The 144179-nt window shown below is 38.3% G+C and overlaps 1 protein-coding gene across 3 annotated transcripts; it reads right to left on the reverse strand.

Annotated features, from left to right (window-relative positions):
• Positions 1-1722: 1722 nt before the first annotated feature.
• SULF1 (sulfatase 1) lies at positions 1723-110122 on the reverse strand. Of its 3 annotated transcripts, none has more exons than XM_058177240.1 (22): positions 109889-110122; positions 107839-107893; positions 99630-99682; positions 55623-55860; positions 51319-51558; positions 42276-42427; positions 40609-40778; positions 32638-32788; positions 28654-28829; positions 27954-28082; positions 27631-27687; positions 25434-25563; positions 21280-21496; positions 20092-20383; positions 18751-18847; positions 17863-17957; positions 17242-17310; positions 13531-13703; positions 12654-12796; positions 11616-11739; positions 9398-9431; positions 3594-3764 (listed from the first exon to the last, which is right to left on the reverse strand). In XM_058177240.1, exons 4-22 carry the CDS (start codon positions 55792-55794, stop codon positions 3734-3736), a joined length of 2652 nt encoding a protein of 883 aa, XP_058033223.1. In that variant the 5' UTR covers positions 55795-55860; positions 99630-99682; positions 107839-107893; positions 109889-110122; the 3' UTR covers positions 3594-3733. The 3 variants fall into 3 exon arrangements, with proteins under 3 accessions (XP_058033224.1, XP_058033223.1, XP_058033222.1); XM_058177239.1 differs by having other exon boundaries at positions 99625-99682; XM_058177241.1 differs by lacking the exon at positions 9398-9431 and having other exon boundaries at positions 1723-3764; positions 99625-99682.
• Between the last annotated feature and the right edge of the window lie 34057 nt (positions 110123-144179).

Here is a 144179-nt window from a genome sequence, read left to right on the forward strand (position 1 = left end):
TATTTTTTTCTTTTAATTCTTCTTGGCGGGGTGATTAATTCATGAATTCTTCTAGTGCTGGCCTGTAGTAGTTCTGTTGTTATTACTTCTAAGTTATTTCTACATATCATATCAGCTTTTCCTTTGTATTTGTTAATTGAGTTTATTCTACTATTGGTTTTTTGATCTTCCATTTTCACATTTTTTCTGGTTATTATTATTATTCTGGTTTGCCTCACAGTGAGCCAGATGTTTAGACTGGATTTGACATTATTGTTTACCTATTGAGTCCTTTTCAAGAACCTGAGATAGGCAGATCTGGATTTTTGCTGTTGTTACAGATATTGTCGCAGGATGTTCATGTCTACAACTTGTATCTGAGCTTGGATAGTTATTTTAAATCAAATAACTGCAAAATATTACATAGTAAAACATTTCTTATTAGTTTATAGATGAATACATTGAATTAAAATAATTTAATATCTTTATGAAAATTTGACTTGACTGATTTCTATAAAACAGAATTTTTAAGAATTATTGCTTCTAGACTTTCCTGAAGCCAGAATTGTTCTATAAAAGTACTGCAGAAAATTCTTACATAAACAGTTTGTAACCTAATGAAACTCTATATAAAAATAGCATCATTCACATCCTTAAATAAATTTGTTCTGCCATTCAGTTTGAGACATGTAAATGATAAATATCCATGTTTACAGAATCTACTAAAAGCTTTTCATGAAAATTACTAAAATGCCTTCAAACAATAAGTAAATGTTACATAAACTATAATACAACAAGGAACACACAACTGAAAATTAATACATAAATATCAAGACAATTATGTCTGATAGAGAAAATGGAGCAAACAATTGTAAATTTGTATATAAATGGCAAAAAAGAGAAAGTAGATTAATTTGTATACCTTGGTAAAATGTGTATTAAATGACTAGAGCTATTTTTTTAAGATGTGCAGATGTTGGTAGAAAATATACGCTGTATGGAATGAACGACAGAACCAAGAATGGCGCTATGTGAGAATCTGCTTTTCCCCACATTATTTGGAAATAAGGAAAGCTAGGAGTAACCTAATGGTAAATTGAAATTGGGAATTGAGCATACTGCAAAGTGTGTGAAGAAAAAGAATGAAAGAAAAGTCAAAAGTTAATATATTCTGAATGAGGATCGAATGCAAAAATATGAGTAAACAATCTGGAACAACATTGGAATTGGGCTACTGTATCTAGGGCAAATTAATGAGAATTAAATTTCAAAACAAATATGAAGGAAGAGTGAATGGGTTGAAAAGAAACAGGAGACAAAGATCATTATTGGAGTTGAATTCCTAGAAAAGGAAAGGTGAGAAATTTAAAAACCAAGTCAGTAGGGGATGCTGCATATGGATTTACTCAAAAAGTGTGGGGTAGTGAATGGTATTGGTATTAGATAGCTACACTTAGCTATCTTCCTGTATGTTAGGACTTTAATTTCATTGGTTTATGAGTTTTGTATGCTCTTGCTTATTGCAAAAGGGAACAGTGTGATAGGTATGTTTGCGTGCATTTAAAAATCCATTAACAACATGGAATATTTGACTGTTTATCTGGTATTTCATGATTAAAACCAATTTTATGACAACCTTATGTCTATAAATTATTTCTAAAATGTTACTTTCTGCATATCTTGTAACTAAGAAAACTAAGAAATAATCTTTATTCTGAAAGTTGGGGGGGGTCATTTATTTAGGCTCTCTCCCGGGGGGGGGGGAACCCCAAACACCACATTTTGGAACCATCTTCTGAAGTCATTTAGCTACGTTCACACAACTCCAGATGACAGTATCTGCTTGGATGCTATATTCTAAAGCACTTTAATAAACATATGCAAACTTCCCTGATGTTTCTGTGAGAAGCATTCCTTTCCTTGATTCTAGAGAAGAGTGGAGAAAAACTTTTGCACGTAACATTACTCCCTGTGTACAGGACCTTGCTGTTTAAAAAGTATACCTACAATCCAGTATTCCATATAGCTACATAATAGATATGGCATTGCAATTTGTAGTCTTAGATTGTGTTTAAAAAAGGGTATATGTTGCACTTCTGCAAGTGTGCCAAGATGCAATATAATATATAGCATATTTGTATACAGAACCTTTCTTTGGACTAAATTTTATTCTAATGACTAGAACAGCTGTGAATACTGATTCTTGATGAATGTATCTTTTTTTTTATGTACACTGAGAGCGTATGCACCAAGACAAATTCCTTGTGTGTCCAATCACACTTGGTCAATAAAAAATTCTATTCTATTCTATTCTATTCTGTTCTATTCTATTCTATTCTATTCTACATTAAGACCTTTTGCAAAGTGAAAGTCAAACTTTCGTGAAAAAATAAAAATCTTAATAACAATTTAGTCCTTATCTACTGGGAAATGAACTCACTTTAACTCTCTCTGTTAAGTTTCCTGTTTGTTATATCTAAGAAAAAAGTTACTGTGAATTGATTGGAAGATAAAAGATTTTAAATTAAACATGAAAATCTGCTCAATATACCAATAATTGCTTTTTACAATCCATGTATATAATGTATTCTCTATCAACTTCTTTTATTGTTTTGCAAATTACATTCCATTAGCAAAACTAAGAACATGTAGATGAGTTAGATTAATAAAGACTATGGCACAAAGATTACAAAAGGGCATGTAAATTTACTTTGACAATATGAAATTTCAATTGTTCAAATTAATAAAAATTACTCAAATGGGATATCGTTATGAGAACAGAAAAACGAGCTTATTTTCTTTGAAGGTGCATTTACACTACTTTAAAAATAGGGCTTTTCTTAAAAAAGTCACAATGGTGCCTTTTTAATTTTCAGATTTTAATAGTTGCAGCCATATTGACAAGAATGTGAATGTAAAATATATACTACTGGAATTTTGCTGTTTGTTGTTCCATTTGTCAGCTAATTAACAGTACCTGACTTGCTAACCAGCCTAATTTGAGGGGAGTGGATTTGAAGCACTGCCTTCTTCATTCAGAAATTCTGAAGATTTCTGGAAACCTTCCCTTTTCCTCAACTTTTCAGTTTTATGTTGCAGAACAAATGTATTTAAAGCCCAGCTGATTATTTTTGTAGCAGAATTCATGGGAAGGTAGTCTTGCTCTTCAAAAATACCCTGTGCAAAATCTTTGTCTGTCATAGAGGCTTTCTGAATAATGTTAATTGGTTGCAAGATGAAGCTGTGTCTGGACTCCAGTTCTGTCAAATCGTTCCCACTAAAATCCATTTCTGAATTAACTGGCTCTTCAATCTTCAGCCATGTTTTGGCTTGGTGGCCATTTGTACTCCTTTTTGCAGGAATATCATTGCTTAATTCAAGTCTGCCATCATTGCTTGACACTACTGTGTTCAAGGTCAGGTCTCCATAATACGATGGGATGATAGGTTGAGCCTCTAGGGTTGTCAACCCACTTGAACCTTCATCTATTTCAGCAGAGCTCATTCCTAGCAAGGAAAATGATGTGGATGATTCATCCAAGTCTCCACTCGTATTAACAGTGGGAGTCTCTGCTCTTTGATTTTGCTTAGAGTAACTGTTCAGCAGTGCAAAGATTCTATCTACATCCTTCAAGTAATTTCTCCAGTCATCAGAATGAATGCTGTAGTTGTTTCTGGCTTCATATAAACTTTCATTCACACTGTACAAATCCTCCAGTCCTTGCCAGCTGATATTTTCTGTAAAATTTGGGAGCTTAGCCTTCCCATCCATGCCATAAGTGTCCTCTGTTAAAAAGAAAAAAGATACAGTAATACTTGTAATATTGGAAATCAATCATGTGCAGCTTAGCTCGGATCTGATTAAAATTGCTTTGGTTCAAATCATAAGTTAATTTGAAAAGTCAAATCAGTTCCATTTGGTACTTCAATCTGATTTTCCAAATTGATTCAAGAATATCTAGTTTGATTGTTGATTTAAAGTGATTCATAGATTGAAAAACCAGTGATTTGAATTAAATATCAATCTAATCTTTGCACAGTCATATTTAATAATTGCCTTCTTCTCAATTGAGTAGCACAATACAGGGAAATCCTTACATGCTGTTTTTCAGAATTTTAGTATATTGGTTGCAATGATAAAATACCAGCTCTTTTAATATTAGGCGGGGATATGTGATCAATATTTTACGCAAAGAGCTCAAGTGTGACATGAATGGGTTGATACCAGGCAGCAACATTTTCTTGCGTTTGTTCATAGCAGGTCCCATTCAGTATGATGAAAGTGAGTTTGCTGTAGAAATTCTTCCAAAAAAGCATTACAGAAACATTCACATGGATTTCTTGCTGTTATAGTGATTAACATTAAGTTGCAAGATAGCCAAAGCATATGTATGAAGAGTCTTTCATTAGACACTCATTTCTCCATGGCTTAATGAAATCCCAGGGGATTATTAGGAAGCTGCTTTTATTGGCGAGTACTTCTAATTTGATGTTACCAAATCTTTGCAAAACATAGGGCTTATACAATAACAAGATGCTCAAATATAGTGTAATAGTTTAAAGGTAAAGGTTCCCCTGGCACATATGTGCTAGTCATTCCTGATTCTAGTTATATCTTTAAGCAAAGCATGTGGTTCATAAAAAAAAATCAATTTCTAAGCAGTAAATAAATAAATTGATGAATATGTTGAACAATGCTTTTTTCCCACAGCACCTCCTGAAATCGGGGCACCACAAGGAGCTTTTGTTGAGAGGATCTTCTGAGAGGAGGCTAATCTGATTGGTGCTCCTGCAGATACCTAAGGACCAAGCCATATAGATAATTTCTTTTTTCCGGGAGATGTAGATATAGCAAGAATCGGCTTAAATTGTTTTTAACTTAAACAGAAACATTTTAAAAAATTAAATGCTGTAGAAGAATCACTTAAGAGTAAGCGCTGTTGTATACTTCTAGTGTGTGTAAATTGTTTTATGTTTACATTGCAGATAATAAAATATTAAGCTAATTCTTGCTAGTCTTCATATTTCTCAACTATACTAAGCTAGTTTTGCTTTAAATCTGTCCAACCTCTCTGGCACAAAACTGGAAAAGCTATTGATGCCCAGCTCTAGAAAAAGAAGAATGACCACATTATCTAATTCTGTACCTTTCAAATGGATTGAGCTACAATGACTGTCAATAATGAGAATATATATGGAGGAAAACAGGTTAAGACAGAAACATAGCTGGTATTTTTCCACCAAAAGCACACATTTGAAAATTACAGGAAAGTTCTCATGCAAGGCATAATAATTGATACCAAGAGTTCTTTTATCTCTGTATTATTCATAATTGTTATAAAAAGAAATACTTTTGTGGGGGGCAATAAGATGCTTCAAGATCTATCCATGTTGCCCAGTTGACTTGTCTTCTGGAAAACCTCCATACGTTTTCAGCTCCAGTCAGTAATTGGGAGTATATTTGTTATATGTATATATTTTAGAATGTAGCAACAAATGGAAAAACAAATGGCATTTAATGCATAAATCTCCTTATAGGCATTAGCAATATTACCAATACACTGGATTCATTTGGGTGCTCATGAAAATAACATCACTAAGCTAGCTGATGAGGACTCATTATAGACACTAATTGCAAATATGGATGCACATATGAATTACACAAGGGAGTTATCCAGAAAAGCTTGCTTCAAGAATCTCAAAATCTGTGAACAAATGCCTTCCCTTCAAAAAGGAAGCAAATTTTATGCAGTGAAGACGCAGCATGCCCAAATATTTGGGGAATTGGGAAGAGAAGCAGAAATGGTTGGAATTAAAGTGTAGGTATCTGACACTGAATAATAGACAACTTTATCATAGGACTAATTTGTAGCTAGTAATTTTTAGATTAATAAGTAATCTTAATTTTTGCCACTGCAAAAATTGCATTATGCAATGTCTAAGGAGAAGCAACAGAAGAAGGTATTACACTGAAAATCTGCCTTGTCTTTTCAGAGATGTCTGACTGACTAGTGATAAAAGCACTCAGTTAGATAATGACCTTAGATTTTATATTCTTAAGAAATACACAAAAGAAAGTTTTTGAATAGAATGGTAGAGGCAGCTGGAGGGAGGTTTGTGTGCTAATGATTTAATCATTAGCAATATGAGATATAATCACTTTGGTATTAGTGATCAATTAAATAGCAATTTTTTACAGAAAGAGGGAGGTTGCAGTTCAGAAGAGCAACTTTAGAAGATACTCCAGGAAAGGATTTAGTACTAGAGAAACATTAGAAAGAATTCAAAATGAATTAAATTTTAAAAAATGAAGGTGAAAAACAAAATCCAAATGGTATAGGACAATACGGGAAACTTCAGCCATATCCAAGTAATGTTTCCAAACTTAGTAGCTTCCAGATGGATCAAAAATTCCGTAAATCTAATGCAGAGGATTCTGTGGTTGTAAGACATAGTGGGAATTCCCATGCTGTCCTCATTGTGACAGATCTAGAAAGTGCCAATTTGAAGACTATTACTCCAGAAATTGTTATGTTACTCAGGATAATAGTTTGGTGTAGCAACATTGTGGACTCTTTCTGAATATAGGTACTTCTCAGGTTATGACAGCAACTGAAAGCAAGAACTCCCATCACTACGTGGCACAGTCATAAAGCATGAAATCATGTGATTGCATCACTTAGCGATGGCAAGGTTGCCATTGTTAAACAAACATTACATGGATCATTAATCAAGGATATCACATGCTCATGACTTCAGATTCTCCACTGGTTTCCCTGTTGATTTTGCTTGTGGGAAGCTGGCAGAGAATGTCAGAAATCCCAATTAGGTCACCATGGGGATGTTGCAATGGCCGGAACTCCGAGTCTCCATCCTCATTCAGCACCATCATAGATCTGAGTGTCACTGAACAATGTACCTATACCAAGAAGGGGAGCACACTTGTGTATATGTATGCTTATAGGTGTGCCTGTACATATAGATCCCAGAAGGCATATCCCCAAAAGAAGAAAAATGTACATTAATTGTATCACAAATAATTACAATTAGTCAAGGAAGATAAACCATTTGCAAACTTAAATGAGGTCCATCTGCATATACCAACCATTTCCCCACAAATACTTCTTTCATACAGATGACCATACATACTCCTTCCTTTTTCCAAAAGAAACCTCAGCAAAGAAAAGGGAATGGAGATGGGATGACTGGAAAATGGAACTGCACATGGAAAGGGAAGGAAAGAGACAAGGGGAGACAAACCATGTAGAAAAGGAAAGAGGTAACTGGGGGCAACAGGCAGAAATGCTTTGTTTCTGTGTTGCAAACAGGTTGAATTCACCAGACAAACAACCCTCTCAAGCCCCAACTAATCTTCAGTGCTAATTCTACATTTAAATGGCTTAATGCTAATCCCTTTGTTTTCAGCAACATTTCCTGCCTTATCAGGGAATGCAAGACAGTTTAAACCTTTCTATCATTAGCCTCCCAATTCATGACCAATTGACCAAGAAGTTGATTTATTGTTTTTCTTTTAAATGATAACAGACGCTTTGGCAAATAACTTGCTTATTTTAGTTTCTTATTGATTAAAACTGTGGCTCAGTTTGATCTGAATGCAAGCTGATACTGGTCCTCAACTACCTCTGGCTTAGCCTGAAGCAGTCTGATCTTTGGTAAAGGTAATCACTGAGCCATCAATTTGAAGTGTGTAAAGACTGGTAATTGTTGCCACCAATACCATAGTAAGCAGAGGCAATTTGAAGCAGTCTGTCGAGTAACAGTCCTTGTGAGACTAAGGAGAAGAAGCTTGTAAATCCCAAAAGTGAAACCATGCAAATAATTATTTTCTATTTGACTCCAAATATGTAACAAAGCCCCACCTCTTACTGCAGTTCTGCAAAACAATCCAATAATCCTAAGAGTTACTCTTCTTTGAAAATTGATTTAATAATTATCATCTCATAGCATTCTATATCATCTGGGTCAGAGGTGAAATGCTACTGGTTCACTCCGGTTCAGGAGAACGGGTAGTAAAAAAAAGCTACCAGTTCCTCTGAACTGGTATTTCTGACGACCAGCTGTGCAGCGGGGTTTAGCTTTGCTAGAAAGCAGGAAATCCTGCTTTCTAGCAAAGCTAAATCATGCGCCACAACTGATCCCCCCGCTGTTCTACTTACATTCCCAAGCCTCCTTTTGGCGCATACTGCGCATGTGCGTGCACAGCATGCACCAAAAGGAGGTTTGGGAAGGTAAGTAGAACAGTGGGGCGGGGGGGGGAGATCAGGTGTGCAGCGCAATTTAGCTTTGCTAGAAAGCAGGAAATCCGTGTGTCACAGCTGATCTCCCCCGCTTCTCCTTACTTTCCCAAGCCTCCTTTTGGCACATACTGTGCATGCATGTGCGCAGAGAGCACATTTGGTGCACACTGCATATGCGCATGCAGCACGTGTTTGGCGCGCATGTGCGGCCAGCAAACCGGTATCAAACTGGTTCGGATTTCACCACTGATCTGGGAGCTGATCCAGTCCACATTCGCTTAACTTCAACAGCTTTATAACATCAGTTTTACTGGTGCAGAATTACATAACCCTTTTTTGCATTTTATTTGGAAAATGTGCATAAGTGTCTTATGGACCAGGTTGCCATCTTGCAAGCTGACATCAGTTTTATAAGACATCAAGTTCTACAGGACAAAAAGCAAACAAGTATCCAATCATGTTCTATAGGAGAAAAAGTGAATAAGTATCCATTAAATATATGAACATCTACATACAATGTAAGCTCAATTGATTTTGCTTTGCTGTGCAAAGGTAAACATATTTAAGCACCCTCTTTAGGGCATCATGACCTACAATACATACAACAGTACAAGAATGTATTCTTCATTCCAGGTTGCCTAAACACATGGAGATGCCTGATGCCCAGAGAGTGATATGTAGATGTTCTAGATCAGGGCTGTCAAATTCCCGGCCCATGGGCCAGATGCGTCACATGTTAGCGACGCCCTAACCACACCCAGTTTAGCTATGGGGGAAACAGTCCCGATAGGTCACGTGATGCTGCTGTGACAATGTGAGTTTGACACCCCTGTTCTAGATGGAAAGACAGATGGGGGTGGATTGGTGAATAAATGGCTGAGCATTCTTTCTGCATATACCTTCTCTCCCTTCCTCTGCTTAAATATGAGGATGAGAGTGAATTTTCTCAGGTGGAATAAAATAAAATGAAATTTTGATGTAAAAATATTAAATGTCATGTGAAAATGGAAACACCAGTGGTTTCATGAACAGCATTAGCGCTTGCATGCAGCAAAAGCTATGTGATGTGCAGCAGGCAAAGTAGAGGCATTAGTTGAAATGGACCAGGTCATGCAATTATTTGGAAAGAAGCTGCTGAGGAGAATAATAAAGTGTGGATACCTGTGTGGATCATAGCTTCCTCCATCTTTATTTCCTGATATAGGAAAATACAAGAGTAACTTTTGTTAGTGTTTAGATTTGGTAAAATCATTCACAACGTAGCTTTTCATGCACAGCATCTAATTCCTAATAATAATTTTATGGGGTTATAATCAAGTAAAGAAGCAGTCCAACAAAGATACTTGAGTAAGGTATGTTCTGAAATAACTAAAATAGGACAAAAAGATGATTAAGTTACAAGAAAAGGGAAATGTTTATTGTAAAAGAAATGAAACCATAAAAAATGGGAGATAAATCTCCAAGGAACAAACCCATGATTTCTAATTATATTACAGATGATAAAAGAATGTGCAATTATTGCAGGTTCTAGTCCCACCAGGCCCAAGGTTGACTCAGCCTTCCATCCTTTATAAGGTAGGTAAAATGAGGACCCAGATTGTTGGGGGCAATAAGTTGACTTTGTATAAATATACAAATAGGATGAAGACTATTTCTTAACATAGTGTAAGCCGCCCTGAGTCTTCGGAGAAGGGCGGGATATAAATGCAAATAAAATAAAATAAATAAAATAAATAAATAAATAAAATGGACATCTTGCCCCTTTGGGAGGAAGTGAGAGCTGACTCAGCTATGCACTTCTGTAATAGGAATTCATGATGTTGTGAAAGGCTGATGCCAATTCAAATTCCTTTCTCCTGTTGGCAAGTTAAGGTTGCTATTGCTACAGGTTTCAAACCCTCTTGGTGGTCACTGTAACTTCATCAGGACATCTGATGGGCCTGTTTGCTAAGAATCCCATCCAGCCCTACTGCATTCCTTTTTTGACTGAGGGCTTTTCTGTATAGTTCTGTACAGAATTCTGTGCAAATAAATTTGTTTAATAAATAAAAGTAAAATCTACTAACCATAGGTGGAAAACATTTTAGTAGTTGTATCAACAGAGCTTGAAAGCACATCACATTAGACTCATTCCCATCACAACACAGAGGCTGCCTGCTTTCCTGCAGTGCTTTAAAAGGAGTTTTTTCCAACCTATTCTAGCACAACCTAGTAATGCTGTTTGAGGTGCTGTGTTTGATCTAGGTCCATGATGGCGAACCTATGGCACGCTTGCCAGAGGTGGCACGCAGAGGCCTCTCTGCTGCTACACGCGCCGTTGCCCCAGGTCTGATCTCTGTGGCGTTTCTTTCGTGAGCATCTGTTTCCCTGCAAACAACGAAACAGAAGCTCACGAAAGAAAAAGATTTTGCCACACTGCCGGTGTTGGAATGTCCCGCCTCCTGCCGCCCAGCTGGTCTTCAGGTCTCTGCTGCGCATGCATGCATGTCCGCCCAAGCGCATATCCATGCATGCACACCTTTTAGTTTGGGCATGCGCGCACGGTTTGGGCATTCGGTGTCTAAAAGGTTTGCTATCACTGCTCTACGATGCATAAAAAGAGACAAGTTTCAGGCTTTGTCCATCTCCAGTAGCTTTCCTAGTCACCAGAAAGCTCTAAAACCAGCTAAAGAGAATATTTTAATTGACAATACAGAGGATATGCAACATCAAACTAACATTAAGGAACACATATTAAGGTCTCATAAATTAACCATCTTAATGGTTATTTGTATAATAAAAACATGACCACTGTAGGTCATTTATTTTTAGTTTATCATACCCTTATCTCAATTTCCCAATGGATTTTTGGAGAAAATAACCTAGCCTAATTTATTGATAATGGATAATTATTGTATAAGGTAGGGGTGATTTCTTAAATCCATCCTAATTTACACTGACAAAAAAAAATGCCTGTTTGTTAGAAATATGTAGAGCAAACATAGGACCAAAAAGGAAACTGCAGGTTTTTCTACTCCTTAGATGATTGAGCCAATCACTGTCACTCAGTCCAATCTACCTCACAGTGTAATTGTTGTGGGGAAAATAGAAGAAAGAAATATTAGATTGTTTTATCACCTTGGGTTATTCATAAAATCAATAATGGTGGAATATAAATAAATAAAAATTAAATATTTTGATATGTATTATTCATATGTTCAGTGAAGTGCATTGTTTTCTTGAGCTTTTAAGTCGTTATCTGAAAGTCATTGTCAGGATTCATATTTTGATAGTTGAATTATTACACAGCAAGAGGTTTCACAGACAACTTAGCTGCTCCTTGGACTAAGTAGGGGAAACAAAACACAATATGCCAGTTTTTAAACCATAGGTTGTTTACCTGTGTCAAGTCCCTTAGGTCTTGGATTGCACTGTTTATAACCTTGACAACTTCGTAGCTCCATTAGCTGAAGATGTAGCTGGTTCAAAATGCCTCTTTCTACCGTATGTACCGAATTTGTTAGCTGGGCATGGAAAGAAAGAAATGAATGCCTGCATCTGCAAAAGGTGTGAACTTTAAATGATTATGCTTACGCATGTGGACTTTCAGCAAGTTATAACTGCTTCTCACATTTCTTTTGTAGTTATATTAACCCCCTTGGAAGACCCCTCGGAAGCCTAGCTAGCTGGCTCAGTGGCTAAGACGCTGAGCTTGTCGATCAGAAAGGCCGGCAGTTCAGTGGTTCGAATCCTTAGTATAGGTCTCCTGTGTGAGCAGGGGTTTGCACTAGATTACTTCCAAGGTCCCTTCCAACTCTGTTACTGTTACATATGCAAGGATCTACAAATAATTCTTGATTTACAACTCTAATACAGTCTGCCTCTGATAGTTCTAAGTTTTGATGGTCATAAATCAGGTCACCCCCATAACCAATTCAATATTTTTTGAAGTGATCATTACATGAACCAAGGGGCTGCTTTTGCCAAAAACTGGAAGAAATGCCAATTTTTGGCAAAGTCATAATAAAAGGCAGTTATATGACCATGGGAGCAAAAAGCTGCAAATGCAGGGAGTCTAACATACAGCTATATGACCTGGGTTTGAGGTGGGGGAACAGCTTTCAAAACTTTGGAACTGGGTTATAAGTACCCCAGGGAAGTCTGTCATAACTTTGAACAGTCATTAAGCAATTGGTTTTAAGTCAAGCACTACCTGTAATATTTTCTCAGTGCCATATACCCCATGTACTAAGAGAGCTGCAAAGTATTCATGACTGTACGCTTGGATCAAAACTTAGATGTGAAAGTGTTTGGGGAGACCAGCTTACATTATTTTATGTTCCATCAAGATATAAAATGGGATATAATTGAAATGTATTAATAGTGGCTTAACTAAGGTAATGTTCCACAACTGTTATCATTTTTAACATACATTTACCTGATAGGGATCAGAATTCATATCAAAATACTCCAAAAATCCTGTAGCAAATTCACAGAAGAGGAAGTTGTGTGTTTCATTTACTGTTCGCAAACACCAGTAAGTGTTGTTGTTGGAGCTTGTACAAGCACAAAACGATCCCACTGTTATACGGAAAAAATAAATTTAAACGTGCATGTATTCACTTCACTTGAGCAAGGGCAATCCATTGATAGTTCCATAAGCATATCACAAGCTTCATGCAATGATATTGCATATTAGTGGACAATGCTTGTACAAAGTACAGATATAGCTGTTACAAGTGCACAAAAACATTTCTGCAACCCTTCTTATAATGTTAGAAAAACAACCTCCTGATGATAAGACCAGTTTGGAATTCGAATTAGCCATCAGGAGAACTTTCTCTCCTGGAAGTCCTTCAAAGCAGAGCCTAGACAGCCCACCACTGGATGAGTTCAAGCTCTAGATTTCCTGAACTGAGCAATGGATTGGCTCTGTTTGCCTACGAGACCTCCTCCAGATACATCACTAAATAGATAATGGGCACTGCTAGGTTTCCTAGTATTGTCACATACATTGCTGCCCCTTTTGCCCAGCACCATCTATTTAATCAGGCAAATCTTTATACTCCTACTGGGTCACACAAGATCTCTTGTTTCATTTACTTGGAAACTGTTTGTAAATTTGTAAATTAAATCTAGTCAGTTCAGCTCTAAATGTAATTCTAGTTTGAATTAACATACCCATTTTTAATGAGCTCATTGTCTTTTCCTCTCCTCTCCATATGAGATCCAGAACAAATATGCCCTCCAACTCCCTAAGAGCTCACATCAATTCTTATTCCCATGAGCATGCATCTACTGGAAGTGGTTCTCACAGTTCCAGAATGGCGCAGTCTGCCAGTGATTGTTGTCATGAGTAAAGCAAGTGAGTCCCGGAAGGCTGCATTCGTCTCCTTTCTTCTGGCGCTTTTTCCCTTTCCTTTCTTTTTTTCTCCTCCGATTCTCTTTGAAGAGCTGAAGTTTACCATCCACCTCTTGAGCAGCTTCCCTAATCATTCAAGAATATTTAATAGATGTTAAACAATAGCATACTTTAATAATTGAGGCTACAATAAACTATGTCTATATACATGTAGATTTTTCACATAGGAACTGGCTTATAGTCTAGAAACATTATGTGGTATATTTTCCTAGTTCTGGAAGAGTATCATCAGTCACATTGGCTAAGCTCACTACTGCTCTACCGTTACTCTACTGTTCTACTGGAAAAACTACCGTGTTTCCCCATAAATAAAACCCAGTCTTATTTTCTTTTGGGCCCCGAAATAAGCACTGGGGCTTATTTTCAGGGGTGTCTTAATTTTTTTGAGTGTCACCTCTGAGAGGTGGGATGGAGCTGCCTGACACACACACTGGCTTACCTCAGGGCCTCAGGGCTCCAAGCCCTGAAAACTGCCTGGCGGCAGCAGCACCACCCACCATATGCAACAGGAGCCCATGTGGCCGCTGGCTCACTTCTTTCGGCACCAGTGTGGCACCGGAGCAGAAGGCCAAGTGATGCAGCCAGGCAAAACACTCCGTTGCCAAGCAACCCATAAGCATCCAAATACTTTTCACCCAGATGGTAAAATAAGGGAGAGTCAAAGCTTTATCTGCTTGCAAATGGGATGCTTTGAAACAGAGCATCCTGCTTGCAAGCAGACAAAGCTTCATCTCCCTCTGGGCGAAAAGTGCGCGGTGGAGGCTGTCTCCCACCTACCTCCACCTCCGTGCTCAGACTTCTAGGTATCTTCACTGCGCCAAGGGGTCAGCGGGCCATGCCCATTTATCCCAGGCTTATTTTAAAAGGTAAAGGTAAAGGTTCCCCTTGCACATACGTGTTAGTCGTTGCCGACTCTAGAGGGTGGTGCTCATCTCCGTTTCAAAGCCGAAGAGCCAGCGCTGTCCGAAGACGTCTCCGTGGTCATGTGGCCGGCATGACTTAACGCCAAAGGTGCACGGAACGCTGTTACCTTCCCACCAAAGGTGGTCCCTATTTTTTCTACTTGCATTTTTACGTGCTTTCGAAACTGCTAGGTTGGCAGAAAGGCTTATTTTAGGCCCACCCAAAAAAATCAGGCTAGAGCTTGTTTTCAGGGTGGGTCTTATTTTCAGGGAAACGTTGTATTATGCAAAATATACGAATTGCACCAGGTTTTGAGAAGTTAATCTGCTTTATCTAACCTCTGTGATTTTAGTTTTGTTTTTGGTTTTTCCCAGAAAAGAAGAACTAGTTTATTTCACAGTGGAACACAGATACTACTTCTCAGCTACTCATCTCTATCATTAAGAATATAAAGACATAAAATCATGTTCCGAAACCTACCGGTATATGCTTTTAAGTAAACATAGAAACCTGACATAAACAATGCTTCCTGCTATTATAGTCTGCTTTGTCAGTGCTGGAATATGGTTACTGCGGTTTTATTTTCCTATTCTTTATTTATGGATCTATCAGATAGTTAATAACTTAACAGGCCTTTTTAACAATGGTATTATGCTTTAGAATGGCCCTTTCTAAAATTTAGGCTGATTAACTCAATAACTTCCTCTTAGATGCTGTAAACTCTGAGATCTTACAGATGATGATTGGGATATGATACTTCACCATATAATCACCATCAGTCAATTGCAGCTTTACTTGGAATAGCTTGCATCTTGCAATGATACCCTTAATACCATCAAACCAGGGGTGAAATGCTCCTGGTTCGGACCCGATCGCGCGATCTGGTAGTGATGGGGGCAGGTAGTTCGGAGAACCGGTAGCAAAAATCCCTCCCCCCACACTGCCCACGCCTCGCTGTTCCTCTTCTCTGTCCCTGAAGCGCTCGGTGGTGATATAGCTGCAAACGGCCTTAAATGACTGCCATGGCACTTCAAAGGGCTGCACTACAGCTGATCAGTGCTGTAGTCAGCTAGTAGACCGGTGCCTCTATTTTTAAAGAAGGTAGACCGGTGCCTGCCAAAGGTAGACCAGTGCCTCTCAGTAAAAGGTAATTGGTAGACCGGTGCCTCTATTTTTAAAGAAGGTAGACCGGTGCCTCCCAAGTTTTGTATACTTTATTATTTTTATTATTTATTATTATTGATCATGCCCATTCAGTCACTTGACCACCAAGCCACACCCACCAATTAAGCCACGCCCACAGAACCGGTAGGGAAAATTTTTAGATTTCACCCCTCCATCAAACAACATTTGCCTATCTCAGGGCCTTGGAAACAACTTGATCAATAAAAATACCAAATTCAAGTCTAAGCATCTGTCTGATAGCAATCAACCATAATAATAAAATCCATTGAATTGAGATATATAGAAAATACAAACGAAACACATTAAAACCTAAGCAGCTTTAACCCTAAGGGAATAGTGGAATACAAACAGATAATCACTTTCTTACAAAAAGAAGACATAAACTAGACCCTGTAAAACCTACTAACAATTTATAATTAATTAAAAGGAAGTGGACAGCTTATTTGAAGCTGTTCAGTGAGGCCATCTGTGTTTTGAATCTATATCTCTCTTGGTTGGTCAAGGCTTCCTGGGAGACGACTTTTAGTAGTGGTGAATGAAGAGTTATGAGATTAGGTGGTTTTGCAGGCTCTTCTAAGAGACAGTGGTCTAATCACTCCAATGAACTATAATTGGATCCTATGAAACAGACAATTTCATCCAGTCTCTAGTTTTCCTTTTTTAGAAAGAGTTTGTGTTTCAGCAAAGGGCCTTGGAGAAAATGAATTAAGTGAGAGCTTTTTCACTTGGTTCAGCTGGAGATGTAACCCTTTTTGATGAACCTATTGTGTGTGTGTGTGGGGGGGAGATATCTTCCTTCTGATCCTCTTTGAGTTAATACCATCAACTATTATTTTGTTATGGACTGGTTTAGGGGAGACTAGGAGGCACAGTGTAATGGTGGTTTTCCTCCTATTTCCAGAACTGGTTCCAGCTGAGGAGAAACAGATCTCCATGGTGGGGTGGCTTAGTGATTCACTGTCTTCCACTTTTCTTTAACTTAAATAAAGTTAAGTTATATAAATGATACTGTGGTCATTCATTGACATAGCTTAGGGATCATCTGTATGCTTTGACAATCAGTTGAATCTATCCGTCCTGATCAATCAAGACAAGTGATGCTTGGTTATAGTGCTAGGAACATGGAGTAATTATAGGCTCATTGTATTTTACACAATTATGATATTTAACCTTGTCAGTTTTAATGTGCGTCTAAATCACCAACAGAAATGGATGGAAATGTACTGTACTCAGGTAGATTAAAAACAATTTATGTTTAGAAACTGAACAAAATTGAAGTAAAAAGAATTGGGTACATCACAATTCCAGTGAAATGAACATAAAGTTAAGCTAGCAACATGAGATATAACAAAAAAAATTGAAATGTAACCAAGGAATTCTTTAAAGCTATTTACTTATTCAAAAACCCACATCATTAAGTGAAACATTTTTTTGACAAACTTCCCATAGCATGTGAATGACAAGATGACTGGAAGATAGGTCTCATGAATATATGCTGGAAATTAACAAGACTCACTTGAATGGATGTAGATGACTTGTCTTAAGCTTTTTTTGAACTTTTGCCCCCTTTTCTTTGTGGTAATAGCTATAAAGAAATATTATAACATAAAAAACTTTATGGAAAATGCCCATTTAAAGCAAAAACATGTCTGATATTTTAAAATCTGATTATGAGCAGCACTGATACAGTGGGCCTCTTTTAAAGAAGCATGGATCTGGGGTGAAAATTTCTTGGATTTCAGAAGCGTTTACTTTGACCAGAAACTTTTTGGTTAAAGTTTTTTTATACTAACAATATAAAACTTAATATAAAACTTTTTTATATTAACAATATAAAAGATCTGGGACTATAGCAGTATGATACTAAATTTTGCTCTAAAAATGCCTCTAGGATTACTTACTTTAAAAATCTTCTGAAATTTAACTGTATAAGTAGAATTCCATCAAATAATGAAATAATATAATGAAACAAAATCCAATAAAACAATACTTTGTCTAACAATACTGTATGATTCTTTTTTTACATGCTGTCATAGTTAGTTACAAAATCAACTTAAGAACAATTAGTCATGCTCCCATGTACATTGGTTTCCAGGTTAGATGATAATACATAAGTTATTGAGAAAGTTGTATATACCTCTTTTTGCTACAGTCACATTCATCTGGTTTTCGTCTTTTAAGATGTCCTCTTACTTCTCTTAAATTTTTAATTTTATCCTGGAGAGCTTCAATCTGAAAAAAGAATGACTGGTTTAATAGCAATATTATGTACCCAATCCTTATATAGCTCCTGATAAATCTTCCCATTAAACTATTTCATATCATTGCTAAATGTATATGAAAATTATTATTGCTTTAACACTTTAAATTATTCATACATTATAAGCACATCTTATAAATTGTTTCATATCTACATGTGCCACTACAATAGCAAGTTCAGACATGGTGAACTGCCAATAACAATTATTTCCAAAGGCCATAGAGTGTTCAGAATGTTCTTTAGTGTGATGTGGATTACCACAAGACATTGACTACTTTCAGTCTATTTGTTTAGATTCTGTAGTTTTCCCATGCTCCATTTCTTATATTAGTTTTTTGAAGTGAACAAAGTTGTTGTTACAATCCCAATGTGTTTAAAAGTTTCATGTGGGGGAAGACTGGTTTAGGGAATCTAACCCAGAAATATGGCCCATTGTCAGAAGCTGCCTTGTTTGTATCATTATAAATAGGATTACAGTTTGTCCAAATTAGTATTTTATAAGAAATCATAGTGAATGACAGTGGGGATCTTTCATACAAGAAAACATGCTGGAAAAGAGAGAACCACAGATAAGTTTCATTCTTATAACACTGAAATAATAGCTTACCATTACCTCGAAGAACATATATTGTGCATATCATTACGGAGAAATTTGCACCCATTTCCAATATCATTCCAAATGTTCATTCAATATATATTTTCTGATAAATTATCCTGTCTCAAAATACCAGTTCTAATTCTAAATTAAGAAAAAGTCTTTCCCACCTCCTTGTCTATGTAGGCTTTGTGATCTTTCCAAGCTCTGGCTGAATGATATAGCTCCCTTTCACAATGGATAGAGTCATTTGAAAGAATAAAACATCTGTAAGGAAAGAATGAAGAGAAAAAAATAGAGTATGATATATTTGAGATACCTTGCCTAGCCTAAATCCTAGGACTCTGCACAGTGATAAAAAAAGCAAATAACTCTCACTGCTTTAACAGTTAACTGTGGTAAGTGCTTGGTCTAAAAACTTTCTATAGAGAAAGCAATACCAATGTTTTAGGACAGTGTATCTAAACATTAAAACTGAGCTTATGAACACTTAAGTACACAGACATTTCAAGAAAAGGTATTTGCTTTCAAATATATCTACCACACTTCCCAGGTCTTAAATGATATAAAACTATCCCTAGAATTGATATTTTTCTCCTTCTACCTCCATCAAATATTTATCCTACCTTTAAAAGCTCTCCATAATATTCTCCTCTTTATTATACAAACTAGTCCTATCTCAAATGTACTTTTCTTGTCCTCTTGGTTCTCAAATATCCTACATTAAGCATAAAATGCTCTTGTCTAAATTTGAATGAAATCCTCCATGCAATCATAAACCTGTTTCATCTTGAATTTTCACTCAGTATTAATATGCTCGTGTTCAAGTAAAAATAATTTTAGTGAGGGAAGTTGAGAAAAGAGGGAATGGCCACATAGGGAAATTGGCAGAAGGGCTTATGTGCTGCTCTAGCTTTGATGTTTCAGATCTTCTGTAGTTCATCTAGACAAACCAAAGCACTTTGGCTCAGGGTGAAATGTAAAATTTGTTACTACTGGTTCTGTGGGTGTGGCTTGGTGGGAGGGGGTAATGTGACTGGGTGGGCCAACTTCTTTTTTACTTTTAAAAGCCTTTTTTCTACAACCTCTTTGGCTGAATCATCTGAGGCTTTTTTTTTCAACTTTTAAAAGCATTTTTTCAGCCAAAGAAAAAAATGTTTTGTTTTTTTTAAAAAAAAACAACCTCTGATGATCGCGTGGCTCAGGTGGGAATGGGGGGGGGAAGGGATTTTTGCTACCAGTTCTCCGAACCACCCGCCGCCATCGCTACCTGATCGGGTGATCTGGTCTGAACTGGAAGCATTTCACCCCTGCTTTGGCTTTAGTATTTGATATTCATCCTAAAATAAAAAGCAGACATTCTTTTTGCTCAAAATGTATCCTCTAAGATCTTCTCTTTTCTATCCCTGAAATCTGCCCTGGAGCTATCTTTACTTCTGCTACCTGGGATAACACACATAGTAGATGGTTCTGAATAAATAATGAAAAGCAATTAAGTAAAGCACTCCTACTTATGAGTAACTTTGACAGAATCTGGCTGGCCAACAGTGTTAGCCCCATCAGCAAGCATTGCTTTAATTCCATCACCATCTTCTGGATGACTTTCCTCTGCTTCATCTTCTTCCTCTTCACTATAACTTCCATGCCGCTTAACAATGCTTTTGGACTGAAGGATATGCAACTCCTCCTCCTCTTCCTCCTCTTTCTCCTCTTCTTCCTCCAGATTTATACTGTATATTTCCCCTTCAAATTCCACAGATAAGGACCGAGTTTGGCGAGTATGGACAAACCGGGGTTTGTATTCTGCGTAAGATCACAGACTCATCAATAGGAAACTATAAAATGCATACTCTTTGAAAGCTAACCAAGACACTGGAACTAGGGCTGATATTCCTAAAATGCTGATGTCTATACAATCCATATAAACAATATAAATAGCGATAGCTATTTCCAAGTCTGCACTTCAGGGCAAAGGTTTTCTAAAGATGGTTGGCTACATTTTTAAAATTATTATTTATTTAAAAATAATTGTAATCCTTTCCAATCTTGACAGACTCTCGGTGGCTAACACAAAACAAAAATCATTTAAATGCAACGTGAAAATAATGAAAACAACGATATATAAAAACGACTATAATGGCTGTTCAGAATCAGTTAGGGCCGATACCAACTTTCACTAGTTTGTAAAATGCAAAAAAGATTGGATGCCTTAACCATCAGAAAGATATTCCACAAAGGGGAGCTACCACTGAGAAAGGCTATGATCTTCTCTATATCAAATGTACATTGCAAGGAGGCAGGCCTTTCTGCAGGCCCTCTCTAGATGGCTGGACTGGATGGGCAATTTCAATTCAGTTATGTCTTTAAAAGATAGCTGGTATTGAAAGAATATACTTGCACTTGTTTTATGCAGATAGAAGAATGAGCTAGTAAAATGAATTGCACAAATTCGGCAGGTGGGAAATTTAATTTTTGAGTACTCTGCAATGTAAAACTAAGACATTCTTTATAAGATTTTACCTTTGCTCTTCCAGATTACCACCTGAATATTTTTTTAGGCTGATAATTCAAAGATGTGATTCCCATTCTAACAAGTGAACTACAGTGACAGGTTTTTTTTCAACCTATAAGGAACAAATGATTCTTTAGCATTGCTGCCCATCAAGATCTCTGGCTTTTTCAAATCTATCATCACCTACTTTGTACACTGGATGTCCTCATGAAGCCTCTTTGATTTTTCCTTTGGGCCCGACTGGTCTGATAATCAGTCTCCCCGCAATCACAGTCATTTTCTTTGCTGCTATATCCCTGGGAATGTATACTCCGTGTTCTTTTTCTCATAGCAAGAATGTCACTGGCCCCTTTGCATTTGTGAATACGTAGTTTTCCAGACGTGTCTTCAATACACTGCCATTTCTGAGGGAAAAGAAAAAGACAGTCTATTGAAACACAGAGGGCAATAATATTCTAGAGAACATTTATTTCTTTTTGCACCTTGTTAAACATTAATCTGTGTACTACAGTGACATTTAACTTCTGGTTTTTAAATGACTACCCTTCCTATGACAATAAATAAATAAAAATGTAATTATTTTTAGGCAAATTAGCTTTTAAAAAATGAAATGCAAACAAAGTAGAAATCTTTCAGGTGAATTTTGTTGGGAGAGGATACATTTATAATTTGCCAAATTCAAAAAGTACTTGCCTGATTTTCATGTCCCTTTAAACTTTATTTTAGTGTTGGCTTTGTTTTGGTCAGAGCTGGATGAAATTTCTACACAATTAATGAAGCCATGCTTGCTAAGTTTCCAAAAATGAGATACCAGGCTCAAGGTTGACTCGGCCTTCCATTCTTCCGAGGTCGGTAAAAGGAGGACCAAGATCGTTGGGGGCAATATGCTGACTCTGTAAAACCACTTAGAGAGAGCTGTTAAGCACTGTGAAGCAGTGTATAAGTCTAAGTGCTGTTGCTATTGCTATGTACATATCAGTGGTGGATTCTAATCGGTGTTACCACTGGTTTGCTTTATGCATGCGCTTTGCACATGATGAGCATGTGTGTCCTCGCTTTGCTCGCACGCCAAACAAGCGCATTGACTTGCTGAACAGCCGAGGTATTGCAATCAGCTCTGCTGCGCCTTTCAGCTGGGCTAAAAATGAAGGAATAAAGGTAGGTATAGAGCAGGGGCGGACAGGAGGGCCCAGATGATGGTCAGAGCGAACCGGTTTGCTGTCACATCAATATCTCCGCTACCGGCTCTCCCAAACCAGGGTGAACTGGTAGCAACCCACCACTGGTACTTATCCCTGAGGTCTGTAGCCAGTGAAAAAGCGACAGAGCTGAGATAGGATTCACCAAACAAATCTGCACTGTTTCAGAAGAAAAGCAGCAGCAGCATTGGAAAGCCTTTGATTTGAAAAAAGTTGAGACTGCACTTCTTGCTGTTACCAAAAGGGGTCGGCAGAACTCTGCTCATAATTTAATGTTTTGAGATGCATAGGAACTTTCTTTATTCTGAGAAAGATATACACAGCTACTAGTGGAAAAATAATTCTAGTAGAAAAGTAGTAATTTGTTTTATGAAGTTACAGCTCTATTCAATGAGAAGTGATTTGTTCATGATAACCTGGAAACTACATTATTAGCAAGAAGATTGATCCATCATGTCAGTGTCAACCCTCAGTGACTACATAGATACATTTTCTCCAGCGGGATTTGTCCCTAACTTGGTATTTCAGATCTTTGAATGGTGCACCTGTCACCACTGTTAATTAGCCCATCAAAAGGACTAGAATAACTGAAATTTAGAGCATCTAATCTGGTGCTTAGCAGTTCTTGAGTTAAATAGATAAAACACTCATCTGTTGACTTCACCCTTGATGAGGAAGCACCCTGAGTATACAGGATACCTCACTGAATATTTAAGCCACTACTTGAACTGCCAGGATTCTATATATAATTTTCAGAAAATAAGTAATTAATAAGTAATTCCATCTTTATTTTTTACACTCTGATGTAAAAGTAATATACTCATATCAATCATGTGAGGAATACTGGGTAGATTTACATTGTAATAGGAGGATGTAGAGGTGAGGAAAGATAATTCCAGTACCAAAGTGATAAAGCATGTGCTATTTGCTAAAATTTGAATTTATTTATTTATCCTTAATGTTTTTACAACTCCTGTTGGAAATAGGCAAATTATTTCTATATTATAGATAGAGAACCATATTTTGTCCAAGATCATCCATTAGAATAGAAAATATTACTACTGATTTTCTCATAGACACTTAATGCTTAATTCTGACCATAATACCTAAACAACTTATAGATGTAAGAACATATAGGCATGTTTATCTTGACTGTATGTATAGTAGCTTTCTGATATTGCTGCCTTTTCTCAGAGTAATCCTGGACCTTGTGCTTCCATCCTCCTGCGACATTCTTTTCTGAAATAATTTTCACAGACTAAGCTATCTGGAAAAAAAAAACTTTTCCTGTCTGTTGAAGAAATTACAGAGAACCAATGGTGACAAACATAATTCTGGAAAGATTTTCAATAAACCACATGAGGTAGATTATGATGATCTCCCTTTATTGGTTTTTGTAAGAGTGTTAATGTAGCTTTGTATTCAACATCATTAAAGTGCAATAAATGTCCCTCTGAAGTCTAAAAAGTGAACACTGTTTATTTAATATGCTGTGACAGCTTGAAACAGCCACAAAAGCCTTTCGTGTAATAAGGAAATTAATTACATCGTCTACAAAATATGTCTCAGTGATAGGCACGCCTGAAGGTTAGGGAAAGAAACATTGCCAGCTGACAATTCAAGCTTTAAATATGCTGGAAAGTTTGACTGCCAAGACATAAAAAGTGCATCACGGAGTAAAGAACTTATTCATAGGATTCAGCAAGACTTAAATTTCCTCAATGTGGTCTGCACTATAATATATGTGGTAAAAGAGGTTAGTTAAGAATGAATAGATGCTGAGTGAAGGTAGATTGAATACACAGGCAGTCCCCCGTAACAGCCATTCAATTATGACTGTTTAAAGTTACAAAGGCACTGAATGAGAAGTGGCTATGACCAGTTCTCAAAGTTCCAGTACCCACATAATCACGTGATTACGATCTGGGTGCTTGGCAACCAGCTTCCAATTATGACCGTTGCAGCACCCACCTATGTGACTGTAATTTGCAACCTTCCTTGCTGGCAAAGGAAGCAAGCAAAGTCAAGGGGCAAGATGGTAGGGAAGACTGCAAGTTGTTGGGGTAAGTCCTCCCCACCAATGCACCCAGCCCCTTTGCACTTCCACCATGTCCCCTGGTCACTCACACACCATCGCACACCTTTACCCCATGTGGCAGTAGCCACCCCAAGCCCTGCTGAACTCCTGCCATAGCTCTCCCACTATTTGCACACTCTTGTGCATTTTTCTTGCCAGCAGCAACCATCTACTTAACTGCCAGCCTGCTTATAAGATAAGTGGGACTTGCAACTTCTTTTTTAGCTTCCCCCAATGCCATCATAACTCAAGGACTACCTTTAAAAATAAGTGACTAGAGGAAATAAATATGTTACAATTGTTTGATCTTACAAGGCGAAGAGGATTGACTTGTGACTATTTATATATATATGAAGGTTGAGTAATGGGCTGAGATGAAAGGGAAGTCTGAGAAAGTCATGGTAGGATGGCATTGATAAACTCATAATTGCTAGGTTTATCAGGAACCTGTTTGATGCCTCCTATATACCTTAGTTAATCGACTCGCAAAAAGTTAATTTCTTTTGTCTTTTTGGTTGGGTGGTCTATATCATCCTTTTTTCCTTTTATATTGACCCAAATGCATTCAAGATGGTTTTCATCATTGTTCTGCTCTATTTCTGTAGATAAGTAGTTATTTCTTATATATAATGGAACTCCACTCCACTTTTATTAGGTCTGTTTTGTTTAATCCCTCTAGCTGTATATTCCATTCATTGGTTTCATCCCACCAAGTTTCCGTAATGCAACAATATCATATCTGCCCTCATATACTTGAATTTCTAGATCACTCTGTTTAGTCCTCATCCTTTGTCATTGCTGTATAGACATTTGAGTCCTTTTTGACGGACCTTGTATTTACTTTCTACATACCCTGTTTGTATCTCCTTCTTTCTTACCACATGTTTGATTAGTGCACATGCTATGGCACACACTATCAAGAGTTTGATTTTACTTGGTACTAAAAAGTCCCTTACAAAGCTGGTTCATGTGACATGTGCTATCAAATTAATCACTGCATTATCACATCAACTCTTAAAGAATTATGAGGTTTAATTAAATATTATGTGATTATCTGCTACTTACCTGACCAGGTTGCTCACAAGCTGTTTGGTATCGCGTTTGTTGACATAATTCTTTTACTCTCTCATATTTAGGCAAATGATTTGATTGCTGGGTATTTTTGCCCAATTCTTCCTTCTTACGCAAAAATTTGCTTTAAAAAGAAAAGAAACAGTACTTTTGAGAATGTATGAATAATATACATAAAACAGAAGTGTCTCTATGAGGGGGAAGTAAATCAAAAAGGACTGACAATTGCTTATCAGAGAATTAAAATGCAATGCATTTGAAACACAGGTCAGGGTGAGACATGAGAAGAGCTTTAATCTAAAGAGGGGTTTCTCAACCTTGGCAACTTTAAGATGGGTGGACTTCAATTCCCAGAACTCCCCAACCTGCACGGATGGACTTCAACTCCCAGAATTCTCCTGCCTCTACACTGAAGTCCACATATGGTAAAGTTGCCAAAGACTGAGAAACACTAGCATAAAGAGATCTTTGAGCAGTCTTATATGATTTATGCATGTTCACCAGGATATCTAAAAAGATCTTCTGCATGCTCAGTTCTTTCCGATGTACAGATTACCAAATTTTGCAGGGAGATCCGAACACTGGAGGGGGATCATATTTTAATGTAGACACGTAAATGTATATGTATATGATATACCGTATTTTTTGGAGTGTAAAACCGTCCGGACTATAAGACGCACCTACCTTTTTGGGTGAGGAAAACAAGAAAAGAAATCTGCCTCTGCCTCCCAGCAATTTTGCCTCGTTGCAGTAAACAGCAAATAGCTTGCTTTACTTTCGTTTTCGTTTTCAGCATAGCTTGATTAGCACAAGAAAAAAAATCTGCTCCCAGCAATTTACTTCCTTGCAGCAAGCAGCAGAGGCCCCCACAACAATAGGCAATGGCAATCCCTGCAGCCTGAAACAGCTGAGAGTCAGGAGGCCGATCCAACTGACAATCAACTTGTGCTAATTAGGCTGTGCTGAAGCTGAAATGGGCTGTTTCTTCTTGCTGCTTGCTGCTTGCTGCAAGGAGGTAAATTGCTGGGAGGCAGAGGCCAAAGGGTGGGGGCCAGTGGGTGGGCAGGGCTACATTCAGTGTATAAGACGCACCCAAATTTTCACCTCCTTTTAGGGGGCAAAAAGGTGCATCTTATACTCCTAAAAATACGGTATATGTATATGTTGGACAAAGGTGACTGGCAGGATTCAATGCTGCATTTCATGCAGTTGTTGTCTCCTAATGAGAGATTGCATGGATGGAAGATATATGTTCTACATTAAAATATGCAGGATAAACTCAAACAGGGATATGACATTTGCAAAACCCTTCCTTTCTATCATTTCTTGGCAAAGAGTGAAAAACAGGGCAGAGTTGGCATCTGGCCTCGCCTTTAGTACTGCACTGGGTGATCTCCCTAGGCTTGTTCACCACAAGTTTTTAACATGGAAGCTGTCAAAGAGTTGGAAGGATTCCTTCCTCAGCTCATATACTTTGGCAGGCTCCTTCTTATATACTTCAGTTGTGATAATATCTGACTGGGGCAAGGATGAAAAGAGACAAACCAGTAGTGTCTTTTGTCAAATGACTAAAAGAGAGAGAGAGAGAGAGAGAGAGGGGGAGGGAGGGAGAGAAAAGAACAGATTCTCTTCTCTAAGCATGCTGGTTTGTGAGGGACAGTGCAGGCCTAAAACCAAACCAATTTCATTCTTATTAAAATGTTGGGTTTTGTTATTTTGTTCCTTTCCTCAATTCCTAAAAGGGTGCCATTGGAAAAAGTTTGTATTACTAAAACTGAGGAGATGGAAAGCAGCTCACACCCAGTGAGATCTGGGAGGAAAAAACCCAAATATTGTTTCTGTTTTGCCTTCTTCCCATTCTCTAAAGCAGGGGTCTCCAGCCTTGGCAACTTTAAGATTTGTGGACTTCAACTCCCAGAGTTCCTCAGCCAGCTTTGCTGGGAGTTGAAGTCCACAAGTCTTAAAGTTGCCAAGGCTGGAGACCCCTACTCTAAAGCATCCAAGGTGATTCTCTTTTACAATTCGGGTCAACCTGGCATGGCAAGGAATCAGCTTCACAACCTGCACTGTTAATAAGCAAACCTGCACTGTTAAGCAAAACCAGGTTGAACAAAGGATGCCCCTGCATACAAAATTAAGAGCATTGCCCACCAGGCAATTTTCCTAGAACAAGCTCAACTTCAATAATTACCCTCTTTCCACCAGGAATGTATCACGCCAAACTTTGGTTTTCTTGTTTGTTCGAAACCTAAAATCAAAATAACAATAATTTACTGTTGGCATTCATGGCTATGTTTGGTTATGCAATTAAAGCTGAATTTATTTTTACTCCATGCAACTCAACAACTCTCACAACTTCCACAATTTTATAAATACGATCTTTAAAAATGTTTTATGTGCTGGGAAAGCAAGGGTCACTTGTACTTGTTTAGGCATGTTTCATTTTCCATCTGCTTCACAATCTAACTCGGGCATTTGCTGCCAAATAAGCTTCAAGAAAGTGCTTCAGCTCACCTGTTTCCTGATTTTTCAAGGTCCAGAAGTTTAAGAATAGATTTGCCATCCATATCTGGAGGTGTATCGAGTCCTGCAATATCCAAAACTGTTGGAGCAAGGTCAATATTCAGCACCATGTGAGATACTCTGCAAATGAACAGAAAAGGTCAGAGCTGTATTATGCACATTAAAAGAAACATCTTAAATCTTTGTAGAATTAAAAGAATCTGAGTGTCATTTTATACAAGTACAGCACCTTAAGACAACATTGTATGCAATGGCAGTTTCAAGTTTCTTCCAAGTTTCCCTTACCGGACAGTGAATTAGGACGAGGCACACTAATTTCATGATGTACTAAGTTATGCAATGAGATAAAGCAGCCATGCTATTTGAGCCAGCAGACTTGTGGCTAAATATTTATATACACTGTAAAGCCACAGTAAGTGAAATATATCCTCACATGACCCCATTACAGTCTTAGCAGCAAGCTACAAAATAACTGTCCAAGACTATAATAATAAAAAAGGAATATGCCATTATATTTCTAGCAAAGTTGGGAAAGAATAATATTTACAAAGTAACAAAAAGATGCTCTTCTTTGTTCATGCTTTGCAATAATCTTGATGAAATAAATCATCCACAAGAATGACAATCAAATGTGCTTACAAATATTTTACATTAGGTACAACAGCTGTGCTGCAGACATAGGAGAACGTACACTGATCCCGGCTCTATACTTGGACCACGAATAAAGAAAGGAACACGAATATCAAAATCATATGGCATTGACTTTCCCTTGACCAGTCCAAACTGTCCAATATGGTAACCATGATCAGCAGTGTAAATAATGTAAGTATTCTCCAGTTCTCCAGTTTCCACTAGCATATGATATAACTGAAATGCAATAAATGGAAAAAAGATCAATGCAAACCAATGCTAAATCAATCATTATAAATACACACAAAGCAGTATTTACAAAATTTACATTTAAACAATTCTGTTAGGGCTATGTCACTAAAACCAATTAAAATCCAGCAATCATGAAACATTTACCATATGCTTCTAGAAGAGATTATACAAATTCCATCAGATATAAAGCAATATTGAAATGCACATTTTAGAGCTTGAAGCTTCGAACAAAATGCATGCATTTCATCAGTGGTTCCCAGATTGGAACAAAGCCCAGTAGTTTGTCATGATTTTGGAAGAGAACTAGTCTATTTCAAGGTTGAAACAATTGAGGCTTTGAACCATTATAAGAGTGACAATTGGACTTCGGTACCGAGTATTTATTTTTTCTTTTTAATTCCTAGCCTACCAATTCAACAGCGGGATTTTGGCTTGACTGATCTGAAACATTGTAGGCCACTAATGTAAAAGTGGCCATTCATTTCGTAGGCCCAGAGAAAGGGGAATTGCTGCAACTGACCACCTGCAACAGGGCTGCTATAGCTGTCTGCCTTCAAGGCAACCCCATCTTCCTGGTCCCATCCTACTTTAGTAGGTTGTTGCTTTTTAATGACTTTATGCTTCGTTACAATGTAGTGTAGTAAGCATTAGATGTGGAGATTGAGCCTCCCTCCCCTTAACCCTGCTTTTCGGTTATCTTGCACACATAAAGAAACAACTTACAGGTTACCTGAAATTTTTTCTTTTTGCTTTATTTTTCTTTCACCTTTCCTTTACAGTACCCCTCCAGTTTAAGGCTAGATAACTAGATCCAGTTTATCTGCCCTATTAAATTCTACTCTCCAAAGTCATGATGGGAAGAGGCAGAGGAATAGCCAAAGAGAGAGATGCTAATCAGAAAGAAGAGAAGGACCAAGGCAGAATTTGCTGGTCAGGGTGGGGAGAAAACAACTATATAGATGCCTGACTTAATAGTACACTCTTCTTGTGGTACGTCAGCTAGCATTATAATGGAAGAAGCCAAGACAAAGCCCAGGACCAAATAGGCTCTTCACCCTTCACAAACAGAAAACAGCTCCCATTAACAAACCACTGGCCACCTGATTATCATTCCCTATTCATATATGGTTATTGGTGGCTTATGAAAGCTGTTCTTCAGATACCAACCAATTCACCTGTGTCTAGCACTAGATGTAGAGGGCGGAAAGAGCTGCTACCAAGGAAACAGAGAAAAAGAGCCTGATGCCAAGCCAAGTATTTAATGTGAATAAAAGTTTTAAACAAGTTCTTCCCTAGCTCACATGAAGATAAAGGGAAGGATGGGAGAATACCTTCAGACTTGTAAGATTCTATTATTGTAGCTTTACAATATAAATAGTACTGATCTATGAGGCATTGGTTTCCTAGACTGAACTACTTTGAGGGACTGACAATATTCTTCCCACCCTTATTGTGAGCATTCAGTGGGACTTTGGTTGCTAATTATCTTGCAAGATAAAATGCACTGGCTCTGAGACCACACACACTTATTTATTGCCTTAAAGACATAGACATGATTCTTTCAACAGCAGCAGCCACAGCCCAGTCAGACGAAAAAGACAGCTAACACAATGTCTTCATGCCATTGCCTGTCTATTTGGTAAGTAAACTGTTGCTGTTTTTAAAATTAATTCTGTTATGGTGAAACTTAAGTTCATGATATGGATAGTTGGCAGGTAAATACAAAATAAGTGTGCTTGTGAGAATGAGGCCTTGTGAAGTAACGTTGCTGAGATTAATTTGCTTTGAATGATTTGTTGGGCCTATTTGGAAGTGGGCAGACTGTGTAAGCTGCTATGACTTGTAGAAGCCGAGTTTCCAAAGTATATTCAAAAATACACCTACTGACATTTGGAATTGTTTGATGAACTTCTGATTTTTCTTCTGTTTAACTTTTGCTGATTCAGCTGTGGTTGTGAGTGATATATGCTTGTGAATATACAATCAAATGCAAATAAACACATGAGCACATAATTGTCCCCACTATTGCTTAATCAGTTTTCAGAAAACATTCTGGTCTCAACCAATATTCTGTATTTTTTCTGAGAGAATTATAATTAAGCACTTTAAGTAGAAAACAGTACTTACTTTAAAAATTATCTGGAAAGATAACAAATCTGATAGGAATAGTAGCACCCATAAGAAATTAACATTTTGTCTATGTCTGCATCTGGTTACTTATAGCTTGGCTGGTTGGCTTTGTACTTGTGGGCTGGCTGTTAACTGTTGAATATCAATGAATCTTTCTAGCTTCCTCTCTTTGGTTTGTACTGTGTTGCTGAGCACAGAGATGTGTTTAATTGAAGACTTTTGTGGTCTTTCCTGAACACCTTAAGGGTTTTTCTAAGTTAATGGTTGGGCAAAAATGCTTTACTTATGATATTTTTAAATGTTTTTCATCGCCACTTTTCCCAACCTTCATGCGAGTTCATTGGCCAGCCATCACCTACTTTTGTGGTCCTGGGCCATAAAGCAGGGCAGCTGCAACAGCACTTAAACTTACTGTAATATATAGTTTCACAGTGCTTTACAGCATCTCTAAGCAGTCAGCATATTGCCTGTAACAATCTTGAGTCCTCATTTTACGGACCTTGGATGGAACGCTGAGAAAGCAGTAAGGATCTGATTCCAAGTTCTCATTTTTCTCTTGGAATCCCAGAGCATACAACTTATTTTAAGTTTGATATGATGAAAGACTGAATCTTTTGAATTTTATTCTATTTGATTCTTTCAAATGTGGCTGTTTGTTTCAGGATCAAAACAAACCATGTTTTCCATTTTATGTGCACCCTGGGAAGCTCCTGTAGGTCTCTGCAATTCTGATATCCTCCAGGTCATATGAATCTATTTGACTGCAAAACAAGCAACTATGACTGTAAAATTAAACTTTAGAGACTAACACTGACACAGGAAGTCTCCTTAAATCTGTTCAAATACAATTTGTTTAACTTTTCTGTCTTTTCTTTTTCATCAGCTAAAATGAATCTATCAACCTATTTTCAATGACTATTTCAAACAACCCAAGGAAGCTTCTATTATAGAATGTTTTCAATACAGAACACGGAGGGACTTATACAGGTAGTTCTTACATCTTACAACTATTCGTTTAGTGACCATTTGAAGTTACAACAGTGCTGAAAAGTAACTTATGATCGTTTTCCCCATTTATGGCCATCGCAGCATCACCATGGTTACGTGATCAAAGTTTGGGTTCTTGATAACTGGCATGGATTTATGACAGTTGCACTGTCCTAGGGTTCTGTGATCACCTTTTTTGCAACTTTTCCAGCTGGTTTTTGACAAACAAAGTCAATGGGGAAAGCCAGATTTGCTTTAACAACCGCATGATTCACATAACAACTGTAGTGATTTAGTTAACCACTCTGACAAAAATTGAGGCACAACTCACTTAACAATTGCTTCGCTTAGCTTAGCAACAGAAATTTTGGGCTCAGTTATGATCATAGGTTTACATTGTACACTACAATGCTTCACTACACAATATGCTGTCTATTTTACCAGATGAAATCTTACCCTTTTTCATGTACTTGATTTGCCTTTTAATCGGTACTGTTGAAAGAATGAATGGAATAAAAATTGGGGTATTCATATAAAAATGGAATGTATTGGTGAGTAGAATTCTCTGACAAGGATTTCCTACCACAACAATATTCAGATATTGATATTGTTCAATATTTAGAACAGAGCAGAATGTAGTACTACAGAATGGCTTTAAGCATTTTTATTTGCTTACCCTTTCCATGGAATCATCAACTGACAGCAGAGTTTGAAGCCTTTTGCGTTGCAAGATATTTGTAAATTCCATATGGATGGGAAGCATAGGCCCTGTATACTGCATGATCCAGTGCTTATCCATATTGGGTGCATAGTTGTAACTAGGAGTTCTGCAGGGGAAGATAATATAGATTAAGCTCCAGATGCAAAATCTGCCCCTTTTGCTATTATCTACTGCACATCAAAATAACTTTCAGAAAAAATGCAAGTTTATGAAATACATTCTTATAAATTACCAGTTGAGAGTAAGCAATCACAATTAAGTAGGTAGTTTATTTCATACAATTCTGAGATCTGACTTCCAGCGTATTATTTATAATCCCAATATTATAAAATCACCTGGTCTTTTCTGAGGCCGATGTTTTGCTTCTCATCCAAGAAGCTTCTTCAGCTCCAGAGCTTCTTGAAGCTTCTTGGATGAGATGCAAAACATCTTCAAAGAAAAACTAGAAAGTTCAGTTGCCTCTTGAAAAAGCACCTTTGGGACAACTATGACCTGGTTGACTGAGAATCTCCATAGACATTAATTGATGTTTTAAATAATAAAGGCAATATGCTCCTAAGAAACACCTTTCTCAAGGATATGAGTGTTGTTCTGTGTGACTCCCGAGGTCTAAACTAATCTCTTGCTCGCAAGCCATAGAGTAGTGTTTTTCAAACTTGCCACTTTAAAAGGTATGGACTTAAACTATAAGAACTGCCCAGGCAGCATGCTTTCAACTTTCAGGCTTGCTGGCTGTACCACAGCACGTTTTTTTTCACTGACTAATTTCTGAAAATTAACATTTTTGAAATTAATATATAGGTAAACTTCTGCACTATATGTACATCACCAGTCACGAGATTTAGGAAAATTAAGAATAAATATTATTTCCCTTACTCAATAGCAAAAAGAAAATTTTCTCCTGGTGCAAGAATGTCATGTAATTAAGCAATTGCTTAATTAATAGACATTCCTCATTAACAGACACTGTATCACAGTTCTTTAGTAATAATGATAATTTTTCATCTATGTTTGCCAAGTTATCAAGCAACATTTGTTCTGCTTTCCATTCTTTGCAGCAGACAGCTCCTATGGTTGCACAGCATCACAATTTCTGCCACTCACATAAATAAACAAATAAAATAAAACCAAGCACGCACATACATGCCACTCTCTGCAGCACTGTTATCTTGATTTCTGTATAATTGCCATGGTTAGAGCCAGAAAATAGTGTTTATCTTCCGTTTTGATTACTAAAGAGTCTATTGATGTTTGGATGCTGCCCACAGAGAGTCAAGCTGCCCCAGTTGCCCCTAAGACAATGTCTGCAGCCATCATTAAGAAGGATGTTATGTCTGTTCTCATTATGATATGGGAGAATATAACACTAATGCTACTGTTTGTGCTGTAAATATTTCATTGGGTGTTGCTGAAAACAGAATGCCCCGAGTCAAAGATTTTAATGTCCTCTGAGACATCCATAACTGAATTATTGAAGGCTAATACTCTTCAGGCCAAAATAATGTCTTTCAAATCTCAGTCTCACCAGTGCAACTTACACATGGTTGGAATTCCACAATGAGCAGAACATATTAGGTGGGATATTAGCTCTGCCAGAAGATTATCAATAGAAACCGAGAGGGCTCTCTGCATTCCGCCCTTTCCTTTTTCTATAGCTGACAAGCCTTTGCCATTTATTGGGAAATACAATATCTCAGACTGAGATCCATATTATGTTCTGTCCAAACTACTTTAAGAAATTACAAGACTGTAAGAAGTTTTTTCCCACAGGAAGAAATACAATTTGGGAGATAAATTTTAAAATGTTATTGAACTTTCAGTCATTTTTGTTATCTGACAAGCTAAGGGCATCCAGACAACTTGTGGAAGCAGGAAAAAGCAATCTGTATTTTTAAAAAATTTCGCTACCAAAGTCACATTAGTGCAGGGCTGTCAAACTCGTAGCCTGTGGCCGGATGCGTCATGCACTGGCCATGTCCATGCCTGGTTTAGCAAAGGGGAAAAAAGTCCCAATACATCACATGACGCCACTATGATGCCGCAAGTTTGACAGCCCTGCATCAGTGGATTGAAAATTTCCCCCCTTTTCTACAGAACTTATTTCTAACTTCAAGCTATTTCTCTCTATTTCATGATAATATATTTGTACAGAAAGCTTGGGTGAGGGAAATATACAGTATATACTGTATGAGACAATTCTGAATGTGCAAGGAATGTTTCAATTTGATAGATTTTTTAAAATAAGATTGCTGAAGGGAAAAATGGGGTGAAAATATATTTATGACTTTATTTACAATGCATCTGATGATCTGAGTGGTTTATAGTCCTCCATTCGACACAAAGATTAAAAATAAAATATAATAAAATTATGTAAATAAAATAATTTTTTTTCCTTCTTTTCCTTCCAATTCGGTTTCAGAACATCCCACTACTTAGAAATTCTGAAAAAAATCAATGGATGGCAGTTCATGAACAATGATAAGATTCTGTAGTGTCCAGATTATAAATTACATTTCTTACAGAAATAAGAAATCTATTGTATATTCCTAGCTGCATTTTGCCAGTACAGGTAATCCTCAACTTACAACAGTTTGTTTAGTGACCATTCAATGTTACAGCGGTACTGAAAAAAGTGACTTATGACCAGTTTTCACACTTATGACTAGTGCAGCATTTCCATGGTCAGGTGTTCAAAATTTGGCAACTGATTCATACTTGCAGACTAGTGGTGGATTTCAAAAAATTTTACTACCAGTTCTGTGAGTGTGGCTTGGTGGGTGTGGCATGGCTTGGTGAGCATGGCAGGGAAAGATACTGTAAAAGCTCCATTCCCTCCCCACTCCAGGGGAAGGTTGCTACAAAATCCTCATTTCCTCCCGATCAGCTGGGACTTGGGAGGCAGAGAATAGATGAGGGCGGGGCCAGTCAGAATTTTTACTACCGGTTCTCTGAACTACTCAAAATTTCCACTACCGGTTCTCCAGAACTGCTCAGAACCTGCTGAAACCCACCTGCGTTATAGATGGTTGCAGTGTCCTGGAGTTATGTGATCACCTTTTGCGACCTTCTGACAAGGAAAGTCAATGGGGAAGGAATCCCCACTGAATCCACTTAACAACTGTGTTAATAATTTAACAACTTCAGTGATTCACTTAACGACTGTGGCAAGAAAGGTCGTAAAATGAGGCAAAAATTACTTAACAACTTTGTTACTTAGCAACAAAAAATTTGAGCTCAATTGTTAACTCAAGGACTATCTGTATTTGTCTGTTATCCTATCTGGTTAGTCTGAATTGCATTAAATCAGCCAGAATTAATTAGGTTTCAATAAAAATATTTTCATGCTTAGGCTGTATTCTGAATTATTTATTTATCTTGCTATAAAAATTCCAAAGAAGTTCAATTTAAATTTGTCTCCAATTTCACACAAACAAAAGAATATCTAGTTCTCAGACTTGGAGGTAAAATTAATATTATTAAAATTAATTTAACTCCAAGATGATTTATATTTTAAAAGATCTTTCTATTTATATTCCTTTTATATTATTTAATAGCATTAATAGCTTAATATACTATTACATCTTCTAAAACACTTTCTTGTATGCTTTAAGATTTTTACTGTCTGCTGATAAAGATCATTTTCAGGCCTATTATTAGGTATTTTTTCCAGCTCTGGGCACTGTTTAGAATAAGGAATTGAATTGCAAAATTAAATTCCTTTTGGGCCTCAGTTTCAAAGTTCTATTTGACCTCAGTAAAATTCTGATGCATATTATCTTTATTTGATTATCACTTTCTTACTTGCATTTAATTCTACAATGTACAGTCATGTGGAAAATAAAGGACTGTGGCTAAAATTTTGAAGGTCTTAGCCATGAACAAGTTATATTATTTTTCCAACATAGTAGCAAGGAACAAAACTTTTAACAATTTAGTCATTTTTTATATTTATTTTTTATATTATTTTTTTTTCTAGCCTTACAATCCTTTTGTCTTTCATTTTAATATTATTTCTCATTGTTAACATTATATGAATACATTTGTTAGTTTGACTTAATACAAACTAAACCAAAAAAGAAAAGTCAGACAGCTTAAATTTAAACCATTACGCAGAAAAAAATGGTGCCAAAATATATTTGACCACCAAAAGAGAAGAATCCTCAATAGTTAAATATTCAAACGATGATACTTCTTACCAAATGATTATATTGCTCTTGCCATTATTTTCATGAACTATGCCAAAGTCAGGGAGACATTGGATTTTTCCTTTGTTATCTGGCCATGATAAGCTGGCAGCATATTAAACTGCAGAAACCCTCCCTTTAGCAATTTAGGCATGCAAACTGGCAGTTTATCTTCCATTTCTTCTTTTACTCTTCCAGATAAGATCTTGTTCTGTTTAGTCTTTTAGTATTAAAACAACCTGCAGCCACCACTGAATAAAAGATGCATAATACTCCCAGAATTTCAAGACAACTGGGTTGGGAGAAAATAGTGATTTCTGATTTGTGCTTTCACACTTTTTATAATCAGCTAAGCACAAATCACTTTGGCTTCAACTATTACCATATGTATTTGCAGGAGTGCATACTGAGTTTAACAAAAGTTTCCAAAGTTACCAAGTTCAGCTATTAATATCATACAGTGTTCAGTGCAGACAAAACTTTTCTCAATCTCCTAATACAGAAGAGTGGAAGTGGCTTCTAAGTTTAATGCTTGAGAGCCTTCTTTGATCATTTTTAAAGTGAGCACAGATTCCACATGCAAAATGCGGGCAAGGGTGAAGACAAACAATTTAACTCTGCTTTGCCCTCCATCATTTCCAACAGGTAACAAGCCACTCACTGCAAAAGAGGGCTTCCTTTGTGTATGAAGACCTTTCATTTAATTGGAAACCCTGGTCAATCAGAGCTCTCAAGTGTGCAGACAGCCTCCACAGAGAGTGGAGTCTCTCAGCTGCAGACACCCCCTCCCCCATATGTAGAGGGCGATGGGAACAGTACAGCTTACATGCTTTAAAAATGATTAAATGGGGCTATTACTTGGCCTTAGTTTCAACCACTCCATGAAATCTGCTTCTAATTAAATTTTTAGAACACAGCCATGTCTGAGAGGCTTCAGGCAAGTTCTCCCTCCCCTTCCTTACTCCCCTGCCTCATCCCGCTATCCTGTCTGCTATCCTGTTTATTTTTGGGGTGGGGGAAGAAACGTTAGCTGCTGAAATGATAGTGCATACTTTTGATAGTGCATAATTTTTAGAAAGTCAAAAATGTTAGAAAGTCATCCTTTCAGTATTTAAAAAGTAAGTGCTCTGGTCTAAATAGAGCTGTTTGCCTTTCCAGTGGTGGTGGTCAAAAACTCCCTGCTAAGAGGGACCATAGAAACAATCTGTTGGCAAGGGAGTGTGGCCCAGTCTCCCACAAAAACTTAATACAGGAGATAAGCAAAATGCGACAGGATTTTGCTCCCAGGAGGTGGATACAGAACTCATTACAGTTATAACCCCTATGTGCTTACAGGAGTGGCTCTCAGTCAAACAGACAGCAGAGGTGTTGAATGGTAACACTGCAAAAATCCCAGGCTCTGTATTATTAATATATTTATTAATTATTTGAGTGAGGTCTTCGAAAACATAACATGGATGACATATACATAGGGTAGATAGCGAATTATTACAGTTTCAGAACTTAGGATGGTATTGACAAGCTGCATTAATAGGTTGAGAGCAACATGATGGATTTTAACAGGAGAAAATATGTAATGCTTAATTAATTTGGAAAGGAAAAATCAAAGGCGTAAGTGTAGAGTAGGGAAGACCTTGTTGGGAAGCTATATTCCTGAAAGAAATGGGGTGTCTTGGTGGATTACAATTTGAACATGAGCCAACACCGTTGATGGAAATAAAGCAAATGCAACTCTAGGTTGCATCAACATAAGTACTGTGAAAATATCAAGTCATTTGTGCTCTTATTTCTGTGCTGGTGGGACAAACTCTGACACATTGGAGCACATCCAGAGAACAATTACGATGATTAAGAGACCTGGAAGAAAATCTTTTAAGAGAAAACAATTGGAGGAGTTGTGGATATTTAATTTGGAGAAGTCTGTGGGGAAATGTGATAGCTGTTTTCCAAAATCCAAAGGATTCTAATGTAGAAAATGGAATAGTTAGGAAGCAAATTTTGATTGGATATCAGGAAGTATTTCATAATGCTAAGAGCTGTTAAACAATGGAACAAATTGCTTCAGGAGATGGTAGACTCTTGTGGGAGGTGTTTAAACAGGGTGGACAGCCATCTGTCAGAGATAGCTATTGCAGTAGATTCCTGCACTGAAAAGAGAATTGGACTAGATAATCTCCGTGACTCTTTCTAACCATTCAGTTCCATGACTATGGTTTGTTCAGCTTATTCAGGCTTGGAAATTTTTGTATCTTAAAATTATGTTTGCCTATAACTTCAGTCAACCTGTGTGATATATTTGGGATATATTTATGTACTGATTATTTGTTAGACATTTGAGGTCTCAAAACTAGGAATAGACAAAAATAAATGCTTGAGAGTTGGAATGTCCCAATTTCAAGTACAAAAATAAGCTCTTTTAATTATTTTGAAAGTATTTCAAGCTAGAAACAGAGCTATTTTGAAGATGTTTTCCACCTGAAATATTCAAAAATGATGAATTTTACAAAGTTTCAGTTAAAACAGTTTAAAATAAAGCACTTCACAAACCCTTGAGAATTGTGTCTTTTATCCAGATTTAATAGTGCTACTCCAACACATTTTGGTTTGAATTTATCACACCTATTAAGATATCAAAGCAAGAGCAGGGGAGTTGTGGGCGGGATGGGAAGAAGTATAGATGTCAAAAATATAGCATTTTAAAATTTTTATTGTTTTAAAATGGTGATATAAACTGGATTTTTTTCTTGTGCAACCATTTATCTCAGGTTTAGCTTTATACATACAGCATAACCTGGGGAAATTATGAAATATATTTTCTGAAATACGTTGTAGGCTGCAAATGTGTCTACCACATTATAAACACATTAGCAAATACATCAAAAGAAAGATCACTGTTATGTTAATTCATACCCATTTTGTAGATTCTACTCAGTGATTTTTAACAGAGAAAGCATGCAAATATGTGATCTGCATCTACCACCATGAAAGGGTAAAATCCACTGCACAATACCAAGACTTTACTGTTTCTCTTTCATCCAGCTTTAGTGCAAACTTAAAATCAATTGTACAGAAATGAGACAAAATATTCAGAGAGAAAATTGAAAGAAATGCAGGCAACCTAAAGAAGAAAAAAGGAAAGATGGAAGAAAAAGAGGGTGTTCCAACAGCTTTAGGCATCAAGCCAAATGACATCAAGCCAAATGACAACTCAGGATTTCTCACTGCCAAAGGTGTTTACAAGGTTTTCCTCAAACAAAGAAGTAAAGATTATGCTTTTCAAAAAGTAGAAAATAGGGACCCCCGCATAAATATGGAATATTCTAGAGCAGTGATGGCTAACCTTTTCCGGATTGAGTGCCCGAAGCATGCGCGTGCCTGAACCTCCCAAATGTAATGTGCGCGCAGCCCCTGCACATGCACGTGTGGCCCCCCCGCACATGCACCCTGCCCCCGCACACGTCCCGCCCCTGCAGTTGTGCAGCAGAGACACAAAGACCAGCTGGCCGGTGGGAGGCACGCGCACATGCGCAGCGGAGCTGAACTGGGGTGACACATGCCGTAGGTTTGCCATGACGGTTCTAGAGTATTTCATTGAACCCTCAAAGAACTGAAGCAGGGCAAGGAGGTGACTGGCTGAGGCTATGCAGGACATCAACTTTCCATTTCATTACATGCCTGAAAAGAGCAGTCAGCAATGAAGTGGCAAACCCCCAGCATGTTCACAGTAAAAAGTTTCACTTACATGTGCTGAGAAGCGTTTGCATACAGCTCAGAGAATTGTGGTGCAGAGTCTTCTGGGCCATGGGGAGCTGCATGGCTGATCACCATCATTATAGGTCTATGGGGATATGTCCTCTTAGACATTTTGAAATAATTGATACTGTCATTAGTGATTAAATCTGTAAAATAGTCCTGAAACAAACATTCAACATAAGTGACAGTTTGTCAACTGCATCCAATATCACAAGGTCATATTATAGTGACTTAGTCCAATAGGCTTTGAAAGGATTTCACCTATCTAGTTTTAGAGGCTGGGCACAGTTCCCAGATCAAATATATGCAGATGAATGGCTGCATTCCAATAGGCTTATCTGTGTAGGTAAGGAGGGATAACACCTTTTAAGTAGAAGACAAAGACTTAGAAACATTTAAATCACACCCAAGCTCAGACACTATAGCCTCTTGTCTATAATTGTAATTAAAAAAGAATATTTGCATTTCTAAAGAAGTCAGCTCATTTTAGAACAGCACAGCTACTAATATCAAAATCCTATCATACCAACTAAGCAGCTTAACCTATAGCCAATGCAATAAAATGAAAAAAAATCACACAGACACACAAAGGGAAAGAACTTTTTTAAAAGTTGGGAACTAAACTACCTGCCATCTCTAGGTTTGCAGAGTTTTTGATCAAATAACTGGCATGTATTCCAGAGAGGAGTTCCAAGGTAACATGAACATACAATCTCAACCATTTCCAGACAAGACTAATCAATCAGATGATATGGACTCGGGGTCATGAACAGCTGCAAAAGCAACAGTGAAAAAAAGTGCAGGATTTTTTTCACATAACACTATTAGGGAAGCCCAAACAGCTGTGAACACTTTGTCCTCATTCCAGGATGGTTTTTCAAACTCCTAACGCCAAAAGCACTTTGCAGATACATGTGAAAAAGTATGAAAGAAAGTATGTCATAACTCTAGAGTAAGAGGTCAACTTAAATGTAGAACTGTTGTAAAAAAAACCCCAGAATTTATTTCTTTATATTTCCTTTTCTCTGAGTTTTTGACTTTGTTCTTTATTTTTTTTAAAAATCTCAGCTGACTTATTAGTTTTAGTTAGTTTTTATCCTATTTGTTTAAAAATTTAATAAAGTTATACAAATCAGTATGAAAGATACATTTCACTGATTTTCCAATATGTTTTTCCATTAAGTCACTTACACCAGCACTTTTCTCAAGGGTGAAAGATTTATTGGGGAAAAGATATTTTCTGAGGAGGAAGTTTTCTCCAAACTTCAAATGCCAAAATATTATACGTAACATAGAGTCGTAGACAATACTGGAAACCAGAATCTTTTGCAAATTATATCTTTCCCAAAAGATAATTGTTTTTATGGGAAATAAATGTGCTGTGTAATTTTTGTTGTGTGTGTCTGCATGTTTGTTTGTTGCCAAAGTCAAGTTTCCAGGATTCAGTACCTTTCATTATTTCTTCTTCATAACCAGAAATCCATAGTGTTAACTGACCTTCTATGAACATTATGTGAAAAAAATTCTGACCATGCAGTATCAAAAAAAAAATTACGAGTATTATTTCAATGAAGTAATTTTAAAATATCATTTCTTCTATCAAAAATAGGTTTTACCTATGTGCATAGTACTAAGATAAATGAGATTCTTCCTTACCTTTGCATATTCAAATCCATGCTTCTCTTTAAGGCCATTGCGACAAACAGTGTAATTATAGAAACGAGAATTTTTTATTAATCCAACCCACTCTCGCCAGCCAGGGGGGATATAGCTGCCATTGTATTCATTGAGGTATTTTCCAAAAAAAGCTGTGAAAGGAAAAGAAGCCAGATTCAATGGCACTTGGTGAACAGTGGTGCTTTATGCAGTAAAGAATTGGTTACAGCAAGGGTTGGCAACATAAGGACCCAGATCTGTGTGCAATCCAGGGGTGAAATGCTATCAGTTTGGACTGGTTCAGCCAAACCGGTAGCGATGGCGGCAGGTGGTTTGGAGAACCGGTAGCGGTGACAGCATGAGGCTTCACCCACCCGCCCAGTCGTTTTTTACCCTCTGTGCATGCACATGTTTTTTACCCTCTGTACATGTGCAGAAGGGTTTGTACATGCACAGAGAGTCCATGTTCACATGTGAAGCAAGCATGCAGGCACTTCCGAACTGGTAGGGAAGGTAAGTAGATTTCACCCCTGGTGCAACCCTCAATCTTAGGGCAATTGGAGTGTTTTCTATCTACAAAACCAAGAACTGATGGAACATTCTTCATCATTTCGAAGCAGATGATACACAAATATGGATAAATACAGAAAATAGCAAATCAACAAATGTGTGTTCTTCAACCCTTTCCCGTTCCCCAAAATGAGCCCACTCCAGTACTTGGTTCTGGGGGAAAAAAAGCTAATCTTACACTGAAGATAATTCTTGCTACCTATTCAGCGCAACAAGGAGTGGGAATGGTGAACGCATGCTTGAGAGAGGAGGTGGTTCTGCCAGATCTTTTAAAAAGTGTGATCAATCCTGTACTATAGCCCCTGTCCTCTTGAACAGGGGTCTCCAACCTTGGCAATTTTAAGACTTGTGGACTTCAACTCCCAGAATTCAGAGTTGAAGTCCACAAGTCTTAAAGTTGCCAAGGTTGGAGAGTCCTGCTCTTGAATATTCTCCCTTCAGGTATCAGAATGACCTGTGCCTTGTTGGCCTTTAGAAGGTTGTGAAGACTTGGTTGGGTGCTAAGGGACCCATTTTCTGTCTATATTAATGACCATAGTAACAATTTTATTTGGTCCCATATATATTTATTTTGTATTGTTTTTAAGTTTCATGATGTATGCCACTCAGACTCCTTTGTTGAGATAGGCTGATATAGAAATAAAACAAAACTAATAAATTTCAGGACAGTACTATATTGTACTGTCAAAAATAAGAATTAGAAAGATGTTTTGAAAAAAACATTAGAAGCTGAATAATTGAAATAGATTTGAAACTATCTTAGTCACTGTATATAATGGCAATAGTTGCAATAAAAATGTAATATCAATTAATCAGTGATTTATAATATAAACTAGCTTTCCCCAGTTAAATGTGCTACAAATTTGTTGACTTTTAATCCTCATAATCTTCATACAAAACCAAGAAAAATACTCCAGCTGGCTGCTCACATATTTGCACTATTTAAAATGCCCCTGGCCAATGAATATATTTAAAAATAGAGGAAAAGAAAATTAGGAATTAATTTATTTAGGTATAATTAATAAGCATACAAATACAGCTGAATTAATAAAGTCTTATTAAAAAGCAATATCACTGCCCATCTTTTCATTATTGTAACTAATGATGCCCACAGGAAGAATTTTAATTTGTAAATTCTAATGAGATAGAAAAACAATCAGTACACAGTACACAGTCAGTACACAGAACATAGTACACAGAGGAAATGGTGAGCAGATTACTCCCTTAACTGCAACTGGTTTTAAACTTTTCACCATTTTCATCTTTTTTCTCCCTTAGGATGCTAACATATCATAGTTGTTTTCATGCTATGATTCAAGCAGTCAATAAACTCCCAGTATCATTCCGGTTTTTGTAGACACATTCTCTGAATCTGAGAATGTGACCAATTTCCCCTTAAATTCTATTCATCTATCGTCAACCTCGTCTCATGCTCACCTGATACCTGAAACTTCAATGTGTATTACCTGTTGAAAGATTATGCTGATCTGGCAGATGCTAGAGGGCACCCTATTGACTAACACCATTTTAATGACAATACTCCAAACATTTTTAAGTCTCTCTTTTTTTTCCAGAGGTAACACAATATCTTCAAACCAAGGCTTGCTAAAATTCAGGCATTGGTGAATTAACTAAGAAAAATGTTTTTCTGGATCTGCCTTGTCCAATGAACTGAAGTGCCTTATGAATATCTGAAAATCAGAACATCAAAAGACGTGTATGTGTGAAAGTAAAAGTCTCCAGTATTTAAATTAATGTGGTAAACAATCAAGGATAGATAAGAACATGTCTATAATTGGTGATAACAACAATAACAACAACAACAACAACAGAGTTGGAAGTGACCTTGGAGGCCTTCTAGTCCAACCCCCTGCCCAGGCAGGAGACCCTACACCATTTTAGACAAATAGTTATCCAACATTTTCTTAAAAATTTCTAGCTTTGGAGCATTCACAATTTCTGCAGGCAAGTTGTTCCACTGATTAATTGTTCTAACTGTCAGGAAATTTCTCCTTAGTTCTAAGTTGCTTCTCTCCTTGATTAGTTTCCACCCATTGCTTCTTGTTCTACCCCCTCAAGTGCTTTGGAGAATAGTTTGACTCCCTCTTCTTTGTGGCAACACCTGAGATATTGGAACACTGCTATCATGTCTCCCCTAGTCCTTCTTTTCATTAAATTAGACATACTGAGTTCCTGCAACCATTCTTCATATGTTTTAGCCTCCAGTCCCCTAATCATCTTTGTTGCTTTTCTCTGCACTCTTTCTAGAGTCTCTAGTCATCTGATGGAGATGACTAATGGCAGTTGTAGTCACAAACCTGATAAGGCTGATAGAAAAAATGCATCAAGGTAACAATAGATTTCCAGACTTCTCTGGTTGGTTGGTGGAATGGTAATATGAATCTTAGACCCAATGCATGTCCATCAAAAATTCTCAAGATGGAAGGTTCTGAAGAACCTTTAATGTCATGTGCTATCTATTTTTACTGCTTTTTAGTTGGTTGCTTTATAATTTTATCTGTAGTTTAAACTGGGTAACTGCTTATTGCTATATAACTGGAACTGTATGTGGATACTTTATTGTAATAATTGTAACCTGCTGAGAATTTCTTGACTATGGTGGGCCTAAACCTATGAACAAATATTTGGACTTCTGAAACAAGACATACATCTTTTGTTGAGATGGAAGTTACTTTGAAGTTGTATGGAAAAAAAGAATAGTAATCCCCATTACAGCCTCTGGTTTAGCTTACAAGCTATCTGGAGATATTCCAAGCCATTGTGGCTTGTCCTTAACTCCACAGAATGTTGAGCCCTTCCAAACAAGTCTCAAAAGCCTGGTTCCAAAGGCCATCTTAATGGGCAAAAACTCCTTATCCCAAATAATGTAATACTATTCTCCAGAATGGAGTAGAGGCAATTGACGCAAAGTCTCGAAATTTTTGGAGTTTGTAAGAGAATGCCTTTGAACAATTTTAATCCCTGAGGAGTTGCCAAACCAGAAAGGTTTCCATCTTTATTAGATCCATCTGAAGTCTTTCTAGTGAAATGTGAAGGCATAGAAAGTCAATAGTGGCTACTTCAATTTAAGTTTTTTAATTTGATTTATAGATAATGCTCCTGAACCCATTGTAAACTGCCTCAACATGGCATGCGTATATCTCAAGGGAGAGAAAATAAATTAGAATGTCAGCCAAATTAATAGTATCAAATTCTTCCATGAAATCCCACAAAATATCATGCCTTAGATGATTAAAGACAGAAAGGATATTGAAAAACCTGAAAGCTATTATGTATTTTCAAAATAGCTATACAGAGTACAAAAGTAAGTTTTCTATCAAAGGCTATTCTAGATACTTCTGCATAGCATGGTATCCTTCTGCCAAAGTGAGAGTGGCCTGACATGCATTTTCTGTCTATGGGAAAAGCATTTGTATGGCAGAAAATGGTTCTGGCAATGTTACTCTCCGTGAAGGAATATTCCTGCCACTGTCCATTACAGCCTCCTTCTCTTTGGAGTTCAGCTCACCACTAGCTAACCAAGTGATGCTGACAAGGTCTTATTCCAGTGGCCTAAAAGCTGTTGGGATCCTTGATGAAATCCTACTGATGGGTGTTGGAGTCATCTGCATCTGGAGACTTTTTTCCTTTAGTTCTGAATAGGATTGCAGTTCTTCATTTGGGTCTAAGCATGCAATTTGGGTTTCCTGGTGTCTTAGTTGTTACTCAAAGGACAGATGGAAGCTATGGTTTAGGACAGTCTCTGCACTGATCTATCTTGTCTGACAGTTGCACCTTTTCCTGAACCAGGAGACTCTCCTTATGGTCATTCAGGCCTTGGTCACTTCACGTGTAGATTTTTGCAGTAATGGGCTATAAATAAGACTGCCTTGGAGACTGTTAAGATCTTTCGGCTGGTCCAGAGTGCTGCAGCAGAGCAATGATGGACATGCCTCAGGATGCTTTGTGAGCTGCACTGGCTACCAGTTTTATTTTAGTTCAAGTTCAAAGTGCTGATTATCACCACTAAAGCCCTACATGGCATAAGGCCAAGTACTGTATTTGAGGGACTGTCTGTTCCCCATGGTTTCTCCTGTGTGGTCAGGCAGAGCTGACAATCTCCAGGTCCTTTTTATAAAACAATGTCATTGGATGGACTCATGGAATGGACCTTCTCTGCCATTGTGCTTAGCTCTGAAAATGTACTCCCAGATGATCAAATAACTGTCACTTTGCTCCCCTTATATGAATCCTTAAAATCTGAGTCTTTCCCCACATTTTGCCTTAGGATGGGTAGTTAGCTCTTTGAGAATGTGACTGTGATAGAATAGGGGTCTCAAACTCAAATGAATAGGTCAGGTCACATTAATTTCAACGTGCTAACTGGTGGGCTGTCTGCAAAAAATGCAAGTAATATTAAAATGAATTGAAACTTATTTTTTGATTTAAAACCTCTTGGGTAACATGTTTATGTTGTAATAGGAACCCACATTTCCATTTGTCCACTGACTATATAACCTATCAGCCAAACCAGACAGATTTGAGAGTGATGGGGCACTAAAATAATAAAATCAAGCAAAACTATATGATTTTTTAAAAAAGCATTTATTATTCCTGAGTTTCCCATTTCCCTTCCTTTCTATACCAGCAGCACCCCCCTGGCAATTTGATTCTTTATGCCATTAGCAGGCAAACTATTGGCTCAGATGAAGCAGGGGCACATAAACTGACACTGTTTCCTGCTATTACTTCCCTCGGTGAGGCTCCTGGAGAGCTCCCACCTTCTCCCCAAAGCACTACTTTCTCCTCTCTTGTTTTCCTTCTGCCCTGGTAGCACCAGTTTCTGCAGAATTGGCTTTTCCCTTATGGTGCAATGGTGGGTTTCATAATTTTTTTACTACCGGTTCTGTGGGTGTGGCTTGGTGGGCGTGGCTTGGTAGTGTGGCAGGGGAACGATACTGTAAAATCTCCATTCCCACCCCAATCCAGGGGAAGGTTACTGCAAAATCCCCATTTCCTCCTAATAAGCTGTGACTTGGGAGGCAAAGAATAGATGGGGTGGGGCCAGTCAGAATTTTTACTACTGGTAAAATACTCAAAATTTCCTCTACTAGTTCTCCAGAACTGGTCAGAACCTGTTGAAACACACCTCTGCTACAGTGTCATGCAAGCCACTTAGTGCACTAAATGCTCTTAGCACTGTACAAGCTGGCACTATGGGAGAGCAACTTATTCTGCAAGGAAAAAGAAAGTTGGGTTCATTTTGCCCAAGATTTGAAAATCTAGGACATATTGTAAATTAAGAGTGTACAGTCACCCTACTGAGAAGTTACTGCTTGGCATGGCCAAATATGTACAGGAGACAAGCTAAAACAGCAGCTCCTGAGAGGTAACCACTAAGGGCTGCACATGGCCCATGAGCTGCAGGCTTGAGACCTCTGGGATAGAAAACTATGTCGTTTTCCTTCTCATTTAATTATTGCCTTTTACAGATTTCCTTGTTTTGTTTCCTGTTTTTATTCTTGTATACCATATGGAGTCATCTGGAGTCTGATCACCTTATAAATATGCTAAATAAATAAATATTGATAGAGTACTACACTGTGGATGGCTGCTTAATGCAGGCCAAGTCATCAAAAATTTGGTCTCCAGGTCTTTATGGAATGGATCCGTTCCTTCTGCTCCAAGTCTTGCCAAAAGCAGGAAGTTATTTAAAGGTTCTGCCACTAGGTGGTGTCCTTGTTGCAGTGTTCTGATCTGGTGATTGGCAGATTTAATGGGGTGTTCAAGTATAAGGCAATAGAATTGCACATTTGGCCACTGCTCCTACTATTTTCTGTCTACTTTGTTAGATAATCTTCAGGGTGTTGCAAATGTTGGAAACTAGTTGTGAGAACCTTCAAACTTTTCAAGTATGGCTACTGAACATTTGTATCATGGAGGGATTGAAGCCGTCAAGAGGTTCAGCTGCCATGGCAAAGCATCAATCAGAGCAATTAGCTGGAACAGCTGGGCTCTCAACTGAACATACTCTATTTCAGCAGAGAAAGCTGAAAGGAAGGGGGCCTTTAAGGACTGTTCAAGGTAGAGCTGAGAGCAGGTGGGAGTAAATTAGCAAGTAGGTTTTAAGTACTTCAATTATTTTAGCCATAAATCAGTTCAATGCATAAACAGAGATAACACACAAGCTGATGGTTGTAAATCAAACTGAGCCTTACACACAATGGGAGGCTCATTGACAGAATCTTGCCTATGGACTAGAGTCTCTCTGCAGAAGTAACTGGGGGAGATAAAATCTGAATTATTTAGAAAGAAGTCCAGAGCCAATGGAGTCCAAGAGCTGATGTCAGCCCATCGAGGTCAGGAAATGGAAATCACACGAAATTTACTTTAATGCAGTTAAGGTATTGGAACAGATCTTGAAAGCCTGCCAAAAGCCCCTTTTTACTTCAGCTTGTATCTAATACAGTCAAGGCAGAGTTGTTTTGAATTTATTTCTACACTTCTTATTTTCCCAAGATTCAGATATCTTTTCTGTAACAGCCTAGAAATCTCCTCCCCTGTCTTTGAGTCAAAGCTACATTCCTTCACAACTGAAAACTGGATATCAATCCACAGGGCAAAAAATTAGGAGGAACTAGGAACTTGAAGCCAAAGAAATTCAGATTAGGAAAGCAGGAGTTGCTTCCAATAAAGGAGGAAGCCTTGGAGAATGTTTTCTATACAAAGAGTCAGCAACCTTAATTAAGTTGACACCCTTTCCCCTTTCAGAGTGACACAGATCTCTACTGCTCAGCTGCTTTTAATTGCTACCTTGGTTTAGGGTTTAATTTCCTGCCTGGGCAGGGGGTTGGACTAGAACAGGGGTCTCCAACCTTGGTCCCTTTAAGATTTGTGGACTTCAACTCCCAGAGTTCCTCAGCCAGCATTGCTGGCTGAGGGGCTCTGGGAGTTGAAGTCCACAAGTCTTAAAGGGACCAAGGTTGGAGACCCCTGGACTAGAAGACCTCCAAGGTCACTTCCAACTCTGTTATTATGTTATGTTATGTTAATATTCAACCAGAATCAGGATCCAACTTTTTTAATACCAGAGTTAGCACCCTATATGTGCCAGCCAGGAACAGCCTCATTTGGCTGACAATCCCAGATAAATGCTGGCAGTCCATTAGATTCTCTTCTCCACTTCCTTCATAACAAGATTATATTTGTTTCAATTTAAATTTTAGGACAATGCAAAGGACACATAATTGGTTCTATGATTTGGAATACAAGTATTAAAAGGCAGGCTCCTTATTGAGAAAAACCTGTATTTTTACTTGAAGACCTTCAAATTAATATGGGTCCAGGTTGACTGTCTAAACCAGGGGTCTCCAACTTTGGAAACTTTTAGCCTGGTGGACTTCAACACCCAGAATTCCCCAGCCAGCTTTGCTGGCTGGGGAATTCTGGGAATTGAAGTCCTCCAGGCTTAAAGTTGCCAAGGTTGGAGACCCCTGCTCTAAACCATGGGTGTCAAACTCGCTGTCGTGTCCCACTTCTCCTCTGATGGCCGGGTCGGGGAAGTCTGTATCAAGCGTGGCCACAAAGCCCTGCAGCTTTGCCAAAGTTCTGTCAGAGTTCTCAGGGCAGGCAGGAGTCCAAGATGTGACTTCAGCAATCCAAATTAGACTTTGCCTGACTCAAAGAATGCCAGAAAGCAGATCCTTTATATAGGCCATGGGGTGTGGCTCCATGACTCAGCACTTATCCAGGCCAGCCCCTCCCTTCCTTTTGCTGACGTCGCCTCTCCATTCTCCGGAAGCGTGGATCCATCCACCTCCAGCTGCCGGCAATTCCAGCTCGTGACTGGCTTCATGTTCCTCATGTTCACATGTTGTGGGGGAGGGTTTTATTTGCTCAGTTTGTCCGGGCATGGTGCCAGGACTGGGGGCTGAAGGCATGCCAGGCCATTCGTCTTGCTCGGTCTGTCCGGGCATGGTGCCAGGACTGGGGGCTGGAGGCATGCCAGGCCGTTCGTCTTCATTATCCGTCTCTGGCTGAGATAACAGGAGATGAGAGGGGCCCGGCTGCGGAGAGGGGGGCGGCCGAGACACAACACTCGCCATGCCATGTTGCCGTCACGTGACGTTTTGCAATGTTTTTTCTATTTACAGAGCTGGAGTGGGCATGGCCTGTGTGTGACGCATGAGGCCCATGGGCTGCAAGTTTGACACCCTTGCTCTAAACTCTGCTACCACAACTTCCCTCTATCTACCAAAGCTTCTACACTTTAATAAGTTTAGTATCTGCTTTTTTATACAGTTTTCTGCTAATTTCCTACCCACAAATCGACAAGACACAGTACCATTAAGCTTTGCAAAATTGCTGCATCAATGTTCCAAAAATAATTCTGTTATTAACCGCATTAACAGTTTGAAAACAAGCAACTTTTTAAAATCAAAATGAAAAAGGAGTGTGAAAACTAATCCCTTACCAGTTCTATATCCAGTATTGTTGAGATACACAGCAAAGGTGCGGGGCTCATGTGTTGCTTGCCAGGATGGAGAAGAGCAGTTCTCATTGTTAGTATAAACATTGTGATTGTGAACATATTTTCCTGTCAACATCGAGGACCGAGATGGACAGCACATTGGCGTGGTTACAAATGCATTAACAAAACTGGCACCTCCATTCTCCATTATCTTCCTGGTTTTATTCATCACTTGCAAGGACCCTAAACATCAAAAGCAAACACATAATTAACTCACATACGGCACACATTCAAAGTTTATATGATCTTGATCCCTGATATTGTTAAACACAATTTTCAGTGTTACGTTTTAATTTATCCCAAGAAATTTCCATTTATTAAAGTGTCTCTTGTATATACACTATTGTTTACAGTGAATGTGATTTAATTATTCGATTTTTTTTTAAATTTATATCCCGCCCTTCTCCGAAGACTCAAGGTGTCTGACACTGTGTTAAGCAATAGTCTTCATCCATTTGTTAATTATACACTTTATTGCCCCCAACAATCTGGGTCCTCATTTTACCTACCTTATAAAGGATGGAAGGCTGAGTCAACCTTGGGCCTGGTGGGACTTGAACTTGCAGTAATTGCAAGCAGCTGTGTTAATAACAGACAGACTTAGTCTGCTGAGCCACCAGAGGCCTGTACACCAGAGGCCTGTACATTGTACATTTAAGTTTTTTTTTCTCATAGTAAGATACATCTCATAACGCAAAACATTTTTAGATTCCAGAAAGATCAAGAAATTTGAAAAGCTATTTCTGTCTGGGATTAAACTGAAACAGTGCATTTGCAATAGGAAGGCTTTTGCCCCCAAATAATTATCTGAGATTTATAGAGAAGAAAAGAAGAATCTGTTGGGCAAAAAATGGAATGAGCAATGGGCACAAATGAATATAGATGTGGCTGTCTGAATAGAAGTGGGAGACAGCTGTTGTTCAAGTTTTTTTGACCTGCTGAGTTTAAGCCTTTTATAACACCTAAGAAGTGTTCTTCTTTTTCCCCCCCTTTCATCCCTATGGCTAACTCAACAGGAGTTGAGTTACTTGGCTACCATCTAAGTGTTTGTCCAGATATTTGCCTAATCATATCATATACTAATATCTGGCAAATTTCTGGCAAATAAAGCTATGGCAAATCTAGACAGCGTACTAAAAAGCAGAGTCATCACCCTGCCAACAAAAGTGCATATAGTCAAGGCTATGGTATTCCCAGTTGGAATGTATGGCTGTGAAAGTTGAACCATAAGGAAGGATGAATGCTAAAGAATTGAGATCTTTGAACTATGATACCTACATATATTGTTGTGACAAAATAAAATAAATAAATAAATAAATAAAAAATGATGCTGGAGAAGACTCCTGTGAGTCCCTTGGACTGCAAGGCGATCAAACCGGTCAGTCCTAGAGGAGATCAACCCTGACTACTCTTTAGAAGGCAAGATCCTGAAGATGAAACTCAAATACTTTGGCCATCTAATGAGAAGGAAGGACTCACTGGAGAAGAGCCCAATGCTGGGAACGACTGAGGGAAAACGAAGCATGGGACAACAGAGAATAAACTGGCTGGATGGAGTCACTGAAGCAATAGGCGTGAGTTTAAATGGATTCCAGAGGATGGTAGAGGACAGGAAGACCTGGAGATACGTTGTTCATGGAGTCACAAGGGGTTGGGCACAACTTTGCGACTAACAACAACAACTAATCTCTCTCTCACACACAAACATACATAATATCCTTGGGTGGAAGATAAATATCTTCAACTGGAGTTGGAAATTTTAGGTTGATAATGTGGATATTGCACATAATTTTTGTCTGTTTCATAATCTTTGTTTGCTTATTTTCTGTAGGAATGTTCAACTCAAGAGTTTTCTTTTCAATAAATACTACATTCTTTTTTAAAGTTTAGTAATGATAAATGTGCTATCAATTTTTAACTAAGAATACAAGGAACAATTTAAACTTTTAAAAAATGCCTTCGAGCACTACAAACTTCCATTCTTAACATTTAATTTCACAGGGAAAACTATATTCCATACTATAGAAGCTATATTGTCACATGTTATTGCTTTGAGGTAATAGCAAAGTATTAGGTTTAAGCCCAGGAGCCTTGTAATTAGTCGCTATTTACATATAAACCAAGTGCTATTAAAAACATGCAGTTAATTTTTAAACAAATGCACAACAGAATGGCAATCCCTCAGGGCCATACTTTACATATCAACACTGTTAAAAGGAATTTCTCTCATTTAAATCCTGCGTTCAGAATTTGAACCTTTTTGGTATTGGCCTTTGATATACACAATTGCATAGAAGTCCCAGTTGCACTATTCCTAAGTAAATGTAATCCACTTTCCAAAATAAATTAGTATTTTATTTTTGATCTCAGCTCAAGAGACACAAATTAGTAATCTGTAATCAAGGATTTCAAAGTACTTTTGAATCTATCTATCATCTATCTATCTATCTATCTATCTATCTATCTATCTATCTATCTATCTATCTATCTATCTATCTCGTCTATCTATCTCATCTATCGAACCAACCAATCTAATTCTCCTGCCTCCTGTTATCCCCATAACAGCACTATGAGATTGTTCGGGGGTGAGAGAAAGTAGTGGTTCATTATATCCATTTATGTCAGCCCTTGTGGTTCTTGTGAACCAAAGTACTTTGGTTCAACTCTTGAGGACCATGGTCATGAACTAGCAAAAAGGATGAAAAGAAAACATCTAAGTTCCTTGTAGATGTAGTGAAGAATAAACAGTTAAAATGATTCAGACAAATGCTATATATTCAGAGATGAGCAAAATGGATATTCAGAGACCAAATTAAGACATAAAAAGAGTGCAAAAATAGGAAAGTTTAACTTTGACAGAAGACGACTAAGGAAAGATGATACTTTCCAAGTACCTGAAAAAGTGCCATACACAAAAAGATCAAGGCATATTCTTGGTCCCCTTGTTTGAGAGGGCAGGACATGAACTAATGGCAACATCTGATTGACTTTGGCTGATCTCAAAAAGATAAGCAGAGTTTTGACATGTTTGACATTAGGCTGAGCTGCAGGCCAGATTGGGAAATTGAAAGCAAAATCTCTTCTCTATCATTCCCAATAAATTTCATGGAAGAACCAACAAAATCACTGAGTGTTAAGCTCAACTCAAAGCATAATTTACTTATTCACCATTTGCTTTCTGTCCAGAAAATGTTGATACACAAAGGGCTAATTGACCCCACAGGTGGAATACTTTATCAATGCCAGGTTACCTTGGGATCTATATTGTCCAAAATGAGACTGACTCTACTTTTAGATCACTGAGTCACATTCTGCTCTATGAGTCATTCTCCTGCAAAATCTGTCCCAGTTGTGACCCCAATTCCATGGAATATGCTGACCTTAGAGATATGCTTTGCCCCTTCATTCCAGACTTTTAGGAAGATAGCAATAGCAACAGCACTTAGATTTATATACTACTTCACAGTGCTTTATAGCCCTGTGTACAGCAGTTTACAGAGCCCCCAACAATCTGGGTTCTCATTTTACCCACCTCGGAAGAATGGAAGGGGAAGTCAACCTTGAGCTTGGTGAGATTTGAACTGCCAAATTGCAGGCAGCTGGCAGTCATTCTTAAGATTCTTAAAACCTTCTATTTCAAACAGTTTTTGGTGCTCTTGTGGGCCTCACTGGCCTTTTGATTGCTTTATATTAATTGATGGGTTGAATTTTGAGACTTCTTATTGAGATACTTATATAGCTAGAATAAAATTGGGCCATACAGAAAGTGCGTAGTAAGTATTAATAAATATATAAAAATAATCAGCTTGTAATCGTATACACAGATAAAATAGAAGTGTCACTACATCCAAGCGATTATGTTTTCAGTGTTCCAGATCTTTAATGTTTTACACACATTCATGAATGGCCATTATTAGAAAATTAACTGCTGTTGACAGGAAACTTCCTCATTTCCTTTGCCACCCAGTCTTATACAATTCTTCATTTAATCAGAGGTAGTTGAACATTATCTCGATTCTGCAGTTAAATAGGAATAAGATATATCACGTTGAAGCAAAAAACCCAGATCATTTTATTTTCTGGGAATGGGTTGTCCAAATCTGTCAAGTAGTTACAATAATGGACAGGAAAGGCCGCTATATAGAAAGATTATTTACAGAGCAGAAAATTATTTTCAAAAGAACAAAACAAAGCCAAAAAAAATTGTGACGGTGGTAAAAAGAAGCTGCAATTCAAAACAGACTTACCAAGCTCCACATCCTGGTCATCTGTAAGCACAAGTATAATATTTGGCCTAATATTTTTTCGTTCATGCTGCACCCGAACTCTGAACCTTGGGGATTTGACAGGGGTACCAAAGCTCCTTAGTAATTCAGTGCCAAGCACAGTGCACATAAAAGTAATGTAATAATAATTCATTGTTATCAGTCCAAGGCCACCGTTAAATTCTTGTGCCGAATGTTGCTTTTCTTTACTTGTCAGATTCTGTACAATAAAAAGGGGAAATAGAAATCAATTCAATCGAAAACCTAACTTTTAGACAAAGCAGCCAGAAATATGCAAGATACACATGAAAAAAAGTACAGCTAATCAAAGTGTTATGTTGTTAAATGTCCAAGCTAGGATAATTTATTTGAGAGAAATCCCTATACAATGAGACTTACGATTGATTAAAGAAAAAGATGGATGGAGTGATAACATCCAAAGCTGGTATTGAAGCTTCAAATTGGTGTTCAGAACTGAGGCTAATATTCTTCAACAGTCATACGTTTTTCTTTTGCCAAATGTCCATACTTTAACTGATCTGAATTTTGTGTGTCTGCATGAGCAAGTCCATTTTGTTTATGGGAGAAATATTTTTTTAAAATAAAACTATTTCCCTAATATATTTAATAACATCATTTAAAAAAAAATCCATTGTATTTTCCCAAGGTATTACTTGATAGCAGTCTAAGTATTCTTAAAAATGCCTATAAAGATAAGGTCTAAATACTTAGTTTTCTGTTAAAAAAATAAATTTCATTTAGCATAATGGACTTCTATACTATACAATAAGCACATACCCTCACTGGAAAGATTCAGATTTTCTTAAAGGGAGAAAATGAGGAAAATAAGTGTTTAAATAACTTTCCTGAGTTTTATTACATTTCTTAAACCTTCCAAAAGGACAAGTGCTCCTTTGAGTCCCAAGCTGCCCATACAGCATCCATCCTGTTTTAAGTAAACTCATCTGCATTTCCATATTGAAGGAGATTGCTTGGCTGCTGGTCTTGATATGCAGCAGAACATTGATGTGTTTCCAGTTTTATTTTTTAATGTAAACAGTTTGTTCAGATGATCCTACTTACTGCTATGAAAGCTTGTATTACTATCCTTCTTTGCTCAGCAATGGGATTTAGTGCATCATCCATTATGCATAGAAGCTCTGAGAAAACCCTTGTCCCCAATTCTCCGTTTCCAGATTCGGCTCACTGAGCCTATCAGAATCATTTCTCAGGAAATGATAGCATTGATAGCAATAGCATTGCTATTGTGAGCCCTAACGTACTCTCAGGAGTCTCGGTGCTGCAGCAGACCTAAACCCACAACAGAAAATGATTGATTGGCCTTTTAACTAAAAAGGTTAGTTACTAGCATTCTCTGACTTGTTGACAGACACATCACCGGCAGAACTAAACTTGCAATGGGGCTAAGTTAATTCCCAGTTTAATTGTCTGTATTTATAAAACAACTGAAGACTCATTGGTCAACAGAGTTAGTAAAGTCTGGTCGCATGGGAAAGTTTATTTGAAAAGGATGCAACACTAGATTTAATGAGAATGAGATGCAACTCATTAGGCCACTGGTACTCCCACACCTGAGACTTCATATTTAGACATGCAACATTAACCAGCAGGAGATAAATCAGCAGAACTAATTAAATGGAAGCAGAGCAGAGCAGAGAAGGGGCTGGGGGGTGGGGTGGGGGAGAGGAAAATGGCCCCATTGCTCATTGCAAAATACAAAAGAGAGAGAGAGAGAGAGAGATATGGATGATGTGTGAGTTTTCATTGTCCCCCTCTTACTTTTCTTCATTCCAAGTTGAAGCTTCATAACATACCCTATAAATGGTGTCATGTAACTCACTCTTCAGGCAGATAATTGCCCCAGGAGACTGTGAACATTTCAAAACAAAACTTCAAGCTCTAAGCAGAGAAATTTTGGCTCCATTGTTTGAACAAATATTCCAATCTCTGATTGACAACACAGAAACTTGTAAGCAGGATGCTGGAGAATTCAACATTCTGAGTTAAATGCCACTGCTCTGACCAGTGAGATTTAGACAAGCAGATTGGAAACTGGTAATTAGTTTAGGGAGTTCTGGATTCCCCCCCTCTGTCTTAAGAACATTTTGGGTTCAGGAGAAATAAGATAGACCCATAAGCATTGTATTATCTAATATTACACTGAGACTACCTAAACTTACAGGGAGGAAAAAACCCTAGACAGCCATTTCTCCCAAGATTGTTATTTAAACAACAGTGCCGATGATGTGTACTTTAGGCTCACAATAGCAATGCTAAACAATAAATCTTAGACAACTCTTGCCAAAAGGAAGAGCATGTAAGAGTAGAAGAAGCAAATGTTTAACATTTCCTGGATTAATTATTTTGCTTAGAAAAGTTTCTGATCATGTTGTCTCAGCAAAATATATTTTCTAAATACACCAAGCCAGAATTTCCCTGCTCAGTCCTTTCCAGATGTGCTGGGACGGCATCTTCCAAAATTTACAGCCAAAACTGGAGGAAGATTATTGTAAGAAGATACTGGGGAAAATCCTAAGACTTCATTTTTGTCTTGGGGTTTCTAAGTAATACGGTGAGGTTCTCTTGCATCCATGTACCTAAGTTGGCTTATCTGCTGCAATATTTTCAACAGCTAGATCTAAGTCTCCAATTTAATTTCCTACAATGTCCTCAAGTTACTTTATCTTAGGGCATTCCAGGAGATCTAAAATATGTCAGACTGAGTCACTCAGTACTGACTGAAGGTTTATATGTGGGGAATTAAATAAGACTCTGGTGTTAGTGATTCTCAGCTGTAGCACTGATGCCAGCCAGCAAAGAAACAAATTTTTAATTCCGAACATTTCAAATTGTTGGAAGAAATATCCATCTGGGTTCAGTTCCAAGTGGGGACAAAGACACTGGAAACATGGAGGCTGCTTGGAAAGATGGTTTAATGGTGGTCAGGATCACATGGCTTGAGAACCTGAACAGAAAGGGGGGCGAGATCCTGTGTGCTCCCTGGTTTTTATGCTTTTTCTGAGCTTTGAACTTTCTGGGGCACAGGAAGAGTATCCTGATTGGTTGTCAGACTCCCAGGGGGTGGGAGTCTTAGCTAACATTGTAGGTTGTCCCTCAAGCTTGCCTGAGCCTTGCTGGCTGATGTAATCTTCCCAGGTGCCATGTGGTGAGATGGGTAGAGGCTAATCCTATCATGTCCTGAGGACCATGTCTTAATCCCATCACCCTGGAGCTGAAGGTCTTCTGTGTTGTAGATAAGATGTCTTTTGTCTTTCTGGGGCTATTAACAAAGGTGGGGGCCACTTTCCAAGAGCATGTTTCTCCATTTCTCATCCAAGGAAATATATTCTGCCTTTTTAAATATTTTCTAAAATATTTCATTCTTCTAGGAGGGGGGTGGGTACTAAATTCCTACAAAATGAAAGGACTTCTTGAACTTGAGTATAGTGAGTACTATCCTAGTAGTTATAAATAAACAGATAACCTTTTGCATATTAGCATCCCTTTTCCAGGAAGAACTATCATTTTTCAGTATCTAAATTGTAAATAATTCTTCCTTTCTCTGTCTGTAGTTTTGTTGCAAATAAAAGTACTTTTTAGAGGCTGACATTAGTGCCTAGTAATATTTGTCTTCTCCCATGATATTACTTCAAAGTCTGTCAGAACTTGTTACTTTATCATAGCGTAGAATATTATTTATTTAAAAAGATTTATGTAGTCACCCATATGGTAATAGAGAAATGGAGAACGTTGTTGAGAAGTGGATGCTCTTGGCTTCTCTCCATCTCTTCTATTGTTCTCTTTGCTTTTTCTCCCTCTTGTTCCCTATCTGACCTTCTGAGTTGGTTCTGCATCCTGAATTTAGGTTGAAAGCTATGAAAATTAGAGGATGAATCATTCTCTGTATTTAGGACAGTGTGGCTATTGCAGAACAAATAGCTTTGTGAAAGTACCCAAACACCATACAAACTGAATCCTATAGAAGGAATTTTCCATTGGCATTAATAAAAATACAAATTAGGAGGCATGCTACCAATGGTTAAAAGACTTGGAAAAGATGAAGACTGGAACACAAACCTCACCATATTTAAAATTGCTAAGAGGGAAATGAACATGTGGAGATATATCTATAGGTTCACATTAATTTCAAGTCATGGAATGATTTAATTTTGAATTGTTAAATGAGCCACATTGTTTATCTGTTACATTAGATATTAATCAACGAAACCATACAGTATTACAACTTAAAGCAATGTCTGAACTCAATATCAGGCTTTTCACCACTCATACCTTAGCCTTAGCCTAAAGAATTCCTTTTCAGTAGGGTCTCCAAAGATTCCGTATCATCTCCCAAGGTTTGATGAGATTACCCATTATTGTTACTATTCTTATTTATAACATTATGAAAGTAGTATATATTAAATTATTTTCATATAAGGCATAGGTGTCAAACTCGATCACATCACATGACGTATTGTGACTTTTCTTGCCTTTGTGGAGACAGGGTGGGCGTGTGACTCATCCAGCCCATGGTCCACCAGTTTGACATCCCTGATATAAGTGTTTGGAAGTGAATGAACCATCTGAAATTTCATGAAGAGCTGGATAAGCTGAAGACTTTGGTAACCCCTGGTTTACATTATAGATGAGCATCTCTTGCATAATCAGGCATCCTGGAAAAAATTGGGTTTCTAATGGCATGTTTAAACCGGTAGGGCTGTATAGGACATGGACAAAGAATGACAAAATAGGCTGCAATATGGATTTGTATATATTCATTTCTCCTATCTATTCTGAAAAAAACTATGGTTTCTTACAAAAAGAATTAAATGGCGCAACCTACCCATGATACATTTTTCCTTTGCATGGTGATTTCTCTATTCAACAATGAGCTCTTAAAAATGTGTCATCTATTTGCAACCTGTCTCCCACCTCTTGAAGAAAATGAAGTAAAGAACCACCCCTAAAAAAATCTAAGGCTTCACAGTAGAAACAAGAATATAGTGTCTGCAAGTGTTCTCAGAGACACTGCAATTTATCTTTGAGAAACAGTCAAAAGCTGGAAAAATTAAAGAGGCCTTTTTCCTTCACACATGGTATATTAACATAAAGTATTGTGCGGTGTCCAAGATTCAAGAAGAGACTACAAGTTGCCTTTCTTCCCCAGGGTAAATGAAAACAGATTTAAGTGTACTTAAATTTAATACGCTACATGGAAATTATAAGGGTGTTTTTATAGAGACGAGCACATAATCAACTGGTCTCAGATGGAAAGAATGAGACTAGTTCCATTTTGAGACCTTACACTGACAGATATTCCTTTGCCGTACACATGCTACATCTCAAAAGATCAGATCTGGAGCAAGCCCTAAGTAATCCAGATATTTATTTATTTATTTATTTATTTATTTATTTATTTATTTATTTATTCATATTTTTATACCGCCCTTCTCCGAAGACTCAGGGCGGTGTACAGCCAATAAAATGACATGAATCCCCAAAAATTTAAAATACACTATCAAATTTAAAAAACTGATTCAATCGCTGTAACATTAAAATATTAGCTAAAATTTATCAAAACTAAAACCTAGGTAAAACCCTATAAAAAACCCACTAAAATCCCCATACTAAAATCAATCAGGCCAGCCCCGCTTGATGAAAAAAGAAAGTCTTGAGCTCACGCTTAAAGGTCCGGAGATCAGGGAGAAGACAGAGTCCCACCGGCAGCTCATTCCATAAAGCCGGGGCCCCCACAGAGAACGCCCTTCCCCTGGGGGCCGCCAGCCGACATTGACTAGTCGACGGCACCCTAAGAAGACCCTCCCTATGGGTGCGCACTGGACGTATCGGACAATGGGAGGTAACTGTCGGCAGCAGGCGGTCCCGTAAATATCCCGGTCCAATGCCATGGAGCACTTTAAAGGTGATAACCAACACCTTGAAGCGCACCCGGAAGACCACCGGCAACCAATGCAGCCTACGCAGGAGAGGTGTTACATGGGAGCTACGATGAGCTCTCTCAATCCCCCGTGCGGCCCCATTTGATGAATTTACACAGGTCCACATCCAGACTGACCCATTTTTGCCCTATAAAACTGAACAATGGAATGAGACTAAGCAGAGTCTATTTTATGAAGACTGGCTTGAGTGAGAGAACATTAGAATCTTTAGCTGAATGATGCCAACACTGCCCAATACTGTGGTAGTTTTTTTTTAAAATGTTTAAAGCAGAACTTTTTTTAATTGTACCTAAAGATTCCAGAACTTAAAATTGGGACTTTTTGCATGCAAACCATGAGATCTTTGATTGAACTATGACCTTATCCTTTGAATCATTACAGTTCAAATTGCATTATAGGCTTTTCACCCATAGATGAAAGATCGGGGAAGTACAAATCTAAGAATCATTATGCTATGTCAATAATAGTCCAATTTTTGTCCAGGATTTTGTCTCTTTAAAAAAAAAAACATTATTGTAATTTCCACAACATAACCCAATCCACAAAGATAAGCGGTTTAATAACTTTCAATTTAAAAGCAAAATGTGAAGAAATTATAACAGCCCATTGAAACATCTGTAAAAACTAACTGATCTGATTGGGACTTTGAGGCATGATATTGACCTGGAAGCATAATTTATTACATTTATTCACTTTGGAATTTTGTTTTTGAAGAAGAAACTTTTGTCTTCATTAGTCATTGTAGCAGGTAAGCACATAGGAAAACATTTCCTAATACATGTAGCATTTGCAAAAGCCAAGTTGGCCTGAGCACAAATGATCTGTAGGCAGTTAAATCACACATTGTTCACAATTTAATTGGTTACCCAAGAATATCAGGACTGGATAAACTGGTGCAATAAGTGACATAATAGTCATTTTCTACCCCATATGTGAAGTAATTCAAACATATTTCAAGGTTGCAATCACTGGCTTATTTTCCACAGTGCAATTCCTTCTGCTGAGATAGTTTGTAATATAAAACCCTAAAGACTTACACACACACACAGTACCTTAAGAATGAGTTTGAGAGAGGAGGAATCTGATTTTCCTGCATGAATAGCTTCTACAAATTTTAAGTGAATTCATCGTGAACAGGTGCTCTGTTGGGGAATCTAATTTAAAGTTACATATAGTTTTGAAACATTAAAAAGACAAAAACATATACAGTTTTCTGTTGAATTTTAGTCCAAAGAAATCCAATTTTTAGGACAAGTTCTTTTGGAAATGTACAGTTATTGACAATCAAGAGTTCTGTTTGGACCCAGGAAGTTCAAAATGTACTGAATGTCAAATCAAAATTAAAAGGGAGCAATAATGCTTTTAAGATCTGAAATTCATATTGCATTTCTGAAAAACAGAGATAATCTTTTCAGCAAATTAGGAATAACACAATGAAATTCCATTTCATTACTCAATAGGGTATCCAGCATTTACCATGGAAAATGCATTTACAGTACAACAAAATCAAGAAACAGCAGGATCTATTGCCTCCTCTTAAAGGTTAATCCATTAATCTTAGTTGTAAAATGTTAGATTTATACTGAATACAAAGAATACAGTTAAATGTCTAAGTCTAGCACTTATCTCTCTGATCTACATATTTACCAGTCAATCAGAATTATTTGCTCTCCTCCAAACATAATCTCCCTATAATTACAATGTTTTAACCCATGCCTAGGGATAAATCAATGCACCTGCCAATTATAATTTAGTTTGACTGCAGGCTCAAGAATTTGTAACCTCATAATAAGCAAATTATAATTTACATAAACAGCAATATGCAGGTGATTGACAAATATGCTCCTCTGAAAAATAATTCTTACATGAACAAAAATGCTCATATGTTTTAATCTATCATAACCATGTACACACCCAGCAGTATCATAAATAGCAAATAAATTGAAACCAATTTTTTTTGGTTAGTACCAACACAAATTGTTTTTGTATACCTTTAGGATATAAAGGTATCCATGTATTTGTATAGCAGAATTACCAAAATACTTAGCATTTCCATACCATATCATGTTGCTGCTTTCCAAATGGGCTAAGACTACCATTTCGAAAATTTTTAATTAGCACTGTTAAATAGAGTATAATGTGGAATTCATTTGTTTATTAGAAAGTTATATTGGTACTGCATTTGCAGTCATTAAAATTCTGAATATTTTAAATGAAAAATTCTGAAGCAGTTTCCAAGAAAATAATCAAAATATAATAATCTAATGCAATTCTATTATTAAATCAATAAATAAAAAAATAAAATTAACATTTCTAGGGATATTTGCTGATTATCTATTCAAAAAAATACTCCAATAAATAAGAAGCTTTCCTGTTATAAGAAGCTTCAACATTGGGAACCGCAAATTTCAATAAAAGATCATTGCATGTAGCAGATATAATTCAAATCTGCTAAACAGCCATTAGTTCAGAGTGCTGTAATGGTTGTCAAAATATATTGTTCAAGATGGTACTGTTCATTTTCTGTTTTTAAATTATTTCAAGGTTTGGGGCAGTTAAATCTTTTTAGTCTTAGTCTCCACAGATGAAACCATATTAACAAGCCAAATCCAAATTGTATTTTATTTCTTTACAAAAGCAAAGACTCATTCAATGATGGTTCAGGGAAGAATGTTCCACAATGCCAGTTTATTGAAGGCATGATCAAAAGTTAAAACATATCAAGATTGAGGCTTATATTAACCACATGTCACATGAAACAATTCAAAGGAATGTTCCAATATGTATCTTTCAGCAAAAGGAGCTTTTACAAACAATTCTGGCATAAGCTTTTAACACGCTCTTTCCCAATCTTGTTTTCTCACTGTCTAATTTGCTTTGTTTCAAAGCTTCATATTTCAGCTTGTTAAGGATTGCACTTGTCACACAAAAGGATGTTGATATAATTAAGCCAGATGATGTGCCCCACAAGTAAAACCAGCCATTCATGAAAGCTGGTCACCAGAGGCCATTTCAAACAATGCATATTTCAGGGTAATCTAAAGTAATCCCTTCTCTCTGCTGATTTGGTTTCCAGGCAGTCTTAAACACATATGTGAAGCAAACAGGAGTCTTATTAAAACCTGATGTTATATTGGAGAATGTAAAGCAGTGGACTCATGATTGAATTCAGTGTTTCTTACCCTTCAAATAAAAAAATATCAGATATGGAGATGTTTTAAAATGGAGAAGTGAAACCATATAGCAGATGAGTTCTTATCCACTTCATTAAATAAATGAGCACTTTGAACTTTATGGAAAGGGGAAAATAAAAGAAAGAACATCATAGCCCGATTTAGCCATTATCAGCAAATCCATGGCAAAATTCTTCCATGTCTTTTGCAGCCATAAACAATGATCTCAGTGTTTACAGGAATTTAGGCTATTTTCATATTCCCTTTGTAAGCCATGTCCATTTGCTGAAATTCTCTCTGAACTGCTCAGCAGTGTACAATTGAGGAATCTGAAATCAGGATATCAAAGCATTAAGTAACAAAGTGATCCTTTTTTATATTTTACTAGAATGCTAAAGATTGGGGAAGGTAGAGTGAGGAGACACTTTAAAGATCTTATCCAGAAATGTTAAGACTACAACTCTCAGATTTCTATTGTTGCATATCTTCATACCACTAGATGTGATATACCCATAACATTTTTAATGATCTTTTAAATGTGTGAAATGATAAACTGAGCCAGTCTAATGTAATAGTTAAGACAATGAGTGGGTAGAAACCAGGAAACCACAAGTTGTTTCCTTGGGTGACTTTGAACCACTCACTTTCTCTAAACTCTAGGAAGAAGGGAATGCAAACCACTTCTGAAAATATCCAGCATTTGCCAGGAATTAAAACTAATTTGGAGGCATCAATTTGTTTGTTAAACTGAGTTTCTATTAAATATATCTTGGGATAAGAAACACCCATGGAAGAAAATCCTGCAGTTTTATTTTAGGAATCCCCTCATTATTATTTAGGAATATGCCTTATTATTGTCACAGATACAACTTTTCCAATTGAAAAAAAATTGTTTTTAGAAGTTGACGCTTGTATCTGCTGTAAGTTTTGTCTGCAATCCTGCTACATTAAAATGAGAATCCTTTTTATTACATCCAATAATAGCAGAATTGTACCTCTTTTGAGACCAAAGCATACTTAGGGAAAATAACTGGAAGTTAAGATGAAGGGCTCTTTTACTCTTTATAATATATGTACACATGTAATTTTCAAAAGTATCTTTTGCATCAGTCCCCCACTAATATATTTATATCTAAATATATTTATAAAATACAATATTTTATAAAAGCTCACTGCATAAATCCCCTGTATGAATGACTTATATTTATCAGATCTTTTTAAAGTAAAGTATTTATATAAAAGTCCATGCAAACAATAAAGAACTCATAACTACTTCAAAGGACAAGCTCTTTTTAGCAAACTTTCTTAAGAGATTGAGTTGGGGCCAGAGATTTGGGGAAATCATTTGCATCTTGAAGTCTGTATATTTACTCCACTCTTCTCTAGGTTCTTAAATCCTTGGAGAGAGCTAAAAGTTCTGAAGCTGGCAGTCTGCAACCAATCAAGTAATTACAAAGACCATTGGCAAACAGTGATTATAGAACACATTTGTTATCAAATAGTGATTAGTACATTTACTAGCAGCAGCATATAAACACTATTTGGGTAGAGAAAACTGTCGGAGTTCACATGGAAAAACTGTATTATAAATATTTTTCCTTCAGCGTTCCACTGCTTTTGACAAAGAGCTAAGAAAAAGCTAGCTACAGACTGATATTTCTCATTTATTTTTCAAGAACCAAGGGACTCTTGATTTGCAGTATCTGTACAATCAGATCATAAAGCCACTGAAGTTTAGCAGTTGATGAATAAAATCACTTGCAGTTGAACACTGGCTGAAATTGATTTTATAAAATCTGGTGTGGAGATTTTATATTTAGAACATAGCTTTAACCTCTTATATTTTTAAACATTTGAAATCTAAGGATAAAAAACCTTAAAGGCTTTTATACACTTAATATACAGTAGAACATTGCCCATCCTGCATGTGAATTCTGTCAGACATGGACAAGGATTATGAATCCTTGATCAATAATTCTGAGAAAGAATCATTACATCAATGGCATGAAATATTTTGTACTGTTGTCATCTTTTTGCTAAGGGAAATTGCACAATTGTTTTAATTACCAGAGAATGCTTTCAGGGGGTTTGCCCTTTAAAGTACTGTCTAGGACAGTGGTTCTCAACCTTTATAGTGCTGCAACACCTTTAATACAATTCCCCATGATGTGGCGACCCCAACCATAAAATTATTTTCGTTCATAGGCCTGATTGATTTCATCGTGGTGATAGGCAGCGATCTCAGCGCGCCTCAGCAGCCGCAGAAGGAGAAAAAAAGCAGCAAACTGTTTTTTTGAATTTATCGCGCCTGAAGCCGTATTGGCTAGCGAACTGAACTGCTTGAGATTGCCTTGAGGACGGAGGCATTAAAGCAGAGACTCCTCCCCTATTAAGTTTATCGCACCTGAAGCCAGATTAGGCTAGCGATTGGGAGTGATTGCAGCTGGCTTGAGAGGGAGACATCAGAGCAAAGATTTCTCTCTTTTTTAATTCATCGCTCCTGAAGCCGAATTCGGCTAGTGATTTGAAGAGCCTGTAGCTGGCTTATGGAGTAAACCATGTGTGATTCTTCAACTCACCAGTATACTTCCCATATTTACGATGGTCTTAGGCAACCCCTGGCAAATCGTCATTAGACCCCCAACGGGGTCGTGACTCACAGGTTGAGAACTGCTGGTCTAGGAGTTATAATTTTAAAAAATACTTGGATAGCCAAGAGATGGACTTGCAAGGAAATGGCGTCTCCAAAGTCAGCAAATCAGGGAATATTGGCCTTTAGCCTATCAACTCCAATTGCCAAACTGTTTCCTAAACTGTTTTTCTGCCAGGTTGCCTTTATCTACAGAACGGTTCACAATTAAAATCTTTATCAGAGGCCTACTTGTTGACTCAGCTAGAAGATCCACTAGATCCTTTTCTGTACATCTCCATATGAATGCTGTCAGCCCTTTCAGGCAATCAAGGTTTCAGACAAGAAACACCAATCATCCTTTATTGTTATGTTTATAATAATAAAACTTGCAAGTCAGAAAGTACCTCGCCCCATCCTTCTTTCATTCTCCCCAAAACTAAGGAGAAGTCTTCTTCTGAGACATATCCTCCACTGCCATCCTTCCTTCAGATCCAGAGTTCATTTATCAGACCATTGTCTAGGCTAGGGGTCTCCAATCTTGGCAACTTTAAGACTTGTGGACTTCAACTCACAGAAATGAAGCTTTGCTGGCTGAAGAATTCTGGGAGTTGAAGTCCACAAGTCTTAAAGTTGCCATGGTTGGAGACCCTTGGTTTAGGCTGTGGCTCTTTCTCTCATCTCCCAAAGTCATATAATGCAAAGTCAAATGCATTATAAACATCCTCTTCAGACGTTCGAAAACAACTTTTAGTTTATGTATTTCAACAATCATCTTGGGTTGAGAGTAGGCCACAATTGTCTTTGGCTACATAATTGTTGTAACATTTATACTTTATCCTTGTGTGTTATTTGGCAGTTTGGGTGGATTTAATGTTGAAAACTGCTTCTAAATACAAATATCAAGTCTAATAGTTCAATTTATTAGCTGTGACTAAAGATATTTAGATTAAGATTTAGCAGATGGGAAGAGACGATAGACAATTTTTTAATAAAGAAATGTTTACCATGTCAGAAATCAGATAGATTTAGTCCTCAAATGTAAGTGTAATAACTTTAAAGATGTTAGTCTTTAAGTTTAAAAACATATCTAAACCTGATCATCCTTTTAAGAAAATTTTCATAAATTATTTATGGAAAACAGATGTTTCAGTACTTTGTTCCATAAAAGCTATTATTATCCAGGAAGTAACTGACATAAACATATTGCCATTTGTAGTGAATTTACTTGTATATGTTTTTTGTTGTTGTTGTTAGTCAAATTAATCTTCCAGAATGACCCATTTTTCAGAAGTTTTCAGAATAATTCAATATTAGAACTCTACCTCCATACCTTACACATTGTTGCAGATCTTTCTGCGCTAAAATAAGTTTATTGTTTAAGGTATGTATAATTTATCAATTTTGTGCAGAAAAATCCCATTATATGAAATTGTTCTGCTGAAATAAATATAAGAATGTACCTCCATTATAATCACACTCTACTGCCACAAGATATAGCAGGATTCTGAACCTGGAGAGTAGAATAATCATGGCAAGTGTATGTATGTATCTACAGTATATATGTATAAATAAATTCTTCATTTCAAATGTTCCAATTTATACCACCTAGCATAGATGTGTCTTAAATTGGTCACATTTTTGAAAGAATTTAGGTTGCCTGAAATCTCAGTGTTCTGTGCCTTGTTGAAGCACTTTGTCATTAAATTGTAAAGCTTTGATATTCAGGCTTTTTCTAGCACCCATACCATATTTTTTAAAAAAAGAATCCATGCTTTTTGTCAGTGTTTGCCAGCATCAATACGTTGTTGGGATCAGGATGGCAAAGTATAATTTCCAAGTGTTCAAAATTACATAGAGAAGTTTGGTGTTTTAAATGATGTATGATTTGAAATAGATTGAACTCAGGCTTTCACCAAGTCTGACTGTTTATTAACTGTGACAGGCAGCTGCTCCCAGGAGATTTTAACAAAAGACTTTCTTTTCCTGAGAAGCTTGCATACTATTTTGTAAACCCTGAGTTTGCCTAATAAATGTTTTGGCTCAACACAGAGTGACACTTCTTTCCCCCTCAAAACCCACAGTCAATCAGGGAGTCAGCATGAGGTTACATAAAGGTTATCTGGCTAAATACGAGACAGCTTATTATGTATTTGTGCCTTCTACAGGGATGTATGATATGTTTATCATTAAACAGAAATATGTTTCTCCTAGGAATTATACTACTAAGAAATGCAACATTGTGCCCACAGGTCTCAGAGTTTTGCAGAATTTCCAGGTAATGGTAGTTCCACAGACCTAAATTTTTAAAAAGTAGCATTTTTGGACTGCATTGCATTTTGGCATGAGATCTCACACAAGAATATTGCCATTTTGCAGGCTTTGGAATGAAAAATCCAGACTATTACATGAGATCACACAGCTGTACACAGGTCCAGAAAAACATGCCAACTATGATGTTATACTTTTAATAGTCATTATCTTGATATTTAGCAGCACCTGGCTGATCTAGTTTGGGTGAGACCAAATTAGTATTTTGGTGGGGAAACTACCAGGGAATGCTTGGCGTATAGGCTAGAGCAGGTGTCTCCAACCTTGGCAACTTTAAGACTTGTGGACTTCAACTCCCAGAGTTCCTCAGCCAGCTTCTCAACCAGCAAAGCTGGCTAAGGAATTCTGGGAGTTGAAGTCCATAAGTCTTAAAAGTTGCCAAGGTTGGAGACCCCTGGGCTAGAGTGAAGATGAAAAATATTCCAGAGGAAAGCAGTGGTAAACTGCTTCTATACTGCTACCCAAAAAATATCACGGGGATTAAGTCACAGTCAGTGAGCTAAACTCATTGGATGCTGTGCCTTTATCTTTATCTCATTGGCTGAACACATCACACATAATGGCATATTCCCAAATCTCTCTTGAATGCGATTGCCCAGAGCAAATTTTTGGTGCATTTTTTTTCAAGAAGCTTTTAAATTTGTTACATGGATAATGTGATGCATATCAAGACCACTTTTTTCTTCTCATTTTTTTGCATTATTGTAGACTTTGAAACCCATGTCCTTGTGAAATGATCATAAACAAGATAATCTAAACAACTTGCCTATTTGGTACTCTGAGGGTATTTGTTTTCCATGCTCCATGAAATATTTTAATGTGAGTGGCTGCAGAAGTGATGTGGTCTATGGATGCTGCTTGCTAATTATGTGTGACATCAATTTTTGCCAGTATAAATACAGCAACCACTAAAAGGCTATAAAATTAATACAATCAGGTTTGCATATTAGGTTGCTGAAACAGTGTTTAGTTTTTATTCCGACTCAGTCTTTATTTTTCATCTTGTGAAAACAAATAAAAACTTTATGGAAAAACAAATCTTTGTCACTCTAACACAATTCGTTGTCATGGAAAAATTCTACCATCCTCATCTTTCATCTGTCAAAACAAATATAGGTCAAAAGTTCCTGTTTGAATATATTTAAAACTTATTAGTCATATAGTTAACAAGCCTGGGGAATAAATATATTTGCAGTCTAATGCACAATATTAGGATCTATTTTTTTTCCTTTGGATTATTTTTTTTACCATAGAAAAAAATAGTATCAGAATTATGTGAGCTTAGATACAGGTTCTCTGATCCCAGAAAAGTATATGGGCAACATTTCTGTGAGCTTAAAACAGCATACATAATGTGAGTAATACAAGTCAATATACAACATTAACTACACAACTACGCCTAATGTCTTAACATCATTCTTTTTGTACTCCACACCCTGAACATTCAACTTGAGATTCACTTACCACCCCCCAGAAAAAATAATAAATTTGGCTATTTTTTTGTGACTGAATTTCAGAAACCTGGTCCAGTCTGGACCAATCAGGCCCAGTAATAGTACTTGGTACTATGGGACAATGCTGGAGCTAAAAGACAAGACGCAATGGGTGGAAACTAATCAAGGAGAGAAGCAAACTAGAACTAAGGAGAAATTTCCTGACAGAACAATTAATCAGTGGAACAACTTGCATTCAGAAGTTATGAATGCTCCAACACTGGAAGTTTTTAAGAAGATATTGAATAACCATTTGTCTGAAGTGGTGTAGGGTTTCCTGCCTAAGCAGGGGATTGGACTAGAAGACCTCCAAGGTCCCTTCCAACTTTGTTATTCTGTTTTCACAACTCAAACTAGAGCTCCTGGTAAAACAGTGGCAACAAGTATAAAATTCTAGGACTGTTAAAGAACAAAATGCCAGTATGGCAGAAAAATCAGGAAATGGCCAATACCCTTGAATATGAGAAGTGAACAACATGAACAGTTGATTTTCAAGATTTATTATTCTTTTGATATACTGTATCAGCACATAAAAAGAGCATGAAGAATTCTAGAGAGTTTAGATTGGAGAAGGCTAATAAAGACTGATACAATGCCGTAGCTAAGTTTAAATAAGAAGCCAAAAATTGGTAAAGCTTTGGATTCTGGACTCATTTAGTACCTGTTTTTCCTAACCATGACTTTACTTCCAATATTGTCAGAGTCAAGCATGTTTTTATTCAAAAACACTTTCTTTTTCTGCTATATTAGGTCATTGCAGTTTACAAAATTGAAGCTGAACTACAAGATAAGGGGTCAAAACCCACTTATCTCTAAGCCTTTGGTAGGTAAGATCTCTCTATCCTTCTGCTTCAGTTCCCCAACTTAACTGAAAATAATTAAAGTCATCAGCCAATTGGGGAAAAAATATCATCATATGGTTTGAGTCTTCTAGCTAATTAAATAAAGGGAGATATTATCATTTCAGGATTTTTAAAAAGGGGCTTTTTTAAACTGATAACACATTTACAGTAGGTTGCAAAGTTACATTAGAAGCAACAATCCCTAATTCCTGATATACAAAAATGAAATGCCTCTTTAAAAAATAGTGGAATAGTGACTTGCAATTTTTAAACACTTTTTTCAAAAAGTAATTCATAAAAGTTCAATTATTTATAGATCCCCAAATAGCAACTGAAAGAATTTTTGCAGCCAACCAAAATTAATCTAGTCATTTTAAATACTGCAGCTCCAACCATCATTATGACTAATTTACAAAGTTTTAAAAATAAACATTTGTGGAAAAAGCTGATTATTTTTTGTTTATTAAAAGAGTACATTGTTTTGTCCTGGGAAAACGTGTATTCGTGGGTATGTCAAAAACCATGAAATATATTTTATAGGGTTACAGATGGTTACAGATAGTATTATTTGATTGAATTAGGGATGGTGAAACCAAGGGTAAAAATTGTACATTAAAGTAGTATATTAAAAATAGAATGGAACAAAAGGAACAGCAAGAATTGTCCACTATCACAAGGTCCTAGAAGGAGAATCCTAGTGAAAGATTATGCCACCAGGCTTACAAGGTTTAAATATACATGCTCACAGGGCCCTAAGGATAGCACAATATATAAAATCTAATACAATATAAATGAAAAAAGGAAAATGTAAAAAATGATTAAAGATTGCATGCAATCTTCACGTATGGCATCATATTCAAAATGTTTTGAATTCAGGTTATACTTGGCTGGGCTCTGTGGCTCAGTGTTGGTTAACAGGAGAAGCAGATGAAGATGGTGGTAGTGATGGAGGTACAAATGACTATTTCTGTTTCTCTCTCCTCCAAATTCTTCCACTTCTTTTATATCTGTAATATCTATCTGTAAGCTTTGTTTCGGTTTCATTTTCAATCATTTTTTCTAAATAAAAACAAATGCATTTAATATCATTTGCTCTAAATGAAATAATGAAACATGACTTTAAGCAACAATAGCAATTTCTGCATTATGAATAATAATCAAGAAGAAAATGGAAGGTAATGTGAAAGGGGAGGGGGGAATAACAGCAAAGGAGCATCTTACCCAGGCCACTATATAGCCTAATTTTGACTAATACTAGCAATCCAAAATATTCTGTGGTAAGAAAAGAGTTGTAACAAATCTTTGTCTCCACCACCAACTTCCTCTTACAAACCTTCCTGTTAGAAGGTAATAAATGAACAGTTTTGTTAGATGAACAATTGCTTTTCTTTTCTTTGTCCCAGCTGTTGATGCTGTAAAAATAATTGCAGGATTAGGAAGGAAGCAATTGAGCTATCTAGTGATTTTCAGAACTCCTGTAATGTCTTTGATGTTTACCTCCTGTCATAAGAAGATGTCTTACAGATAGACCATTATCCTTCTCCCAGACCTTATGGCTCTGGGAGAAGACCTCACCTCTACCTTTTCCTTCTAAATTTACTTAAACCAATTGGGTGATACTGGTCTGCATCCCAACTAAATTACTAGAGGCTATTAAACATTTGCAGATCTGCAAACTTTAAACAGGAACTTGTTTTATGTCACTAAAGCTATTTTCAGCAAAAAGTATACTAGACTACTCCTTTATCATTAATTTACGTTTTTAAAAAAACACCTCCTTACATGTATACATGCATAATGACTCCAGCATGTGAACTTTTGTGTCATATTTTTCAGCAAAGATTATTAAGTAGTGTGATTTATTATTATGTTATTTTATAATCTACCTTTTTAAATATATAATTCAAGGTGGCAAACATATCTAATACTGCTGTCTTCCCTCCCTAACTTCCGCCCCAGTCTATTTAAAATGCAGTCCCTCTTGAATTGAATGGGGAGTGACTGTGCAAATTTCCATGCCTAAAGATGTCAACCACAGTCTCTCTCTAATCCAGCATGATACTATATTGGTTGTATAATATATAATCCAACTCCTGCCAAAGGTTGTAATGCCAATACTATATCTTAATTCAGAATTTAATCCCAAACCATTTTAAGAGCAAATGTTGTATGCTTCTGCTCTGGCAATAAACCTGAAATGAAATCCAACATATCCAACCTAACATATGATGGAACCACAGTTTAATTAACAGGGAAACCCCATTTTCTTGCCAACCTTTGTTAAATCTTACCATATCTCAAAATCTAGATTTAATGTGCTAGTTTTAAATGTTCTGTAGTGGAAAATAGTGGAAAAATGTCAATCACCTCCAAAATCACTGGAATTTAAAACTATATTTTTCATAAATGTTTGGTCAAGTGTTATTTTTACAGTCTAATGAACTTCTTAGATACTTAAGATGTGTGATAATGTTTATTAGCAGAAAGCCTTATACACACTGAAGAGAAAATTAACTTTGTGAAACTAGTTCACTCTATAAATTCTCGCTTCTCATGGAATAGCTTTTCCCCACCTGATCCCTCCAGATGAAACAGAATTACATTTCCCACAGTTCTCGGTCATTACGACAGTTCCAACTCATTGTGTTGTACTTTATGAATAAATTGTGTATATTATAATCCTGGTAAATATCACTATGACCAGTGATGGGATTCAAGTAATTTAACAACTGGTTCTCTGCCCTAATAATTTCTTCCAACAATCAGTTTGCCAAACTGCTCAGAAAGTTAACAACCGGTTCTCCCGAAGTGGTGCGAACTGGCTGAATCCCACCACTGACTATGACACACTCTGCATACCGTTAAAAGCTAATGGGCCAAATTTAGCAGGCAAAATAATCCTAAAAGAATTATAACATTCCATGTAGGCAGTGCAGTTCATGCCTAGATCGTGCATAAAAGGACCTGTCCTAAATCAGATTCTTGGGTGGAGACAGCAAGTTATGATTACAACAAATCTTAGTGAAATGCAGAATGCACACTATTAGTGCTTTTGTTACAAATGAATGTAGTAGTGATAAATAAAAAAAGGTGTGGTACATTAATTAGAATATAAAGGCACGAATCAATTTTTGGAAACAAGATAACCCGTTGCAGGGACGTGCTGAGGAGTTTAACGGTTATCTATACGATAAAATCGTTCAGCTTCGGGACGGTCTGGACCAAAATTGTGGCGATTCGGACGGGGCGTCTGAGGGCGGTCTTGGTGATATTGTCTGGGATGGGTTTGACCCTGTGGCTCCCGAGGACATGGACAGGTTGCTGGGTAGATTGAATGCCACCACGTGTTTACTGGACCCGTGCCCCTCCTGGCTGGTGCTGGCCACTCAGGAGGTGACACGAGGCTGGCTCCAGGGGATTACGAGCGCTTCTTTGTTGGAGGGAGTCTTTCCGGCCGCCTTGAAAGAGGCGGTGGTGAGGCCCCTCCTCAAGAAGCCTTCCCTGGACCCGGCTGTTTTAGGTAATTATCGTCTGGTCTCCAACCTTCGCTTCGCGGCGAAGGTTGTAGAGAGTATGGTGGCATATCAGTTTCCCCTGCACCTGGAGGAAACTGTCTATCTAGACCCGTTCCAGTCCGGCTTCCGGCCCGGTTAAAGCACTGAGACGGCTTTGTTCGCGTTGGTGGATGATCTCTGGAGGGCCAGGGATAGGGGTTGTTCCTCTGCCCTGGTCCTATTAGACCTCTCAGCGGCTTTCGATAACATCGACCATGGTATCCTGCTGCGCCGGTTGGAGGGATTGGGAGTGAGAGGCACCGTTTATCGGTGGTTCTCCTCCTATCTCTCCGACCGGTCGCAGACGGTGTTGACGGGGGGCAGAGGTCACCGCGCGCCTCACTTGTGGGGTGCCGCAGGGGTCGATTCTCTCGCCCCTTCTGTTCAACATCTATATGAAGCCGCTGGGTGAGATCATCAGTGGCTTCGGTGTGAGGTACCAGCTGTACGCTGATGACACCCAGATGTACTTTTCCACACCGGGCCACCCCAATGAAGCTATCGAAGTGCTGTCCCGGTGTTTGGAAGCCGTACGGGTCTGGATGGGGAGAAACAGGCTCAAGCTCAATCCCTCCAAGACGGAGTGGCTGTGGATGCCGGCATCCCGGTACAGTCAGCTGAGTCCACGGCTGACTGTTGGGAGCGAGTCATTGGCCCCGATGGAGAGGGTGCGCAACTTGGGCGTTCTCCTGGATGAACGGCTGTCTTTTGAAGATCACCTGACGGCCGTCTCCAGGAGAGCTTTCCACCAGGTTCGCCTGGTGCGCCAGTTGCGCCCCTTTCTAGACCGGGATGCCTTGTGCACAGTCACTCACGCCCTTGTGACGTCTCGTCTGGATTACTGCAATGCTCTCTACATGGGGCTCCCCTTGAGGGGCATCCGGAGGCTTCAGTTAGTCCAGAATGCAGCTGCGCGGGTGATAGAGGGAGCCCCTCGTGGCTCCCGTGTGACACCTATCCTGCGCAGGCTGCACTGGCTACCTGTGGCCTTCCGGGTGCGCTTCAAGGTGTTGGTGAACGTCTTCAAAGCGCTCCATGGCATAGGGCCGGGCTATTTACGGGACCGCCTGCTGCTACCGAATACCTCTCACCGACCCGTGCGCTCTCACAGAGAGGGACTCCTCAGGGTGCCGTCGGCGCGACAGTGTCGTCTGGCGACGCCCAGGGGAAGGGCCTTCTCTGTGGGGGCTCCCGCCCTCTGGAACGAACTCCCCCCAGGACTCCGTCAACTTCCGGACCTCCGAACCTTTCGTCGCGAGCTCAAAACTCACTTATTCATCTGCGCTGGACTGGGTTAGTTTTAAATTTATGGGTTTTTAATGGGTTTTTATCCTAAATTTTTAATCTTGGCCAATTTAATAAGTTTTTTAATTGTATTTTAATCGTATTTATATTGTATTATTGTGTATTTTTTTTACCTGGCTGTGAACCGCCCTGAGTCCTTCGGGAGAAGGGCGGTATAAAAATTTAAATAATAAATAAATAAATAAATAAATAAATAAATAAATAAATAAATAAATAAATAAAATGACACTGATTTTTTTCCCACCTATAGGAAATAATTAGCATATATTGTGTCATTAAATACAAATATGTGGTACATTTCAAATTTTAAGAGAGGCAGATAGGTACATCTTACAATGAACTATTTTTTCCCCCTATATTACATTGTTCTATAGATGGCCATGTCTGCTGGGCACAGAAGGAGCATCTTATTTCAACACATGCATTTATTTATACATGAATATAAAGGCATAAGAGTTTATAGATTGTTTCTGGGGGCCATAAGGTTAGCAAAACTGATACTGCAGTACATATCTAATATAATAATATTATATTTTGAGAAAAATAGAAATGGTTTTTGTGAATAATTTTTCACTTTGTTACTGAAAAAACAAGCATTAGCCCATTTTAGCTGCTTAAGTTTTTGTTCAGGCAAGTAATTTCTCTTTCTTCCCAAGACTTGGGTCAGTTTTATTTAATCAGATTACAAGACCTCCCTTCGTTCTGCTATATGAAATGCATTCTCTTACAAACTGAAAAGGTGCCTCGAATGCCATTTTGTTTATAAAGGAGGAAAGAAAAGAATAGCCATTTAATCATGCTGTGCAACAATTCGGCCTGAGAGTTTTAAGAGCTATAATCCTTTTTCTCTTCAATCCTCCAGAAAGAAAGTGTTAAATCATAAACACGTAAGCCCCAGTTGTTCCTATCAATGAGCAGGAAACAGTTGTTTTACAATGGAACTTTAAAGAATTAAGTAAAATGCAGAACATATAAACTTTGGATTTTCATGATTCTAAAACATCAGTGTTTCAAACTTATTAAAACACTTCCTTTATATTATACCCCTTAATTGTATATAGGTATCTCATCTCATCTATTCAACTTTCAATTGTATTCTCATGCTAATTTATAAAACAGAAACTTGGGACATAGTTACATGGGGATGGTCATATGCATTTAAATTGAACACATATCTAAATAGATGTGATTGGCTTGCATTTCTCTATATTTTTCCTTAATTTTTTAGGTCCTTTCCCCTTCTCCTTTCTTCATTCACACTTCTGGAAAAAATAATTTGAAAATATCTAGAGCTGAATAGTAATTAAGGATTTTAATAAAATTTATATAGTATGCAAAAGATATTCAGCCTTTAGTGACTTTTGTTTTTTATAAATCAAAATATATCCACACATTTTATCCACTCAACTCCCCCTAATTCTGAAAATTCACTCCTCTCGTAATACTTTAGTTTATCAAATTTATTACAGCCACCCACCATTAGGGATGGGGTGACTTATGGAATATAAAAGATAATAAAAACAATTAAATACACCTATTCAAGTAGCCTGGATGAAAACAATAAACATAATCAAAATAATAAGCTATACAAATATGGTTGGAACCCCCCCCCAATAGATCAATAAACCCATTAACTGGTAACAGAGGTAAGTTTAAGGGGTTTCTGGAACCCCAGAAGAGTGGGTACCATAACCATTTTGGTGAAATCAAGACTGTCTTTTCAATAGCTGCTCCTTCATTGTTGTATCCTTGGGCCCTAGCATTAAGATGCCAAAACCCTTCTGACATTTAAAAAAGTCTACCATGATATATAAAACCAGCATGATTCTGTGATGTCCTAAAGGTATTATTTTGGAGGGCAAAGCAAGACCAATAACATACAGATAAAATGGCTGTTCCATTTTTATAATCTTATACTCTTCCCTTTATTTTATAAAAAAAGTTCCAACATTTATATGTCTTGAAATCCTACATCCAATTTAAATGCTAAGTAATTCATTTACATCTCTTTTCTTATTCTTGCTAACTATCTCAGGCAACCTATGTTAAGAATAAGCATTTTTGTTAAAGCAAACCAGATGGAAGGAAACTGTTTTCCCAAGTCTGTTTTGATTTCTATCGGTTTTTTTTTAAAAATTGAATTGCACGCTGGAAGATTGTTGAAAAGAAGAGATCATATACTTCAATCTCTTGTTCCAGATTGGAGATACAATATATGAGCAGCATTTTGACATATAGCTATAAATCTTCTATTTAAAATCTGTAAGATCTATCATTTGAAGAATTAGACTGAGCCCTGAGAATCCATACCACCCTGAAGAGATTGTATTAGGTTCTCTTTTGCAATGCCAAGCCCTGTAATAGCCAAACTTGACCCAGAAACCAGCCAACCTCCTGAGATCACCAATAACATAGGATTCAGAATCCAGAGACTGTGTTATAGGCACAACCAGTTGTAAGGTAAGGTTCCTGCAGAGTCCATATGGCAACAATGGTTATATTGTAATGTTTTTCTACAATTATCTTATTTAACGGTTGCTAAAGTAAGGTTGTAAAAACAAGGGCATTATTCAAAATAGACCACTATTAAAACAGTATATCTTGCCACCTTATTGCTACAGTCTATGTATTCAGCTTCATACTTGAATCTGAATAATACCTATGTATTATTTTATTTTTTTAGAATAGAATAGTATTCTTTATTGGCCAAGTGTGATTGGACACACAAGGAATTTGTCTTGGTGCATACGCTCTCAGTGTACATAAAAGAAAAGATACATTAAAAGATTCATCAAGAATCATAAGATACAACACTTAATGATAGTCATAGGGAAACAGTCAATATAAGCCTTAAGGATACCAGCAACAAGTTACAGTCATATAGTCATAAGTGGGAAGAGATAGGTGATAGGAACAATGAGAAGGTTAATAGTAATGCAGACTTAGTAACTAGTTTGACAGTGTTGATGGAATTATTTGTTTAGCAGAGTGATGGTGTTCAGGGAAAACTGTTCTTTTGTCTAGTTGTTCTGATGTGCAGTGCTCTATAGTGTCATTTTAAGGGTAGGAGTTGAAACAGTTTATGTCCAGGATGCGAGGGATCTGTAAATATTTTCACAGCCTCTGACAGTTATAGAGGTGCAGATGGCAGACTCAATAATTCCTCTGTAGAACTGTATCAGCAGCTCCTTGGGCAATTTGAGTTTTCTGAGCTGGCACAGAAAGAACATTCTTTGTTGTGTTTTTTTGATGATCTTTTTGATATTGGGTGTCCATTTTAGGTCATGAGATATGGTAGAACCTAGAAATTTGAAGGTCTCTACTATTGGTACTGTGTTGTCTAGTATTGTAAGAGGTGGCAGTATGGAAGGGTTTCTCCTAAAGTCCACCACCATTTCTACGGTTTTGAGTGTGTTCAGTTCCAGATTGTCCTGGTCGCACCACGAGGCTAGTTCAACCTCCTGTCTGTATGCGGATTCATCATTGTCTTGAATGAGACCGATCACTGTTGTGTCATCTGCGAACTTCAGTAGTTTAACAGATGGATCATTTGAGATGCAGTCATTGGTATATAGAGAGAAGAGAAGTGGAGAGAGCACACAGCCTTGGGGGGCCCTGTGCTAATTGTACAGGTATCTGATGTGATTCTGCTTAGCTTCACCTGCTGCTTCCTGTCTGTTAGGAAGCTTATGATCCATTTACAAGTGTGTTCAGGTACCACTAGCTGGTTTAGCTTAATTAGAAGAATGTCTGGAATGGTATTGAATGCTGAACTAAAGTCTACAAAGAGGACCCTTGCGTAGGTCTTTGGAGATTAAAGATGTTGTAGGATGTAGTGTAGAGCCATATTAACAGCATCATCTGTTGATCTATTTGCTTGGTATGCAAATTGCAGGGGGTCTAACAGCAGATCTGTGATGGTTTTCAAGTGAGACAGCACTAGCCTTATTATTATGGTACTACCACTATCACTAGTATTATGAGTAGACATTCCATATGTCTTCCCAGCATCCTATCTGCAGATCCCAAAGAGGTGAATGTCTTGGAAACTTTGTTTCAGGGAAGACTTTTTTTTAAATAGGCAGGGAAATGTAGGAGGGAGGAATCCAGCAAACAGTAGTAGAAGGAGAAGATTTTTTTTTGGTTTAGGTGTAAACTCTATTGTACTCAATGGGAATTTGTTTTGAAGCAAATAGGATTAAGTTATCAACTTACTGCAGATCAGAAAAGGTTGGGTATGAAACAATAGGAACATTCTTCACAATTTAGTGAAAATGCCAATCTGCTTAGAAGACCATCTACTTGCTTTCTTGATTAATCTGAGTATGTTGGTTCATTTTTTCAAAGCAAAAAATATTCTCATTTCACTGCATAATCAATAAGCCAACTTCTTCAGTAGCTAAGTCCAAAATTCCTCACTGTCTAGTAAAAAGTACACAAATTCCTGAGTGTGGGGTGTGGAGAGAACTAAATGAAGCTATATAAATTGCACTCTAGTGGATATTTGTTCTATTCCCTCAGACACAATCTTGGAGGCCCATTGCCTCCCTCAAGTAGACACTGCAGATTGCTAGCTTTGTTGAATGTATACTACTGTACAAGCAACCCTCCCTCATCAGACTTGGGAATAACTGTATTTACCAGCACATCTTTGCCTGAAGATGTAACCTCTGCTGCTAATGAATAGCACTGTCTCACCCAAAGGCTTCTTCAATTAACTCCCTTCATATTCATGTTGACCCTATAATAAAGCTATTGTTTCTGAATGTTGTATAACTACACAAATTTTTATTATGCCAGGCATTGCATTAGAGACATATTATGAATAATTACTATAATTACTAAAAACTGCAAATATAAGATTAGTATTGTTACTGTCCATTAAATCTCTTTCTGATGAGCTTTAATTAGTATGGTCTTAAAATTTGGCATGATTATGTTTTTTGATTGCAATGCATCAACTATTTGCATTAATGTAAATGGTAAATGGTAAACTGTAACCGAGTGCATTTAAAGGCACCTCGGTGCGTTACAATGGTCTGGGCTTCAGCTGTGCTAGCATCTACGGGTAGCTGCTGGTACGCTTGTGCCAAGTCTAATTTGGCGAAAACTTGTCCGTGCCCTAGTGAGTGCAATAAGTGTTGCACTACTGGAACTGGGTAGGCGCTCTTTTGCAATTTGAGTTTTCTGAGCTGGCACAGAAAGAACATTCTTTGTTGTGTTTTTTTGATGATCTTTTTGATATTGGGTGTCCATTTTAGGTCATGAGATATGGTAGAACCTAGAAATTTGAAGGTCTCTACTATTGGTACTGTGTTGTCTAGTATTGTAAGAGGTGGCAGTATGGAAGGGTTTCTCCTAAAGTCCACCACCATTTCTACGGTTTTGAGTGTGTTCAGTTCCAGATTGTCCTGGTCGCACCACGAGGCTAGTTCAACCTCCTGTCTGTATGCGGATTCATCATTGTCTTGAATGAGACCGATCACTGTTGTGTCATCTGCGAACTTCAGTAGTTTAACAGATGGATCATTTGAGATGCAGTCATTGGTATATAGAGAGAAGAGAAGTGGAGAGAGCACACAGCCTTGGGGGGCCCTGTGCTAATTGTACAGGTATCTGATGTGATTCTGCTTAGCTTCACCTGCTGCTTCCTGTCTGTTAGGAAGCTTATGATCCATTTACAAGTGTGTTCAGGTACCACTAGCTGGTTTAGCTTAATTAGAAGAATGTCTGGAATGGTATTGAATGCTGAACTAAAGTCTACAAAGAGGACCCTTGCGTAGGTCTTTGGAGATTAAAGATGTTGTAGGATGTAGTGTAGAGCCATATTAACAGCATCATCTGTTGATCTATTTGCTTGGTATGCAAATTGCAGGGGGTCTAACAGCAGATCTGTGATGGTTTTCAAGTGAGACAGCACTAGCCTTATTATTATGGTACTACCACTATCACTAGTATTATGAGTAGACATTCCATATGTCTTCCCAGCATCCTATCTGCAGATCCCAAAGAGGTGAATGTCTTGGAAACTTTGTTTCAGGAAGACTTTTTAAATAGGCAGGGAAATGTAGGAGGGAGGAATCCAGCAAACAGTAGTAGAAGGAGAAGATTTTTTTTTGGTTTAGGTGTAAACTCTATTGTACTCAATGGGAATTTGTTTTGAAGCAAATAGGATTAAGTTATCAACTTACTGCAGATCAGAAAAGGTTGGGTATGAAACAATAGGAACATTCTTCACAATTTAGTGAAAATGCCAATCTGCTTAGAAGACCATCTACTTGCTTTCTTGATTAATCTGAGTATGTTGGTTCATTTTTTCAAAGCAAAAAATATTCTCATTTCACTGCATAATCAATAAGCCAACTTCTTCAGTAGCTAAGTCCAAAATTCCTCACTGTCTAGTAAAAAGTACACAAATTCCTGAGTGTGGGGTGTGGAGAGAACTAAATGAAGCTATATAAATTGCACTCTAGTGGATATTTGTTCTATTCCTCAGACACAATCTTGGAGGCCCATTGCCTCCCTCAAGTAGACACTGCAGATTGCTAGCTTTGTTGAATGTATACTACTGTACAAGCAACCCTCCCTCATCAGACTTGGGAATAACTGTATTTACCAGCACATCTTTGCCTGAAGATGTAACCTCTGCTAATGAATAGCACTGCCTCACCCAAAGGCTCCTTCAATTAACTCCTTTCATATTCATGTTGACCCTATAATAAAGCTATTGTTTCTGAATGTTGTATAACTACACAAATTTTTATTATGCCAGGCATTGCATTAGAGACATATTATGAATAATTACTATAATTACTAAAAACTGCAAATATAAGATTAGTATTGTTACTGTCCATTAAATCTCTTTCTGATGAGCTTTAATTAGTATGGTCTTAAAATTTGGCATGATTATGTTTTTTGATTGCAATGCATCAACTATTTGCATTAATGTAAATGGTAAATGGTAAACTGTAACCGAGTGCATTTAAAGGCACCTCGGTGCGTTACAATGGTCTGGGCTTCAGCTGTGCTAGCATCTACGGGTAGCTGCTGGTACGCTTGTGCCAAGTCTAATTTGGCGAAAACTTGTCCGTGCCCTAGTGAGTGCAATAAGTGTTGCACTACTGGAACTGGGTAGGCGCTCTTTTGCAATGCTTTGTTCAAGGTGGCCTTGTAATCAGCGCAAATTCTTATGGACCCGTCTGGTTTTACAGGGGTGACGATTGGCGTCTCCCATTTGGCATGGTCAACTGGCACTAGTATCCCCTGGCTGACTAATTTATCTAACTCTTTGTCAATCTTAGGTTTGAGTGCAAACGGAACCCTCCTTGCCTTTAACCTAATGGGAGCTATTTGGGGTCTAAATTGAAGGAGATAGGGGTCCCCTTGTACTTGCCTAAACGGTCCTCGAATACGTCTGCGAATTCCTCCATTAGGGTGTTTTGCAGGTTGCATCCGGTCCGGTGGACGCCAGTCACCCCCATTCCCAACGCCCGGAACCAGTCTAGCCCCAACAAGCTTGGCAAAGTTCCTTCGACTAACGTGATGGGCAGGGTCTTTTCGTATGTCCCGTACTTGACCTCGACGGTCGTTGTCCCTCGAACAGGGATGCGGTTGCCCTGGTAATCCTGCACCCGGAGCCGTTGTTTCTGTAGCTTGCGCTTTGCGATGTGTGGCAAGGCTTTCACAAAAGTGTCCCAGGACATGATTGAGATAGCTGATCCTGTGTCTACTTCCAGTCGGCACGGTACGCCTTCAATCGTCGGGTTTGTGAAGATCTTTTCTTCGATGCGGGTAGCTGCGTGGTCTATGGTAACAGTCATTCGGTTTGACTTCGCGCTCTTTCTTTCCTGGCCAATCTCGCCTCGCCGATCTCGCGCTCTGATTGGCTGGTTTGAAATTTCGGGGGGAATGTGGGGTTTGCATCTCTGACTCAGAGCCGCTCTGATTGGACGATTTGAATTTTCGGCGGGAAGGTTGGGGTGCTCGGCAGACTTGAGCCAGGTGCCCCTTCCTTTCACACCGCCGGCAAATGGCGTCCCTGAACTTACATCTTTGGCGCTGATGTCGCCCGCAACTTCCGCATTCCTCCGGGTCTTCCTTGTCGATTTTCGGTGTAGTGGACTTCTTCCTCCTCTTCGCTGGTTGACTCACGATAGGTTTCTTCGTGGTGGACTGTGCTCGGCTTTGCGCCCGCCATCGGCGTGAGTCGCTTTGTAAGGTGTCTGCTGCATGGTTGGACATCTCATGGGCTCTGGCCGTCCAGGCGTTTGCCAATGTCAGGTTGCTCTTGGCTAGCAACCGTCTCCTCAAACGGATGTCTCTGACCCCCGTATAAGTTGTTCCAGCAGCTCTTCGTCCAGATCGCGGTACTGCAATGCTTGGAGGCTTGTCTCAGGGCTGCCACGTAGTCGCTGATAGACTCGCCTTCTTGTTGCCTCGCTCCCCAAACTCGTGCCGTCGAGCGTGTTTGGACGGGCTGGTGCGTAGTGATTCTTCAGGAGGGTCTGAAGGGTCTGCCACGATACGGAGTGTGGCGGTGTTGGCTCCGCTAGGGCTTCTGACGGCGATGACTGCGGACCCACAGTGGCTTATGAAGTAAGCCCGTTTACGGTTGTCGGAGACTCCCTGTAGCTCGTTGGCCTCCAGGAAACTCTCGAAACGGGTCATGTATATTCCCCATGTCTCCTGGGCAGGGTCAAACGGAGTGGGTGGCGTGTAGCCGGTCATCGCTGCATTCGCCGTCACCTTGCTGGGTTTGAGTCTCGTAGTGAGTTCAGCTCTGTTCTGGTGCTCTGCCTCAAAATCCCACCCTCGTCGCCAATGTTATGTTTGGGTATTGACGAGGCAGGAGACCAGGTTAGTGACAACAGCTCTTTAATATAGTGTGACCCAGCAAAACTCTGGAGAAAAACCTCTCCTTATATACACTTCAGCCTGAGGCTGCATCCAATCAGAGACGAGATATTTCCCGCCTAAAACTCCCTCCAAAACTTACAGTAATACATTACAGTTTTTAATTATTAATGATTTTATGTTAGTTTGGAAAGTTGGTGATGAATAAATCAATAACAAATAAACATTTGGTTTGTGTTGAGATCCTTTCCACATGACTGTTCCAGAAGAAACTGTATCATTATATCCATATATATAGAAATATTATTTCAACCTCTTTCACTTATATATACACTTGTTCAGTGAAAGGCAATGATGATGATCGAGGAATTCAAGCCAAGTCCAGTGAAAAAATTGAAGGAACTGCAAATGTTTATTTTTGAGATGACTTAGAAAACAAGAAAACTTTGACTGCTTAAAAAAAAAAATCACCCCAATAATAAAAACAGAAATGATTATCCAGAAAAGTGATTGTTTCCCCTTTATTGGACACAAAGAAAAGACTAATCAGCCATCTGTTGGGGATGTTTTAATTCATATTCTTGAATGAAGCAGTATTTTGGGCTTGATACTCTAGTCTAAATAGCCCCCTCTGTGATTCTAAGTTTGGACACAAAAGAGGAAGCCACCCTGCTACCATATAGGCTACTCCCATAAGTTAATCTATGTTCATCTAGGTGCCCTAACCCTTACTCCAAGGTTAACATCATACCAGCAATTAAGTAAACAATACCCCAATCAAGAAACTGCCAAACAAGCCAAGAGTAAACAGCCCAACCAAAGAACCTTTAAGACTGCCCCACTACGCCAACATAGACAGGGCAAGCCACTAAAATATAAACTGAGAGCAAACCCCATTGTTTACTAGCACTGATTATGACACCTGGTTTGGGTAGGGAAACTTTCGGAAGAAAACAGCCAAGATCAGAGAGCAACAAGGACGTCTCATTTCACCCTGAGCTACAAATATTCTCCTTTATTGGTACACCAGACTTTACTGACTTATTTCTACTAATACTTTTATTCTATTCTTTAAAATAAGGAAAAGTCCTTATTTATTTGTCCGAATTTATTTTAAATTCGCCTGAATTAGTCTATAAAATTGAGGGTTTGTTGTGACTGAAAGTCTGGCTACCTTTTAAAAAAAACAACCTCCGAATCAGATGGGTTGCTTCATTTTTTTCTAAGTGTTTGGTCATATGTATGTGCTTCCTATCATAAGGGAAAATATTAGTATCCAGCATAGGGATTAGAATTGCAATCATGCTCTGCTCATTAGTTCTGTTCCCCACATATGTCTATATACATCTTTTCAATCTTCTATATGAAATTTAATCAAAAGACTTATAAGAACTAAGAGTGAGCAAGAAGAGGTAACATTCTTGGGAATATGCCAAACAGACAAACCTTCAGGGATTCTATTCGTTAATTTCCAATGTCTCCTGACCCTATCATGTCTCCTACTTGAGATTGCCGCTTATTTGTTTCCATATTCAAATATATGGGGACTTTAGTGGGGAGATGTAGCATTAGTTAGAAGTAGTAAAGCTATAGTATCAATGAATAGACAGCTGTGATAGTAGAAAACAGAATGGCCCTTTAGAAAGAAAGGGTAGTAAGAAAATTTTACTTGAGGGCTCTTCGAAATCTGGAATTAATATTGAGAATAATCATTTTCTGTGTCGTAAAAATACTTTCACAAATAGTGCTTTTGTAACAAGATATCTAGCCATCAATAATAAAAATTAGAAAATCTGTATTTTCTTAAATACATTTCATGGTAGGAAAAAAAAAAGATTGAAATTGTTCCTATAGCATTTCTCTCAAATCTGCATATAAAAAAGACTGCATGACTGAATTCACATAGTGAAGGGCATAAGTTGTAGTTTCAATGCTGCCCTTTCATAAATTGTATTACATATTTTGCTTTGTTATGAAATATGTCCTCTCCTTTAACATATAATTACTGAAAAATTCAAAAGGTGAAAGGATAGCGTTGAAAATTAAGGACCTTTTGATCTCTTCCATCCATTAGTCTTCCACAAAATAAAAATAGTAGAATCTTTTAAAAATGTATGCAAATTGCAATATAGAATCATCTGATCTTATTAGAACATCCATGGACTAGTGCTTTGGAACAGCCTCATGATGTAGTCCCCTTCTTGCTGGTTTTTAGTAAAATGTTAAGGATCAAACTATTTTGTAGAGTACTTTCTTAAGTTTATATATAAACTTTTAGTCTTTTTGCCTATTTGCTCCACTTATTTGTTTATAAATAAATGTTTATTTTTATATAAATTAAAAATTTATACATATTTTTCTTTACACTTCTTTTTTTGCATCTTGTTTGGGATTTTAATCAGAGCATGGACGTTTAACTGGTTTTATATTATTATTATTATTATATTATTTCAACCTCTTTCACTTTATTATTGCAATGCTCTCTACATGGGGCTCCCCTTGCGGGGCATCCGGAGGCTCCAGTTAGTTCAGAATGCAGCTGCGCGGGTGATAGAGGGAGCCCCTCGTGGCTCCCGTGTTACACCTATCCTGCGCAGACTGCACTGGCTACCTGTGGCCTTCCGGGTGCGCTTCAAGGTGCTGGTGACAATCTTTAAAGCGCTCCATGGCATAGGGCCGGGCTATTTACGGAACCGCCTACTGCTACCAAATACCTCTCACCGACCCGTGTGCTCTCACAGAGAGGGACTCCTCAGGGTGCCGTCAGCTAGGCAGTGCCGTCTGGCGACACCCAGGAGAAGGGCCTTCTCTGTGGGGGCTCCCACCCTCTGGAACGAACTCCCTCCAGGACTTCGCCAACTTCCGGACCTCCGAACATTTCGTCGTGAGCTTAAAACACACTTATTTATCTGCGCGGGACTGGATTAGATTTTAAAGTTATGGGTTTTAAGGGTTTTTTATTATTTATACTATTTTAAATTTCGGGCATAGAATAAGTTTTTTAATCTGTATTTATATGTATTTTAACTGCCTGTGAACCGCCCTGAGTCCTTAGGGAGATAGGGCGGTATATAAATTTGAAAAATAAATAAATAAAAAATAAATATTCTATGTGTACCATCGACAGTAATTTTGACTATAGCGGTAAAGAAATTGTTAAATTTAGGCAGTATATCTGCTCAGAATTATTATGTTATTTCATTGTCACCCATTAACAAGAATCTGACCAGTGGAAACTTTGTTTATGCAACAACTTGAAAAGGAAGTGAATTTCCTCCCCAATATATTCCATATAGAAATTAGTACATAGCTATTTAATCTTCTTTGCCTGTTTTACAATAATGGCATTGCTTGCATTCCAAACTTAAGTCTTAATCAACTCAAATTTGCCACTATAGAGCTGTATTGTTTGGTTTGATACTGATGTGGTAAACTGTTTCTATTCTGGATTTAAGCCAGAAAAGGGATTTCATTCTCTAGATTTTTTCGATGTTTTGAATACGTAGTTGTAATCCAAATGATGCTATTGAGTTTCATTTATATTAGAGAGCTTGAAATACAACAGTCCACACTGGGATCATATTACCGACAATTGAAGCATGCGGTTGACCAAAACATATTCTTTCTCTATTTTTATGTATGGAGGAAACAAAATCTGGTCACCTTGCAAAGCCTTATATTTATAAAGGAACCTCCTTAAAAAACATCACTTGAAAAGTCTGATTCAGATCCACTAAAGTGCAGCAAAAAAATATAAATTGGATGTGCAGGACAGAAAAAACTTCTGATTTCTTGGTGTTCTAGAAAGATTTAGCTTTCCATCACCACATTTTATATGATTGTATTGGATATAAAAGTTAAAATTACCTTTGAGCCTCTGAAGTAAGATTAACGTAATCAAACTATATATAGCATTTAGAATGAATATTGAGGATAGCATTCAGAAGAATATTGATGTTAATTTCATTTAGATATTTAATATATAGCGATAAACTATTGAGAAAAAGTTTATAACACGACAAGGTCTTTCAATTTACTTTGGCTAAATTGCCTTATGATGATGGTGGCTAATTTAAGTTTATCAATGGGTTTTTATTATGGAATGAAGACATATTGCTTCCTTTGGGCTCATTTAAAAAGCCCAATGTGTGACTCCTTTCAAGTTCTGGAAAGTTTGTGGGTCAGATTTCAGAAGAAAAGTCTGATTCTCTGAGCTTTAGAAGTTACTAAATATATTTAGATATTAATTGGGATGCAGTTAATCTTTTACCCACATTCACATGCGATAATAACATTATGGAATAATCCTAATTTGAAGACAGAGGAAGTGAAAATGTTTTATTTAGAAGTCTTGAGCCAAGAAAAGGATTAATATCTTGAATTAATTATTTAGTAAGAGCTATTTTAAGAATATTGAGACATTACATTTTAAATATAATCTCTTTGAACCATTGTTTGGCACTATATACAATTAAAACATATACTACCAAAACAATATGGTCCAGATGTTTTAGCAGATTCAGAAGCATCGTAATATTTGGATGTTAAAAATACTGTACCAAAAGTAAAATAAAAAACCAAATTCTATACAAAACTAAAAATATGACATAGACTAATATTCGAAAAAATATATGATTTGGGTATAAGAAATCAGAGTAAACAGTCTTGAAAAATTTATGGGCCCAATTTTTCAGAAGTGCTAAGCTCAGTTTTAAAGACCTAGGAATGAAGTTAATTCATCACAAAAATCTTGATCTGAATTAACTTGACATCCCCAAAAACATTTTTTTAAAAAAATGTGCAGCACTGAAGAAAATTTGGGGGCATTCTGACTCATACAAACTGGTCCTGTTTGTTCCATCTCTCCTTTGGTTTAAAGGCATCATATAAGCTAAAACAACTTTGGGGGGAAATATAATATAGCTCAGTAAAGGAATAAATATTCTTACCTTATTAATGCTGAGAAATTTCAAATTCTATTTATCAAAAAGTAAATGATTTCATTCAATAATAAATTCAGTTTACCACAAGAGTTTAAGATGGCTGTCCTTTACACTTGTATTTCAAAACTCCAAAAAATATTTTTAGCATGTCCACTCTAAATTCTGTGCAGCACATAATGACTTTGTTCAGTTTCATATGTTACAAATTTGCTTAATTATTCACAGTGCCCCATAGTACAGGAACTTCCAGCAGAACATGGCATTCATATATTAGAATACATTGGCCAGACTCTAGCTATATCTAGTTAGAGAAAGTTAAAAAAAAAAGACTCAGAATTCTATTGTTATGGAGTTTTTAAAACAAACCTACTTTCCATTTACAACTGCCTGAAGTTATTTTCTCTATGGAGTGGTTGGTAATGGTAATACTTTTCTCTTATTTATTTATTTATTTTGTCACAACAATATATGTAAGTATCATACAAAAAGATTATATAGTATATAAACATATACAGTATATAAACATATATAGTATATAAACATATACGTTTATATGCTATATATGTTTATATATATATATAATCTTTTTGTATGATACCTACATATATTGTTGTGACAAAATAAATAAATAAATATATACACAAAGTGTGATCTTAATTAATAAACACTTTCTAGATGAATAATTACTTGACTGTAAATGAAGTTCAAGCTATGTTTGTGTAAAACAACTCACCAAATCAGCTGCTATAGAAAATATTTTCTACACCCACCAGCAAAACATAGTCATACATGGTCAGTCAAATGGGAAGCAATCATTTCTGATCAATTTCCAGCCATTGCCAAGAGGGCCAAAATGCTGTTATTTCTTTGTTTTGTTTGTTTTTGTTTTTACATTTATACCCCGCCCTTCTCTGAAGACTCAGGGCGGCTTACAGTGTATAAGGCAATAGTCTCATTCTATTTGTATATTTTTACAAAGTCAACTTATTGCCCCCCCAACAATCTGGGTCCTCATTTTACCTACCTTATAAAGGATGGAAGGCTGAGTCAACCTTGGGCCGGGCTCGAACCTGCAGTAATTGCAGGCTACTGTGTTCTTAATAAGCCTTAATAACAGGCTTTTACCAGCGTGAGCTAAACCGGCCCATTTCTGAGAGGTTTTTTAAAAAACTTTTGCCTAAAATGTAAAAACAACAATAATTTAGTGCTTCAACTAAGAATATCACAAATACAGATACTGTGACACTGGTAGAGCTTTGCCAACTCCCTGTTCCTTTCTTCTCCTGTTTTATATCCATTAACCAATATGTAGATCAATTAGTGACAGCTATAAACAATAGTTATACCCTTTTTTAACAGAGATGAACAGAGCTTTTAAAATTGTTCTTAACTTCCTGAATTGCAACATTTGTGGCACACTGTTTAGGAAGAGAGACAAATTTAAATATAAAGTAAGAAAGGCAATACTGTACATGTTATATAGTATATAAACATATACAGTATACAGCATGCGGCCAAGAAGAACTTGTGGGGTTTTTTAAATAGTTTTTTAAATAAGGGTTTTTTAAGGGGGGGGAGGGATTCGACGGGTGGGGGGGAGGACCCGTCGGGGAGGGATCCAGCCCCTGTGCTAGTTCGCGACTTTACGCCATCTTGTCTGAAGGCAGGGGGGGAGGGCGTTCCAGGTTTAGAGGGTTGTTCGATCTGTACGGTAAGTGGGAGAGGCAGATATGGCGGGGGGGAGGGGCCGTATCGAGTTATGGGGGCACGTGTTCGATGTCTGAGAGCGATCACGTGCTCCGGCCCCTCAGTCCCCACCCGTTCCTCGGGTGGCCATGATCCTCAGAGCTTGGATCTTCGGCTGATGTTATGTAATGCCCGGTCCGTGGTTAATAAGGCTCCCCTGATTTGTGATCTTATTCAGGGGGGGTCCGCGGACCTCATGGGCATTACGGAGACCTGGTTGGGCCCTGAGGGGGGGGTCCCCCTTGTTGAGATGTGCCCTCCAGGCTTCCGAGCATTTCATCAGCCGAGGGTCCAAGGTAGGGGTGGGGGGGTGGCGGTTGTTATTAAGGAAGATCTAGAGCCGAGGGAGACCACTGTTCCTCAGATTGCCGGCTGCGAATCCCTCTGTGTGCGTTGGGGCTATAGGAATCAGTTGGGCTTGGTGATCGCGTACCTGGCTCCTTGCTGCGTGACCACAGCCCTGCCCGAGCTGTTGGAGGTACTGGCTGCTGTGGCGGTTGAGACCCCCAAACTTATAGTTATGGGGGATTTCAACTTGCCATCAGTTGGCTTGTCATCGACGGCAGCTCGGGAGTTCCAGGCTTCCATGACGGCCTTGGACCTGATTCGAGTAAATGATGGCCCTACACACACAGGGGGAGGCATGCTGGATCTGATTTATATCTCTGGACAGTGGTTAAATGATCTGGTATTAGATGATTTAGTAACAGAACCAATGTCATGGTCGGATCATTTTCTCCTTCGCCTAGACTTCCGAACCGCCATTCACCACCGCAGGGAGACGGAACCTATACGGTGGTTCCGTCCCAGGCGCCTGATGGACCCTGAGAGGTTCCAGACGGAGCTTGGGCCATTCCCTGAGGATCTGGCCCACGGCACGACTGAGGAACTGGTCGTGGCCTGGGAACAGGCCGCGGCCGGGGCCCTGGACCGTGTCGCGCCTTTGCGGCCTCTGACCCGGCGCAGATCTCGTCCGGCCCCTTGGTTCTCCGAGGGGCTGAGGGAGATGAAACGCCGGAGAAGACGCCTAGAGAGCACCTGGAGGTCCAGTCGCTCCGAAGCTGATCGGACACTAGTTAGGACCTATTCTAGGACCTACCTAGTGGCAATGAGGGAAGCGAGGCGCTCCTACGCCTCCACCCTCATTGCGCCGGCAGATAACCGCCCGGCCGCCCTGTTTCGGGTGACCCGCTCTCTCCTACATCAGGAGGTGCGGGATGACCCTTTGCAGGGACGAGCCGAGGAGTTTAGTGGTTATCTATACGATAAAATCGCTCAGCTGAGGGACGGTCTGGACCGAATTTGGGTTGATCAAGCGAGGAGGAGGCACGTCTTGTTGAGCACATTTGGGATGAGTTTGACCCTGTGGCTCCGAGGGGCGTGGACAGGTTGTTGGGGGGGCTTCACGGCACGACATGTTTACTGGACCCGTGCCCTTCCTGGCTGGTACTGGCCACTCAGGCGGTGACACGAGGCTGGCTCCAGAGGATTATCAACGCTTCTTTGTTGGAAGGGGTTTTCCCTGCCGCCTTGAAAGAGGCGGTGGTGAGACCCCTCCTTAAGAAGCCCTCATTGGACCCAGCTATTTTGGGTAATTATCGTCCAGTCTCCAACCTTCGCTTTGTTGCGAAGGTTGTAGAGAGTGCCGTGGCGACAGCTGCCCCAACACCTGGATGAATATGTCTATCTAGACCCGTTCCAGTCCGGCTTCCGACCCGGATACAGCACGGAGACAGCTTTGGTCGCATTGGTGGATGATCTCTGGAGGGCCAGGGACAGGGGATATTCCTCTGCCCTGGTCCTATTAGACTTTTCAGCGGCGTTCGATACCATCGATCATGGTATCCTGCTGCGCGGTTGGAGGATTGGGAGTGGGAGGCACCGTATATCGGTGGTTCTCCTCCTATCTCTCCGACCGGTCGCAGACGGTGTTGACAGGGGGGCAGAGGTCGACCGCGAGGACCTCACTTGTGGGGTCCCACAGGGGTCAATTCTCTCGCCCCTGCTGTTCAACATCTACATGAAGCCGTTGGGTGAGATCATCAGTGGTTTCAGGGTGAGATACCAGCAGTACGCTGACGATACTCAGCTGTACTTTTCCACCCCGGACCACCCCAATGAAGTTGTTGAAGTGCTGTCCCGGTGTTTGGAAGCTGTACGGGTCTGGATGGGGAGAAACAGGCTCAAGCTTAATCCCTCCAAGACGGAGTGGCTGTGGATGCCGGCACCCCGATTCAGTCAGCTGCAGCCGCGGCTGGCTGTTGGAGGCGAGTTACTGGCCCCAAAGGATAGGGTGCGCAACTTGGGTGTCCTCCTGGATGATCGGCTGTCGTTTGAAGACCATTTGACGGCCGTCTCCAGGAGGGCCTTCCACCAGGTTCGCCTGGTTCGGCAGTTGCACCCCTTCCTTGATCGGGATGCCTTATGCACAGTCACTCATGCGCTCGTTACCTCTCGCTTGGATTACTGTAATGCTCTCTACATGGGGCTCCCCTTGAAGTGCGCTCGGAGGCTTCAGTTAGTCAGAATGCAGCTGCGGGTGATAGAGGAGCTACCGAGCTCCCATGTAACACCGCTCCTGCGCAGACTGCACTGGCTGCCTGTGGCCTTCGGGTGCACTTTAAGGTGTTGGTTATGACCTTTAAAGCGCCCATGGCTTAGGACCTGGGTACTTACGGGACCGCCTGCTGTTACCACATGCCTCCCACCGACCCGACGCTCCACAGAGAGGGACTTCTCAGGTGCCGTCCGCCAAACAATGTCGGCTGGCGGCCCCAGGAAGGGCCTTCTCTGTGGGGCTCCACACTCTGGAACGAGCTTCCCCGGTTTACGCCAAATACCTGACCTTCGGACATTTCGTCGAACTCAAGACTCATCTTTTATTCGCAGGGCTGGCTTAAATTGGGTTTTTAAATGTTGAATTTATTAATTTTAATCGGGGTTTTTTAGTATGGTAAATTTTAATTGCTGGGCTAATTTAATAAGTTTTTTAATTCGTATTTTAAACCTGTATATTGTATGGTCGGTTTTTATTATGCCTGTACACCGCCCTGAGTCCTTCGGGAGAAGGGCGGTATAAAAATCAAATAAAATAAATAAATAAATAAAATAAACATATATAGTATATAAACATATATATACTATATATGTTTATATATATATATAATCTTTTTGTATGATACTTACATATATTGTTGTGACAAAACAAATAAATAAATATATACACAAAGTGTGATCTTAATTAATAAACACTTTCTAGATGAATAATTACTTGACTGTAGATGAAGTTCAAGCTATGTTTGTGTAAAACAACTCACCAAATCAGCTGCTATAGAAAATATTTTCTACATCCACCAGCAAAACATAGTCATATATGGTCAGTCAAATGGGAAGCAATCATTTCTGATCAATTCCCAGCCATTGCCAAGAGGGCCAAAATGCTGTTATTTCTTTGTTTTGTTTGTTTTTGTTTTTACATTTATACCCCGCCCTTCTCTGAAGACTCAGGGCGGCTTACAGTGTATAAGGCAATAGTCTCATTCTATTTGTATATTTTTACAAAGTCAACTTATTGCCCCCCCAACAATCTGGGTCCTCATTTTACCTACCTTATAAAGGATGGAAGGCTGAGTCAACCTTGGGCCGGGCTCGAACCTGCAGTAATTGCAGGCTACTGTGTTCTTAATAAGCCTTAATAACAGGCTTTTACCAGCGTGAGCTAAACCGGCCCATTTCTGAGAGGTTTTTTAAAAAACTTTTGCCTAAAATGTAAAAACAACAATAATTTAGTGCTTCAACTAAGAATATCACAAATACAGATACTGTGACACTGGTAGAGCTTTGCCAACTCCCTGTTCCTTTCTTCTCCTGTTTTATATCCATTAACCAATATGTAGATCAATTAGTGACAGCTATAAACAATAGTTATACCCCTTTTTTTAACAGAGATGAACAGAGCTTTTTAAAATTGTTCTTAACTTCCTGAATTGCAACATTTGTGGCACACTGTTTAGGAAGAGAGACAAATTTAAATATAAAGTAAGAAAGGCAATACTGTACATGTTATATACCGTATATACTCGAATATAAGCCGATCCGAGTATAAGCCGAGGTCCCCAATTTTACCCCCAAAAACTGGGGTAAACTGGGGACTCGAGTATAAGCCAAGGGTGGGAAATGAGGCAGCTACCGGTCGGGGAAACCCTCCCTCCCTCAGCCGAGAAGGCTGGCGGCTCCCCCGCCCCGCCCTCTCACTGCACCGGCAGGGCTTCCCCGCGCTAATGCAAAAGCCCGCCAAGTTTGCGCCATCCGGTATAATGTGAAAAAAAGAAGAAAAAAAAACCTCGAGTATAAGCCGTATATACTCGAGTATAAGCCGAGGGGACGTTTTTCAGCACAAAAAACGTGCTGAAAAACTCGGCTTATACTCGAGTATATACGGTAATTATAATTGTAGATATTGTATTCTGTGGTATCCTCAACATATATTTAGACTGCAAGTCAAAATGTATATTTATATTTCTCTTGTTCATTTAAAAATTAATGAACTGATATATGCTCCAAGAGAATGGTTATAGTCTTATTGCTGAGTTACATAAGATTTTATGTTGTTTACTTGAACTTTGACATAATGTAAAACTACTATACAAAAATATGAAAATAAATCAGAAGCAGGTCCTATAATTGTAATTCAACTCCACAATATGAAAGCCCAATAATACCTGTGATAGCATCCAACACATCCAAAGACTTTCTTTGTACTTAAGCATCTCAATCACAGTCTTATCTTTCTGGCAGATTTTAGTTTTTTCTCATTAAACACTCAACTATAAGTATTGCATAAGACATGACTCTTGTCACTGAAAATTTTGGCCTTTCAGGAAGATTTCATATTTGAAGCACTATATTTATAAACTTAAGATACAGTTACAAATTATTTGCTTGATATTTTCCATCGGCATTTTCAACAAAATGTTTTAAATACTAAAAAAGTCAGCATTCTGAGACATATAAGGATCAGTCAAAAAATAAAAAAGTCTTTCATGGACATGAAAATTATAGAAAGTCAAGCCACTCCATTTGAATCCAATTATACTAAAGTGTTGGACCTGCAATACAAAAAGCTCTCAGGCCCAGTTACAAATCTTCACTTTTCCTATGAACTTATTAGGCATATTACAGATAGTCTTTGACGTACAACCATTCATTTGGTGACCATTCAAAGTTATAATGGCACTGAAAAAAGTGACATGGCAATTTTTCATACTTACAACCTTTGCAGCATCCCCATGGTCACATGATCAAAATTCAGATGCTTGGCAACTGGTTCATATTTATGACACTTACAGAGTCCCTGAGCCATGGGATTACCTTTTGCTACCTTCTGGCAAGCAAAATTAATGGGGAAGCCAGAGTCACTTAACATATTGCAACTTAACAACTGTGGCAAGAAAGGTCAGGAAATAGGGCAAAACTCAACTATCTAAATTAAGGTAAAGGTAAAGGTTCCCCTTGCACATACGTGCTAGTCGCTCCCGACTCTAGGGGGCAGTGATCATCTCCGTTTCAAAGCCGAAGAGCCAGCGCTGTCCGAAAACGTTTCCGTGGTCATGTGGCCGGCATGACTAAATGCCAAAGGCACACAGAATGCTGTTACCTTCCCACCAAAGGTGGTCCCTATTTTTCTACTTGCATTTTTTACATGCTTTTGAACTGCTACGTTGGCAGAAGCTGGGATAAGTAATGGGAGCTCACCCTGTTACATGGCACTAGGGATTCGAACAGTTGAACTGCCAACCTTTCGATCGACAAGCTCAGTCTTAGCCACTGAGCCACCACATCCATCATAAATTTTTTAAAAAAATTAGGAACATAAATTTTTGGCTTAATTGTGGCTGTATATTGAGGACTACTAGTATTCTATTGGCCTCAGTCCCCAATTACTCCGCAATTGTTTCTGACTCCATCAAGCATGGAGAGAAATGAAGGATATTCTTTTTCACTAAGATCATTAATTTATCTAGTCTTGCAATGTTGATAGTAATTGACAGCAGCTCTATAGTTTTAGGCAGGACTTTTTCCCACCCTTAGATTGGACTTACTACAAGCAACTTACTGAAGCCCAGATCTTAAGATACTACAACCTGATAATGCAGGTAAAATACTTTGAACTAATGCAAAATTTGTAGTCTTCTTAAACCTTTGAGCCAAAGTTTCGCTTGGATTTTTACAGTTGAACAATAGGTAAATACAAGGGACTGGCCACCATATTAATTTCATAAAAGTTCATCTTCCATAATATGTGCAGTTCTATCAGACTATGACAGCTTGGCTTTCAGTTGCATGCTAACAGAAAAAGAAACGAATGCTATTGCAAATATTCTTGTATGTTTCCATAAGATCTTAAAATTTCTTCTGAAATTGAAAGCATGCATTAAACCAACTTTCTTCAGTGTGGATTCATTTAGATCAATTAAAACTTCCACTTTTATGTTAACACAATAATAGTGGAACATTTGAAATATATTTCTTGAGGTCTAAACAGTAAGAAACTAATTCATTTAATGACAGTAATAGCCTTTAGCCAATGTCTTAATAACCACTTATTATTTAATATTGAAGGAGTGGCTTAAGGTAATTAGATACATGTTCAAGGCTCTTAATTTAATTAACTACACAACCAATATTTCCCAAAGTAGGTTCAGCTTTTTTTTTTTAAGCATTGTTTAACTGGAAGCTTTTCATTTAAAGAGCTAAAACCAATTCCACATCCTATTCAGGTCATATAGTATTCCATAGCATCCTACGATTACAAAATGCATGGAAAGTTTGGCCTAACCAGAATAAATCAATTTCTTAAAATAAAATTAAGAAAGTACCAACTTTGGCCACCCAAGATGAATGCCTTAACACAGCCTTTCCCAAGCTGGTGCTTTCCAGATGTTTTCTCATATCCCCAATGACCATTGCAAGTTTATGTCCATCCTCTAACCATATAATTTTTCTCCACCCACTAACATGAATAAAATATAGCAATATGCGAAGTTGGTACTGTGATTTCATAGGGTGCCAGAATATGTTAATATTAAATGAAAGTTATTTCCCAATATTCCCTAGGAAACGTATTTTACTTACCTCACCTGTAGTTTGAAACAAAGAAAATATCAATCTGCACTCTGCAGTGTGCAATCAACTGTTGGAAGAAGAAAATTGCTGTAAATAAGAGTTTTAAGAATTATTTTTTTAAAAAAATAATCAGACAACAAAGATGTATGAAAGAGATATGTATGATTTGCCAGATGGGAATAGGCCTTTTTCATTACAGGATATTAGAGGGGGTGGGTTGAAACCCTTCTATCTCAAGTGACTAAAAATATGATAAAATGGTAGAACTGCATATGCATACTCTACATTTATAGAGCATATGTTGTCCAGAAATCCACCCATATGAAGAAAAGCAATTGGCAATTACTGGAGTAGCACAGCAACACAGGCCTATGCAGCTATTCCCAACATAATTCATAGCCCATAAGTAATTGTGTTAAGAGACACAAACAAGTTTAAAATGCATTTACAGAGCGAAACATTCTCAATATAAAATAGAGTAGATAAATACAAGGGACTGCAATACAATACAATCAGCCTCTGCAGCTTTTCCAAAATTTAAATATGGTAACAAATTCCATTATCTTTATACTAATATCAAACCCACTACTCTAATATCTCCTCAGCATCTCTAAACATCCCAAAATAAATAGCAAAATATCAAATATCGACTATGCTGCATTGAAAGGTTCATATTGGAGAAGGCAACCTTCCGATAATCTGGACATTTTGAGCTTGACACATAACCAACATTGATTTTGTGCCAAGACAAATGAAATGTATTAGTATAATATGCTGTAAGAAATGAATACAAAACCGCTGTAGCCACTGCAGTACACAGGCTGGAATTTCTGGAAACTCTTATAGAACAGTAGTCCAATCTATATGTGAACAGGATAGCAGTTAAGCTTTGATGTGTGGCTAGCAGGCACACATCAAAACTCCTAAACTAAGCCGGGTTCTCTATGGACTAGCTCCTGTACCCAAATAATGATTCAGGACTTTCATAGTTGATTTGGCCTTTATAAGAACCAAAGAGAAAAGGCTAGGCATTCACTACATATAACCAACTCCAAATTGTCCATAGGTTTTGTCAGACATTAAACAGCACAATGAAAAAGCAGATTCTTTAAAATTAAAGGAATTTCTTCTATTAGGATTGAGTATATACTCCTAATAATCATGTATCTTATACTTTAAAAATGAACATTTTTAGACATTTCAGCATTGTAATACCACAGTTCGTATCTTTTCAAAAAAGAAATTGTTCCTATTATTGATTCAGTATTATTTTAATTAAGTCTATCTTATTCACATTTTCAATTTCAAATCAACAAAAAATGTTGAGTGAGGGGTAGTTGAAAGGCGAGTTAAAAAATTTTTACCCCCATTTTACAGGTACTGTAATACAGGTATAACATAATTTGAAATATAAATTTATTTATTTATTTTTATTTATTATTCATATTTATATACCGCCCTATCTCCCAAAGGACTCAGGGCGGTTTACAGGCATTTAAAAACAGATAAATACAGTCTAAAAACAATTTAAAAACTTATTCTAAAAGCCTAATAATTAAAAATATAAGAATAAAACCCAATTTAAAACCCGTAAATTAAAATCTGCGCAATTAAATAAGTATGTTTTAAGCTCGCGGCGGAAGGTCCGAAGGTCCGGAAGCTGACGAAGTCCTGGGGGCAGTTCATTCCAGAGGGTGGGAGCCCCCACAGAGAAGGCCCTTCCCCTGGGCGTCGCCAGACGACATTGCCTCGCTGACGGCACCCTGAGGAGTTCCTCTCTATGAGAGCGCACGGGTCGGTGAGAGGTATTCGGTAGCAGTAGGCGGTCCCGTAGATAACCCGGCCCTATGCCATGGAGCGCTTTAAAGGTGGTCACCAAAACCTTGAAGTGCACCCGGAAGGCCACAGGTAGCCAGTGCAGTCTGCGCAGGATGGGTGTTATGCGGGAGCCACGAGGGGCTCCCTCTGTCACCCACGCAGCCGCATTCTGGACTAACTGTAGCCTCCGGATGCCCTTCAAGGGGAGCCCCATGTAGAGAGCATTGCAGTAATCCAGGCGAGACGTCACGAGTGCGTGAGTGACCGTGCATAGGGCATCCCGGTCCAGAAAGGGGCGCAACTGGCGCACCAGGCGAACCTGGTAGAACGCTCTCCTGGAGACGGCCGTCAAATGATCTTCTAGAGACAGCCGTTCGTCCAGGAGGACGCCTAAGTTGCGCACCCCCTCCATCGGGGCCAATGACTCGCCACCGATGGTCAGCCGCGGATTTAGCTGACTGTACCGGGATGCCGGCATCCACAGCCACTCTGTCTTGGAGGGATTGAGCTTGAGCCTGTTTCTCCCCATCCAGACCCGTACGGCCTCCAGACACTGGGACAGCACTTGATAACCGTTGGGGTGGTCCGGCGTGGAAAAGTACAGCTGGGTGTCATCCGCATACAGCTGGTACCTCACGCCGAAACCACTGATGATCTCACCCAGCGGCTTCATGTAGATGTTGAACAGAAGGGGCGAGAGGATCGACCCCTGCGGCACCCCACAAGTGAGGCGCCTCGGGGCCGACCTCTGCCCCCCTGTCAACACCGACTGCGACCGGTCGGAGAGATAGGAGGAGAACCACCGATAGACGGTGCCTCCCACTCCCAATCCCTCCAGCCGGCGCAGCAGGATACCATGGTCGATGGTATCGAAAGGACCAGGGCAGAGGAACAACCCCTATCCCTGGCCCTCCAGAGATCATCCACCAACGCGACCAAAGCCGTCTCCGTGCTGTAGCCGGGCCGAAAACCGGACTGGAACGGGTCTAGATAGACGGTTTCATCCAGGTGTAGGGGAAACTGATATGCCACCATACTCTCTACAACCTTCGCCGCGAAGCGAAGGTTGGAGACTGGACGATAATTACCTAAAACAGCCAGGTCCAGGGAAGGCTTCTTAAGGAGGGGTCTCACCACCGCCTCTTTCAAGGCGGCCGGAAAGACACCCTCCACCAAAGAAGCGATCGTAATCGCCTGGAGCCAGCCTCGTGTCACCTCCTGAGTGGCCAGCACCAGCCAGGAGGGGCACGGGTCCAGTAAACACGTGGTGGCATTCAGCCTACCCAACAACCTGTCCATGTCCTCGGGAGCCACAGGGTCAAACTCATCCCAGACAATGTCACCAAGACCACCCTCGGGCGCCTCACCTGAGTCACCGCAATTTTGGTCCAACCCGTCCCGAAGCTGAACAATTTTATCGTATAGATAACCGTTAAACTCCTCAGCACGTCCCTGCAGCGGGTCATCCCGCTCCCCCTGGTGAAGGAGGGCGAGTCACCGAAACCAGGGTGGCTGGGCGGTTATCTGCCGACGCAATGAGGGAGGAGGCGTAGCAACGCCTCGCTTCCCTCAATGCCACTAGGTAAGTCCTAGTATAGGACTTCACTAGTGTCCAATCAGCCTCTGAACGGCTAGACCTCCAGGAGCTCTCTAGGCGTCTTCTCCGGCGCTTCATCCCCCTCAGCTCCTCGGAGAACCAAGGAGCCGGTTGGGACCTGCGCCGGGTCAGAGGCCGCAAAGGCACGACACGATCTAAGGCCCCCGCCGCGGCCCGTTCCCAGGCCGCAACAAGTTCCTCAGACGTGCCGTGAGCCAGACCCTCAGGAAATGGCCCAAGCTCCGTCCGGAACCTCTCTGGGTCCATCCGGCGCCTGGGACGGAACCAACGCATCGGCTCCGTCTCCCTGCGGTGTTGGATGGCGGTCAGAAAGTCCAGGCGAAGGAGAGAGTGATCTGACCATGACAAAGGAATAATTGGGAGAGGTTTCCCCACAAAATGAATAACAACTGTAGAAGAAGTATTTTCTTCTGAAGAGCAAGAGAAAAGAATAAATTCCCTCCACCTGCCTTGTTAATTACCTGTTAATTACCATATTTCTCAAGGTGGACCTTTTGCATCTTTTCTTTGCTATATGCCTACTTTGTCCCTCTTTATTATAGGAAAGTGGGTCTCAATTTTTGAGCCATCTCAACTCCATGTCACAAAAAACAGAGCTCTATCTCAGTACCACTGTTTTAGCCAGCCAGTTCATTTCAACCAAAATGTTTTTTCCCATGCTGGACACCCCTTTGAAGAGCTGCTTCATCAAAGTATTAACGCACCTTTTCAAATCACATAGTCTAATTAATGAATGCAGAGCTGTATGATTATTTCTTGGCAATTGCTTTCCATAATGATTGGAGTGGAAAATTTACATTTATAATGAATTTGGGACTGAATAATCTTCAATACTCTGTGCAACTGAAAAAGGTGTGACAGTATCAAGAAAACCTGAACCTTTCTGTAGCATTTCTCTTGTTTTGCTTTTTAATTTTTACATTAAATGTGCTGAATTCAATTCTGTTATTGTAAAAAAAGATTTGAAGATCTCAGAAGAATCCAAACTTTATTTTTCTTTGCTCAAGTTTATATTTGGGGCAATATTACTCTCCTTTTTACGATCCTATAATCCCTGATTATTAACTGGGATATTCACTGAAGAAAAGAAATGGTTAATAGTTTGCTTGTTTGTTTCTTTAAAACACATCCCTTTAGGATTAAAAAAAAGCATTTGTTAATGTGAAATACCTATTTTTGTGGTTATTGTTTAAGATATTAGACTTGCACCTGTAGACTTTCTTCTTTAGGAATAATGCATAATTATTAATAATCTCATGCATTAGGATTCTATATTTGTTTGCACAAAATAAGAAAGGACTATGTCAAGTCCAATCTCCCTGTTATTTTCAGACATCTAAATTAAAGATCCTTGAAGGTTGTCAGCATTTGCTTGAAAGTATCTCTAATGAATGGCAACTCATCACCTCAACTATCTTATTTGGTAAATGGTAAAACTTCTGTTGAACTACTTTTACTGTTGGGAAGCACTTATAAAGCACAGTGATTTCTTGGTAGTAGGCAGAGTATTGTAAAAGAAGTTACTGTTGAAATATGAAGTATTAATGTTTTTACCAATCAAAAACAGTTTCTCAATACAATCAATTTATAATACTGGGTTGTGAAGTTTTGAACTGATTTTGTAATTAAAGGGGAGGAGGGGAAAATGCAGGTGACTGCTTAACATCAGTAAGCTTATTAAAAATCATGCTCACAAAGAGTAGGCCAGATATTGGATCCAAATCTCAAAACATCGCATTCATGAGGGTTTAAGCTTAAATCAATTTCAACTATTAAAGTATAACATTAGTGAAATGTTCTGCCCATATAATAACGTGTGTGTGTGTGTGTGTGTGTGTGTGTGAGAGAGAGAGAGAGAGAGAGAGAGAGAGAGGGAGGGAGGGAGGGAGGGAGGGAGGTAGCATAAATGCTTGAAAATTCTAAGTGTTACTGGTCTAATATAGCTGGAAAAAGCTAGTCTGCAGATTATTGCTGTTATATTTTCCTCCATTGCAACAAGAGGATTAAACAGCACATTATGAACAAAGGTCAGCAAATGCAGTTATTTTGACCTACCTTGAATACCAACACTATCCTATGTTCTTGGATTCCTTTAACCTGCTTATAGCATCAGAGATGATGACATTGTTTCTACTATAGTCAGAGAACAAAGCTAGCCCTTACAGCATAGTATGCAGTAAATCCAAGGATAAAGCCTTGGGTATCAAGAAATCATCCTTTTATTTTTCAAACCATGAGAAATCAGAACAAATAATCCAATTTAATATGGTAATAATATAATAGGATTCAGTATTATACAAGCAGACTTGCATGAGCATGATGGATTTTTAATCTGCCTAACACTTCACATTATCAAAATCTATTCTAGAAATATGAAAGAACATCTGCAGATTTTGAGAATGGATGGGAGCTGAAATCAACTTGCCTAGTTTCATTAGCAAAAGCACAGAACTGGACAACAACCAATACATTCATTTACCATCCAGTAATAACATAAGAAAGCAAAATATGATCTGCTTAGACAACTATTTGATTGTGACTATACAAGTTTCAAAACATTGATAATAATGTCTTTAAAATCCTTTGTAATAGAAGACTTAGAACAATATTTGAAAAAGATTCAAAAATCATGATCCCATGGTTGACTAACTTCCTTTGAGAGTTTTGGTTTATAATACCTTCCATGTTGGAAAATACAAAGCCACTACATTTCAATTTATTTCATGATCTCTTTTCACTGAATCCTGCTCTGAGTGAAAACCATAATTTGATATAATTATTCTCCAAATATTTGCCGCTATTTCAAAGGAGCCAGTAATTTCTTTTCAAGTTCTTTGGGGCAGACACTTGGCAAGATGAGATGACATGTCTGCATCACTGGTTCAGCACATTTTAAAAATGTTTTTAAAAGTATATATACTTGTATAGATTATTCAGCAAGAATTACATAGGCTAATAGAAAGCTCAAATCACAAAAGAATCAAGCAACATATGATGAGTAGAGCAGTCTCATTTACCTTGACAATTAAGGGCCAAAAGGAGAAATGTCCTGCCAAGTAATAAACTAATGCACAATTAAATGAATGTACATCAAAGTACCTTGTTCCTCAAAGAAGTTACTGCATTTGCCATTTGCCTAACATTAAGGTGGGAGAGGGAGGACAGCAGAAATGAGCTAAAGCAACTACTACTATTTGGTTCAATTAAATTATATTTCTGAATCTAATCACAAGTGAGGGGGTGCTAGACTATAAATCCTAAGCAAGCATATCAAAAGCACATCGAAGTTTGTTTTACTTCAATTTAACTCTTCCCAGACATGCCTGTGATCACTCCATTATTCATATCCCATCATTCCTCAGCCCAAGAAATTTGTCTTCAGAGCAGTGTCAGCTATTTCTATTTAGTGTTGAGGAGGAAAGAAAACCTCATAAAGTCTGGAGAACTTTTACTTTTCATAGCCAGATGGCTATGATTTGATTAAGTATAAACCTTCCTATTAACCTAGAGGAAAAAAAACCCAGCTCAGTAGTCATGCCAATAGTTTGGCATCTTCAGATAGAAGTAGGAAAAAAATCCTCTCTAAACCATGCCAATACTGAATCTGTGCTAAGCCTCCAATATACTATGTCATGGTTTACTAAGTAAACCACTATTGGTCAGGGTCACACCACAGTTCAAGCAACATGTTTGGCCATAAACTACATTTCGTCTAAGCAGGTTATGTAAACCCAGCCAGTATAATGCAATTTCCTCTATTCTTAACTCATCTACCATATAACCATTTAATAAGTTTAGCAGTGTTTTGACACTTTTCTTGTCCAAATTTGGCAGATTAGCCATTCAGCATAAAAGCTTTTGACTCATCTGGTATATTCGACTTTCCAATTTAAAAAGGATCATGCTTCAAAATTGAGAAAAAGAAATTGAAATTGGAAGGTCTTTTTGCATACTGGCAGCTTTGCCAGCCACAAGTGGTTCTCCCTAGTATTTGAGAATATTTTTCCTTATTCTTCAAATAATGTAGTATTGTAGCATCCTTTAAACTCTCTGAATAGTTTTACAGCTGTTAAGTTACTAATGGGAACTTCATGTGTTTGTGCCCAGTGTAAGTGCTGTCAGGAAGGAACCAAATGTCAACCAGAGGTATGCAGCAGTAGCCATAAATATTCCTTTGAACATTTACCATCTGGAACCCTAGATTACAGCTTGACAAAGAGCTGGACTAGCTTAAGGGCATTTTCCCTCCCCCTCTTTTAAAGAAGTCCCATCAGGTCAGTGATTTAAAAACATGGTTTCACATTCAATTTCTTCTACCTTGTCTTGTCAAATAGAAATACAGCACCCAGGTTTTTTGGAATTCGCAAAGAATATTATAAGGCTGCAATGATTGGCACGTTTAGCAACAGATGAAATTCCATCACTTATACTGCTTAGATTTGCATTCTCTATTATGCCATGGTGGGTTTTTCTAAGTTTGAACTTTATGCATTGTGCCAACCTTGCTACCACATGCTGAACTATAAGGTGTGGGTTTTGGTTTAAGTTTTGTTTGCATAATATGCTAGCCTTTAGTTAACTATGAGTGATGAATTAACAGAAGAAGACAGTGACTCATAACTAGCCACATTGATCAACAAGGCAGTCATGTTTTAGCCTAGTGTTTTGTGTAACCAAACCAAATACTTTTTTTTAAACAGAATGTTTTTTGCCAGACCATTTTTCAACAGAATGATTTTTAAAAAAAGAAAAAAAACACGCCTTAGCACATGCAGTAAGAGACTTACCTTTGAAATATATGACCCAAGGTCAGCTAATAAACTTCAGTTGTCCGGAATATAGCTAGAAAGAAAGTTACACAGCATCAGTACACAAATGTCAGGCTTACCATTCCTGCCCTTGTTTTAACTGTGTGGTTATCAAATTCTAAATTTTCACCAAATTTAGGCTTTTTTGGAAACAACTTACTATGTTTCTGTATATCTCTCATTGATGCATGGATGCCATAAATTTACAAGTGATCTTCTTGTCAGTGTTAGTATCTAGGAAAGTTTACATCACATCTTTGAGTGGAGTGGGAAACTAACGACTTCATTTTAGTCATTTAACTCAACTAAGCAGTTTCTGATTCAAACACAGACACATACTTCTGGAGGAGTTGTTTTTAAGGATATTTTCTTCCAATGGCATGCATCAAAAATGAAAGCCAATAAATATATTTGGAAGGGGAGGCTGATATATCAAGTTTCACCTTCAAGCTGCTGTACAGATTCTTTGATGTTTGGTCAAATGCCAGAATCACAGAACATTCAACAGACCCATATCCCATAATCTAGCTGACTAAATAATTTTTCCGAAAGTACACAAACTTGAGCATTTCATGCACAGGAAATTCAAGTTACAAAGGCAGAGCGAGATGATGGGGTTTCTTCTGTATTCATGGGAAAATGCAGGAATTATATACATTCATAATTTGGGTGAATTATCATTTAGCAACACATTAATAGGTTTGTTGGCTTTTGTATTCTCTGCATGAATATCTACCCTAATTCTAACCTATCCAATTAGCATCCCTGAGAATTCTACTTATGCTCCCTTCACCTCTTCCCTCCTTTGCAACCGCCTTTTTAATGAGATATTAGAACACTTTAAGAGAAAGCATTGCATCACAAGACATCTAGTGGAAGTTCAGGTAACCAGGCATCCATGCCCAGTTAGGTTTCTGCTTCTTTAATCACCATGTTAAAAAAAATCTTTCAAGTTTAATTAACACTTCAGATAGATTGCTTAGAATCTATAACTACAGCTAGGTTTTATGATGATGCTACCTAAGTTTGCAGCCACTGGTAAAACTTTCAGAGACCTTTATATGAATTACATCCCACTGCTGTGTCACAGCTGCCTGGGGAATTTCTCCACGCTGCGGGGCAGTTGCTGCCTTTAATCTCTCCCTCCCTTTACGTGGAAAACCACGCGGAAGCTCTGCCAAGACCCCGGCATCCCCTCCACTAGCCTAGTCCTTTTTTTCCTTTCTTTCTTACGGGGAACAAACACTCTTACTATCTTCCAAAGTCAAAGAAGAAACGCGCGATGCTCTACTGCCCATTTCAACAGCCTTTATAAATTACCCCCTCTCCAAAAAGGGCCCTTTCCCGGAGAAAAACGTGATGACTGGGGGTAACTCGTTTTAGAAAAGTGCGTGCACGTAGTCGGAAGGTGTATCGCACCCCAGCAAAACCAGTGGCGATATGAAGTTTTTTTCCCCGCATCAGAAAGCTCAGAAAAGCAGAGAGAGAGAGAGGGAAGGGAGGGAGGGAGGGAAAGAGAGAGAGAAACAGAGCGAGGGAGGGAAAGAGAGAAAAAAAGAGAGAGAGGCAGAGAGAAAGAGAGAGAGGGAGGAAAGAGAGAGAAACAGAGAAACAGAGCAAAGAAGGGAAAGAGAGAAAGAGAAAGAGAGAAAAAGAGAGAGATACAGAGAGAGGGAAGGAAAGAGAAAGAGAGAGGCAGAGAGAAAGAGAGAGAGGGAGGGAAAGAGGGAGTATACAGGCAGGCACCTCAGGCTGCTCCACCGCCTCTGCGAAGAGCTAGCTCCACAGCGGCAGCACCGAGGCGGCGTTTGACAAGTGGACCACGCGCGCGTCCCATTCAAACAGGAGGGGGAGCGGGAGACACGGGAAGGAGGTGAGGGAAGAAAAAGGGGAGACTCGCCCTGCGCCCCTTTACCTGGAGAGCCTCTGCTGCTGCTGCGTGCGAGGTGGGGGGAAAGGCGCCCTCTTTCGCGCCCCGCTCTTCACCCACCCCCACCCACCCCCAAGCGACGGAAAACAAAAAAGGCACCTTGGCTGATGAAGTTGGGAAGAGGAGACCACACAGCTCCGGGTCGGCAGCCTTCGGCTCCCCTAATCCCCACTCGAACGCGATGACACGCTAACCCCGACCATCTGTTGAAACACGTCCTCGACCCTCTCGGCGCGGCGCTGTGTCAAGTCGCGGCTGCCCAATCGCCGGCGCTGGATGGCTCCGGAGGCCAGGCGGGGTGGGGATATGTGGGGGGGTGGGGGAAGAGGGAGGGAGAGCGCGAGGGAAACAAAAACAGGCTGGCGATCGGAGCGCGCCCTCCGCCAAGTAACCTGAGAGTCACCGCAAGAAAAAAGCGGCTGTTAAAAAGAAAGTGGGCGGGTTTGTAGGGGGGTAGAGGGGAGGGAAACCCTCCCCTCCCCCCCGCGGGGGGGGCGGGGGGGGGGGGACGGGCAGCGGTCGGCGGTGACGCGGAGTGGCGTCTCCCCAATTCTTGCATTCCCCGGGGAGCCTCCGTGTTCGCTGCGCGAGAGAAAGTGCGCGCGAAAATCCTCAGCGGCCGTGGCGATGCGCGGAAAGCCCATTGAGAAAGTGACGGGGGAGGTCAGAGAAAACGTCCCTCTGTGGGAGGAAATAAAAAACAGGAGGAGAAACTTCTCCTGCTGCTCTTTTGCGCCAACCTGGGGATATTAGCATTGCAAAATCCTAATCCGGCCGCTTGCCCTGCAGGACCGAGGGCGATACGTCCTGATCTTCCAAAGAGGAAAGGGGTGTGGGTGGGGGAGAATCAAGTTGGCTTCTTGCCCCATATACAGGTGTAAATTCAACGCGATGCGCTCCCAACATCAATCCGGCCAGGACTGAGTTCTGCAGTTGCGTTCCTTTTTCGTAGGATAGGCGTTACTGAAGTCAGTATGGCTCGTTTTGGGGATCAGTTTACAGCATTGCTCCGTGCGCTTATTGTACCAACAAGGGGCTTTATCGGAGTGGGGGGGAGGGCAACCAGTCGTGACCCCGGTACTTATTTAAAATTAAGCAAACAATATAAGTCAGTTTGCTGCAGTGGTTAAGGCTAGAAATGGGGGTGATTGTGTTCTAGTCTCCCTTGGGAAGAAAAGCTACCTGTGTAATTTTGGGCCCATCTCTCTCTCCTTTACTTGAAATAACAAACAATTGAAATAACATTCCAGGAAAATTACAGTTGTGGACTCTTGTGTGGGACTGCAGCCTATATTTCTTTGTAAAGCAGATCTAATCATCCTAATAAAATATAGATTATAAAATCTGTAAACCAATAGGATCTTTTTGACATGTTTTCTAATACTGTAGCCTAATGTGAAAAAAAAAGATTTTAAAAAAAAAAGGTTGTGGGTTTTTCTTACATACCAAAGTGTCTTAACACTTGGGTTGAATCTGCATTTCACATGTTGGTAACTGTTGAATTTCTTTGAACTGGAGAATTCTAAAAAGAGAACTGTCATTAAAAATGCAAATCTAATTTGTACATGTGAATTGTTTTAGATGCTTTGTGCACATTTTTTCTAAACATTTGCTTGATTTGTAAAATCAATGTGTCTCAATTAAACGTATTTTAGATTCACCAATGCTATTTCATAAAACATTGAAGAAAGTATGTTTTTTTTCCTGATTAGTAAGTGACATGTAAATGGAAAAAATGAATATTTCCTGATTTTATTTGCTTCTATTTCTTCCCAGAAGTGATTATGTGACCTCTGCTTCAGCCTATTAAAAGAACAGTGCTTTCACAAATCTGTAGAAACTAAAACACAGTCCCTAATCTTCTAAACTCAGATAAACAAGGAACTGGACAATATTTTTGAGAAAGGCAAGGTCAAAATGATAAAACCACAATGATAAAACTTTGTTGAGTAGTGCCAATTAATGCCAATTAATGCTATGAGACAAACTTTATTTCTTTTCTTAGTGGAATATGGTCCATTTGGAAAACTCTTAAGGCAGTTTAAAAACTAATTTCTTTTATATTTGCTTGAATATTCTAATTTGTTTTATAGTTGCATGCTCTTGAGTACCAAGTGTAAGAAGCCGTGAAATTGCAGACTTCAGTTTCACCTCTATCTGTCAGTAACACTACATCCAAAACATATACTAACTGCTCAAAGAATTTCTAAAATACTACAAATACTGCAAACAGAATTAAAAGCTGGGTGTGAATTAAAGGTTGCAGACGTGGAATAAGTAAAAAGAAAGTTTTTATTTGCATGGTGAAATAATTAAGATACTACTACTAAAGTTCTAGAAAAGAAAAGTTAAAAAAAATAGAAAGGAAAAAAAAGAATGCCTTCTGATATTTACAGCATTTATAATTCCAAATATATTTTAACCTCTGCCCCTTATATTAAATCATGTTACTCTTCCTGCTATAATCTATCCTATCTAATTATAAAAACCATAAGTCACAAATTCATTTTTACACAAAATCTCCAGAAGAGACCTTGGAGTTTTCATGTCAAATGATCTAAGTGCCAAAGCCCACTGCAACTACATAGCAAAAATCTCTAAGAGTTGTAAACCTAATTTTGCGTAGCTTCTTTTCCAAAAACACCACACTACTAACCAGAGCATATAAAACATTTGCTAGACCAATTCTAGAATACAGCTCGCCTGTTTGGAACCCTCACCACATCTCTGACATCAATACAATTGAACGTGTCCAGAAATATTTTACAAGAAGAGTTCTCCATTCCTCTGAAAACAATAAAATACCCTATCCCACCAGACTTGAAATCCTAGGCTTAGAAAACTTGGAACTCCATCGCCTTCGACATGACCTAAGCTTAACTCACAGAATCATCTATTGTAATGTCCTTCCTGTTAAAGACTACTTCAGCTTTAATTGCAATAATACTAGAGCAACTAATAGATTTAAACTTAATGTCAACCGCGTTAATCTAGATTGCAGAAAATATGACTTCTGTAACAGAATCATCAGTGCTTGGAATACTTTACCTGACTCTGTGGTCTCTTCCCATAATCCTAAAAGTTTTATCCAAAAACTTTCTACTATTGACCTCACCCCATTCCTAAGAGGACCATAAGGGGCGTGCATAAGCGCATAAATGTGCCTACCGTTCCTGTCCTATTGTTTTTTTTGTTTTTTGTTTTCTTTTCTTCTTGCTATATATGCTTATACCTCCTTATATATACTCATATATGTGTTTATATACTATATAATCTTTTGTATGATACCTACATATATTGTTGTGACAAAATAAAATAAATAAATAAATAAAGAGGCTTCCCATCACCAATAAATGTAGATGAGGTCTTTGGTCAAAGAAGTTAATGTATTCTAATTCCAAAGATATTTTAATCAAGACTGTGATATCAAAATCTGTTCATATATTCATGTTCTGCACTTGGTCTATTGGATCTATTGAATGGAACAAGTAAAGAATCCAGGCAGCAAATGCAGGCAAAAACTAACACATTCTTTAAAAGGTCATAGCATTCCATACAAGTAAACTGGATCAGAGGCAGCCTATATTTGCATATTATCTCCTAACTCCATGTTTTTTAGAGATTTGGAAAGAGATTGTTATAACTGCTTTAGTCAAACAACCCATCATAAATGGTGAAGGGAAAATGAAATCCTGACTAGGTCAGAATGACCTTACTCTGATCAGATTTGAAACAAAATAAATTACACATTCAGTGATAGGGCAAGGTAATTCTAAAGCGCCAACTCCATTGTTGGCAAATTCACTGTTGTATACTACAATACCTTCTCCTGATGTTTTTCCACACTTAATATGGACTTTTAATTTGGCAGACCATTTAATTCTATGAATTATGCTGCCATAGGCTACCATTATATTGAATCATGCTACCATTTATATCATATTGCCAACATTCCTCTTTTTTCACAAGAGGAAAATACAAGCAAACTTGGGACCCCTCCCCCCCAAATTTTCAGAAATTCACTTGGGTGAGAAACTGGGATGGGGAATCAGTATTATCATTCAGTGGCAGAGCAACTACTCTGCATGTCAATATTTATACTAGGCTCAGATCCTAGTAGTAGGGGGAATCTAATATACATAGTAGCAGAATAATGTAACCTATAACTTTAGCTCATGTGAAAAAGGCCCCCAAAGTTCATATTTACCAGAGAGAAGTTATTTCTAGTCTTGCAAACAGTTTCCAAGGGATGTAATGCTTTCATAGTTAAAAACCCCGGGCCACCCCAACGAAGCTGTCGAAGTGCTGTCCCGGTGCCTGGAAGCCATACGGGTCTGGATGGAGAGAAACAGACTCAGACTCAATCCATCCAAGACGGAGTGGCTGTGGATGCCGGCACCCCGGTACAGTCAGCTGCAACCGCGGCTGACTGTTGGGGGCGAGTCATTGGCCCCAACAGAAAGGGTACGCAACTTGGGCATTCTCCTGGATGGACGGCTGTCGTTTGAAGATCATTTGGCAGCCGTCTCCAGGAGAGCTTTTTACCAGGTTCGCCTGGTCCGCCAGTTGCGCCCCTTTCTTGACCGGGATGCCTTATGCACGGTCACTCATGCTCTCTTCACTTCTCGTCTGGATTATTGCAATGCTCTCTACATGGGGCTACCCCTGAAGTGCACTCGGAGACTCCAGTTAGTCCAGAATGCAGCTGCACGGGTGATTGAGGGAGCATCACGTTGCTCCCGGGTAACACCACTCCTGCGCAGTCTGCACTGGCTACCTGTGGTCTTTCGGGTACGCTTCAAGGTGCTGGTTACCACCTTTAAAGCGCTCCATGGCTTAGGGCCCGGGTACTTACGGGACCGCCTGCTGTTACCTCATGCCTCCCACCGACCCGTGCGCTCTCACAGAGAGGTCTTCACAGGGTGCCGTCCGCCAAGCAATGTCGGCTGGCGGCCCCCAGGGGAAGGGCCTTCTCTGTGGGAGCACCTACTCTCTGGAACGAACTTCCCCCCGGTTTACGCCAATTACCCGACCTTCGGACCTTTCGCCGGGAATTGAAAACCTATCTATTTATCCAAGCGGGACTGGCCTGAATTTTAAATTTTTAAATTTTTAAATTTTTTCAATTTTAATAATTTTATTGGGTATTTTAATATGGTCAATTTGACGGTTTTAATTTCGGCCTTTATTGAATAAGTTTTTTAATTGTTATTTTAAGTTTGTATATTTAACTGTTTTAATGTAGGCTGTACACCGCCCTGAGTCCTTCGGGAGAAGGGCGATATAAAAGTTTAAATAATAAATAAATAAATAAATAAATAAATAAATAAATAAATAAATAAATAAATAAATAAATACACTTTGAAGTGCACCTAGAAACAAATAGTGTAGGAGCCAGTGTAGGGCCTGGTGCATGGACGTATGCCAGTCAGCAGCCAGCTCTCAAATACTGGACCAAATGAAACTTCTGCAGGGTCTTCAAAGGCAGCTTCATGTACAACACATGGCAGTAATATACACTGGTGTGAAAGCAGGCATAAGAAAGCAGGTATGAGATTGCGAGCTTCTCATGATCAGGTAAAGCTATAACTAATGCATCAGCTGGACAAAAACTGTTTATCCACCTGTCCATATCCATCCACTTCCAGTAGTCTAGAACTGTCCCCAAATTGTAGACTGCTTTGGCAATGACTATGCCACCTGATCAACAATCAACACCAGGGAGATCAAAGAACAAACATTATTTCTGAGTTCAGTTTCTGCCTGATTCATCCCACCCAAATTCTCACAGGGCTGAAAAAAAATATCTTGCCTGAATCTTGGGCAAAGCAGCAAATTAGGATCTTATTAGGCTTTGTGTTCCAAGGATCTGAAGCTTTATCATCCCCCTCATGACTCAAATTTAGATTCATGTGATGAAATAGATCAGTTCAAATTAAAATAATAATAATACATGAAGCTTTAAAATAGCCATGAATAGCAGGGATTTTAAAAGAGTGTTTCGTTGCTGGGGAAGGAAATAGCAATTCTCTCCAAAATGTTTCAATCACTTCCAAATATTCATTTTATTTTTTTGTGCACCAATTTAAATTTAATTTCTCTTCTATCTGTATTGGATCTGGAGTGCTTTAAATACTGGTTTTCCTGCAGCAAATGGCATCTCGTAAATTGATATAGGTCTGATTTTGAGCAAACCCATCAGAAGCATTTCTGATGTTTAAGAAACCATCGGTCTACAGTGGGGGAGGGAGTCACTTATGTTTAATTGTGGCCAAACATGCCACTGGCACACATCTCCTATTTTTTTTTTAAAAATGAAAAATGCCAAGTTGCTAGTTATGTCTCAAAATAGGATAGTAGAAAAGGGAAAATAACAGGTAATCAAATGATGCGGCTGGAATTCCACACTGTAGTGGCAACATTTTCACTCAATTCATACTTATTAGCTCTAATATCCATGGTAACTGACAAGTATTTGTAAGTAGGGGTCTTAAGCATTTCTCATATTGAGCTGGAACAATTCCTTACTTTCTTTCCTGAATCTTTTCATTAATTAAGGGTCTCATAAATCTCAGCTCATTTACCTGGAGCACTGAACTCTGGAGAATTGAGATGAATAAGATTGGCCTACATAGACTTTGGATTTTTTTGGATAATTACCCTGAAATATATTTTTCTAGGTTCAGTCCTGATTACCTCTTATCACTATGCAGGCCAATCTATGTTCAGCATAATATAAAAACTTGTTATTCATTTGAATCTGAAGAACAAGAATGACATTGAATTTGGTACATATGCATACAGGCAACCTTTACATCTTCAGTCAACCATTCACTATTTTGACAGCAAGTTTTAAACTACAAAAGCAACATATCTAATACCAAAAAGATACATTATGTGAAGGCAGACCTCTCAAGAAAATGCTCTAATGCTGGTAAAGGAGAAAGGAAAGAGAAGGAGAGGATGACCAGAAGCAAGTCATAGTGAAAGTGGTGATTGATGCACCTGCAAACTGCACGAACTAGAAAGAGAGCTATGAAAATTATCTACAGATCCCACACATCCTGGACATAATTTGTTTCAACTCCAACCCTCAAAACGACGCTACAGAGCACTGCACACCGGAACAACTAGACACAAGAACAGTTTCTTCCCGAAGGCCATCATTCTGCTAAACAAATAATTCCCTCAACACTGTCAAACTATTTACTAAATCTGCACTACTATTAATATTCTCATCGTTTTCATCACCCATCTCCTTCCATTTATGACTGTGTGACTGTAACTTTGTTGCTTGCAATTTATATTGATATTGATTGTTTCCTGATTGCTTATTTGTATCCTATGACTATCATTGTGTTGTACCTTAGAATTCTTGAGTGTATGAACAAGACAAATTCCTTGTGTGTCCAATCACACTTGGCCAATAAAAAATTCTATTCTATTCTATTCTATTCTATTCTATTCTATTCTATTCTATTCTATTCTATTCTCTATTCTATTCTATTCTATTCCATTCCATTCCATTCAACTTCTTCTCTCAAGATGATGCTATGGGCATTGCACACCAAAACAATAGCAATATCAATAGCACTTAGACTTATATACTGCTTCATAGTGCTGTTACAGCCCTCTCTAAGTGGTTTATAAAGTCAGCATATGGACCCCAACAATCTGGGTCCTCACATTACCGACCTCGGAAGGATGGAAGGCTGAGTCAACCTTGAGCCTGGTGAGATTCGATCTGCCAAACTGCTGTTAGCCAGTGATCAGCAGAAGTAGCTTGCAGTACTACACTCTAACCACTGCCCCACCGTGGCTCTTAAACAATTACATATAAAGACAGTTTCCCCCCCATGCTCTCTCACTCTGTTAAACAACTAATTCCCACAACACTATCTTATGCCCCTGGGATGTCAAACAATCCAATAAGGCTATATTACTATGATCCTTCTCATCTTTCCTATTACCTACTTCCTTAGCTTCTTATGACTATAACTTTGTTGTTTGTATCTTATGAATTGTGTTGATTGTTTTCATTTAGTATCCTATTATGATTTATGTTGATTGCTTATTTAGTATACTATGACTATCACTGAGTGTTGTATCTTATGATTTATGATGATTGTATTTTATTATTATGATCATGATTAATCACTTGTTGCTTATATGTACACTGAGAGCTAATGCACCGCAGAGAAATTCCTTGTGTATCCAATCACACTTGGCCAATAAAGAATTCCTCATTCATTGAAAGCGTCATTCACTGAAGGTTGTAAAACCAAATCTACCACACTGCTCTATTTCTGTTAGGTAGACTGATAGGTTTCAACTTCCCATGCTGAAACAGGATGACTCGGCAAAATTCTTCAGCCAGCTTCTATGTCTAAGGGAAGACTAGCATCAGGGTTTCCCAGCTCTAGTTTAGCATTTAACCACTACATCCACAACTACAACCACACTTGGCTTCATACTGAATGTAACAAACGTTAAATTAGTGTAAATGTCTTATTGCTCAGGGACATTCTTGCCTAACTGATTTAGGGTGAATTGTGTTGTCTTTTCTCCAAGAGTTCCAGTCAGCTTATGTGGGTGTTGTGGGCTAAGGGAGTATGGTCCAAAGTTATTGAGTGTGTTTCCAGTGGTAAGGATGAGCTTGAATCTGGATTTTTCAAAATCATAATCTAGGACTTTAACAACTACACCATACTTTCTTGCCTTTGCTCCTAAAAAAATAATGATTGGGTTTAAAACATTATATTAAGCCATAATATAATATTTAAGCCAACTCAGAAAATTCAAACTAGTCAAAGAGCTGCTGATCCAGTTCTACAGAGGAATTATTGAGTCTGTCATCTGTATCTCCATAACTGTCTGGTTTGGCTCTGCAACCAAACAAGACAGATACAGACTTCAATGGATAATTAGAACTACAGAAAAAACAATTGCCACCAACCTGCCTTCCATTGAGGACCTGTATACTGCACGAATCAAAAAGAGGGCTGTGAAAATATCTACAGACCTCTCACATCCTGGACATAAATTGTTTCAAATTCTACCGTCAAAACTATGCTATAGGGCACTGCACACCAGAACAACTAGGCACAAGGACAGTTTTTACCCGAATGCCATAACTGTGCTTAACAACTAATTCCCACAACACTGTCCAATAATTTACTAAGACTGTATTACTATTATTCTATTCTATTCTATTCTATTCTATTCTATTCTATTCTATTCTATTCTATTCTATTCTATTCTATCTAATGTAATTTCTCTACTTTTAATTTAAGAATGTTGTGTAAAATCAGCCATTGTGGTTTGTAAATTGTGGCTTAAGGCTTAGCATGTGGTGTAAGCACAGCTAATTGCTGCCAATTCAAAGAATATAGCTAAATAAATTGTAAATTAATGTGTTCTTTTAACATTTCATATACATTTAAAATATGTTTAATGTTCATAAACTGTTACAAGCATGTTACCAACAATTAATATAATTGCTCTGATGTTGCACCATATTATTTTATGTCAAGACAGAAGCCTTGAAAGCTATATGTATGGAATGCCTTTATGGAACAGTTTGGATATTTTAGGTTTCTGCACATGTGTAGTTTGCATCTCCTATTTTTATTGGCAAAAATCTCATATGGTCACATTACCAAAAAAACGTATACAGAAAGCCTGCACTGTACTTAGTAATAAACACTTAAAAACTCGTTTCTGTGTACATACAGCTAAGACCGTATCAATAGAATACATGTTTTGGGTTCTCAAGTATCCTCACCTCCCACTTTCTTGTTCCTAAATTACTTTCTTCAGGTTATAAAATCTGGGAGTGAGCCACAGAAAACATGGCAGATCTTTCTCTATACAATGGTTGACTTAGGACTAAAAGGATTTATGAGATCTGAAAATGAAATGTGGATTAACCTCAAACAAATAAACAGAATGAAATCTTTCACATTAGCCAGATCTCACTATCTTTATTTCTTCCCAGCTTAGCTTGACATAAAACTGGCTCCAAAAACTGATGAACATGAGGAGATAATCCACAAACCTCCATATAATTTTTTCTTATCAACATTCAGCCTTAATGACTCCCTGTGACCTTTCTTTTATTATTACATAGAGCTGAAGGACTACTTTCCTAAGAAAACAGCATGGATGCAGTTTTTCTCTGAATAGACATTTTTGGGAATGCGTATAGTTCAATGCAATTCCACCACCCTCCACATCACTTAAAGGAAATGAATTTTCAAATCAATATTTTATCATGGTTGTAGACTAGCATAAGGAGGGTGGGATACAGTAAAATAAAAAGCATAGAACATACATCAGAGCCTTAAAAAATTATTTTAAAAACTATAAGATATATTTAATTAGCGTATGGCAAATACACAGACTTATAGTGGTTCAAATGTTAATGTCCAGTCCATCCAGCCATTCAGGGACAGGGTGGTCCATGTTGAAAAAATGAGACATTGGGCTGGTGTAAGCTCTTGACATTTGGACACAGTGTGATGGATATTTTGTCGAGGAGCCCCACAATCACACTGAGGGGTAGAGACAAGACCCCATTTAAATAATGAGTCCTGGCAAACATCATGTTGGGTACAGATCCTGTTCAGAGTTGACCAATGCTGGCAAGAAAGGTCAAAACCTGGTACCTTTTGTGTAGGGTCATCTATGTAACTGCCTGTCTCTGGGCGTTCAGCAGCCCATTTGGCTTTCCACTGTGTGTTGATGTCAAAGTTGTTAGACAGCTGTTGAGCAAGTGGAAGAGATGGCTTTCTGGATTTAAGCCTGCCAATTGCTAGATGAGGAAGATCAGAATGCCCAGGAAGAAGTGGGTTTCTCAAAATTTTGTTGTACTCCTTCACTAAGTCTTCCTGCCTTTGTACAGCTGGTGGTGCAATGTGGCTCAAGACGAGGAGCCAGCAAGTAGGAATAGATTTTATGGAACTGCTTATGATCCTCATTGTATCATTTATTTGAGCATCGGTCTTGCTAGTGTGACAGCTATTAAACCAAACAGGGACGAGTAATCAGCTATGGAGCAGACCAACCCTAGTGTGATATTCTGAGAGTAGAGGCTGAGGCTCCCCATTTTGATTCTCTTAGTTTCTGGAATACGTTGTTTCTGGTATTGATTTTAGCGGACATGTTCTCTAAGTGTTTCTTATAGGAGAGAGTCCGATCCAAAGTTACTCCAAGGTATTTGGGGTGAGAATCATAAGAGAGTAGGTTGTTATTCAGGTAGGCCTTTTGGGTGGCATTGAAGAGTTTGTTGTTGAGATGAAAACAGATGGTCACCATTTTGCTGACACTGGGTATGAGTTTCCAATCAGCAAAGAATTTTCCCAGAGACTTAAGGTCCTCAGAGAGGAGGCAGTCCAAAACTTCCAAGTTTTTATCTTGCACTGCTAGGGCCAGGTCATCTGCATTTCCAAATTTATGTCCCCTTGTAGCTGGCATATCTGACGTATAAAGATTGAACAGTGTGGATGCCAGTACAGAACCTTGTGGAAGGCTGTTGTTGAGTTTTCTTAACTTGCTAACATTGTCCCCCTTAATGATCTGAAAGGATGTATCGCTGATCATTTTGTTTATTAGGCAATAGAGGATTTTACACGGGATGATGTGACTCAGTTTATAAAGCAGATCCTTCTTCCACACGGTATTGTATGCTGCAGTAAGATCGATGAACAAAGCTGTCATTTTTAAGCCTCTTTGGAAGCCAGCCTCAATATGTCCTATTAGGCTCAGCACCTGTTCAATACAACTGCGATTATGATGAAAGCTTGCTTGTTCCACGGGCAGAAATGTATCTATTGTTGGTCCAATTCTGTTTATGATAAGTTTCTCCAGAAATTTGTAGCAAAAACTCAGAGGGGCAATGGGGAGGTAGCTTTCAACTCTGTCTTGTGGCTTGCCAGGTTTCAGAAGCGATATTACTTTGGCTTTTTTAAATTCCGGTGGGAGGTGTCCGCTAGAAAGTATGTTTGAAAAGAATTTGCCAAGCCAATTCCTTGTTAGACTCCCAGAATGAATTAGAAATTCAGAATGGATGTCATCAAAACCTGGTACTTTACCGGACTTCAGACTGCTGATGGCTGCATCGATTTTGTCCACAGCGAAAGGGTGGGAACAAGTGATCAAAATTGGCAATGCTCTATCAATCCTGTTCCTGTCAAAAGTGGCGTTCCTCAAGGCAGCATTCCTGGACCAACGTTCTTTATACTATACATAAATGATCTCTGTGACCATATTACAAGTTATTGTGTTCTCTTTGCTGATGATGTCAAACTATTTAACATCACCAACAATACTACTATCCTTCAAAAAGAACTTGACTTTGTATCCGATTGGTCTAAAACCTGGCAACTCCAAATCTCAACCAGCAAATGCTCAGTCTTACATATTGGAAAAAAGAATCCAAACACTAAGTACAAGCTTGATAAACATTACCTTACAGATGACTCCACTCTGTTAAAGACCTTGGAGTTTTCATATCAAATGATGTAAGTGCCAAAGCCCACTGTAACTACATAGCAAAAAAAGCTCTAAGAATTGTAAACCTAATTTTGTGTAGCTTCTTTTCCAAAAACTCTACACTACTAACCAGAGCATACAAAACATTTGCTAGACCTATTCTTGAATACAGCTCACCTATCTGGAACCCATACCACATCTCTGACATTAATACAATTGAACGTGTCCAGAAATATTTTACAAGAAGAGTTCTCCGCTGCTCTGAAAACAACAAAATACCTTATACCACCAGACTTGAAATCCTGGGCTTAGAAAACTTAGAACTCCGCCGACTCCGACAAGACCTATGTTTAACACATAGAATCATCTATTGCAATGTCCTTCCTGTTAAAGACTACTTCAGCTTCAATCGCAATAATACAAGAGCAAGCAATAGATTTAAACTTAATGTTAACCGCTTTAATCTTGATTGCAGAAAATATGACTTTTGTAACAGAGTTGTTAATGCTTGGAACACACTACCTGACTCTGTGGTCTCTTCTCAAAATCCCAAAAGCTTAAACCAAAAACCGTCTACTATTGACCTCATCCCATTCCTAAGAGGTCTGTAAGGGGTGTGCATAAGAGCACAAAAGTGCCTACTGTTCCTGTCCTATTGTTTCCTTTCATTATATCAACTTACTATAGTTATTGCATACTTTTGCTCATATATATGCTTATATAATGTGTTGTTGTTTTAAGTTGATGTTTGTGTATACTGTTGTGACAAAAAAAAAATTCAGAGTGTGATGGAGCCAACTGTCGAAAGGCTGAGAACGCTTTCTTGATGGTGGTTGAGTGCTCTTTCACCCTTGGGCTTTAGAGAGGGAAACAACTCAGGAGGCTACTTGGTTGGCAGTTACGCTGTGTGTTTGTTGAGCAGGTATAAGATATAAAAATATATGTATTAAAACAGAATTGTTTATATAAAAAACAAGACTCTGAAAAAATCTAGAAGGAGCAGGAGACTTAAATGTGTAAAAAGAAACATAGAAAGAGTGATATTAGCAATAGTAATAGCATTTAGTAATGTATGTTTTGCACAATAGCAATATCATCATAGCCAATGAGTCTATAGAGCTTCTCAGTCATCCAGGACATCTAAGAAGTTTCAGAAATTTCTACTGTTCAGAAAATATCTTCAAGCCAAAACAAAGAGAACTCCTCTTTTAAAAAAGCATCTTTGGGACGTAGCCAATGAGGTTACCCCAATGTGTAATTATTTCAAATTGGAAACAGGAAATGATTTCTATTTTTGCTATCAATAAATGTCTGAAGTTTCAAAGCATAAAGCAAATCTAGAGGACAATTGCGGGCATTGTCAGTGAAAAAAACTGCCATTCAGATAGCAAATTTTCATCCAACACCTGATGGAAAGATATCTATGTGGTCACCAGGAGTTGACAATGACTTGAAGGTGGATAATCAGTCAAATTAATCAATCTTCAAGCATCAGCTATGTGAACTGGAGTAAATGAAATTGAGCTAGTAGTGTTGGAAGTAGTTTGTTGCTATCCGACAGAGAATTCTTGTGATGGCTCCTCTTTCTTCTTCATTCCTTAGGTCTGAGCCAAACACAATTCCCACCTTAAGGCTGTAATTAAGAAAATGCATGCAGCCTGGTTTAATAAACTAGTTTGTGGGCTGATTTGAATTTAGAGAACTGGTCCTCTTGGAGACTACTGTAATCATGTCTTTTCTTGCACTTTAAATTAGCTGCCTGGCTTCAAATGTAGTCATATTTACTAAACTCATTAATATCACTTAAAGTTGTGTTTTGATTAGGCCGCTACAGCATATTCAACAAATTATGGTTGAAATGAATGATGAATTAGCATGAAGTGGGTCTTTCTTCATACTGGCACTAATCTAGCATTATTCTATAATGTGATAGATAGATATTTAATTTGATGGGAGTGAAATATTTATTTATTTATTTATTTATTTATTTATTTATTTATTTATTTTGTCACACAGTATATGTAAGCATAAGCATGAAATAATTATACAATATATAAGCATATATATGAGTATGAGTATGTAATAACTATATTAATTGGATATAACGAAAGAAAACAATAGGACAGGAACGGTAGGCACGATTGTGCTCTTATGCACGCCCCTTACAGACCTCTTAGGAATGGGGTGAGGTCAATGGTTGAAGCTTTGGGGATTTGGGGAAGAGACCACAGAGTCAGGTAGTGTATTCCAAGCATTAACAACTCTGTTACTGAAGTCATATTTTCTGCAATCAATATTGAAGCGGTTAACATTAACCTTAAATCTATTGTGTGCTCGTGTATTGTTGCAATTGAAGCTGAAGTAGTCTTTGACAGGAAGGACATTGTAATAGATGATTCTATGAGTTAAACTCAGGTCATGTTGAAGGTGGCATAGTTCTAAATTTTCTAAACCCAGGATTTCAAGTCTGGTGGCATAAGGTATTGTTGTGGAGTGGAGTACTCTTCTTGTAAAATATTTCTGGACATGTTCAATTGTATTGATGTCAGAAATGTGGTATGGGTTCCAAACAGTCGAGCTGTATTCAATAATTGGTCTAGCAAATGTTTTATAGCTCTGGTTAGTAGTGTAGTGTTTTTGGAGAAGAAGCTACGCAAGATTAGGTTTACAACTTTTAAGGCCTTTTTTGCGATGTAGTTACAGTGGGCTTTGACACTTAGATCATTTAGAATAGAAGAATAGAATAGAATTTATTGGCCAAGTGTGATTGGACACACAAGGAATTTGTTTTGGTGCGTATGCTCTCAGTGTACATAGAAGAAAAGAAAAAGAAAAAGAAAGAAAAAAATACCTTCATCAAAGGTACAACATTTACAACACAAATGATGGTTATAGGTTGTAATTTAACCCTTAGTGATAGCAACAAAAAGTTATAGTCATACAGTCATAAGTGGAAAGAGATTAGTGATGAAAACGATGAGAAGATTAATAGTAGTGACATTGTTGAGGGAATTATTTGTTTAGCAGAGTGATGGCCTTCGGGAAAAAACTGTTCTTGTGTCTAGTTTTTCTGGTGTGCAATGCTCTATAGCGTTGTTTTGATGGTAGGAGTTGAAACAGTTTATGTCCAGGATGTGAGGGATCTGTAATCTGTGCAGTATACAGGTCTTCAATGGAAGACAGGTTGGTAGCAATTATTTTTTCTGCAGTTTTAATATTTGATATGAAAACTCCAAGATCTTTAACAGGGCGAGGGTTATCAGTAAGGTAATATCCATCAAGTTTCTACTTAGTGTTTAGGTTCTTTTTTCCAATATGTAAGACTGAGCATTTGCTGGTTGAGATTTGGAGTGCCAAGCTTTACACCATTCGGATAAAAAGTCAAGTTCTTTTTGGAGGATAGCTGTATTGTTGGTGGTGTTAAATAGTTTGACATCATCAGCAAAGAGAACACAATTACTTGTAATATGGTCACAGAGATCATTAATGTATAATATGAAGAGTGTTGGTCCAAGAACGCTGCCTTGGGGAACGCCACTTTTAACAGGAACAGGATTTGATAGAGCATTGTCAATTTTGACCACTTCTTGTCTGTTTGATAGAAAAACAGTTATTATTTCCTATTACACAAAGTTTGATAGATACACAGACAATGCTTAATGACATGCTATAATCCCTTATCAAAAATAAGCATACAGAGAATTATGTATGAGTACCACAAAGTTTGCTATCTTTTTTCCTATGCCTACTGACAAGTCAGCCTGAAATAGAGGTTCTGCCACTATAAAAGAGAGAGAGAAAACATGTTTTTGTAAAATATTTTTACAGAATGCACTTAAAAAGGTATGCCTTACCAGGAATTAATCCTGTTTAATATCATATGAGAATGGAATTGATCCAGAAGCGTTCTGACATAGAACAGGACCATAGGCCAATGAAAACTGCCCTGTACAGAAGGCCAGCAGATGTTGGTGTTTTAGAGCAAGCTGAGCTCAGCCTTGATTCCCATAGTCCAAGAGGAAAAACACTGCAAGCAGCTTTCTCAGTGTTCTGAAATCTAGGAAGAAACTGTGCAGAGGATGACCCTTTGAACTGTCCTTTCTTTGTAGGCAAAAGTAGCACAATGCCACTGCTATACACCGCCCCATTGCAATACATGGTGAAATGAAAGATCTGCTAAAAGCAGATGGGAAGCAGCTGCCTGAATACACTCATTGATCAATAACCTATTTACCAAATGTATGTATGTGTCTTTCTTAGATCTATCTTCAAGTCTTTAGATTTCTCAAACACAACTAGTCATTTTTAAACAAATCTCTGCTGTACTACCCATCCAGCAGCATTTGCAGAGGTAGAGCTGTTCCTGATTTTCCATCTCAGTCCCAGTTTCAGAAGAACATAAGAGCCCTGGTGCACCAAGAAAGCTTTTTAATACAGGCCTCTGTTATCATCATGTCCTGCCAGACATCTATTTGCAATTCAGTGCAGAACATGAGTACAAGAGCATCTTTGTGCTTGTTTCCCCCAGCAACTGATTTTTAAAGTTTCTAATACTAAAGATAATACATTTGCAATACAAGAATGATCAAAAACACATTGATCTAATTCTCTTTTAAAGCCACCTAAGTAGGAAGTTATCACTTCCATGGTATCCACAGGCAATGTATAAGTTTCCATCTCTTACTCTGAATCTTATATAATTCAATTCATATGCTAGAAATATATATAGAAAAATTTCACCAAAAAAACCTTAGTTCAACGTGATTTGGGGATTGAAGATTAAATCAAGATACACACATACATTGGTCTAGTATAAATATTTATTTTATTATGGTTCTATAGAAGTAGAAGACTTAGCCAAAGTTTCTTGAAATGCTTAAGTATACTCTTTTTTCCAAGTAAGAGAATTCACAGAATTCACTCTCAAAGACTTCTAAATTAACTTTTCCTGACCATCCAATTATGTGACTGTCAACTCTTACACTGTCCCGTCATTATGTTCATTGTGGGCGTTGGTATCCAATCAGAATTAAGCAAAGCTTCTCTGCTTAGTTTATAACTCCCGGTCCATGGGCTGAATGCGTCACATGCTAGCCACGCCCACGCTCATTTAGTGAAGGGAAAAAAGTCCCAATACATTACGTGATGCTGCCGTGACGCTGTGAGTTTGACACCCCTGGTTTATCGAACCATTGCATAGAACAATTACTTCAGCAGCTGAATGAATCTTCTACATCAAGAATCCTTATAATAACATTTGAATAGAATAGAATAGAATAGAATAGAATAGAATAGAATAGAATAGAATAGAATAGAATAGAATTTTTTATTGGCCAAGTGTGATTGGACACACAAGGAATTTGTCTTGGTGCATATGCTCTCAGTGTACATAAAAGAAAAGATACGTTCATCAAGAATTCTAAGGTACAACACCTAATGATAGTCATAGGGTACAAATAAGCAATCAGGAAACAATCAATATCAATATAAATTGTAAGGATACAAGCAACAAAGTTATAGTCATACAGTCATAAGTGGAAAGAGATGGGTGATGGGAATGATGAGAAGATTAATAGTAGTGCATATTTAGTAATAGTTTGACAGTACTGAGGGAATTATTTGTTTAGCAGAGTGATGGCCTTCGGGAAGAAACTGTTCTTGTGTCTAGTTGTTCTGGTGTGCAGTGCTCTGTAGCATCGTTTTGAGGGTTGGAGTTGAAACAAATTATGTCCAGAATGTGCGGGGTATGCAAATATTTTCACAGCCCCCTTTTTGACTCGTGCAGTATACAGGTCCTCAATAGAAGGCAGGTTGGTAGCAATTGTTTTTTCTGCAGTTCTAATTATCCTCTGAAGTCTGTGTCTGTCTTGCTGGGTTGCATAGCCAAACCAGACAGTTATAGAGGTGCAGATGACAGACTCAGTAATTTCTCTGTGGAACTGGATCAGCAGCTCCTTGGGCAGTTTGAGCTTTCTGAGTTGGTGCAGAAAGAACATTCTTTGTTTTGCTTTTTTGATGACATTTTTTTATGTTAGCTGTCCATTTTAGATCTTGCGATATGGTAGAACCTAGAAACTTGAAAGTCTCTACTGTTGATACTGTGTTGTCTAGTATTGTAGGAGGTGGAAGTATGAAAGGGTTTCTCCTAAAGTCTACCACCATTTCTACGGTTTTGAGTGTGTTCAGTTCCAGATTGTTCCGGTCGCACCACGAGGCTAGTTGTTCAACCTCCCATCTGTATGCAGATTCATCATTGCTTCAAATGAGACCAATCACTGTTGGGTCATCTGCGAACTTCAGTAGTTTAACTGATGGATCGTTAGAGGTGCAGTCATTGGTATACAGAGAGAAGAGAAGTTGGGAGAGCACACAGCCTTGGGGGCCCTGTGCTAATTGTACAGGTATCTGATGTGATTCTGCTTAGCTTCACCTGCTGTTTCCTGTTTGTTAGGAAGCTTGTGATCCACTTACAAGTCTGTTCCGGTACCTGTAGCTGGTTTAGCTTAGTTAGAAGAGTATCTGGAATGATGGTATTGAATGCTGAACTAAAGCCTAGAAAGAGGACCCTCGCATAGGTCTTTCGAGATTCAAGATATTGTATGATATAATGCAGAGCCATATTAACAGCATCATCTGTTGCTCTATTTGCTCGGTATGCAAATTGCAGGGGTCTAAGAGTGGATCCATGATGATTTTCAAGTGTGACAGCACTAGCCTTTCAAAGGTTTTCATGACTACAGATGATACTCTTACTTTTAATATGCATCCCTAAATATGTACAGAAAAAGTTTCAAATTAACTGGTCTATAATTTTCTGAAATTTTAAAAACTTGATGTCTAATATAAGTGTCAATCTTAGGGATATCTAAATTTTGCTACAAATTAGCCATTTTATATAAAGGGATATAACATTTATTTTTTACATGTATTCTTTTGATATTCAGTTATTTGTGATTTTTCATTTTAGTTCTCTTCTCTATTCTCTTGTAATTTAAAGATCCAGCTGTTTTCTTACCTGGTTTTCAACTTTAAGCATAACTAAAAGCTAAACCATAAAAATTCCTAGATATTTCAAGTAGCCTCTTCAATTATATATTATTATATGTGAGGTTTTGAAGAGAGAAGGAATGGTATAGTGATGTGTAACAGCTGCAGCATCCAAGCCCAGAATTGAGTCATAAATTCTATGTGGATTTACCAGCCTTGTAAAACTCATATTGAACAGGCATGGTTAAACATATTATGGAAGCCATATTAACATCTGGTTGGATGATTTTCATATAAGCTTCTCTTAAGGAACATCACCTCATTTATTTGGTTTCAAACATGAATTATGCAAACCTAGAATTTTGTCTTTAAACATGGTTTGGGAAAGCAAATATAGAAATGTGATGATTAAAATAAGTGGAAATTGACTATATGTTAAATATGAACCTTTAATTCATGATGCACAAGCATATTGCCCAATTAATATGGTTTCCCTTTCTTTGATTAAGTAATCAGATGAAGGCAGGTGTGTAGGCTTGGTATATTCAGGACAAAGATAGGCTACAGTTAAAAGCAAGTTATAAACATCAGTGACAGATCAAGAGGAAAATAAATCAATATGTAGATTAAATTAATCAACATATTGCCCTTCTACAGCATACTCTGTAGAATATTACATGCAAAAATGGTTATTTTCTAGTTGTGTAAGTGGGGAAAAACTGACCACTACACATAAAATGCTTATATCTAAATGATATGGACAGGTTTTGTTACTAATTAAATAAAAATAATTTTAAAATAGCTGAATTATTCTGAGATTAACTATGTATTCATAATACTTCAGTCAATTTAAGAACTGTTCTTTCACTTGTTTAAATACGTACATTTAGCCTTTCATTCCATTTTTCTCAGATGTTCACAGGCTGAAAGTATATATGATCAAGAAGCTTGTGACCTTGTTTCAAGCTTGATTTTCAAAACTCCAGACTGCTATGTAACTCTTTAGGCTGCTTTGAAGAATTTGTTCATTATAATTGCATTTTCCAAACCTTCTGTCAAACAGTCATTGTGTGTGAACCTTCTAGTTCTGTGTGTTTTAAAATCCGTGGCTTTGATATTATAATTGTTGCCAGTGGATCCAATTAAATCTTTATTTGGAAATCTATACTGATGCAAGTTATTCAAAGAAAGCCACTGGCTCTGTATTTTCATGTGCTTTTATTTGCTTAAGATAACAAATAATTTTAGCATAAAAATTATGCAGTGTATATGCAGTGTAACATATAGCAATCTTTTCAGTCTTATCTTCCTTGCAAAATGAATAAACTAATATAAATTAATAAGCAAATATTTTGTTGATTATATAAGAATGTGAACATTTCAAATAGAAGTTCATACTTCTAATTGAGTAATGGTACTTTAACAAAAATCACATAATCTAGTCATGATACCCCACTAACAGAATTTGTTCTATCAACGGAGCTGGGAAGGAAATTATCTCTCTGACCATCAACATATTATCCACATGGCTGGAGAAAAAGAGAATGCCCAACAAAATAGTATGCTTTAAGACAAATAGTTTCTCAAAATAATTATAAAATTTGTCTGGTCAGGTAGGAAGGCACAGATAAAATTAGTTTCATTTCAGGATAGTAGAAGTAGAGGTGGCTTTGGACTCCTGGCAGGAAATTCTATTATAAGGCAGCGATATTAGTATGGATTTAAGATTTGATAAATTTAAAAAATAGAAGAATTTTAAAATTGGAAGGGCATGACTTACAAAAGGGGTGGCATGCCTTTCTGTGGGACAGGGAAAATAAGACACATTTGTATTTTTATAGACATAAAATAAGGAATGCGCTGTTACAAACATGGGACATAAAGAAGACATAAAGAAAAACCACTATATGAACAGAATAGAATAGAATAGAATAGAATAGAATAGAATAGAATAGAATAGAATAGAATAGAATAGAATAGAACAGAACAGAATTTTTTATTGGCCAAGTGTGATTGGACACACAAGGAATTTGTCTTGGTGCATATGCTCTCAGTGTACGTAAAAGAAAAGATACGTTCATCAAGGTACAACATTTACAACACAAATGATGGTCAATATATCAATATAAATCATAAGGATTGCCAGCAACAAAGTTACAGTCATACAGTCATAAGTGGAAAGAGATTGGTGATGGGAATGATGAGAAGATTAATAGTAGTGCAGATTTAGTAAATAGTTTGACAGTGTTGAGGGAATTATTTGTTTAGCAGAGTGATGGCCTCCGGGAAAAAACTGTTCTTGTGTCTAGTTGTTCTGGTGTGCAGTGCTCTATAGCGTCGTTTTGAGGGTAGGAGTTGAAACAGTTTATGTCCTGGATGTGAGTGATCTGTAAATATTTTCACGGCCCTCTTCTTGATTCCTGCAGTATACAGGTCCTCAATGGAAGGCAGGTTGGTAGCAGTTATTTTTTCTGCAGTTCTAGAGGTGCAAATGACAGACTCAATAATTCCTCTGTAGAACTGAATCAGCAGCTCCTTGGGCAGTTTGAGCTTTCTGAGTTGGCGCAGAAAGAACATTCTTTATTGTCCTTTTTGGATGATGTTTTTGATGTTAGCTGTCCATTTTAGATCTTGCGATATGATAGAACCTAGAAATTTAAAGGTTTCTACTGTTGAGAAACAGTAGTATTATGAGAGGTGAAAGTATGGAAGGGTTTCTCCTAAAGTCTACCACCATTTCTACGGTTTTGAGTGTGTTCAGTTCCAGATTGTTTTGGTTGCACCACAAGACTAGTCGTTCGACCTCTCGTCTATATACGGATTCATCATTGTCAATCACTGTTGTTGAAGATCCCAGGTGGCTATCCACCATGGAGGCAATGATCCCAATACATCCCAATACACTAGATATAGGCAAAATGCTCAGATAGAACGAATAATCAAGGGAAACTCAAAAACAATTAGGAGTTAAAGGAACAGGGAATATTTATGGCTTGGTGGCCATACCTACAGTTACAATCGAGATATAAAAAGGACGCAGAAGAATATGGATTTGATATTGAACCACAACAATTAGATAAACTCTTGGTAGGTCCAGAGGGAAAACTAATAACCAAAATATACAATTATTTACTAAAATTTGATAAGGTGGAGGAGGTGTGAAAGAACCCATGATTGCCTGGGCCAAAAACATAGGATACAATATAGAATTAGAAGACTGGGAAAAAATCTGGAATAAAAATTATACAATAACTAAATCTGTGACCTATAAGGAAAACCAATATAAGATGTTTTATCGTTGGCATTTAGCACCAGTGAGGCTGGCTAAGATGTATCCAAATTTAAATCCAAAATGTTTGAAATGCAAACAGGGACAAGGCACCTTCTTTCACTCATGGGGGTCATGCCCCGAAGTGAAAAGATATTGGACGAAGATACAGGAATGGATGCAGATTTAACTAAGTGTCAAATACAGGGGTGAAATGCTCCCGGTTCAGTCCAGTTCTCCTGAACCGGTAGTAAAAAAGACTACCAGTTCACCGAACCGGTAGTAGAAAATGGAAAAAAGAACGTTCCTACGATGAGGTGAGCAATGTGCGATTGTTGGAACTTTTTTCTTTTTACTTTTAGGAATTTTTTTTACTACCGGTTCTCCAGAAAAGTTTAAAAAAAAAAAAAAGCCTCCGACAATCACAGCTGTGCCGCGCTATCATCAGAGCCTTTTTTAAAAACATTTTAAAAACATTTTTTTACAACCTCTTAGGGCGAATAGGTTGTAAAAAAATGCTTTTAAAAGCTAAAAAAAGGCTCTGACAGTTGCGCAGCACAGCTGTAATCATTGGAGCCTTTATTTTTACTTTTTTAAAGCATTAAAGTATTTGGTTTGTCATAGACTATTTTGAAATGAATTATGGTACCTATTGCTCTGTGATGGTTACCTAGGTAGGCTACACAAGCATGCTTAAAGTGTTACTATCAAACTATGGGTCATTTTGTGGTTGTGTAGGAATTTTATAAAAAGCATTTTTACACGTTGCAATGTTTCTTATTATGATTTTTATATGATTTCATGAAAAAACAATATTGGTAATATTTTATAGGTCAGATGGTAGGTAGCAGTCAGAGCTACTAGTTCAGGTATCTACTTTTTTCCTAGGTTGATAAGTAAGGCAAGTGTGTCATTTCTGTTACTGTTGTGACCCAGGCCCCAGTAAGTAGTTTTAAATGCAATCAGTTCAAAAACAAACAGACTTTATTAGAACAGCTGAGAATTAACTCATTCTTAGCGTCATCCAAACTAAATCAAAACAAATTCTTCATAACACAGTTCTTCAGTCTTATCACCAACCTTGGTCTAATTAGGAAAATTGCCAAAGGCTTTTCTTGGCAAAAGTTCAGAAGCAGAAGACGCCAACAAGAAATAAATGCAGCAAGACAAGAAGCAAGTCTATCAATGTTGTTTTCTGACAAAGAGCTCAAGAGCTGTTGCTGGTCTTTTAAGCCTTCTGGGAGGGGCCAATCATCTTTGGCCCTACCTCTGAGTCGTCCTCTTTGCTTTAGCTGCTCTTGCCTTCTGGCAGCTCTTCTCATGCATGCACTAGGAACAGGCTCCTCCTGTTCCTCTGCCTCACTACTGTCAGCCTCTGGAGGCTCTGGAGTCCACACATCACTCCCAGATGGCCCTGGCCCCACCCCTGCCAACGCAGAGCCCTCATCTGCGTCTTTTCCAGCCTCCAGGACTGGTCCGTGTTCTTCGTCAGCCGCATCGCTGTCCGACTCTATTGCCAGCTCCACAAGCTGCTGGCGGACCACAACAGTTACATGTAAAAATAGGCCATGTACATGGTTGAGTTTTATTCCTCATAGGGCAATTGAGGATTTTGAGGTTTGTCCTGTTGGAACACAACCAGTATAAAATGGATGTAAAACAGAATGCTTTTTGAAGTTGTCAGTGCATAGATCAGTCCGATAACAACATCTCAGTCACTATTTGTACTGCAATTATGGGACTTTGTGAGAGAGGAAAAGTGAGAAAACATGAATAGTGTTGTTTTATTATATAAAATTTGGTCCATATTCAATGAAGAATAATAGCAATCACACTTAGTCTCTCCAAGATGGCGCCGACAAAGGCTGCCTTGGTGAAATGCTCTCTAATTGTATCTTTATTTCTAATTGTTCTCTGTGACTCACTACGGATTTCCTACTCACGAGACCATCTGCTAAAAATTAAGGAACATTTCTTTAAGGAGCAGCTTTCTTTAATCTCACCCCCGCCTGTCTTTACAAACATGGAGGAGATTCTAACACAGGAGGAGGCAATTCCCATGGAGCCATGGATTACTAAAAAAACCAAACGACGGAAACGAAGGAAGAGGGGTAAGCGATCTGGGATCTTAATCAGGCTAAGAACTCGCATTAAAACTCCTCTGCCTTCAATTTTCCTAACAAATATACACTCACTTGCAAATAAGATGGATGAAATACTCCTCTTAAACAAATACTATTCTGATTTTCACAATTCAGCAGTCTTATGCTTCTCTGAAACCTGGTTAAATGAATCAATTGAAAATAGCAGCCTGAACATTCCAGGATTTCAGATTGAACGATCAGACAGGATTCCAGAAACATCTGGTAAAAAGAAAGGAGGAGGCTTATGCCTATATATTAATAGAAACTGGTGTCAAGATTTTAATATAATTTACAAATTCTGTGACAACAATTTAGAGACTCTAATTATCAACTGCAAACCTTACTATTCATCTCGTGAATTTTCCTCATTTCCTCTAATTGCTGTTTATGTCCCACCACAAGCCTGTGTAAACAAGGCATTACGAACTCTAGCTGACCAAATCATGGAGGCTGAAGCCAAACACCCTGATTCACTGGCCATTGTTTTGGGAGATCTAAACAAGGCAAACTTAAGGAAAGAGCTACCAAAATATTTTCAGCATGTCAATTGTCCCACCAGAGGCAAGAATACTCTAGACCATTGCTACACAACACTAAAAGATGCCTATCGGTCTTTACCACGTGCAGCTTTAGGACACTTTGATCATTGCATGATTCACCTTGTACCTGCTTACAGGCAAAGACTTAAAGCCACAAAACCAATAATTAAATCAGTGGAGACCTGGACGGAGGAATCAAAATTAAAGCTACAGGCATGTTTTGACTGCACTGATTGGAATATTTTTAAAGATACCTCTGCAGACCTGGATGAACTCACAGATACTGTAACATCATATGTCAGCTTCTGTGAAGACCTATGTGTACCTACAAGGAACTTGAGAATACACAGTAACAACAAACCTTGGTTTACACCTAAACTTAAGCAGCTACGACATTCCAAAGAGGAAGCCTACAGAAAAGCTGATAAAATGCTGTACAATCAGGCCAGAAATGCACTAACAAGGCAGATCAGAGCAGAAAAAAGAAGCTACTCTGAAAAGCTAAAGAATCAGTTTTCAGCAAATGAACCAGCAAACATGTGGAAAACTCTTAAAAATATCACCGGCTATGGCAAACCTCCTTCCCAGGCTGAAGGTAATCAACAACTGGCAGATGACCTGAATGAGTTTTACTGCAGGTTTGAAAGGAAACTACAGCCACCTATCTCCACAACCCCCATCTCAGACACACCAACAACAGCCAAGCCTCCTACAACTGACCCCATTTCATTGGGTTCACAACCCCTAGTGATCACAGAAAAGGAAGTGCAGGACCTATTTCACAGACAAAAGCCAGGAAAAGCTCCAGGCCCAGACAAGATAACTCCTTCTTGCTTAAAAGTCTGTGCTGACCAATTGGCCCCCATCTTCACCCATATTTTCAATAAATCACTAGAGATGTGTTATGTTCCTTCTTGCTTCAAACTTACCATCATCCCAGTGCCAAGAAGCCCACCATCAAGGAACTGAATGACTACAGACCAGTTGCTTTAACATCTGTAGTCATGAAAACCTTTGAAAGGCTAGTGCTTTCCTACCTGAAAACCATCAGGATCCGCTGTTAGACCCCTTGCAATTTGCATACCGAGCAAATAGACCAACAGATGATGCTGTTAATATGGCTCTGCACTACATCCTACAACATCTTGAGTCTCCTAAGACCTATGCAAGGGTCCTTTTGTAGACTTTAGTTCAGCATTCAATACCATCATTCCAGACATTCTTCTAACTAAGCTAAACCAGCTACAGGTACCGGAACAGACTTGTAAGTGGATCACAAGCTTCCTAACAAACAGGAAGCAGCAGGTGAAGCTAAGCAAGATCACATCAAATACCTGTACAATTAGGACAGGGCCCCCAAGGCTGTGTGCTCTCCCACTTCTTCTCTCTGTATACCAATGACTGCATCTCCAATGATCCATCTGTTAAGCTACTGAAGTTCGCAGATGACACAACAGTGATTGGTCTCATTCGAGACAATGACGAATCCGATATAGACGAGAGGTCGAACGACTAGCCTTGTGGTGCAACCAAAACAATCTGGAACTGAACACACTCAAAACCGTAGAAATGGTGGTAGACTTTAGGAAAAACCCTTCCATACTTCCACCTCTCACAATACTTGACAACACAGTATCAACAGTAGAAACCTTCAAATTTCTGGGTTCTATCATATCGCAAGATCTCAAATGGACAGCTAACATCAAAACATCATTAAAAAGGACAACAAAGAATGTTCTTTCTGCGCCAACTCAGTAAGCTCAAACTCCCCAAGGAGCTGCTGATCCAATTCTACAGAGGAATTATTGAGTCTGTCATTTGCACCTCTATAACTGTCTGGTTCGGTTCTGCAACCCAACAAGAAAAACACAGACTTCAGAGGATAATTAGAACTGCAGAAAAATAATTGCTACCAACCTGCCTTCCATTGAGGACCTGTATACTGCACGAATCAAGAAGAGGGCCGTGAAAATATTTGCAGATCCTCGCATCCTGGACATAAACTGTTTCAACTCCTACCTCAAAACGACGCTATAGAGCACTGCACACAAGAACAACTAGACACAAGAACAGTTTTTTCCCGAAGGCCATCACTCTGCTAAACAAATAATTCCATCAACACTGTCAGACTATTTACTGAATCTGCACTACTATTAATCGTTTCATAGTTCCCATCACCAATCTCTTTCCACTTATGACTGTATGACTATAACTTGTTGCTGGCAATCCTTATGATTTATATTGATATATTGACCATCAATTGTGTTGTAAATGTCGTACCTTGATGAACGTATCTTTTCTTTTATGTACACTGAGAGCATATGCACCAAGACAAATTCCTTGTGTGTTCACTTGGCCAATAAAATTCTATTCTATTCTTAGACTTATATACCTCTTACAACCATTCATTTGGCAACCACTTGAAGCTAGCATGGCACTGAAAAAAGTGACTTACGACTGGTCTTTGCATTTATAACCATCATAGTATCCCATGGTCACATGATCAAAGTTTGGGTGCTTAGCACCCAAAGCAACACTAAGTCATTATTTGGAGTTATCTTACAGCTTACAAATATATATAGCTTCCTTAGTTTGATAACTATATTTTTCAGTTCTCTAAACAGGTAATTTTCAATTTAGGAAACAAACCTGAAAGTCGAGATAAACTAGTATCTTTAAAATCAAGCTTAATAATACACTGTACCATCTGAGAGGTTTTAGCCAACAGGATATGTCCAGTAATAAAATAATCTTTCCTGACTGTGTTAGGCTGTATTTAGATACAGTAGACCTTTTAACATGGCACACAGATGGTTTCCAGACATTATCATCTTTCTATAGTGAATAAGTCCATTTCAACAGATTTCCTTGATCTTTTCTGAGTGGGAAAGTCCATTAGGTGGAGAGACATGTTTTAGAAGGGCCACACAGAACTATAGACATTTATTTATATGGGATTTAATTCTTTCAGGTTTTAGCAGGGCAGCATCTTAACAGAGATTATTTTTATTTCCTTGCACACTGTTGCCTCCAACAACCAAGCATGTATGTATTTTAACAGTCATGAAAAACTTGGAAAATGTTACATGCGCACCAATAGTGGGTTCTACTTACCTTCGCTACTGATTTGGGAGCATGCGGTGGGGGCTCACTTCGCTCATGCACAGTGCTTCTGCGCATGCGCAGAGCTTCCATGATGATGTCCAGGCGGGGTGGTGGTGGAGCCTGCTGCCGCCGCCGTCACTACCAGTTCACACGAACCGGGGCAAACCAGTAGAAACCCACCACTGATGCACACATAGTAATTAATCAACATGATCATAAGGATTGCAAATGGAGAAGAAAGATGAACAAATGATTCCACTGAGCAAAACAAAAATTAGGATTCTAGACTTCAGCTAAAATTCAGATAAAGTACCGTATATACTCGAGTATAAGCCGAGTTTTTCAGCACATTTTTTGTGCTGAAAAACGTCCCCTCGGCTTATACTCGGGTCTATACGGCTTATACTCGAGTTTTTTTTTTAAGCCCTCGCTTATACTCGAGTATATACGGCTTATACCGAGTTTTTTTCTTCTTTTTTTCACATTTTACCGGACTGAAGCCCTGCCGGTGCAGTGAGAGGGCGGGGCGGGGGAGCCGCCAGCCTTCTCAGCTGAGGGAGGAGGGTTTCAACCGTAGGTGCCTCATTTCCACCTCGGCTTATACTCGAGTCCCCAGTTTACCCCAGTTTTTGGGGTAAAATTGGGGACCTCGGCTTATACTCGGATCGGCTTATATTCGAGTATATACGGTAGTTGTTCAACAGTAACATATGAAACAGCAATGAGTATATGTACCCTGCTTTACGGTTCACACATTCAGAAAGAATGAAAGTTTTGCTAATGGTATAAATGTGAGAATTGTTGTTAACATATTGTATATTAAAAGAAAATCTGGAGACAGGCTTTGAAACAGTGTCTTTTAAAAAACTAAAAAATGAGAAATTCAGGAATTGGTTTTTCCTGCAAAATAAGAATCTTGTTTAGGGATTCACTGTTTCATGATATTAGTATAGAAAATAATGTAGCTAAATTCTAATCACGCAAAAAGGCATCTTTGTCCACCTATACGGAATGAAACCAACAGTTTTTGTTATTCTCTGGACTCAATTCTATCTACTGGTTGTGTGTTCTATATGAAATAAATTTCCAGATGTTGCATTAAAGTCTAATAAAAGTCTTCTCCTGCCTCTTTGGAAATTTTTTCCAAACTTGACTCTACTGTAACAGAATCAACATAAATTTACAATATTTACAACTTAAATAGACAAGTATTTGCCCAGACAAATTGTTTATTGCCTCATAAAGTAATTTCTTCCTTGTTATTCTAATTCCTCAGACATTCAGCACCAGTAGCCTGCACTTCACTGCCACTGAAATGGCCCTTTTCTTTTCTGGCTCCCTCGTCTTTGCATTACAGAATGCAAAGATGAGGGAGCTTCTGTAACCTTTGCCCTTTCATTTGGTCTAACCAAACTGATACCATTAGAAAACTAATGTGCCAAAGAAAATGAGGATATGTGGCTTTCATAATATCCCATTATTCTTGTAATGTTCCTACTGACTCAGCCTGAATTTCTCAGCTTATATACCATAGCAAAATGATGTTTGTTTTTAAAGTAACTGAGTAAAGGTAGTAAACAACCATGGTTTCGCAGTGTTTTAAGTGCTAGGCCTAAATGTCTTTGCTATGAAATAATAGCATCATGATAAGTACTTTTTTTTTGGATAGCTTCTCACAACTCCCTGGGAATGACATTTTTATCAACCTCCGGTCTGACATGAAAGCTTCACCTTTGTTTTGATCCTAAAAGTGAACCCATGTGGAAATGATTGAGAGTGACGTCACATATTCAGCATTATGATTTAAATCAAAAGTTCAGCAGGAGAGGAGGAGGGAATTTTCTCTGAGATGGTGGATAATGACCCTTGCAGTCAAACACAACTCATAACTGTCAAGCCCCAATCTCACACAATAACAAAAGCAGAGGCAAGATTAGGAACTTTTATGGAGACATTTGCACACTATCATCTAGATGGAAGCAATTAAAATAATCTAGTGCCTTCCAGATGTAGTGAGATACAACCAGGCATAGAAATAACAAGATTTGTAACCCAATGTAACAGAAGGATATCAAATAGGGGAATCGGCTTTTTTAAAAACTGAGGTTTGTTCTCTACAAAGATAAAATTAAGAAGAACCAAGAAGCTCTGTGTTCTTGCCCCGCCTTAGGCATAAAATATAACTATAGGCCTCTCTGTCAGCCCAACTCGCCACCCAGGATTGTTGTTATTGTGGAGGAAGAAGGAGAAAGAAGTATTATGCATGTTTGCCACCTTGAATTGTATATGAAAAAGAATGTGGGATAAAAATATAAAAAATGTCTGTAGTATTACGTATTCTGATATTTTTATACAGTACATCTCAAGACAATGTATATTAAATAATGTATACTATATTTAATGTTCATAAAATAATATAATATTAGAAAAACATCTAGGATATGTATTACTTTATATGTTGATTATAATTATCAGTCTATTTCCTGATTCAAATTTCTTTCATGAAAATTAGCTTATTATATTTCCCATTGTAATTGGTTATTTATTTAGTTCAAAGAAAATAGAAGGAGAATAAATAAACTGGGACATAGTGTTTGTGTGTGTGTGTGTGTGTGTGTGTGTGTGTATGTATATATATATATATATATATATATATATATATATATATATATATATATATATATATATATATATATAAAAAACACTTCCATAAAAAATATTTAGAATAATCTTTGGAAACAGCTCAATAGTAATAAATTTAGATTCATGCAAATCTTAGTTATTTTCTATACTTTCATGAAAGTACTCGCATGCAGGTTGAGGCCCCTCCAAATTTCCTATTTTCAGTATATAGACCACCATATTCTGTTAATTGTTGAAGGAACTTCTATAGATTTTATCAGCCTTTTGTGCATCCAGGTGGATGGATGACTGTGTAAAATAAAAACCTGATGTTTTGATTCACAATGTCATGCTATTCAAAGACTCCCTTAAGTTTTGGCAGACATGTCAAATGCAGGAACATGTTTATTGTCAATTCACAATCAAGTCATATAAATTACCAGACCAGTTCAAAGACTATTTTTGTGTTGTTTAAAACAGAACAATAGGTGCAAATTAATTCCATTAATTAATTAATCCAATCCCATTTTTTTTGATATAGTCTGTACTTAATTATACTTAATTATATTTAATTATACTTAATCTGTGAATTGGGAAGCAGCTCCAAGATCAATATAACAATAGCACTTAGATTTATATACCACTTCTCAGTGCTTTACTGCTCTCTCTAAGCAGTTTACAGAGATAGCATATTGCCCCTAACAAGGCTGAGTCAACCTTAAACCAGTGAGAATCAAACTGCCATACTGCTGGCAGTTGGCAGTCAGCAGAACTAGTCTGCACTACTGCATTTTAACCACTACGCCACCATGGCTCTTATATAGTGAATTCAATTTTGATGTGTGCATACATCATAAATATAGCTCTTTTTAAAGGTTCACTTGTGGTTTTAGGGATGATTTTTCATTAGAATCCAAGTTCTTGCCTGCATTTATGAATTCATCCATCTGAAGCCTTACTTTTTTCACTGGTTGCCTTGTGCATTGTGAAAAGACCACTGCAGAAACATTTCAAGTAGCTTGTGCTTTCTTTCCTTGAGACAATCTATCTGAGGAAGGCTATCTTCCTGTAGTCCTTCCAACTAAATCATGAAAAGTACAATTTTAAAGGTATAGTATGCTTTAAAACAACCACCACCACCAACCAATCAGCTAACCAACTCACCAGCAGCCAACCTCTAATGCTTTTATTACTTGTGCTTAGAGTTTTTAAAAAATGTTTTAAGAAATGTTACTGGTTTTTTTTTTATTTCTATCCTTTCAGTTTTATTTTCTGTCGCTCATTTGCTAACGTGTACTCATATGGTCCTGGTTTTGAGATTTTCTTTTTTGTTTTGGTCCCACCCCACATTGTACACACACTTTTAGGGATGTAACCTAAACAGCCACCCCGGGGTGGGGGGCGGGAGGGGGTGGAACCATAAGAAAAAGATTGCCCGTTTCAGCTGTATTGGAAAAACTATCCTTCAGAAACAATGGAAGAACTTGATTTTTCTATGTAAGACTTGTGGCATATCCTTGTCTAAAATCCTTTAATGCTCGTAAAGTTAGAAAATTAAATCATACAGAATATATTGTTCATACTTTTAGCAATAGTGCGACTGTTTAAAAGGTTCTTTCAGAGCAAATAATAAATGAGGTAGATGAGCCCACATGCCACGCAGACTTTGGCACTGCGGTCCTCGGTTCCTTATTATATATGCAGCAGGGAACTATGACCTAATGTTGACATAAGAATCCAGCCAAATTAATTTACTGAACAGAAAATACATTTTGACTCTGGCCTCAAATCCGGATTTATAAACCAATATTACATTACAGTTCCATTTTGGAGTAGCTGAGAATACTGCTTTATTTAACTAGGATTGTAAGATACAGTGGTGATGCAAATGGAAGAATGCCTGGCTTCTTGGACAAGGTTCTTGATGTCACTTGATGCTACTTTAATCAAATCATGAACATGGCTACATTAATTAGGAGTATAAACAGTGATTGCATTTGCATGAAGCAGAACTCCTTGCTAACCAGTGAAACATTCTGATTTATTAATACATGATTACTTCTACTGGATCCAGCTATCAAGAATTCCAACTAACAAATCTGCATGTCTCCATTTGTGGTTAATTCACTGTGCTTACAATGCAGTCAATAAGTAACAAACCAAATAGTATGAATTTGTCAGCTGAATCTACTGGGATGAAATGCCAGCTGGAACAACTGCCTTTTGTTGATAACAGAGAATCAGATATCTATCTCCTATCTCTATCACCTATCTCCACAACCCCCATCTCAGACACACCAACAACAGCCAAGCCTCCTACAACTGACCCCATTTCAAAAGGTTCACAACCCCTAGTGATCACAGAAAAGGAAGTGCAGGACCTATTTCACAGACAAAAGCCAGGAAAAGCTCCAGGCCCAGACAAGATAACTCCTTCTTGCTTAAAAGTCTGTGCTGACCAATTGGCCCCCATCTTCACCCATATTTTCAATAAATCACTAGAGATGTGCTATGTTCCTTCTTGCTTCAAACGCTCTAATATCATCCCAGTGCCGAAGAAGCCCACCATCAAGGAACTGAATGACTACAGACCAGTTGCTTTAACATCTGTAGTCATGAAAACCTTTGAAAGGCTAGTGCTTTCCTACTTGAAAACCATCACAGATCCGCTGTTAGACCCCTTGCAATTTGCATACCGAGCAAATAGATCAACAGATGATGCTGTTAATATGGCTCTGCACTACATCCTACAACATCTTGAGTCTCCAAAGACCTATGCAAGGGTCCTCTTTGTAGACTTTAGTTCAGCATTCAATAGCATCATTCCAGACATTCTTCTAACTAAGCTAAACCAGCTACAGGTACCGGAACAGACTTGTAAGTGGATCACAAGATTCTAACAAACAGGAAGCAGCAGGTGAAGCTAAGCAAGATCACATCAAATATCTGTACAATTAGCACAGGGCCCCCCCAAGGCTGTGTGCTCTCCCCACTTCTCTTCTCTCTGTATACCAATGACTGCATCTTCGACGATCCATCTGTTAAGCTACTGAAGTTCACAGATGACACAACAGTGATTGGTCTCATTCGAGACAGTGACGAATCTGCATATAGACGAGAGGTCGAATGACTAGCCTTGTGGTGCAACCAAAACAATCTGGAACTGAACTGTCGTGTCCCACTCCTCCGTTGACGGCCGGGTCAGGGAAATCCGAATCAGGCTTGCCTCTGCA

Source organism: Ahaetulla prasina, chromosome 3, assembly GCF_028640845.1.
Source record: "Ahaetulla prasina isolate Xishuangbanna chromosome 3, ASM2864084v1, whole genome shotgun sequence".
NCBI lineage: Eukaryota > Metazoa > Chordata > Lepidosauria > Squamata > Colubridae > Ahaetulla > Ahaetulla prasina.

Bases quoted from the DNA above. Each gene is read 5' to 3' on its own strand.
- SULF1 (XM_058177241.1), bottom strand. From the start codon at position 55,794: ATGAATTATTATTACATTACTTTTATGTGCACTGTGCTTGGCACTGAA. The intron at 42,428-51,318 runs GTAAGGGATTAG...TTCCTTTCACAG, and splicing joins CAATACTGGATATAGAACTG to CTTTTTTTGGAAAATACCTC. The intron at 28,830-32,637 runs GTAAGCAAATAA...ATTGCATTTCAG, and splicing joins TTGATGATTCCATGGAAAGG to TTATATCATATGCTAGTGGA.